This window comes from Cornus florida, unplaced genomic scaffold (assembly GCF_030987335.1).
Source record: "Cornus florida cultivar Cherokee Brave unplaced genomic scaffold, ASM3098733v1 CherokeeBrave_3.0.0_Hap2_Chr01, whole genome shotgun sequence".
Lineage (NCBI taxonomy): Eukaryota > Viridiplantae > Streptophyta > Magnoliopsida > Cornales > Cornaceae > Cornus > Cornus florida.
Window position 1 is genome coordinate 111,965,099 of NW_026775571.1, and position 116,716 is coordinate 112,081,814.

Here is a 116,716-nt window from a genome sequence, read left to right on the forward strand (position 1 = left end):
AACTGCTATCGATTAACATAAGAAATGACTGAAATAACAAATGCTGGATAAAACAGAAATGCTCTGATGTTTTTACAAGTCTTATTGCCTAGAAAACTAAGATCAACATATGATGTTCTTGTCAAGTTGAATTTTTTTTTTTTTTGTTTGATTCACTATTACAAAACTTTCTCCAGTTTTAATTGTCTGTTTTGTTGAAACATAATCTGTGTCAATGTCATTGTTGAACTATATATATATTTATATAACTCTCATATAATGCCCCTGCCGGGCCTGCCCTAAGACTCCTCCCCTCATGCCGTGCACACCGGAGTGGGTAATAATGATCAGACAATATCTTTGAATATTTTGTTTATTCCAATACTCCGTTATTAAATTCATTTTTTTGACTGACAAAAAGATAGATAGGGAAGACAATAAATAATACGGGGACTACTAGATAATTATCAGCTCTGCATCAGAAGAGATATCATATTTTTTAATTTTTTTGAAACATTAATGTCTCTTTCTGGTGTACAATGACAGAAATTTTGATGCTGATTCAATGCAGTGATGGTCTAAAAACTGCATTCAAATTTGATGCAGAGATTCAATATGGAGGGAAATAAAATACAAGGAGAAGGTGAGTAGAATTTTTTTTTTTTTTTTTTTTTTTTTTTTTTTTTTTTTGTTTCACATGACAATTTTGTTCTTATTTTTTCTCTCTTACCTTTTTTATTTTTATTTTTTATTCCCTTTTTGTCACTAACTACAACATCACAGAAAGACGAGAGAAATTATATACTAGAAACCCACCAAAAACTGCATTGTAAGTCCAGGAGCACATGTGGTTAAAAGATAGGCTTGTGATTAGCAAGAGAGCATTCCATGGATGGATCTTTATATTCATACTATTAAGCTTGAATTATGTCCTAGTGTGATAGAGGAGACTATAGTTGCTTACAAACAACTTACTAGGAATGGTAGCTTCACATTCCCAAAAAAAAAAAGAAAAAAAAAAACTTATTAGGAATGGGCCTAGTATGGCCTGAATTTTCCGGGGATCTGGCCAAAATCCTAGCCCAAATCCCATAGCATAGAATCCCATGAAGTCAGTCTAGAAAGGCCCAGTTTCAAGCCTTTGGAAGGCAGTTTAATGGAAGCCCGAATAGAAAGGGTAGAAAAACACATTGTTAAATGTCACATAATTTTGTTATTGTTACACATGAAATTACCAAAGTATCCTTGCTCAAAGATTCATTAAGAGCAGTAAAATTGGTTCATTTCTCCCACCAGCACACCTACCTTCTCTTATATTCTCATTATATGTGACATGAATAATCAAGGTTTCAATTTTTCAAGTTTCTAGAAATATTTGACCCTCGATTTCTAATATATTTCTAAAAGGGGGTAAAATCACATAACTCCCCTCCACTTTTAAAATTGTGCAAAAAAAACTCCATTAAAAGTTAAATAACTTCCTGAACTAAAAAATTTATCACATCGCTTCCATATTCGTGATCGGACCCTCAAATCCTTTGAGTTCAGATGATATATATATATATAATAGGGTGAGTTCAAGAGTTTAATAGAAATAGTCTAAAATACACTCCTTAAAACCCCGTGAGTAGTAATCAATGAAGAGGAAAATTAAGAAACGGGATCATGGGAATAACAACAATATCAGTACATGTAACGACCCGAACCCGTAGGTTCGAACCGTTAACCGGGTCCTTACCCAAACCTGAGGTTTCCTACGTCAATCCCGTCATGTCTAATGTCAAAAACAACATTCTTAAATCTTTAATATACTTCATGAAAGCTCTAAACGACTTCCCAACACTTAAGCTGAATTATACAGGAAGATAGGAACAAAGTGAACCAAGCAGCAACATTTCAGTCGGCCGAAGTGGGGCTTCGGTTGACCAAAGTGAACCCCCATGTATCGGTGGACCAAAGTGGTCATTTCGGTAGGCCGGTTGTGAACCAAAAATGTTCCGAGGCTACTGGAAGAATCGGTCAACTGAAGTGCCCATTTCTATCGACCGAAATGGCTCTGTGAGCTATTGCTCAGCTACAGGAATTGCTAAAAATGAGAAAATATGCAATGGCTTGGGTGGGAGTCTTGAAAACTGATCTAAACCTATTCTAATACACTGTATAATGGTAAGCAATATCCCATGGTTATAATTATTAACATTTTAGTACAATGCAACATCATTTTCTAACTTATTTCATATATGATGACCTAGTCTTTGCAATTAATTCAATTTACATCAAAATGATATCAAGGTACATAATTATACTACAAGGCCTTGCTAAGCAAGCTTAATACATCTTTATCACGATACTTTACAAGAAATGGGTTCAAAATACAAAATGGTGCAAAACACACTTCCAATCCCTTCATGCTTGTGGGGGATTGTCATCCGCCACTTTTTTCTTATGACTTGAAAAAATATAAAGGGGTGAGCACAAGGCCCAGTAGAGAATGCCTAATTGGCATCTCCTCAAGCAAGGTAAGTAATTACATGTTTTACAAACAAAGAATAGTAAAAAGAGTCGGGGATCATGCGAGGGATCCTTACACTACATATTCATTTTTTAAGTAATCATCACTACTATCTACTTACACTTGCAATGCATGATATGCCCCAATGCAACCATACACCAAATCTCACAACTCATATGTCCATATACCACCTCCACACCATTATATCCACCCCTCAATTTCCCATAACTTATAAGCCCATAACCACCATCATGCCATGCATATGAAAATGTTTCCATAACATAATAAACAATTTTAAGGTCACAACATCATCAATTAACAATTATAACATGCTATAAATAAGGAATCATTATTTTTTGTATATGACTAACCAAGCACATCACCACAACTATATAAAAGAGGCATATAATCCATTTCCGAGACAAGATATTAGCATGTCATAAGCAATTTATATACAAGATAATCATCTAACCACATTATCATTTCAATTCAACAACTCAAGTACCAACCAAGAACCCTAAAAACAATTTATATATTTTGGCATCAAATTGACATGCTAAAAAAGGGCCAAAATATCCAATCAACTACCCAATTTAAGGAAAATATCAATTAAACAAAATCTACCTCAATTTGAAGCAAAAGCCCCAATTCCAAGCTCAATTTTCGAAATCCCTAGGTTGGCCAAAAGTGTGATTTGCTCCAATCAATGCGTAGATCTCAGCAAGCTCATCGATTTGCCGCAAATGGCACCCACAAATTCTCAAAATTGAGAAAGTAATTGAAGATTGAATTTTTGTTGTGAAAAAAAGAAGAAGAAAAAACCAAGAAATGAGAGAGAGAGAGAGAGGAGAGTGTTTTTACGGGGAGAGAGAAACAAATGAGGCCATATTGGCCTCTTGGCCACTAAAATAATGGGGTGGTGGGTCTCCCCACTAGAAAATATCCTACTTTTGACTTTTCCCTTTTTAATTTTCCACCACAATTATATATATACACACAAGCCATATAATAACCACTTAAAACACAATAATTAAAAATGAATGAGATGCAATTGGACCTAAACAAAACCCCCGTACGCAACAATTCCGGTAGCGGGTCCCACCCGGGACCTTTTGGCTTGAAAAACGAAAAAATGCCGAAAAGAAAACCGGTGCATTTCCAAGAGTCCTAAACGCAAGGAAATGTCTCAACTAACTCTCGGACACTCCCGGCACACCCCATGGTGTCCCGTACGCAATACGAGAAAAGACAAAAATGTCTTTGCAAAGACGAAAAATTCCAGAAAATGAAAAATGGAGAAAAACAAAAATATTACAATCTACCATCCTTAAAGAGATTTCGTTCTCGAAATCTACCCTCCTTATGAAGGAGACCCACAACCTTCTTCTTACCCGGAGAACATCGCGCAGAACCCGAAGGAAAACCAGCTCACAAATTTATTACCTTTAACACTATATGTCACCAGGCAATCATAAACCACTGCCATTAAAACTCAATTCTCACCACCCTATGGGAGCACTCATTTCTCACAACATCCCAACATAAAACCAACTGGGCGTAAAGGTACACCCCATGCTGAACAAAATTCTCTATCGCCACATGCCAAGCACACGAAGCATAACCCCCAGCTAAACTCCGTGACTCCACCGAGTCCTGACCCCTGAGAACCATTAAGATCGTCATCCTTCAAACTAGAACACACCACTAGTCGGTACTAAATCCACAATTAACGACTTCAGTTAACCCACATGAAGAGAAAGAATCCTTCAATCTAAGTTGCCACAACACTCAACTATCAACTCTTGCATGTGAGATCAAGGAAAAACACTCAACCTAGGTCAAAACCAATCCGATACACAAAATTGCACTAACGTGGTCAACATGAGATATTCCACCAGAAAGCGGTTGGGTCCCATACACGATAGGTCCAACTAGTAGCGCCTCACACAATTCGTGCCAAACACCCTAAAGCCCACAAAATAGTGGTTACAAAACTGCTCTACGAACCACCATACGAGCTCAACTCGCTATCTCAAAGATACCCTTAAAACCATCTTTGATAACTACTGCCTTTAATAGCTACATCATCGTTGAACACCCACGACTGTAATCGAGAGAACCATCCGACCTATCAAATGTATCATCAGGTACCCAGGAAAACAACCCATCAGCATAGCTAAAGGATCAACTGATCCAATAACTGAAACTCCTTGGACACGTAGTCCTATTCCAAGTACACTACTATCTATGACAAGTTACTTGAACACATATAAAGAATACCATTTATCCCAAATGAGACTCACTCAAAATGGGATCGCACAACCACACCTACGCAACACACAACACTATCTGTCACTAAATATACTAAAATCAATGATCGTTGACCTTTGACCCGACATTGTGTTAAGGAAAGATTGACTCAGAGAAATGGTTGGCCAGGCCATTCCCATCGTCGATCCGACCTCAACACCAACGTCGTTCTTGTCCTTAGGTCCAATCCTCAAATACACTTACGTACCAACTTCTACATCTAACGCTAGATACATGGTTCACGACACACGATCTAACCATCCTCAAAACACGAGCCGTATCTCAATTACTAGATACTACTGCTAGCTCTAAGAACTTAAGAAAACGTACAAACCGGTAAACAAGTCACGCCTCACGTCGCATCGGTCACGATCTCTTGGAACGAATCCTTCAAAACCCAATACTTCACTTCCTGCCGTGGAGGTAAGTCGGACTATCTTGATTAAACCCTCACTCAGGTCCCTAACAAAGAGAGAACTCTAAAAAGTTTTTCCGCTCGCTGACACGTACAACTCCCATGTGGAGATATGAAACTCACAAGTGACAAAGTCCTTACCAGGAACACAACAAGAAGAAGGAAGAGCAAGTGCCTCTCTCGCAATGGAAATGAGCACATACTAATCGACACCTCGTATATGAAATACTAAGAAAGAGGAACTATACGGAGGCGAAACAACCCGATCTGTAACTCGTATACCTAACATCCATACATATCAGAGAACAGTGCCCCTTCCAAAAATGCCAGGGCTTGACCACGAACCCTAGGACATCACATCCCATCCTGCCCAAAGAAGAACCTAATAAGCAGAAATTTATGCCTTCCATTCATAGAAACGACTGCGTAATGCAAACAACCGCATCAAAAACCTTTAGAGTAACATGGCTAAAAACTCTTCTGTTATTAATCTATCAATGAAACCAACACATAAGAGCTCATCTATTGATAAATTAAATACACATCATTCTTCAATAAAACTATCTGGTATACACATGTAGTCTTACAAATACGTCATTGCTTTAATACATAATGGTCACAACCGATACAACATTACAACATGAAACCATTACAAAACGTCTCGATCTATATCCTGCCCCAAGGGCTCACACACTAACCATCATCAGTATCACCCCAATCCGGAACCACACTACGGGACATGTCCACCATCCTGGTACAAATAAACCAAATACTGCACAAAACTCACGGGTAGCCCCTGTTACAACAAGAACAATAATGTACAGGCATCTTCTGTCACACCCAATCTCACAGGTACCCCTCGTTACACAATTACAGGTAAACCCCGTTATAAAACTCACAGGTATCCCCTGTTCCAACACCAGACTTACAGGTATCCCCTGTTACAACACAATATACACACGACTCACTGGTAGCAACATGACAAGACTCACAGATAATAATACGACACGACTCACAGGTGTCCCTCGTTATAACTAACACGATTCACAAATGTCCCCCGTTACAGTCGACAGGACTCACAGGTATCCCCCGTTACAATACGACACGATTCACATGTATCCCCCATTACAACACAGTCACAGGTAACCCCCCGTTACAAAACTCACAGGTAGCCCCTGTTACATCTAGCACAATAGTGCACAAGCATCTGCCCAATCTCACAAGTATCCCCCTGTTATAACAAAAATTGATTATAATAATGTCTTATCTCCTCTGTGGACAGTCCTTCTTCATGTGGCCCGGCTGACCACACTGAAAACAAATTCCGGAACTAGGTCGATCAAGAGGACACTCCGCCTTGCGGTGTCCTGGCTGTCTACAATGATAACATACCACACTCGCCCTAGAAGACCCTGAAGAAGCACCAACAATAGGAGTAGCACCCGCCGTTCGTTGCTCCTAAGATAACAATGAAACACGCCTGTGCCTCTTCCTGTCCTGGTTCCGAGGAGAAGTATCCATACTCGTACCTCGTTCCTGAGAACTCACGATACCACTCCTTTCTTGCAAATCCTTGGCTTCTGCATCTGCCATCAGTGCTCTCGTAACTACTTTCGAATAATTCTTTAATCCTAAAAGTGTCACCCCTGGTCTAATAGAATGATTTAGGCCGTACACAAAACGCCATGTCTTCTCCTCCTCGTTCCCTAACACATCCATAGCGAAACGTGAAAGGGAAGTGAACTTATTCTCATACTCTGTCATTAACATGTCACCTTGTTTAAGTCCGTCAAAATGCGTCCTCAATTCCCCATCTCTTAGTCTGCGGGAAATACTTATCAAAGAAAAGGTTCTTGAATGCATCCCAACTTATACCGTCAATATCATGCGCGCTAATTATGGTCTTCCACCAAACTGACGCGTCGCTAACAAATTTATACGTGGTTAAGGTGATCTTTAACCGATCATCGGGTACGACTATTGCCCTGAAATGCTTTTTAACTTCATCAAGTCAGTGGTCTGCAACTAACGGGTCTGGATCTCCCTCAAATGTTACTTTTATGAGTTTATCAAACTGAATCAGGTACCTAAGATTCTACTTCATTTCCGTCTCTTGTAGCTAAATAGCCGATTGTGGTACCACTTGAGGAGTTGTGGTATATACGTAATTTTGAAAAGCTGAGGCTACAGTCCTTACTAATAGAACATCATCCACCGGTACTTGTGGATTATCATCCACCTATCTATCTCAGCCCTGTCCCATTGGAACCCCATCTGGTTGGGATAGCCCTTCACCTACTCACTGTCCAACTTCATTCGGATCCATCTCTCCACATAGTTTTTAAGCACGGTACTACAAAAACAACTAAACGATCAAAACAAGGATACATGAAATAGTTTAATCCACGAGCTACGGTGCTCACACGATTCGTTTAATAAGAACTAAAACATTCATAAACATAGAAGTGATCAAGCCTCTCACATACGTGGGTCAAAACCTTTCGTAACCCAACACAGCACTGTCATGAAACCTCAAACTCATCAACAACGAAACAAACTAATCACACAAACATCCATTCCCTAGTGGATGAATGACCACAACATAAACCTAAACGTATAACTACTTCCCAAAACAGGATCATAACTATCGTGCTCAAATAAAAATTGTCACATCCAATGATTTATGTTTTCATAGATAGTAAACACTTAACCATTAGGTACGTAGTCAATTAAGTATGTTTTCATTAACAATAAACAATTAGAAATTGACCACGAAATAAATCAAGCATGCTTTAAATAAATTTAATCATATAAGTAGTTGCACATAAGCATTTAACATTAAACAATTAGTCATGCTTTCACATTCGACAATTAATAAACTCAATGAGTAATAAACACATAGACATATACTAAACATGGTAACATCTAAGTACATAAGCACATAACAATAAGTCATGCTTTTAACCCAAAAAGTAATAACTAAATAAGCACGTAATGCCGTCAAACCCAATTCTAACTCTTCTAGGTCAACTATATCCGTCGTCCTTAGGTTTCGAACTTAAAACTCTGATATCAAATTTGTAACGACCCGAACCAGTAGGTCCGAATCGCTAACCGGGTCCTTATCCAAACCCGAGGTTTCCTACGTCAATCCTGTTATGTCTAGTGTCAAAAACATCATTCTTAAATCTTAAATATACTTAATGAAAGTGCTAAATGACTTCCCAACACTTAAGCTGAATTATACCGGAAAATAGGAACAAAATGAACCAAGCAGCAACATTTCGGTCAGCCGAAGTGGGGCTTCGGTCGACCGAAGTGGTCAGTTCGGTCGGCCGGTTATGAACCAAAAATGTTTCGAAATTACTAGAAGAATCGGTCGACCAATGTGCCCATTTCGGTTGACCGAAATGACTCTACGAGTTATTACTCAGTTATTGGAATTACTAAAAATGAGAAAATGTGCAATGGCTTGGGTGGGAGTCTTGAAAATTGATCTAAACCTATTCTAATACAATGTATAATGATAAACAACATCCCATGGTTATAATTATTAACATTTTAGTACAACGCAACATCATTTTCTCATTCATTTCATATACGATGACCTAGTCTTTACAATTAATTCAATTTACATCAAAATGATATCAAGGTACATAATTATAGTACAAGGCCTTGCTGTAATACCCCTAATTTCAAAATGATAGTCCTGGTATTTAATTTATTGTTTTAATTGAATTTTTAATTATTTATTTGAATTACTTGAATTATTTGACTTATGTGAATTAGTTGAGTTATTTGAGTTAATTTTAAATTGGTTACTTGTTTTTAGCTCATTGTTATATTAATTGAGTTAAGTTAAGTGTGTTGTGTTAAATTAGGTTTTTAGACGTCACGCATGTAGCCGACATAATTAAACATTAATTAAGTTTTCTATAGGCCGACTAAGAAATAGTTTAGGGTTTAGTTAAACTAGGGTTTTGGTGTAAACCTATAAATATAAGTATTACGTTTAGTTTAGGGTTTGAGAACCCTATTCACGACATAAAGAAAATAGAGAGAAGTCTGGGAGAGAACAGAGAGGAAAAACTAAAGGATCACCGGGAAAGCTTAGGAGAAAGATACTGAGATTTCTGAACCGAGTCTCATAGGCAAGTTCTAATCCTATTTCTTTCCCTTAGGCTCGTGTTCTTTGCACGACTAATACAATTCTAGGATTTAATAAGGATTAAAATTGAACTGGGTTACATGTTTTAGATGCTTAAAACTAAATGTGTTTTTAAGTTGTTTAAGGTTTGTTTTCAATTCTTTATTGCGAAATTTCTGTTTAATTCATGGAAATTGATGAGTAATGATTTTAATAAGTTCTATACTATGTTGGGAATTACTGGAATTAAATTAGTTTGCAAGATTGATATGTTAAAACAGTTGGTGTTCGGGAATGCATAAACTGCTCGTATTAAATCCTTGTTGCAAAATTCATGCTTTAATTGATTTTGTAACTGAACGAAGAATTTAGTGGATTATGGATTAACTTGGAACCTAGTTTAAACATCTAAGTACCTTAGGAATGGAAGTTAGATCAACAGAAACGCGCCGGATGTGAAGGAGATGAAGGAACAGAGAAGAGCAAGCTCTTGTTTTTGAAGAGCCGGCTCATTGGGGCGAAGAGCAAGCTCCATGGGAACATGGAGCCGGCTCTAGAGGACTTGGAGCCGCCTCCATGCTTGGGAGAGCCGGCTCCAAGCTTGAGTAGAGCAGGCTCTTCCTTTGGGGAGAGCAGGCTCTTGGTTAATTGTTGTTTTTCCATTTTTCTGTGATTGTATGGGCTACGGAACTTGGATTTTGGAGTTTTCAGATTCTGGAGGAAGCTGTGTTAGAGTGTTTAGAGGTGTTTTAAGCCTTGTTAACCTCAGTGAGTGGATTAAAGCTTAATAAAGCTTAACCTCAATGGTAAATCGCGACAGAAGTTGTTTTATTTCAGTACAGAGGAATTTTAAATTACTGAACCTTAATTTATTTATTCTCTGTGAGTGGAAATTTTATTAATATGATATTATTAAAAGTGGACAAGCATGATAATAAATATGGTTTTTATTAGACTTGTCATGGTTTTATGGACTAGAGGAATAAATTATCTGCCTGCTCAAGCAAGATAATTTGTAACGAAGTTATGGGATAAACATAATGCTTATCTATTTAATTTGTGTTCATCATGGAATTAATTGATATGTCTTATTATTTTGATCTTCCAGTTACTGGAGTAAGCATGTTAGTCTATATTTCTATTTATGTTTATTATGGTTCAGTTGCTATGTGCATTGATTATGTATTTTATCAACTGTTGGATGGATTGGATTGTATGTACCGGTATGGGACGGTGACATACTAGGTTTGGATTAGCTCAAATTGTTAAGTCCTACCTACTTTGGAATAAGGGAATGGATCACAAAAATAGAATCCTCTTTATGTATAAGTCTGTGTGGTTGAATAAGCTGAACGACTTAAGTCTGTGCGGTTGAATAAGCTGAACGACTTACTGAATTTCTAATGGATGAATGTGAACGGACTTTAAATATATTATTATGGTACCATGACTTGAGCTTGAGTCTCAGAGTCAATGGTTAGGGAGCGTATATGCAATGGGACGCGTAGTTGGCTATGCTGGTTGAGGTGTACCCTGTTAGGCTTAGGTAGTCAAGCCCACTCAGGTGCGTTTTGCATGTTACCTTCTACTCAAGTTGAGACCCGTATCATAGTCCAATCCATAGTGTCGATATATATATATATATAGACACGGATTATATAGTTATTGTTAAATTAGTTAGAGAGTATATGCGTATCGAGTCTCTACTTGGATTATAGTAGAATAGAACTTGTTCGTGGGCCAGACTGTAATACCCCAAGTTTTAAAAAGGATAAAATTGAAATTTTTATTTATTTATTTATTTATTAATTGATTTAATTATGTGATTTAGTTATTTTGTTTTTCTTAAGTGATTAATAGTGTGTATTTAAATTAATATTGTTTAATTGTGAATAGTGGGTATGTATTTAATTATTTATTGTCTTGAGTTTATTTATGTGTTTTGAGTGATTATTTATTTGCTTTCCTTATTTGTTTTACGTGTAATTAATTAATTAGGTTTAGGGTGTTACGATTATGTAATTATGGGTGCCAACTTATAGGAGGTTGGAACTAGGGTTAAGTTTTTATGGTAGCCTATATATTTAACTTTACAAGTCTGCTAGGGTTAAAAACAAACCTATGCACGTAAGAATTCTTGAGAGAGAAAATAGAGGCACACATAATGGTTTTGAGAGGAAACTATATGGGCCACCAGTTAGGAGTTCAACCGTGACCTGAAGGTCGTATCAAGGAGAAAGGACTGGATGGAATGTGGTATTGGAACTGAGCAGTAGGAAGGTTGCTGGTCGTCCGTTCGTCGGAAACTCCATAGACGACGTTGTAAGGTTTTAAACCGAAACCTAAAGGCAAGTTTCATTCTATCTCCTTCCTGTAAACTTGTGTTCTGTGCATTTTATATGGTCTCTAGGAAATTAATTTAACTTTAAAATGGAAGATTGATATAAGATTATCAGACTGTAACCTGTTGCATGCTTAATTAACTGGTCTCAGTTCTCTTGTATAAATTGTGTTGTTTTCGGTTTAGATTTTTGTCAATTGATTTATATTGGAACATAAAGGGCTTCTAGGGTTGTTTAGACTCTGATTGAACCTTGTAAACTTAAAAAAAAAAAAAAAAAAAAAAATTCAAGAACCGAAGGATGGAATTCGCCGGTAGCAGAGAGGGCAAACAGGGGAAGCATAAACTATTTCGTTTATGGTTTATGTTTTGTCAATTAATTCATATTCAAATTGGAGAAGCTTCCAAGATTGTTAGGACTTAAACGGACAGTAAAATTTATTTAATTAACGTGCTTGAATTTAAAGGAATTTAATTGTATGAAATTGAATTTGTTTTAGGACTGCTTTTACGGTTGGATTATGTACCTGTTTTAACCATGATTTCTCTTGAATGTACACTTGTTTTGAATCATGTAGTGATGCAAAATTACTTCTTATAATTAGTTGGGATGGTCTGGAACTTAAAACAGTGGGTTAGGAACTTGAACAGGGGCAACCGGAAAGTCAGAAAGTGTTCGGAATTAAAGAAGACGGAGGTTTAGATAATGGAGCAGGCTCCATTCTTCAAAGGAGCCGGCTCCATTGAGATGGAGCAGGCTCTGAACTATTATGGAGCCAACTCTAAGAGGATAGATCAGGCTCCAAAATATAATGGAGCCGGCTCCACTTTTGGTAATGCACAGTAAGTGCGTTTTTGTGGTTTTTCTGATTTCAGGGGCTTAAATGAAATTAATGGAAAGTGGTGTGGGGTTTTAGATGTTTAAAATTAACCTATTAAAACCATAAATTAGTTAGTATATGCTAGTGTGTTAATATAAATGGACATCATGAATTTAAAAAAAAAAAAATTAATGTGCATGTTGTCTAGGAAGGAGAAAGTCTTAAATTTCTAGTTTGGTTAGCCAATTGAATGGACTGAATTGAAAGATATTTTAGGGATGTTGTACCAAAGATATTTGTGATATGTTTAAGTTCCATGTGGTTTGGTTGGGTTGTGGTTGTGGACGTCATATAATTTAAATACATTGTTGCATGCTGTCAAGAGTGGAGGAGTTTTTATTTGCCGGTTTGTTTTAACCAGTTTATTTTGGTAAGTATAAAATACCATTGGGGTTATATGTAATGTGTTATGAAACTTCTTAGTTTGACATATTATGTCAAGCACAGGTTTTAACATGGAGGATTAAAAAGGACGTCATGTAATGAAACGATAATTTTTCATGCCGTCAGGGAATAAAAAGGATTTTCATTACTAGTCTTTGTTTTAATAATTTAAATGAACTAGTATGAGAGTATGGTTAGGGATGTCTAGTATAATGTGCTGAGCTCATATTTCTGATAGTCATTATACCATGGTGTGGGTGTTAATTGATGAACTATTGAAATTTTTGTTTTGTCAATTGGATGGATATGGATGGTTTAAATTGTCTATCAATGCGTTAACAATTTAAATGGAAATTTTATGATTATAATCATATACTGGATGCATAATTTGGTCATACATATAATAGACTGTATTTATGTTTATTTTGGAGTATGGTTGATGAATATTTATTATTAATTTGTCAACTATATTGGATGGAGGATGGTATGCACCGGTATGGGACGGTGGCATACTAGGTATGGATGAGTTCAAACACTATAACATGCCTCTTCTGGATTGAGGTGTGAATTTACCATAAAGGTTCAGTCCCACTCATATTTGTGTCATATCAATTATGAATTGAATGACCTACTTTGATTTCTGGATGGATTGTTATACTTATATCAGACCACTACAAAAGATGGATGATATTTTGTATTAGGAGTATTTATATACATATCATTATGGTGCCATGGTATGAGCTTGAGTCTTAGGACCATGGTTAGGGTGCGTATATCGCCTAAGATGGATAACTGGACACAGGTGTTGTTCCCTGGTAGGTCTAGATACACATGACCACAGTATGTGCGATTTGCATGGTATCTCTACTCAGGCTGAGACAGACCTATTGGACTAGTGAGCGTCCTATAGTATGTATCTATATCTATATAGACTATTTTAGCTATTGCCGAGCTATCTAGGATGTATCTGCATATCGGGTTTATGTATGGATTGTAGTAGTATGGAACTTGCATGTGGCCCTGACCCACCCTTTTTTTTTTTCAGGTGTTCGTGAGTACCAAGCTTAGGGCTTGATCGTGGTGATGCAGATACAGACACTCACTCTTCCGACTATATAAGAGTTTATTTCTTATTTTAGTTTTGGGTTTTAATTCTATATTTCATTTACAGTTGAGGATTATTAGAGGTCCACTTGGTGGATTCCCGAGTTGTAAAGATTGGAAGGTTTAAATTATATTAAAATTTTATTTGAACGATTTTTCGTATTTAGAATTCTTATCAGCTTATTATTATTTTATCTTATTTCATTTTTTTTTATATTCTGTGTTCAATTACATATTGATTGTTTGGTATCCCTCAGATCTGTGCCCGGACTTGATCACCCGTGGCTCTAGAATCGAGGGGTATCACACTGACCCACTCCTATTTTTCAGGTGTACGTCAGTTCCAGGCTTGAGCTTGTTCGTGTTGAGCAGAGGCAATCTTCCATTCTACCGACGATGTAGGACTTCTTTCCAGATATTGGATTTGGATTTTATCTTTAGTTTTACTTCTATTCAGTTTGGGATTTTTATTAGAGGCCCACTAGAGATGGATTCCCGAGTTGTTTAACTTATGGAGTTTTGGATTATTGGGATTTAAGTATATTGAATATTAAAGGATTTTATATTTTAGTTTCTTTCAGCTCATTATATTATTCCTTAAATTCATTTTGTACTATGTGTTCGAATAAAATACTTTAATTGTTTGATATTTCCCTCGGGTTTAGGCCTGGGCCTGATCAACCCGTGTCTCGGATCCGAGGGGTATCACACTTGCTAAGCAAGCTTAATACATCTTCATCATAATACTTTATAAGAAATGGTTCAAAATACAAAATGGTGCAAAACACACTTCTAATCCCTTCGTGTATGTGGTGGATTATCATCCGCCACCTTCTTCTTATGACCTGAAAAATGTAGAGGGGTGAGCACAAGGCCCAGTAGAGAATGCCTAAGTGGCATCTCCTCAAGCGAGGTAAGTAATTACATGCTTTACAAACAAAGAATAGTAAAAAGAGTCGGGAATCATGCGAGGTACACTGCATATTTATTTTTCGAGTAATCATCACCACTATCTACTTATACTTGCAATGCATGATATGCCCCAATGCAACGACACACCAAACCTCACAACTCACATATCCACATACCACCTCCACACCATTATATCCACCCCTCAATTTCCCATAACTCACAAGCCCATAACCACCATGATGCCATGGATATGAAAATGTTTCCACAACATAATAAGCAATTTTAAGGTCACAACATCATCAATTAACAATTATAACATGCTATAAATAAGGAATCATTATTTTGTACATGACTAACCAAACACATCACCATAACTATATAAAAGAGGCATATAATCCATTTCCCAGACAAGATATTAGCATGTCATAAGCAATTCATATACAATATAATCATCTAAGCACATTATCACTTCAATTCAACAACTCAAGTACCAACCAAGAACCCTAAAAGCAATTTATACATTTTGGCATCAAATTGACATGCTAAAGAAGGGCAAAAACATCCAATCAACTACCCAATTTAAGGAAAATATCAATTAAACAAACTCTACCTCAATTTGAAACAAAGGCCCCAATTCCAAGCCCAATTTTCGAAATCCCTAGGTTGGCCAAAAGTGTGATTTGCTCCGATCAATGCATAGATCTCAGCAAGCTCATCGATTTGCCGCAAACGGCACCCACAAATTCTCAAAATTGATAAAGTAATTGAAGATTGAAGTTTTGTTATGAAAAGAAAAAAAGAAAAAACCAAGAAATGAGAGAGAGAGTTTTTAAGGGGAGGGAGAAACAAATGAGACCATATTGGCCTCTTGGCCACTAAAACAATGGGGTGGTGGGTCCCCCCACTAGAAAATATCCCACTTTTGATTTTTTCCTTTTTAATTTTTCACCACAATTATATATATACACACAAGCCATATAAGAACCACTTAAAACACAATAATTAAAAATGAATGAGATGCAATTAAACCCAAACAAAACCCCCATACGCAATAATTATGGTAGCGGGTCCCACTGGGACCTTCCGGCCCGAAAAAAAGGAAAAATGCCGAAATGAAAACCGGTGCATTTTCAAGAGTCCTGAATTCAAGGAAATGTCCCAACTAACTCTTAGACATTCCCAGTACACCCCATGATGTCCCGTACGCAATACAAGAAAAGACAAAAATGTCCTTGCAAAAAGGAAAAATTACAGAAAATGAAAAATGGAGAAAAACAGAAATATTACATACATGACTTCATAATTTCAAATAATGCAATACCATGTAATACAATGCCCTATTTCCATTTCCAACCCAACCACATGCTAACCCAATTCGCCACAAACTTCAACCTAACTCGCCACAATCATCAACCCAACTTGGTAAGGTATCCACCTCCACCAAGAAGTGACATGGTATCTATTCCTGATATCGAATCCTTCGAATCCTTGAACGCTATTTGGGGCCTGAAATACCGGACACAATCTATCCGGAAACGATAACTGCCTATATTCCAATTCAAAATCAACAATATTTTCCAAACCTTTGGAAAGTCCTCCTCATTCCACTATTATTTCCAAATCTTTGGGAACTCCTTCTCATCCCACTAGTTACATGTTTAGCCCACATTATAAATTCAAATTCTCAAACTCACCCTATGATAATGATGTCATGCACTACATAATTTTGGTTAATTAGGTTATGAAATAACAAAATTGTTCTTATGATTTAATATTAAATTAAAAGTATATAATTATTATTTTCAAATTACAAAAAGACCCTTCAAATCCTTATTCAGATATATATATATATATATATATATATATATATATATATATATATATATATATACTGTAAGGGCTAGTTTGGTGTGCAGGAATGAATTGGAATGGAATGAGAATGAAAGTGGGAATGGAACGAGAAAAGAATGGAATGGGAATGTCGATTCTTATTCTACCGTTTGGTTGCAAATATGGAATGTGTAAAGTTGGAATGAAATGGATTTATGTTATTTTAAATACATTTTATTATTGTAAAAAAATTAACAAAAGCAAAAGGGTGAAGAAATGATAGAGAGAGAAAATAGACAGATAGAGAGATAAACACAGAATCTCCATAGCTATCAACATTCCCACTGCCACAACCAGGACCATCACCACTATTCATTTCGATAAATGAATTCTAAAATCCACCAAAAATACCAAAAACAACTTTAAAAAATAGATGAAATATACCAAAAACACCAAAAACAGATGAAATCTACCAAAAATAGATGAAATCCACCAAAAATACCAAAAATAGAGGAATCGACTAACAGATGAAATCCACCAAAAATACCAAAAACAACTGTGAGAGAAGAATTGACTAATAGAGAAAAAAGATGCTTCTGTTTTACCAGATCGTCACCGACAGAGGGGACAAAAAGAACCGTTGGACCTGAATGCCATCTAAATTCGTGATTGACCCATATTTGAACTTCCCTGTAACTTTTGTCTCGTAATAGACCAAGTACTCGAACTATATATAGCATGGCTTTCCGAGCTCGACGATGAAGCTTTCGTCGTCGGAGATAGAATAGGATTTGACGGAGTCCGGCAAGAGTTGCTTGGGTGGCCAAATTGGGGGAGAATTTCATAGACTATTGGGGGATAGAAGGAGGGGGAGATTGTGGGGACAGAGATGATGTAAAGAAAGAAGAGGAGGAGACTCGGATGGGGTTTTAAATTGGGCGCCATGGTTTCCGATGGGGGTGGTCTAGAAAGAGAAATGTTGGGAGTGAGAGAGAGAGTTGAAAAAAGGAATATAATGGTCATTCCTTTTGTTTGAAGGTGGAATAACTTTGATAGAATGACCATTCTCTAAGAATGGTAGAGAATGATGATTCCAAGTTTAAAATTAGGCACCAAACACAAGAATGGAATAAAAACCCTTCCATTCCACTTTCTTTGTATTCTATTCCACCACACCAAACTAGCCCTAAAGGAATTGGTGTAGAAACTTAAGTGAGAAAGATGTTAATTAGTATGGCAGAAGGCTGCATCGGAGGGATGATCGGTACTGAACGAGTGGAGGATAAAGACCCACTTAAGGGTATGACGTGAACCCTTTTTGCTCCTGTAAATGAGATAGATTGATTCACTGTGAAGTGAACGAATTTGAGGTTCAATTGTGTTTTGTATGTGTGATGGAGAACAGATTGTTGAAAACTTTGGAGCCCTGGACCGTCAAATGGGTGGGTTGACCAAGTTTTTTTTGGATGATTTCGAGGAATCTATTTTAACCCAAACAGACCATAGTTTGATCCGAAACGGAAAACACTGGCTTGTGATTATGTATATATATCAAATAGGAAAGCAATTATTTATTGGATTTTGAAAGAAAAATAAATAAATTTTGATTTTGAGTCTTATTACTGTTGTGGTGGAGGTGAATTTCTCGCTGGAAAGAGTGGTGGTTTTAATGGTGGTGGTTCATGACAATTGACTCTTGTCGGAGAGAGAGTTTGGAGTGGTAAGAAGAGAAATAGAGAGGTTCATGGTGGTGGTGGTTCGCCGGTGAGTGGCATTTGTTGTATAGTGGCGGCGTCGGTGGGTTATTGAAGTGGTTGAGGTGTGCGGTGGGGGTGGTTGTAACCAGTAGGTAGTGCGTGGTGGTGATGCTTGTAGATGGTTGGAGTGGCAGCGGTGGTGGAATAAGGAATTTTGAACGAAAATAGTATATCTATAGCATTGATAATTAATTTTGTTTATTAACTTTTTTACGCTCATGCTATTTGATTTATTTAATTGTATTTTTAATATAACAAATATAAGTTACTCCTATTATAAATGACAAAAAGAATTTGAGAATTTGAACTTACTCTTTTTTTTTTTTTTTTTTTTTTCACGCTAACGTTTTGCTCGTATGCTTTTTTTATTTTTTTATTTTATTTTTATTTTTTTTTTAACTTTAGAAGGTAATAAAATACATTAGGCCTAGGGTTTTGGTTGAACATTTTTTTGTGAAAAAGTTAAAGAAAACGACATATTTAAAAGGGTGAAGTGCAGAAAACACACCTAATGTATACTTTCTGTGGCATTTTACTCCTTATTTAAAAATATGTGCAGAAAACACCCCTATTCTTTTCCCATTGACCAACTATTAAATCTTGGATGGAAATTTCTTTTACCTATTTCTCTAGGTAATCTATTATTAACAACTTCTTCCCAACTTATGTCACTGTAAAGGAATATGATATTCACGACTTGTCTCAAACAAGAGAAAGAAACAGGCATAAATTTTTTTATAGATATTCGCGATATGTTCCTTGTAAAATCCGCTATATCATAGAAACGAAATTGGTTGAAGTTTATAGAATCCAACCTCCATTTCTGTTTCTGTCTATTTTCTGCATTCGATATTTCATTTACATGTAATAAAATACATCAAAAAGTTTAAGAAACCAACTTTTCTCTACTGAAAAAACTTTCATCTTTTTTTTTTCTATTAATTGGTCAAGCCCGAGGAAGGGGTATTTTTAATTCACTTTTCAAATGCGAAAACACCCCTCAAGAGTAAATCTGACATAAAATTATATTATAATGCCCAATTTACCTTTTTACTATTCAAAAAATGCCCAATGAGTGTTTTATGCACTTTACCTATGTAACTGTACACTGGGCTCAAAGAAATAAGCAAAGAGAGCTTTAAGTTTCACACTAGCTGAGAAGAACTTTGTCTAAAAACGAACAACTGGAGTTTTTAGTTAATAATCCAATGGTTGAATGTAATATCTCATTTGTCATGTGACATTCAAAGCCAATACGATGGAACTCAAACTCACTGAAACAGAGAAGAATTGCCATTTATAGGTTGATTAGGGATCCTCCAAAACTTCTCAAATATAGTCGTAAGCAGAGATGGCTTTGCCCGTATATATGCGCACCAGTATAATAGTAGTTGCTTTAGTCTTTGCACATTCCATACTTAAACAATTAGACTTCATTAATTAAAAGGGTTCAAGATTTTATCATCATCGTCGTCATTGGAAGAACTACTGCAATTAATTAACACAATGTCTTTAACAATTTGTAAATTGAGCCAAAATCCATGAAATAATTCATGGTGCAGATCAGTAATTATTCTTCCCATAATCAAAATTACAGTTTTGATCCCCAAAACCGAAAACCCATATCGCTAACACGTTGGCGGAGTCGAAGAGAACCAAACCCAGGAAAACATCGACGAAGGCAAGGGTCATCTCTCAATCACCTTCCTCATCATCGTCAACGCCGCCGCTTAGGCTTCGACTGCAGAAACCATCACTACCCCAATCGACTCACTAGGGCTTGACGGTGGGTCGTTGTCTTTGCCGATGTTGTAGAAGAGGAATAGGCTGATCCGACTCGATATTCTGATTGCTGCTTTGGTGGCGATTGTCTGACAACGCTGTCTGTGGCTGAGGAGGAAGTGGAGGGAAAGGGAGGAGAGAATTCCTTTAGGCCTCGTTTGGATTGAGGGATTTAGAGGGATTTGGAAAGAAAAGAAAGGGAATGATAGGGATAGGTGTGTTTAGATGGAGGGAATGGAAAAGAAAAGAAAGGATTGGGAAGGATTTGGAGGGATAGCCTATCCCTCCAAATCCCTCCAATACAGTGAAACCAAATCCTTCCAATTTTGAGAAGATTTGAGGGGAAAGGAAATAATTTCAGTATAATTTATGAGAAAGACAAAATTAGCCTTGTATATTTTCAGTTTGCAGTTGCAGAGAGAGAGAGGGGGGGCAAGTTCAGAGTTGAGAACGAAAGATAGATGGAGGCTGAAATGATTTCAACAAACCCATCAACAGGAATAAAAAATTCACCAACATACCGGGCTTAAAAAACACAGACAACCCAAAATGTTATTCGCGAACATGAAATTCTAAATCTCATAAAAAATCTCACCTATGAACAACACAAATAAAAATACCCATCTGGAATAAAAAAAACCAAGGAAAAAGATCCATATATATATATATACATACAAATATATATATATATATACACACACATACACAAAAGGATACAAATATATATATATATATATATATATATATATATATATATACATACGCTAATTTGACAGATAGACATATTGAAATATATAGGTTTTGAACTTCTGATTCTTGTAGATTTTATAGTTTGCAGTTGCACAGAGAGAGAGAGAGAGGGTAGGTTCAGAGTTGAGAACGAGAATAGAGATGGAGGCGATTGGGGAGGATGAAATGATTTGCCCTATATATATATATATATATATATATATATATATATATATATTTTCTGGTGGCCATGGTTAGTTGATTTAGAAAGAAAAAAAAAATTAAAACAACCCATTACATACAGCTTACAAGTTAGCAATTGCAGAGAGAAAGAGGGGGGGGGGGGGGGGGGGGGGAATAGAGATGGAGGCATTGGGGAGGCTGAAATGATTTGCCATATATATATATATATATATATATATATATTTTCTGGTGGCCATCATCCATGGACCATGGGCTTATAAATTACAGACTTGGTTAGTTGATTTAGAAAGAAAAAAAAAAAATTTAAAACAAAACCCATTACATACGAGTTAGCAGTTGCAGAGAGAGAGAGTGAGTAACGAGAACAGAGATGGAGGCATTTGGGGTGGCTGAAATGATTTGCCCTACTAACCCCACAAAAAGGGTAAAATAGTAATTTTAATTTTTATTTTCCTTTCTTTTCTCTCCTTTGTGTTATCCAAACAAGAATATTATCCATTTATTTATTTTCTCTCCTATCTATCAAAATATGAATATAAATTATAGCTTTTATTTCATTTCATTTCTTTTCTTTTCTCTTATAATCATTTCCTTTCTTTTCTCTCCTGTGTATCCAAACGAAGCCTTAGAGACAGAGGACGATGATGAAGAAGAAGAAGAATAATTATGGAAACCTTGAGTTGTTGATTCCATGGGTTAGGGTTTGGGTTGCTTGGGTCTTGAAAACAAAGGTTGATATTTTTATCCTATTCGGTCATTTCACAAAGTAATATATTTTTATATATTTTACAAAATTAGTCAGTGAGAGCAATTTAGTCAAGTATAATTTAAATATGTCAAGATGGACTTATTTGTACAAACTGAAAACTATAAGGGGTGTTTTCTGCACCTGAAGGGTGTGATATGCATCATAAACATGCTTCATAAACATGCTATAGGATTTTTTTTTTGCACTTGACCCTAATTAAAAAATAAATAAGTGACCAAACGTATTCCATAAATGTTCATTACATTTTGTGTACCTCACTAACACCAACTAGTTCACATTGCTCTCAAAGATTGAGGTGAACAGTTTTACACAGGCAACTTTTTTTTTTTTCCACCAAAAAAAAAAAAAAAAAAAAAAAAATCCACAAAATTCTATAGATTAACAAGTGACGCATCACATTATGCCAAATAGAAACATCTTAATCAGGCTTTTTCCCAAACCTTTATTTGAATGCCATCTCCAAACCCTAAAATAGGAGCCCGAACAACGTCTCCTCCCTTGATTTTGGTCCACCTATTTAAAAATTCCACTTTTAAAAAGATTATTCTTCCGCGAACAAACTTGGGCGTAAAAAATTATATATATATATATAAACTAAAAACAAACTTTACCTATATTTGGTAACTAAAACATGGAGAAATGTGGCCATGAACACTTTAGCGTACGCTGCACCTGCACATTGTCTCAGTCCTCCTCCAAAAGGCATAAAATTCTTAGATATAACAATTGAGTCCATCCCCTATTTTCATACAGAATCCAAAAAGGAAAAAGAAGAAGATATGGATGGGTATCAAATGCCAGCAAACATCTGTTAACAATATCTAAATATGAACCAATTAAGCTTCAGATTAGATTATATATGCACCTTCCAACGCCACGGATTAAATGCAAGTGGATCCTTAAATGTGTTAGGATCTAGATGAAGAGCAGAAGTGATAACCATAATCATCCAACCTGCCGGAATTGTATAACCTGGCAAGCAGTTATCTAATGCTTAAAATCATCCATACTCATTTTTTGTTATATAAAATGACATATATTTCTTGGAATTACAAAGTAAAGATATTGAACTGAATTTATTATTATAAGTTTATATATATACCATTTACTTGGATATCTTTCAATGTTCTTCTTAAAAACCCTGGAATAACATTTGCAAGTCTATTAATTTCGTCGATAACCTGCAATCTCCACATATCATGAAGTTAGGAAGAGAAGACAATGACCTTTTGAATAAAAATAGAGAACATATATATATATATATATATATATTGAGATTGTAGAACTGACTTGAAGAGTAAAAGTCATTGATTTGTATTCGTCCCATGTCAGTGCGGAATCCGAAATATCTCTGTTTTTAATGATTGTTTCATGCTCAGCCTGAAAAAACCCATCAAGAGTATTCATAAACAAGGGTGAAAATTAAATACATCCGAATACAAGAAGTTCAAAATGAAGTGAATTGCAGGTGTTCATACTCTCAGCTCATCTACAACTGAAGGGTTTTCTGAAAGTAGCTTGAAAGCTAGAGTAAGTGTTGTTGATAATGACTCAACGCTGGCAAATAAAGTTCCAAAGCTTAACAGAACTATAAAATCCTCTGTCAAAAACTTTTCGGAACTCAAGTCTTTGATGGCTTGATCAAGAAAGTCCCCTTGGCATGTCTCAGCAGTGGAAGTGAGTTTATCCTTTAGCATATTGTTTATCATATACAGTATCTTCTTTTTGTCCTGAATCAAAATCAAGCTCAACCATTTAGAACAAATATGTGTGTTTGTGTGTGTGTGTTTGGTTGAGAAGGGTTAGATTGTTCTACCTTCATACACTTGTGGAATGTAGTACCGGGGATGTTCAGAGGAAAGGAGATTAGACCTTGTAAGAAATTGGCGAAAGTATCACTTATCTGCTCCAACGATTTTTCGTAATCATGACCAAACATCTGTTTTGCAGTAAAATCGAAAACCATCTGTATTGCCAAAACAATGTTTTGTTATAAACAAAATATGAGTTAGCAAGCTATATATATAAATATATGTTCATGCATAGGTCTTGAAATTTACGGTTGCAGTGGCTTGTTTCACTTCAATGGATGCTTGGCTTGGCCAAATGCTTAGAGTTTTGTGAACCATTTTTTCTAGTTGAGGAAGCAACGTTTCCTTGAGGCTCTCAGGACCAAACTGATTCAACACTTTGCTTCTTACGTACTTGTGAATGCAACCTACTGAGTTGAACCTACTTTCACCATCGAGATCAAAAATCTGAGAGAAGCTGTCCAAGTACCACATTTCAACAGCATTTCCTTCTTGTTGGAAGATGAAGCTGTTGAACTCGGGATCAGCTGATACAACCAGAGGCCGCCCTACCAAACTGGTACGAAACACTGCACCATATCTGCAATAAATCCATTAATGACTCAAATTACTGCTATAATTTATCATAGAGAAACTCCCAACAATTCGATGCTCTGTGAATTACTAAAGCCTTTCTTCACAACTTTTTGTACTGATAGTATGTACATTCAAGCAAACAATTTTACTATATTTTGGGTCTGCTTCTACTAGACAATGGATTAGTTCATTGTTCAGTATCGATAATCTACTGGTAATTTAGGAACTTGTCATATATTTCTCCAAGCTTTTACCACCTTAATCTCAACAAATGAACATGCATGCTTAGGTATTCGATCAGATTCTTTCTTCCACACAATAAGCTGAGGAAGTTGAAAAAAAAAAAAAAGGTGAACTGAGATTATAACAAAGAAAAACATATGATTAAAAAACATAAAACTTTTTCACACCTTACCAAAAAAAAAAATGTGATTTTGTGATAGCTGGTCGATCTAGTGAAGTCTGACGACTAAAGTTCGTTAATCAATTCATTGACCATTTATCTTGTTAATATATATTTTTTTCTTTTAGTATGAATGAAAATTGGCCACACCAATTAATGTGAGTCGTGACCATGAAAAAAAATCTTAAATCTGAAATCTCACCTTCATAAAAATCTTATATATGAATATATCTGGGAAACACCTGATATTGTGTACTGAGAAAATGCTAGTGCAGCCTGAAATTGGAAGGTACATTGTCTGTATGTAAAGAATCAGAGTGTTTTGTTTGTTAAAATGTTTGCGGCATATGACATTATGAAATCTAACAAGGAAATGTTTGTCGATCAAAAACTAAAAAATAAAAAAAGAAAGAAAAGAAAACCCTAATTAAAATCTCAAGTTGTTTTGACTATGGATCTTCCATGAACCAAAATTTTAATTCTGCAATTTTCTTGGTCAGCCTTACAAAGTTCAAAAGAAAAAGGAGTACATTCGAGGTTAGGAAAAGTGATTTGCGTTTTCTAAAGAGACTTGAAGATATTAATGAACAATTAAGTACATCTTAGATAGTTCATAAGCAAATGACCAATAGAAATCTAAAAAAGAAGTATGATACATTATATATATAAATAAATCAGAAATGATCTCTTGCACGCAAACAAAAAACTTTCTCCACGCTAAGCACATTGAATTATATATATATATATATTAAAAAAAAAAAATTCAACTGTCACCCTATTTGGTGTGGATAACTTTCTTGCATGCAAGAGATTATAAGAATATATTACCTTTGAATTCTGGTTTTGATGAATGGATGAATGTCTATAGAGCGACTGGGCATTATAAACTGAAGTGTCTCTCCAACGAGAGGGAAGCCCATGAAACCTGGAGGCAGAACTCCATTGCATTTGGGATTGTTCCACTTGTAAAACCAGTGAGTTATAAATATAATGAACAATGTTACAATACCCAATCCTATTACTGACCACATCTATTACTATTTTGTGTATGAGGAAGTAAAGATGTTCAAATAGTGTGTGTGCATGTGTGTGTGTGTGTGTGTGGGTTTGCCCAAAATTGGGCTGGTGAGGGTGCTTTTATAGGCCATCACAACACCATTCATTGCTAATCATCGCTTGCTTTTGTCTACTTGGACACATTATTGGTAATAACATCCTTTCGAGTGTGACGGACTTCTTTTGGCTGGTATGGCAACCATTTAAGTAATTTGTTGCGACACTTTTAGTGACAAAAATAAGAAAACTTGTTTGACAAAAAGTATACCGTAACAAAATGATTCGTTAAAATAAAAATTAAAATTAAAAAGTTAAAAGGCCTAGTACCTTTGAAGCACAAACAAGAACAAGTGGCACAAGTAAAAATACGATAATAAAATAATAATATATTGTTATTTTTTATTTATATAAAAAAGTTTAACTTTTACTCAATTTATTATACATATTAATAAATATAACTTATACAAATTAGGCCCACCTTATTTCGTTTTGAAAAGTATAAATGCCAACAGCTCAAATTCCACTTAAAACTATATATATAAATTATTAAATAGACACATATAATTCTTTATGTAAAATAAAATGGTGAAACAAATAAAGATAAGATGCAATCTTATAGATGTAATATCTCACCCACTCTGTTTCCCGTCACCCTCTCTTTTAATGAGCGCCCTCTCCCATCCCTTGCTCTATCTTCACATAAAATCAGTTTAAAAATATGCCATTTCATATCATATCAACCTCAACTGCCAAACTCATCACGGATTTGGTTCCCTCTTCATCTTCCTCTGTCAAAAATTGAAAGTCTCCGTCGGCGTGTCTTCAATTATTGTTCCACTGCTCGAGAGAAATTAAAGGCCATAGGCGAACAACCTCTTCTTCTTCTTCTTCTTCTTCTTCTTTTTTTTTTTTTTTTTTTTAATAAGATAAGAAGGGTTAGAGATTAGATTTGTAAGTGCAAAAAGTCAAAACCTGACACTCTCAAAATTCACCGAAGGCACTAACCACTAGACTATTGAGGCATTTGCCCTAGGCGATCAACCCCATGAACATTAATAATTAACCCCAGACAATTTTCTTATTTTTCTTTGGCTTTCCTTTTTTTTTCTAATCTATATTTTTATTTCCTTTTTGTCACTATCAGAATACAAGAGAAATTAAAAGAAAAGCACCCACAAAATACATTGTAAGGGGCCATAGTCTCTACTAAAGTGATTGTGAACTGCAATTTCCAAACTCTTATCATACAGATTTAGGATTCAAGGTGTGTTTAGTTTGTCATAATTGTTTTTAATTGAGTTTTTATAAAATAATTCTCATAAATCGTCAACCAATTAAACAAATGTTTGTACTTTTTTGTTTTCTAGAAATTAAAAGAAAAGCACCCACAAACTACATTGTAAGGGGCCATAGTCTCTACTAAAGTGATTGTGAACTGCAATTTCCAAACTCTTATATCATACAGATTTAGGATTTAAGGTGTGTTTAGTTTGTCATAATTGTTTTTAATTGAGTTTTTATAAAATAATTCTCATAAATCGTCAACCAATTAAACAAATGTTTGTACTTTTTTGTTTTCTATTTTTTTTTTAAAGTTCTTAGAAAGCATAAAATTATTTTTAGAAAACTGAAATAAACACGTCCCTTATTAAAAATAAAATAAAAAATTATAGTAGAAGAGAATTATAAAATTCTTTCACTACTCTTTTGATCACTTGACGGATCCTCTGTGGGGGCCCCGCCCGCCCGCCCGCTCCCAAAAAAACAAATTTAGTATAGGTATATTTAGCCCAATATTTTAAAAAAGAAAAAAATTAGTAGTAGTATTAGTCCCCCTCCAAATTTAACCAATCCAAACAAGCCCAATATGTAAACCACAATTTTAAAACAAAGGCCTAACCAAATAAGTCCAAGCCAAACAAGTCCTAAACAATCACTAAGCCGAAGCATAGAGTACTCCTAAATTTCTAATCTTGCACAAATTAGAGAGCTCACTCCTTCTATCCCTCTAAAGTCTAACCCTATTTCCTATAAAAATTTTCAACTCTTTAATCTTTCGATCCCAATTCTTCCTTGTTTATTTTTAACCCCCATTAATAATTCTTGGATTCGTCCTTCACTTGATCTTCAAATTACTTTTTGAGAATGTAAGACGCATGTCGAATGTGATATATTAGGCCACAATTGATGGATGTGGCAGAGAGCCTTGAATGGATGGATATTTTATATTCCTAGGTTTGACAGGGGAGACTATAGTTGCTTAAAGTGTAAAAAAATAAAAATAAAAATAAAATAAAATTCCTGAACTATTTTTCTTTTATAAAAAGCATGCCTTCTAAATTAATGATTTGTTGCAATTAAGGACAAATTCATAATAAAAGACTATTTTTACTCTTTCTCATTAAATTTATTATTTTTTATTAAATTATTTTTATTATCTTTTCTCTTATTTAATTTATACCATTTATTTTAATTTTATTATTAGTATCAAATTATCATTAAAATGAAGAAGAAAAAAAACAGAGTTGTAACTACAATTTTCTAATATGATTAACTTATTATTAAATTTTATAATTTATTAAAAAAACTTATTATACTTAGTTTTAAATATATATATATATATATATATATATATATATATATAATTACCTTTTTTCATACAATGTATTCATGAAAAATTACTTAAATTGTTTTAACATTCTCTACTTAAGATTTTTATTTAAATGATTAATTTCAAGAATTAGGGGTAATTTATTCAAATTTAATGCAGAATATATCATCAGATTAATATGGATTTTTTCATAATTTATTCTAATAAAAATGGAAATTAAGTGTAATTCAATAAAACGGGCATTATGGTCATTTGATAAAAAATAGCTAGACATAGGACTATTTCGCAACAAAATGTGAAAATTCAGTGGGTATTATCTGTAAATTCAGACATAATTCAAGTTTTTTTTTTTTTTTTTGGCACTTTATACTTTTTAATTTGCAAAAGGCAAAACTAGATCCCCAAGCAACTTATTAGAAATGGGCCTGGGGCTGGCATGGCATGAATTTTTTGGGTTGAGATGAGGCCCAAACAAAGCCCAAATCCAATATTATTGGACTCCAGGAGGGCGGTCTAGAACAGGCCCTACTTCAAGCATTTGTAAGGCAGCTAAATAGAAAAGGGAGAAAAAGATTGGTAATGTTGTGAATATATATAATCCTGATTACTTGCATCGATTGATTAAGGATAAATGATATTTGAGTTCATTAATTAGATCTAAAACACTGGTCAACATGTCCTTTTACATTCAAAAGATGAAATCATCTTCCCATTACATGTGACATGACATGATGAAAGAATAATAAAATATCAAGAATTATTCTACTCTAAAATTCCAATTTGTTTTTAAAATTCTCTTAAATTCTTGTATTTGTGAGAGGGACATATTTTTCATTTTTAATTACAACGTTCATGTCTAGTATTATTTATCTTTTGAGCTATGTGAATTCAATAATCAAGTCTTTTAAATCTACTTGACTGATTGCTTGTTGAAAGATATTTCAGAGCAGGGAGAGACTCATAAAATATATATAAGAGTGGGCGGTGCAATAGTGAGTTATTTTTGTAATTTCAATAAGAATGATATTAAAATTTCATAGGTATACAATAAAATATAAAAAAAATTGTATATAATACTATATATATATATATATATATAAGTGGGGTGCCCCCAGAACCTGTTTCTGGTAGAAAAGCTCAGTGCATGTTCTGATTTAAAAGATATCTCAAGATAAAAATCAAAGCCCGTTCCAAGCCCACACCCTAACCCCTTCCAAGCCCCAAGTTGGGCCCATTCCAAACTCCCAGCTGGCTACCCAAAGCCCAAAGTGCGGGCTTGAAATTCTTCAAATGCTTTAACGCTAACCCAGACAGGCCCGTTGAATAGTCAAAGCCCTGCAAGCTCTGGCATAAGTACCCAAAACTCCAGCCCAGCCCAACCAGTTACACACCCTTACCAGTTACCACTATATAAATGCAAAACCCTAGTTTCCCCTTCCTTTAATTCCTACACGCCCACACACAATCACGGGGAGAGAGGGAGCTCTTTGGACATGGTGAATTTCAGGGTAAGTTATAGCTTATCTTCTTCTCCTTCTAGGGTTTTCTGTGTTATTGATTCAATTGAAACCGCCTCTTAGATCTCAAATAATTTTCATCAAACACGTATACAATTTGTGTATGAAGGTTTATCTTCTCTGCCTCGTTGTAGTGATTGTTATGTATGTGATTTGAACTGTGTAAGTATTTCTCTATCGCTGGATTGTTTGCAGTTTCATCAGTACCAGGTTGTTGGCAGAGCTCTCCCTTCGGAGACCGATGAGCATCCGAAGATCTACCGCATGAAGCTTTGGGCCACAAACGAGGTTCGGGCCAAATCCAAGTTCTGGTATGTGCGTTGTGTGTGTACAATGCGATGTTTGATGAGTTTGATTATAGTAATTTAGATAATCATTGATTAATTTGGGAGTTCGATTTGATTTTGGTTGATTTCTTTCCGTAAGGTATTTCCTGAGGAAGCTTAAGAAGGTTAAGAAGAGCAATGGCCAAATGCTCGCTATCAATGAGGTATAACATTCTCATATTCTTACTATGCTTTGTTCTGTGTTCAAATGATTTTTTAATGTTTTTAAGCTAGTTTACATATTTTTTTGAAAATAGTTTATTTTGGTGTTAAATTGTCTATATTTTTAGTTTCTTGTTTAACAAAATAAACATCAATTTTTGGTTGGAATTATTTAAGGCTAATACTGGGATTTCACTGTTATAATATGCGCTTGTGCCTTACTATCAGCGGATTGTATACACTCCAACTGAATCAAATCAATTCTGTAATTTGATTTGTCATTTGGTTCATTTCTCTATGGTTTGATGTTTTCTTTGTTCTTTCAATATGCATTGGATCACATAAAAGTCCAGTTTATGTTTTATCTTGAATGGCTTTTTCTGAGAGTTTTGTGAACAAGTAATGGTGGTTCTGCCCTCCGTATCTATCATCTTCTTACTTGTGAAGTATTTGCTGCTTGAAAGGCCTTGTTATAAATCCCTTAGTAAGATTGGGTAAATTGTAACTTATATGGATGAATTTTGTTTTGGGTGGTGACAATCCTTGTTTCCATAAAATGGAATGACAATTCTACTTTCATAATTCTTTGCAAAATGGTTCTTAATATTCACAAAAACTCATTTATGTTCTTCAATCTCATCTATTTTCTTCTTGATCTCTTCATGGAAAACCACACACAAACATTTTTATTTCCCACAAAGAGAACACCCATTGGCGATGAAAATTGATAACTTCCTCAAACTACATGATTATTTGTGAACAAAGATAATACTCTTCATTATCTTTTTGAAATGTGCTCCCTTTCCATTCACATATTGGTCTCTCTGTCCTACAAAATGAATGTACCTTTACAAGACTTGTCAATTTTTTAAGGGGATGTGCAAAATGCATGTCTCCCTCTGAAATCCAAAACTAGCCATCTAAAGATCAATGGCATGTGTGTTCGTTTACTAATATGTTTGTGAAACTCAAGGACAATATAGAAAATATGCAATTTTTTACATTTTGGCTTCCCAAAAGGACACTTATCTTGGTACATCCACAAAATGAAATGTTTGCTTACTTTGAGATGGAGTGTGTATCTATTTTTTTCACACTCTTGTAATGCGTATGCGGGTTCAATTGTTGCTCTTATGTAATGAAATGGCCATTCGATGGGAGGTTAAGGTCCCCTAGTGATGCGCCTAATTTGGAAGTTAACTAAATGTTGTAGGATTGCCAGTTGTTTCACCATTCATTTATAGGTTGGCTCCTATATAACATAAAAACAGGGTTTAGGATTTCGTGGTTGAGGTGGGAATTTAAGTATGTTCCTACCTATAATGGTCTTGCTTGTTGTTTTCTATAAATATTAGTTTGCAGTTGTAATGACCATGGTGCTGTGCTGTTTTTTACTAGGCGACAATACTCTTTGTTAATTGTAAACTATTGTTTTCTATCAATATTATTAGTCATTATCTCAAGTGTGATGATAATTCTTTACTTTTATTGATCAACTAATACTGTTGATGATTACTTTTTGTTAATCTTATATATTTTTGTCTATATTTAAGCTATATTTTGAATCATTTCTTATGATTCTACTTATTTTCGAATTTGAATAAAGGTCATTGTCTGACATTATGAACCTCTATGCTAAAAAACTTGTTGAAAAGGAAATTAGAATTTTTTGAAATAATTATGGTTAGATTCTGTTAGTTCACAACTGAGGATAACAAAAGCCACTAAAAGGGGTGTTATTAATATGGTAGACTATGAAGGTGGTGTTGATGCAGTCTAGGAAGGCATGTGTTGTTTATCTAATAACAAACATGAATGTCTTATCATTGAGTGAGCTTATCGGCTCCTGAGTACCACCTTCATCAAAGCTGGTTGCAAAATCTTGCTGACTAACTAAAAATTATGGGGGTATTAGAAGTAGAGGTTTCATTTCATATTGAACCTGTATCCTAGTAATTTATCAATTCAAGTGAATTTTTACTTCTGCAGTTAAGAGATTACCCTAAGTTTCAGAAGATGGCATTTGTTCAGATTTGTCTTTTTCATTATCTACATTGCATGTTTTATGACATTAGTCGATACAATTTGGAATGTTGGATGGATAGTTAAAATTTTCCTTATTATGCTTTAAAAACACACTTTTTCTGCATGAATTTCCATGGTTTTGAAGAATTGTCTTTCTGTGAGCTCGACTTTATAGTAATTACTCAATTTATTTTGTAGATTTTTGAGAAGAATCCAACAACGATCAAGAATTATGGTATCTGGTTGCGCTATCAAAGTCGAACTGGTTATCACAACATGTACAAAGAGTACCGTGACACCACTTTGAATGGTGGTGTTGAACAGATGTACACTGAGATGGCTTCCCGCCACAGGGTCCGTGCTCATTGCATCCAGATCATCAAGACAGCCACTATCCCTGCAAAGCTTTGCAAGAGGGAGAGCACCAAACAATTCCATAACTCCAAAATCAAGTTCCCCTTGGTGTTCAGGAAGGTTAGGCCACCAACTAGGAAGCTCAAAACCACATACAAGGCGTCTAGGCCAAACTTGTTTATGTAACTCTCTTGATTTTATATCAAAGGAGCTATAAAGAGGGGTAAGACAAAATTCTGAATTTGTTATTTTAGTAGTCTTTTTGTGTTGTCTTTTTTGGATATTGCTTGATTTGAGAATTTTGCAATATTAGACTGAATATTCCTTTCCTGGGGTATTCTGTGAAACCCTATTTTGCTTACTTGAATGTGTCAGTGTCAGTACTTGCTTCTGGATATTATTGTTATTTTTATTGCAGCTTTTCTTCCCTTGAGTTCATCTGTTTTCTAATGTGAATTTGTCTTACTCCTGCTAGCGTTGGTTGTTTAAGGTTATATTTGATTGGGATATGTTGTTGAATGTAGAAAGATTCTTGGCTTAATATTACCCTTGAATCAAAAGGGTATCCCAATGCTATGACTTGTTTTCCTTGAGTTAATTTATGGAAATGATGTGAAATCGAACCAAAAAACCGAATGAGAGGCTGAATCTAACGGTGGCCACATCAGGTTATTTCCATAATTTTGTATGCCAAGATCATATATATACCATAATTTTGTATGCCAAGAAGAGAAGAGGAAAGAGAGAAGACTAAGAGATATGGATAAGAAGGTATTTATATATTAGTTGGAGGTATATTCTTATATGAGTTTTGGGTCTTTCTCTAGAATAAAGAAGAATTTTTGAAGCAGATGAAGAACCTGATATAGAGAGACAGGAGAGAGAAAGCGAATTGATCTGGCTTTGGCCACATCAGGTTCGGTGTTCTTGTAGTTAGAAGCCTTCGGGTTCTCTATCACTACTCTTCAGATATTCAGATATTGAAGCTACTTTCAGATTTGAAATTTTATGGTATTCTTGTTGGAGGTTGATTTTGTTTGTAATTCAAAAGTGCATGGCCTTTTCAATGTAGTAATCTTGAAATGTGATTTCAGTTTTTTCTCTTCCTCTTTGTTATTTATGCCCGAAGCAGCCACCAAATTTTTGCTTCCTATCTTCGGCATGAGAGGAGAACCTGTCCGAAAGAGCAACCAAAATTTTGCTTTGTTGGTGTTCTCTCAATTAAGAGATATGGATGAGAATATATATCTGGTTGTAGATTTAAAGAAGACTATTTCAACCTCAAGGGCGGCTCTGGTGCCTCGTGAGGTCTAAGGTTCAACTTTATGTGCAAACAATTCTTTAGACCTAATTCTTCTGGTATTAAATCCTCTATTGAAGCTTGCTGGGTGAAAATAAAATGGCCGTAGATGCTCAGTGTTAGTTGTCGCTCTCTCTTTCTACGTATCACTGAATTAGTTTGGGAGTATTGTGTGAATTAGTTTAATTTTTCTTTTGATTGTTGTGTTGCTGTGTCAAGCATGACTATCTCTCATTCTGTACTATCACTAGAGATATTTGTCTTTTGTTGACGATAAGAAAGCATAATATAGCAGCTCTTCACTTGATGGATGAGTGGCTCAGGGATATGAGATGTAGTCCTGCTTAACCCCTTGTCTCTCTATAAGCCTTTGCTTAGCCCTTCTCAGTATATGGTGTCAACTCGGAAGCGAAACCCCTCTATGGTGTAGCTCGCGGGTAGAGATAAAGTATTGGAACATGGAGTGGGAAATCTTTATATAACCGTTCTGGAGAACAGTTTTTTAAATGGGCATTTAGCTTTAAGATCATATTATACCAGAAACAATATAGCTCTTCTATAGGTCAAACGAGTTGCATATTAAAATTAAAAAATAAAATCCTTGTAATTAGGCTGAATCTAACATTTATTTTGATTCAGCCCACTTTGAGTACCGCCTTGGAGTTTGTGACATTTTTCAGTGAACTTGCATATATTTATTACACATTTTGCACTGAAGTCTGTTTCCTTAAAATAAATTCTTGCTCTCAAGTGATTAAAACGACGTGTTCAATGCAGACAAACACGTACTTGCCCTTTTTTGCAACCAAATCTGATCAAGATATGAATTAGCTGTTTATTTTGTTGGTCTCTTTATAAATATAAATTGTACATTGAAACTAATAGGATTGTAATGATTACTCTGTAAAATAATGCTTTGTTTGTAAAACATGTTAATTTGTAGTGATCCATATTGGTTCTCCTTTGTGATAAGATTAAAAACATGTTAATTTGTAGCTGTAACTCACACCATTTTCTTCAATCTTCACACACACACTCTCACCCTCCATATTGGAGATCATTAGAGGACAACAATAACTGATAATCATAACAATGTATAAAGAAATCAAAGTGAGTTATTATTTTTAAAACCTCTTCTTTTAAGTAGAAGACATTTTTTGTCTTCGTTCTGACTTTTTGTTTTTTCAAAAGAAGTAAATGCACCACAGAGTTTTCTTTGTTCTGATATCTTTTTATTTTTTAAAACCAATGGGAATGATGGATAGATGAGCTACTAATAAAATCTCTTCATTTGGTCAAAAAGTAAATAATGTTGAAAAATTAAAGTAATAAAAGTGAGTTGAAGTCAATGCCAAAAAAAAAAAAGTTTCTTGTTTTTATTTGGTTAGGATGGAAAAATTACCAAAAAAAAAAAAAAAAAATAGTAGTTATTACAACAATACTAATTTAAAGAATAAAAGTAATTGTATACTACATATATATAAGTATGTTTATATTGATTTCAATGGCATTATCATGAAAATGAAGAAATCAAGTGTAGTGCTCAAGTGTTGGCGGGCCTATTTAAGGCAGCTTTAAACAATAAACAAAAGTTGCATCATGATGTTGTCCGGCTCCAAATCTACCCTTCACTTCCTACCTTATTAATTTACATGAAAACAAGCGTTAACCCCTTAATCGCTTCTGTTTTTGTTTATTGGGATAAAATAATAATAATAATAATAATAAGTTCAAGTGATATGAAGAATTGTGAGAAAGGAAGGATAAAATTTAAAAGGCAAAACAATAGTCGTTAAATTCATTTCCACTTACACTCCATTTTATGTCATTTGTGAAAGGAAAACAATGGAGGGAATTACCATCTCTTCCTTTCTTTTCTCTTCCCCTTCTCTTAAAATCCCAAATCCCCTCCTCCCTCTTTCCTTTCTTTTCTTTCCATTTCATACCACTCATGAAAGCTAAAGGCCTAGATATTATGAGCCCCACATTCTTACTTAATCAAATCTTTCTCATATCCACCACCATCAAGCACTATGAAAGACCTGTCTATGTATGCTAGCTTCATAACCCATAACTAACTAACAAAAGTGCTTTTCCCAATTACTTCTTTACACAAAGTAGTATATGGATCTTCAAAACAGCTACAATTATATATTCACTTTTTTGTATAACCTTATGCCTGAAAGCTCCCATTCCCAATCACATTCTTAAAAAGCCTTCAACTGCATCTATTTCCATCTTCAGAAAGATTCATGAAAAGCTGAAAAGTATTTAGAGAGAGAGAGAGAAAGAGAGAATGCAAATCTTAAAGAAGTTGTGTCTCATGAATATTCCTGCAAGCTTTGCTCTTCTTCTTCTTCTACCATTTGCCACTGCTAACAAGAGCACCCAAAACAACATTCACAAGGTAATTATGTCATTTATGCCCTTTTTTTTTTTTTTCTCTCTCTCTCTCTTTCTTTTATTGGGTACAAAACCCATGAACTATACATGGTAATAGATAGATATATATATATATAAAATTTCTGTGTATGTGTGTTTGTGTGTGTGTGAATTTTCATGCATTAGTAGAAGAATTAAGTACTAGTTTGTCCCGGTGTGGGGAGGCCACCCTCTCTAGATTCTCGAAGATTAGTCGGGACGAAGTCTCGGATACCCGAATTATCCCAAAAATAAAAAAAAATAAAAAATAACTAGTTTTTAGTGACTTTTTATACTAATATACAGGTGAGTTCTGAGATGACACATGATATAGAACTTCATGGGCTTCTATTATGGGCTTCAATGGGCTTCTTAATGCCAGTTGGAATACTCACAATTAGAATGTCCAACAGACAACAAACTGGAAGAAGGCTTGAAGTTCTTTTCTATTTCCATGCTATTTTGCAGGTATTTCAGCTGCTTTTTCTTCTCCAATTTCTGTTAATTTTAATTTCTACAATCAATTCCATTTTATAACAAAGAAATTAATTATAACACTGTCGGTAGTTAATTTCTAGGTGTTCAATTAAAAAAATTATCCTGCTTTAGGGTCATTAGGCATCATCATTAAAGTTGTTTTTATTTATTTATTAAAATTATTTTATTTTATTGCTTGCGACATCATGATGAGGGAAATGCAAGTAAAAGATTATTTGGACCACACTTATGTTTTCAACTTAGCCCACAGTTTTGGCAATGGTATTGTATCCTTATTATTAACACTTGAATAATTATTATGCAGTTTTAACTCAAAAACATGGTTTTTAGCATTCTCATGAAGGACATCTAAATTGTACTGTATGATTTAATGTTTGGAGAGTTTTAATAACTTTTGGTTACTTTTGTTGTAAGAGTTCACAAGAATAATTAATCATCACCATATAACATTATTTGTTAAGCAAGGTACATATGTTTGATAGACATCCCATGCCGACATGATTATCAAGCCGTGATTGTTTTAGTAGTTTCGGTTAGACTATCAAGTGTAGGTTTTTAGTATTTTTGGTTAAACTTTCAAGTGTGAGAATTCGAGTTTGAGTTTGACGACAACTACTTTGTAATCTACACGAATAACACCAAAAATAAAATAAATAATAATAATAATAATAATAATTCCGGAGTCCATTTTATTTTATTTATATTATTTTGCAGATGCTTTCGGTACTACTTGCCACTGTTGGAGCTGTACTCTCCATAAAAAACTTCGAGAATTCATTCAGCAACAGCCACCAAAGATTAGGCCTAGCACTCTATGGAGCCATTTGGATACAAGCTTTGATTGGATTTTGCAAGCCTCGAAGGTAATTTACTAATCTTCAATTATTTTCTGGTTTGTTATTGTTTGAGTTCTCTTGATACAAAAAGATAACTGTATTCCATAAATGTTGATGCTATGTTCAGCTGTATGAAATTGAAGTTTTAGAATTGGTGAAATTGGAATTAAACTAAGGCTACGCTCGGCGGCATAGAATTGGAGTTTTGGAATTTTAATTTGGGGAATTCAAGAAAATTTTAGTTCAATTTTGTGAGTTATTTTTTTCCGATTCCACCAATTTTAATTTCAATGATCCAATTCCATGCAACCGAACATGTCTTACAATTTTCTATAATTCCTCCAATTCTAATTCCAAAGTTCCAATTCTATACAGCACAAAACATGATAGTTTCTTAATTTCTCAAATTTGCCTTGGAATTCTCACTTTTAGCAGTGGAAGTAAAAGAAGAACATGGTACTTTGTGCATTGGGTACTTGGAACAACAATATGTATAGTGGGAATTCTCAACATCTACACAGGCTTGAAAGCATACCACAAGAGAACATCAAGAAGTAGTAGTTGTTGGAGCATCCTTTTCACAGCACAAGTCATTTTCATGGCTTTCTTCTACCTCTTTCAAGACAAATGGGATTACATGCAAAAGCAGGGAGTGATTTTGGGAGGCACTGAGACGATCACATTCACACCTACTAATCAACTCTTATCTCCACAAAGGGACACCCAAAAGGAGCTTTTCACCGACCCATTTAGGAAAAGCAATGCACTTGGAAGTTACTTCTCCAGAAGCAATGCCCTCAGGAAATTATTTCAACTAACATAAAAATAAAAATAATAAAATAAAAATAATAAAAGTTTTCACATTTTCTATGATTTTTCTTGTGTGTAGAAGAGAGCCTTAAATTCTAATTTTTGATGCTTGTACTTTGTATCAACCAAAGTGCATTTCTCAGGAAAGTGTGTATGCAATGAAGTACATGCATCAAAAAGTGGAGTGGAATATATAATAGTGTATGCTTTTTTTATGGTATTTATTTTATTTTGAAATATTTGATTTTAAATTCAGATGTAACAATGTGTAGTAGATATGAAAATGGGGGCCTTATTGTAAAACAGACAGTTGATTAGGAGATGATTGTAATCATGTTTGGTACTACCGTATAAAAGATTGCTATGAGAGACAAAGTGACTTGACAGCAAAAATTATATTCACACTATTAATCGTGATATTGTGAGAGAGACTGTTTCTGAATATTTTGACTGAATGTTCACAAAATATGCGAGTGGAAGCAATATTAGGGTTTACAAATTGGAATTATAGGCTTAACTCGGACTTTGCACTATTTGCTCAGTAGAGAATGGGTGTGAAAGTTTAAAAGGCCTAAGAAAAACCCAGTGGAGGAAATACCAGCAAAGCCCTTGGCCTAGGTGGATGATCTCCACCTCCCCAAAGTGGAGGCCAAGGGGTAGAGAGAGAACAAATTTTGGAGCTTGGACACCCAGAGCTTTTCCGTGAACTCTTGAATGGTTCAATTGCTTCGCCTATTAGGTATTTGTATATTGTTTAAGAGAGTACATCTGCATTACCCAATAACAAAAGACATGCTCCAAATAATAATAAAAACACTATAGGAGACCACTACATAATTCAGAACTGAACAAAATTTCATGCCTGATTAACCTCAAAAGATCTAAAAAGGTAAAAAGTGAAAGAAAGTCTTAAAGCTAGGGTTCTACTCAAAATTATTACATTGAAACCTATGAATTCTCAAATTACAGATGCAAGTTGCAGAAAGATAATGAAGCAGCCTCTAAAAAAGATTTAAATTAAACCTCGAATAAGCAAAGATTGCCGCGGCTACAAGCAGTGCAGAAAAACGGCTTCAAGGCTTGAATGCAGAGAAGGCCACAACGGAGTTATGTCCACCAAATCCAAATGAATTTGAAATTGCTGCATATCATGATGCAGTTAAATATCAGTAAAGATGCTACAGGGTTGTTATTCTACTTTTCTGTGACAGTAGATACTTAAGAAGTCCATCAGAGTGTCTTACCAACATTCACATCATGCTGCTGCTTTTTATTTGCAACAGTGTCAAACTCAACAGAGGGCTCCGGGCTCTGCATTTAGCAAACAAGAGAAATCAAGAATCATATGTATGTGAAATGAACGAACCAAAAGAGTTTGAAGTTGACATTGAGTATGAGTCAGTTTTGCAGATTTGCCAAGAAGACCAAAACAGAGAACAGAAAATTTAAAAGCTTTACAACTCTGGCAGAAATGAAAGAAGCAATATGAACATGATATTTCCATATTGATTGCTAGATATTCAGGCTGTAATGGTAGTCATACGGCACTCAATGTATCTTCCATCTTGTAACCAGTTTTATCAATGAAAGTAATTAAGCTATTGCATATATAAGAAATTGAATCTTTATTATACGAGTTCACAAACAGTAATTTTAAAATTCCAAGCTTCCTCTTTTTTCTTCTCTGCATATTTTGGCAATAGAAATAAACCTACTTGAAAAACAACTCCTTGAGTTTTCATAGCTGCCAATTGCTTTAAAGACCATCATTCTAGTGATAAATTTAGTCTTATTTTGGCTATCTACATGGTAATTCTATTAGAATACAAGGCCCCAAAATAGTTAACAGCCTTAATACTGAAATTTAGGACATGTTCAAATGACTAATGCACATCACTAAATAACTACTCATTGCCAATCAGAAACAATTTGAAATAAACTGTCACAATGTTATAGTGATAAATAATGGCTAACGGACATACAAATTGATTTATTGTGGGATGCAGCCACCCAGTAGTAATGGCTTTTACTGTAGCAATGGCTTCCAAACCTCCAGCAGCGCCAAGGCAGTGACCTATCATTGACTGGAACAAAACGAAAAAGAAGTAAGGAGAAAATGCATCAATCAGAAAACTGCAAGAAAGCAACAGCACCCCAGCTTCTGCTCAAATCGGAAACTACAAGACAATCTACTCGTGCACAAGCGTGCGTGTGTGAGAGAGAGTCTTCACCTTTGTTGCATTCATTTTGATCCCTGAAGTGTTCTTGAATACCTTCTTTACAGCATTCACCTCAGCCAGGTCGCCAACTATAGTGGAAGTCGCATGTGCATTGATGTAGTTTACCTGGAAAATAAGGATAAGTTTGATTAGTCAATTCACCATTCCAGAAATTTCAACATATTTCTATTGATTGAATATAACTAGAGATGGAAACAGACATCAATCACAATAAAACAAAGCAGGATTTGGTTAAAAAACAATTGATGACAACATTCAGTACAATATTTTGACAACACATGGCGAGAAAACATTTTAATTGTAAATATACAACAAATCAGCAATTTCGCAGATTTTCTATGGCCCCTGCATTTGACCGGGAAAGGTTCTCACAGGTTTTCACAATCTTAAAAAACTAGCGCACATCATTCCAATCAATTGCAGTTTGATCCAAGGTATGCATAAACAATGCATTGAGGCACCACCTTAAAAATCATGACATGTCATCCAGTGGACAGGAGTTGACATAGAGGAATGATCAAGAATTGAGTTAATGCAATCAACAGCATGCAAAATGGTCATAGCCATTTCAACTATGACGACGATAAATTCTTAAATTTGCACCACCATTTGACGTGTAGTCCTTTCATGGCAAATGCATAACATGCCAAATCATCTCATTCTCCAAGTTTTATCAAATCAATTAATTCAGCAGAGAGGTACTAGTTGCATTACCATGACATAATGGTGAAGCATGCAGCAACCACCACCACCCCCAAAAAAATAAGAAATAAAAAATGGTTTTGAGCTCTATAACCTTTTTTAACAGGTTATACATGACTTAGCTCATCGGCATAACATTTACACGGACACTACATATAGTTCAAGTAACAACCACCATACTTCAGCAGGTAGCAATATGTTCTTGTAGTAATATACTACCATAGACTAGTTTTGCGGGAATTCACCCATATTGATGAATGTAAAATAGTTGACCATAATAATTAAGATTTACCTTTTCATTTTCTCCATATGTGCTTGAGAAAATGAAAACCATTAGCCTATGCATTTTTGAGTGACTGTTATGACGTTTGAATATAAAACAAATAAGTTTTATCGTATAAGATTTGAGGTCATTTAGAAGGAAAGAACAAAACAAAACAAATCACATGGTATAAGAACTCAATTCAATGAAAAGAAAGCAAGCACCTCTTCTGGTGACACACCAGCATCTTCAAGGCTTCTCTCAATGCATGAAGAAACACCAAGTCCATCAGATCTTGGATCAGTCATGTGGTAAGCATCACAATTTACAGCCCCTCCTAAATACTCAGCAATTATTGGTGCGCCACGTTTCATTGCATGTTCCAAGCTCTCCATTACCTACCAAGAATACAGAAAATGTCGCAAAAATGTATTAAGATTCCTTTCATTAAGTATAGTCCAAGTAACTCAACTGAAAATTATATGGAGATTCTGTCTGAGTATGCACGTGAGCCTGAGAGGGGAAAAATTGTGTCCATGCATTCAGAACAAGGGGATAAGATGCAAAAGTGATACAGCAGCAAATAAATATGAAGAAACAAGTGAATCTCAAACGGCAAATTTTTTGTTAGTGCCTGAGTGATTCCCTACCCCCGCCCCCGCCCCCCCCCCCCCCCCCCCCCCCCGCGGGCCGCGGAAAAAAAAAAAAAAAAAAAAAAAACCACACACAACAAACACCCAAAAAGAAAAAACCCTACAGGCAAAAAGACAAGAAAAAAAGTCTACAGATTCAATAAGCATTTTCCTTCAAATCACCCAAACAAGTAACATTTTCCTCTGGATTTACCCACTCAATACATGGCGGCTTTGTCAGATATCATGCTTTCAAGCACAACAGAAGCCACCAGCAATTCACTATGTATAATCTACAATGTATTTAACTCCTTTGCTAGTGTACGGTGTACCCTGAAGCGCCCAAGAGAAAGGCAGTACAGCCTAAGTAGTTGGGTTCCAACAACACATTGGTCTTTCATTTTGGGCAGTGCCCAGACCACCAATATCTAACAGATAAAAGAAAGAAAGAAAAGCAGAAAACCAATGTGCATATGACAAGGAGCAGACTTACTAATACTCCAGCTCCTTCGCCCATAACAAATCCATCTCGATCTTTGTCCCATGGCCTAGAAGCAGTTCTTGGATCATCATTTCTCTGAGACAAAGCTCTACATGCAACGAAACCCCCCAGCCCAATAGGAATAATGGCAGCTTCAGTTCCACCAGCAATCATCAAATCAGCCTCACCTCGACGTATGTGATTGGCAGCAGCATAGAAGCAATAATTGGAGGTAGCACAAGCAGTTGAAATTGAATAGTTTGGTCCCATAAAACCAAGTTCAATTGCAAGCAAGGCAGAGCCCATGTTTGTTATGGCATAAGGTATGAAAAATGGGGTAATTTTCCTGTAACCTCTCTCTATGAGAGCCTGGACACCATCAGAGAACACTGTAAGACCACCCATCCCTGTTCCAACGAGCACACCAGCTCGCTCCTTATCAATCTGTGAAGGATAGAGAAGCAAGGCAAGTAATGAGCCAGATATGACATATGCAAGGCAAGTTATGAGCCAGATATGGCATATGCGAGGCAAGAGTCAGCATATCATAAAATAGTTCATTATTCCTTCATTTCTTTAGTTTTTCTTTGATGAGTTACTCTTCCTTCACTTTTTGCAAATCTGTTTTCTCTTCCCAGTTTAAGCTTGGCTCGAGCACTCACTTAATTAGTCAATGACACGCTTAGTTCAAGGATCTTAAACCATTGACCAAAACGGAAAAGATTGTACAAAATGATTCCAAGTGATCTACTTAGATTTAGATGCACAGGAGACATGTACCACAATCTTGGAAAACAAGAAGTCCACTGCAGTGGTTGCTCCAAGGAGTACTTTCTGTTGATGTTTCATTATATTATCACACTAGGATCACAATTCTGCATTTAGCTTTATTGTTCCCGTGTACATGTTGTTGCATGTTATTTATCAAGAGAAGAACCTTATTTATATAAGTTTATCTAATTTAAAATGGAAAAAACTAAGACAGTTACTCACCAAAAAGAATACCAAAATATATAAAGATTTGTGGACGGTTATAAGAGCTCTTCAACATTGGCAGACGTATAATGTGTAAAATAACCACAAAATGGAACAGCATAAACTGATCAAATAATGAGATATTTCATATTGCATGGACTTGGTTTTATGTGTCTGGTGCATGTAAGTGTCATATTTATCCAATTTTCTAACCCAAAAAACACAGGGAAAGAGCTAATGAGAAAAATATTCGTATTATTTCATTATTTTAATGTTATTTTGTATAGTAAAATAATACTTTGGTACAATACACTGTTCGACATTGGCATTTGAAGATATAATGTAACAGAAGGAGCATGATAAGAGAGTTTGATCTATAACCATATAATAGATTTGAATTATAGAATATGCTTGTGAGGTGTCTGTCCAACAAGATATGTTAAACAATATATGGATATGTTAAACAATATTCCATATATCCGATTGTCATGTGTTTGACAAAAGTAATTTACATAATTACGGGCATTTTCGAAGGTTCATGAAACATAAGAGATGCACATGCAACACTTGAGCACCACGTAAAAAATGCATGGTATTTAAGCAACATTTAGATTACTAAGTGTAGTAATTCAATATACTACCATTGAAGAAAACACAAAAATAGTAACATGAATAGAGGTGTCGGATAAAAAGCAACTCAAACTTGATGTCATGTCTTTGATATGTTGAGTTAAAACTATGGGCAGGCACTTAAATCATATAAAATAGATAGGCATGGGTTTCAGAGACAATGTTCGAACTTGGAGGCACAAATATGGCAATTACAATCACAATACAGGATGGTAAGCATATAAGAACCAAATCAAGTTAACAAAAGTATGGCAAGTGCATTGCTTAAGGCAACAGACAGCCTTACTCAAACCCACAAATGACAAGCACCCTAAAACCAGAAAGGAATAAAGTGAGCATTGCCTAATTCAGAGGAACACACTAGCAACCACTTAGTATAAAACCACACCGTGAACAGCGCCTGTTTTAAGTAAACGACATCCGTGGCTTGATTCAAAGATATGCATGATTATTAACCTCACAATAAATCAATACCTAAAAATTAGACCAAACTCTAAACTCATATTAGAGAGGTTTTTCTTTAAAACAAATAAAACTTTACCAAATTTAGCTAAAAGAAAGGGGCACAACCCAAGTACAAACAGAGTACAAATCTGGAAGTGCTGAAGCAAACATAACATAAAGAGTTCCAAAATTTTATGATTTATTGTTGACCTGATGTTGAGACCAACTACTTTGGTGGACTAGTACAATATGGAATTTTTGTTGGGTTTTCTGGAGCCGTGATTGCATTGAAAAATCAATCATTTATATCATTTCAATTCTACATTGCACCTCCATATACTTCTAACTGTTTTTACCACTTGTTGACATTAGAAATTTTCTAAATCTCAGCATCAAGTACTCCCCTAAGTATGTTCTGCATTCACAGCCAATGAAAAGGAAAAAAAGAAAAATTACGTTTAAGTTGTAAAAATTTTAGCATTGTTAGTTACATATGGTGCATCACTTTAAGAAATGATCCAAAAGATCTAACCACCGGAAAAGAGCTGTTGATGAACATCAAAGTTTGAAACAGCTGTCCAAAGTTGCAAGGTGGATTCACACCAGAGAGCGGTCACTGCCAAAGATCAAGGCTAAGAAGCAAGAGCTAAATAAATCATAGGTATCTCTCTCCCCCAGCCTTTAGATTCCCTCTCAAAATATAATGAGAAGTTCCTGCTTCAAATATGTAACATCTATAATTACATCTAAATAAACAAAATTTAATAAATTAAAAAAGGAAAAATAAAGGGCAAGGTAGTTGGTCTCGACATCAAGTCCATGATAGTGTTAGAAATTTTTTGTTTGAACACACACACACAAACACAGATTGCTGACCAGAATTCAAAGATTACAAAAGAATATCCACCTTGTGACAGACTAGAGGACATAAAAACATGAAAGTGATATGAATTAGTAAAATCCTTTTAATACAACACATATCAGGGAAGACAAATGAATTTCTTAATCTAGAAAGACGGCCACAGCATCCTCAAACAGACAAAATAAATGTATTATTTAATCCAGCACAGGCCTCCATAACATCCAAATCTCAGACAAACAAAACATATATGTGTACATATGCACTAGATATATTATGATGTAGATTGAATCGACTCTCATCGGCTAAGTGCTCAAACACAAGATTATGGTGAATGCGTGTGTGTGCACTCAGAAGTTGCATGAACTTGTATATGCTTCTATGAAATTCAAAAAACACAAATCCACATATGAGAAAGAATAAACTCAAAATCTGAATCATTTTGTCATTGAAGGTTTACTAAGCTAAAAAAATGCACCCAATTTGAATGCCCTGCCTCAAAAAAGGGTTAACTGATTTGTTCATGCATGTTCATTTTACCACAAACCACTAAAGGAACAACCTTAGATCCATACCACAAACTCATCAAATCCAAGAAATAACAACCACCCACCACGAGAAAATGATTTCAAATTGTAAACCAATCAATTACCAAGCAAACAATTAGTAACAAAATTGGAGATTTGAAGTCAATAACAGTCAATAAGATAGAGAAATTACAGACCTTTCCGATACTATCGCCGCCGAGATCAGCATCTTCGAGCGCCTTCTTGCCAGCAACAATGCAGTAGCGAAGGCAATCATCGAGACGCCTATCGTTCTTGCCATCGATGTAGCCTTGCGCGTTGAAGCCGCGGATCTGGCCGCCGAATCGGGTGGGGAATTTAGACGCATCAAATCGGTCGATGGGTGTGATGCCACTCTCGCCGGAGAGGAGTTTGTCGTAGTAGGCGTCTACGTCGTTGCCGAAGACGGAGACGAGGCCCATCCCTGTGATGACCACGCGCTTCTTGGGATCTTTCTCGCGCTTGGGGGCGGAGGAGGCTGTGGCGGATTGGGCCGATGCGGAAATGAAGGAGAGCTTTTGTGGTGGTTTGGCATTGTTGGGAGTGAGGTTTGGGGAGTGTTTGCGAAGTGCGTCGAGTGGGGATGGTCTGAGAGAAGGAGATTGAAGGGCTTGCATGGTGGTGGTGGTGGTGTAAGGCTAGAGAGAGAGAGTGGGAGAAGGCGATGAAACCAATGTGGTGTTGAAGAAGGGGGGATCTTCAGTTAAATAATCACAGTGCACACAATCGATTATGTGTTTATATACAGTGAAAACCATGTGTTTTTGTTTTGGGTACTAGGACTTGTTTGAGCACACGTATGAAATTTGCTCTCTCTTTTGGCTTTTTACCAGCATTTTTCAAAGACCCCAATTTCTCAATGTTAGAGCTTAAACCCTGCTTTTGTTTTGCAAGCTCCGAAATGCTAACAGTACTCAATTACTACTGATCCTTAGCAATTGACATATTTTAGTAGTTTTAGTTAAAACTTTTAGAAAGAAAAAAAATAATAGTAATTTTTTTATCTTTGCTTGAAAATATTATGATAAAAAATAAATAAATAAAAATCAGACTACTATTCATTTGTTACAAAAATTAAAATATAGAGTGACGAGTTAATAGAAAAAGTTATCAGATCCTCCCTTCCTTTATTTTATTTGTTTTTACTAGTGAAAAATGCTGAATGTTGTGCTATAGAATAACAAGTCCTTTTTTTTATTTTCTTATTTCCACTGTGATTTTTAAACTGAACATGAGTTATGGGATTAGTTTGGTTCAATTTTTTAAAAAACATTTCTGAAGAACTCATAACAACCTTTTTGCTTTTTTCTTTCTTAAAATTGAGTTTTCATAAATCAGCTTTCAAAAAAATATTTATCTCCAAACAGATTTTGGTATAATTTTTTTTATTTCTAATTTTCATACTCTTTTTATCATTTATTTTAAACCTACTCTAAACAGGCAGTGTCAGTGGTCAATTTATTATTTCTTGTCCACTGCTATTAGACAAGAAATAATCACAATATTAAAAGTCCTATTCCCTACCATGCATGCGATGTGGTGGCTTTTTTAAATAAAATCCACCTCAATAAAGTACTTTTGTAAGCCAAATATACTTTTCTTTTCTTTTTATGTAAATACCTAACTTTTCTTTTTTGCATACTAAATGTAGTCTCTTTGCAGATGGCAATAGCTTGTGCTTAGGGGTAACTATTATTATTAATTCTTGTGTTTTTTCAGGGGGCCAGGGTTTGGTTGGTGGTTGGATCAATTGTCTTAACAGAATATTAATATATTTTGACTATATAATACTTTCGTTAAAAATGATAAAATCTTACTAATTTTTATCCTTTTTATCAAAAAAATTTCTCTCCAAACATCCTTAATACTTTATTCATTTATAAAAATGTGTCGCGCCAACGCCAACTACCTATGAGCCCTTTCATAATAATTACACTGTACTTGATATAGTGTGAGGTAAGAGAAGTGATGGATAACAAATTTTGTTTAGTGTGTGGATTGGGAGGTGGAAACATTAATGCATTTGCTATGCTGTTGTCTTTGTACTTTCAGAATCGAAGCTGTTGTATTGGGAAAGTTGGGCACCAATTTATGGAATTCTACGAAATACGGACACTTTCTTCAGGGGTTCCGTATCAGTGTCAGACACTTTTCGAACACCAACACCCGTGTTCGAATCTCGGACACTTGTTCGACACTTCTGTAAAGTGTCCAAATATTATTTTTTATTGGACACGCGTGTCCGAGGCTTTTTTATTGGACACGCGTGTCCGAGGCTTAGACACACGGTCCGACACTTCTGTGAGACAAAATTTATTTTCTCTCACTCCTCTCTCAGTCTCTCATCTTCTTCAATTATCTCTCTACATGAACAAAATATATATATATATATATATATATATATATATATAAGTTACATGAACAAGATTTTGTGAAAGACTGAAAGTATATATGTTTATTCATATACATATTTAGTTCATTATAACTATATCTCTTCTGCACATTTTCGTTTGGAATTTGGATCAACTTTATTTTTCATTTATTTTCTGTTTTGTCTTGTTTATATTTTTCTTATAACAGAGATGAAATTATTGAAATTGATTATGTTCTTTGTTATTGTTTTATTTATCTATACAAGATACTAGTAATTATATTTTGAATATATAATTATATATATATATATATATAAAATTTTATAGGCATATCATCGCCGTATCCATGTCTTATTTTTTTGAAATTTGCCGTGTCGCCGTATCCGTGTCGTGTCATACCCGTGTCCAATATCCGTGTCCGTGCTTCATAGATGGAATTCCATAAGATACTGGCTTCTTTGAAATTGAATTTTAATAGAAATGGGGGGTTAGATTTTATGCAATAAGTGGTCGCATGTTTCAATTTAAGTTTAAATTATTACAATTGAATGTTTTTTAAAAATAAAAACAAAAACCCTCTTATTTCCAAAAATTATTAACTAACTTTTTCAACTAAAGAAATTATCATATTATCTCAGTATTTTAAAAAGTCTATCATATCACTCCCTCCCTGTTAGTTTTTAGTTTAAAACTAACGGGATAGTATCAAGTGAAAATAAGTGCAACAGTTACATCATTTTGCTGACCAAAATAATTTTCTAATTCGTAATGACAAAATTGCCCTTCTTTCACTATAATTTTAGTTTAGTAAAATATTAATATATTATCAAAGGCATTATTGTCATTTCGCAACAACTTAACCGTTTTGTCACGAAAATGGAGCAACGTGATAATTTTTGCTAGTTTAAGGGATTGTTTGATACTTTGATAATCGAAGGAGTTATACATTTTTCAAAACAAGTGAGGGCTTTAACCCATTAAAAAAATTCAAGCAAATATACACTCACTATATTGACCGTGTGCTTATATAAAGGAGAATCATACTATCTGAACTAATAATATCTACTGGCATGAGATTCTTATATTTGAATCCCATTATCGAGCATTTACCCATAAGAGAATAATATACATAAGGGAAAAGAAAAATGATAACATGGTATAACTAAAATGCCAAGAGATACTAAATACTTGAATTCCACTTATTTATTTTATTTTTTTTGAGATTTTGTTTTTTACAAAATTATTATTCAACAGTAATATAAAACTATTTAGTGAGATGATTGTGAAATGAGAATTATTTTAAAACAATCATATTTTTTAAGTGAAGTATAACTGTATAAGAGCACAGAAGTGGAGCGAAAAATCATTTTTTTTTAATAAAATTCATTAATTATTTTCAAATACTCCTATATTAATAATAGAAATTGACACTCCAATTTTTGTATAGTTGTATTGCACTTGATTTTTGATGAAGAAAATGGCATAAATTGCCTGTGCAAAAGCTTATTGCAAGATGTATTTTGGGCGATAATTATTGTCATTTATTTCCTTAAAATAAAAATAAAAATATAGTGATGTGCAAGACTGGTTTATGGATTTTTTAAAAGAACTTTAGATTTATTTTAAATAATTAAAATTTTGTATTCTTTAACAGAGGAGTATTCTTTTACAGGATGATTTGTTTATCGTTAAGAAAAATTCAACTCGAATTTGTTACTGTAAATGTAGGAGAAATATATAGAAGGATATAATTATATATATATATATATATATATATATATATATATATATATAATATAACAGAGGTTCTAGATGTCAAATCGACTCCACAATTTCAACCCAAAGACTCGGAAATAAGGCCGACACAGCACAAAATCTCAACCCAAAGGCGCAAACTAATGGCAAAAAAAGCTACGAAGAAGTCTCAGAAATCTACTTCAGCGTCTGCTTCTGCTAGTAAACCCGCAAGAATCGCCGACGGGTAAAAAGAACTTTGACTTCTCAGCTTTTAATGTGCTTTTTGGCTGCTTCTTTTATGCCCTTCTTCTTTTTCCCGAAAGAGATGATTTTACAAATTATTGTAGGAAAATGGTGTTCAAGATAACATCAACGGAGAAGATGAAGAAAGCAGTGACGAATCGAAGCAGACTCAGATCAGCAAAGCCCATAACGACGCTGAAGAAGAAGGCTATGAAAATTGAAGCCACTAAACCCAAGAAACCCCCTACTGCTTTCTTCTACTTCCTGTATGTCTACTTTCACACACTTCTCTAATTCTCAATTTGTTTTCGTTGTTGCTGTTTTGTTGTTGTTGTTGTTTTTTTTTTTTTTTTTTTTATTATTATTTTTTTTTGTATGTGTGTTTTATTGCTATATATTGTTTTAATGGCTTTTTAGTTTTTATAATTATATGCATGAACTAAATTATCAATGATTTATGTGTTTCAAATGCATCATTGAAAAGGGTTTGTTGTTGTGTTTTGATGGAATTTAAATGCACAAATGGAATCTATAAGTGGTTGATGATTCTGGTGATGTTCCCTTTTAGTTCAATAAAATCGTTAAGTTTTGGAGGGATTTTCAACACCCGCTAAGAAACTGCATTATATATGGCTAGGTCATGCCTGTTAGACAAACATTTGCTGGTGAGCTAGTTCGATTCGTTAGTTGATACAGCTTTATACAAGACCGGTTTAATTCGAACTTGAGAAATTGGTAATTCCAGTGAACTTTGCATTCCAAAACACCAATACTAGGCTTCTAAAAAACATAAAACCTGCATAAATTGGATATTTTATGCTGCTCATAATCCACCAGGCCACCACTCTCATCTTGATGATATCTTCCATAGTTTATATTTATAGAAATTAGCTTCATATGAATGGAACTATATAACATGTGTTTCTTAGAACTTGTTATAGTAGTTTGACCAATTGGCCTAACTATTAAACAAATTGATGTTTGGTTAGTTTATGATACTATGTCTGTTTGTGAGTGTGTGCTCTCACAATATTTCCAAAATCTTTATTTCTGATTTTCTGGAATCAACTTGATACATTCCCCACCACAGAAACTCCCCACACACGACTCCATGTGGAGCTGTATCATCAATGAAATTCTTGGCAATGCTCGAGGGAATGAATGACAAAGGGAAACATTCCCTTCGCTTAAAAAAAAAAAAAAACACGTCGCTTAAGAAGGAAGGTTTTGTTGAGTCGGTGCGAACTATGTTTCGGCAAGTTATGTATACATAGATTAAATATGGTCTTTTGCAAGTTGAAGGATCCTGAAGCTGAAGTATTGGAAGATTCAAGGTGTCATGATGAGAAGGAAGGTTTGCCTTATATGTTGGAGGATGATTTGGACAATGGCACTGAGGTATTGATGCTAAAACAAGCTTGTAAAATTTATCGAATTAGAAGAATTTGGTGTCATCGCATAGGATTCATGTAGCCAACCCCAAGTAATTGGGAAAAGGCTTGGTGGTGGTTGTTGTAGAAGAATTTTGTTGTCAGCAATAACCAAGCGCCTTATGAGCTATGTGTGCGCTGAAAGGATAAGGTTTGAAATACTAGATTTTTCCATTGACTTGCTAATGCTTATAGAAGTACTTTCACTGCAGTGTTTTGGAGAAAGATAATGATTGAGGCAGGTGGGTTTGCCATTGAAATTAAAGTGGCAGTTTGATAACCTCCTATTAGGAACTAAAACTGGAACACTTTCTGGAGCTTTTGCAGTAATTTTGTTTGATATTGCACAAGTGGTGATATTGCACAAGTGGTGACAACTTAAAAAATATTTTTCAGTGAGAGAGGGCATGTATTTAGTCATATAGATCACCGAACAAACTTAGTGAATTGTACTTTCTGAATTAAATTTGATTTGACAAAATTATTTCTGAAATATTATTACCTTAAAATAAAATCTTCAGTGCTCTTAGTTTAAAAGTAAATTTTCAGAGCTCAATGTTCAGCTTCACCAAACAATTCTGTACTGTAGCTAGGCTTATAAAAAGATGTTCAGTCCATGAGGCACTCTTGTTCTAGACAATGACGCTAATAATATAAGCATTCCATGTTCATGCTACATACTACTGGATTGTCAAAAAGTCTCTTGATAGTTTTGTCTCAATTACTTCTAGATGATATTTTGATTGTTGAGGATGATTATTTTTTGTTGGGTTTATTTTCAATTTTATCATTATAAACAACAGTAGTTATCCGTTCATTTTGAAGAAGACAGTAATGTTCATTGAGAAAGTGGAATTTTGGAGCCTAAAGCAAAGGAATATCTAAGCCAAAATAAATAATCATTAATAAATATTTAGGGTTTTTCTTTTTGTGCTTTCTTGACCCTTTTGGTTTGAGCATAAATAGATTAATATTGGAAATATCCTTCTAAAAATGATTCCCGAACTTCATAACATTAATAACACTTTTTTTTCTTCCTTTCTTGCGTTCAATATATATATATATATTTTTAAATTTCGTGGATAGTAACTTATTTTTCTTACTTACGAACTTAGTGTGTGTACCTAAGTGATATTAGTTATTAGTGTGTCAGGTGAGGTTGCCCTTGCTCATGTAGGTAACTTAATGTGATTGTGGTGTTGATTTGGTTGCTTGAAAATATGTTCTTTGGTCATGCACTGAATGAGGTATTATAGTCCCATGTCAGGGAGTCAGGGGAGAAATATGCTTGCCTTGACTAACATGATTTTAAATCCTTGGATAGGTTTTAAATGATCTAAGAAGTGTAGACCACAATAAATGGCATAGTTAACCTAAAACAGATTATAGAGATTGCAAGAAGACAGGAGGAGAGAAGTAGCTGATATTGCTTGAGATATTTGTATTGAGTGTCTTCAGTTTTGGGGATTAAATTTAGATGATTTTCATGTAATTTTTTAATTGTCTAGTTTGCTGGTTGCCTTTGTTCTTGGCAACCTGTTTTGGGGGCCTTTTGTGAGGAGAGTCTCCTCTTTTCTATGTATTATTTTGTGTATTAGTAATAAAATAACCAACACAGATATTCATTTCTCATGCCTGTATATCTAGTTGTAATGTGGGTTAGGAAAGCATTTCAAATAAATTTCCTATGAAATAGTCCAGTAACCTAATGCCTTAAACCTGCATTAGATATCCTCTTTGGAAGAAATAAGAATAATTGGATCACTTGCAAATTGTAGAAGGTAATTCCAGGGTTGCGAATTCTGCTGCCTTCCTTTGCCATAAAAATTATCAATTGATTCAATCACAATCTTTTTTTTTGAAAAAAAAAAAAAATAATGAATCACATTGCCAAGTTCTTTGTTCTCACATTGCCAAGTTCATTGTACTTGTAGAACAATGATATCTTCCCATACAACTTTTAAAAGGATGCGAGATAAAGTTAAAAAAGAAGTATGCAATAACATTAGATATAGCTATTTCTACCTGAATTATTACGTAAAAGAAATGTTGTTCATTGATTGATATGTCCTATTCAAGTTAACTTTGCAACACATTGCTCCCAACTATTGGAGCATTTAGTTTCTATTTGCACTTGAAGTTAATGCTACGTTCCACAACTACAGCATCTATGCTGATATGGGTCCATTTTATGGTATTACTTTATGCAATTGTTGGTATTCTTAATTAGTTATTAGGAACAGACTAATAAAATGTAGAGATTCTTTAAGACAATCCTGCAGTGTTGACAGAAGCATAAGCATCATTTTGGTTCAGAGCTTTCTAGTTGCCATCTCTTTTCATTTGCTATACCAGTAATCTTTGTAGCAGTGATGGCTGTGATGATGCTACTGTATATATAAACTATATCTGTATGCATTTAGTTTCTCAAGTTTTCCCTTGTCAATATGTAAAGTTAATTCTTTAAGCTTTATCTGGATCCTACTTTTATGCATTGTGTGCATCTCTGATAGACATATTTATGTAACCATGGTTTTTTTTTATTATTTAAAATTTTTTTTTTTTTGGTGTGTGTTTTTTTTGGGGGTTTTAACTGAATATTATTTGTGATTTTCTAGGGAGGATTTTCGCAAGGGTTTCCAAGAACAGAATCCAGATGTCAAGTCGATGCGTGATGTATGTGGTGGAACTCTTCATATTAGTTCTTTTTTTCTTTTCTTTTTTTCATTTCTTAAATCTTTATTTAATATTTTATTTTCTTTTCTTTTCTTTTGCCTCTTTTTCGTGGTCTTCAAAATTTTCTATACATTTCATGCTCTAGGTTGGCAAGGCTTGTGGAGAGAAATGGAAAACAATGACATATGAGGTTTGCTCTTCAACTGAAAATCACTATTTTGTGCAATGCCTTTTAGTCATCACTTAGTTTTACATTTGGTGTGTGTGAATGATATGTCCTCCTTTTGGTTTCCTTAGTACAATTTCTAGTTTGATTGGCTTGAACTGAGCAAAGATTTCTTGGCTATGGGTCCCATAAATCTTATAGTGTTTGTTTTGTCTAGGAATGTGATATTGAGACTCCAGAAAATGCCTCTGGCACTCCACTTCTTAAATCTCAACATCAAAGAAAGTGGGATGCCAGAAGCTTTTTGGAGTGCTAATATTACTACCCTTTTTCTATCCCTAAAATTCACCGTGCATATAATTTGTCATCCATCCATATATCACAGGTTGATATCCCCTTGGATGATCTATCATTTATAAAATGGAACCATCATATGCCATCAATGTGAAGTTGTGAACTGAAGCCTTTGTCTTTAGAATTTTGAAAATAACGGAAGTGTGCTGAAAAAGAAAAAATAAAATAAATAAATATCTTCTATTACTTGGTAGTTTTATGTTCATCTTATAGTTTTGAGTGGTTGGTGAAGTTGCATTTCATGTGATGGTGATGGTTATTGGATTCGGTAGTGTTGCTAACAATGGTCCCATTAGTGGCAGAGGTGGTCGGGTGAGTCCGAACATCTATAAATCCAGTTCTTTAAAAAAAAAAAAAAAATTTCGTGAAAAATAGGTGTGCTATTTACAAATTATTTAGCAATACCCTGAAGCTTTTATTCTAGGCTTCCAAACTTATTGAAAAATTAACTTTACTAGTCCAAGGGAAAACTCATTGGTTTTCATGAATTTGAACTGATACTAATAGTAGGTTTCCTTACATGTCACTATTCTACCTTTGTCCTAGTGGCTTTAGGTCTTAGAGACTGGTAGAGAGAAGAAAATAATAATAAAAAAAGGTTTCCTTGTCAACTGGCATTACTCGAGGCTCGCAGGGGTCCTGTCCTGCAGCCAACTTGTTTTGGTGAAACTGGCATCAAATCAAGGATTATAAATTTATGACCGTCAAGCTAAGTGCTAGAATGATGGTTTTATTATAATATACATTCGCAAACGTATAAAGATTGATGGTTTTATTATTAAACCAATACCAATTGGTTGGGACTAAGGCTCACTGGTTTTAGTTCTAGCTTCTCATAAGTCGATACTGATTTCTCATGTTAGCTCTTTGATTTGAGTAGGGTGTCTGGCTTCTGATCGTTTTCGTCTGTTTCTTCTTATCTTTGACCTATTTTCCCTTGATAAATAAAAAATAAAAGAAATGTATATTAGACAGCAAACCATGAATTCTTTGGTTTAATACTGCACAAAGTTTCTTGCTCCAGCTCTTTAATGAATAGGAAAAAAGATGATAGGAAGAATACATAGAAAGGAGAGAAGTAAAGACACCAAAGGCAATCACAGTTGCTCAAACAAAGCTTAGAGCTGCCATTTCGAAGTTGAAGCAGAACTCTAATAGCTGTGTTCGTTGCTTTTTAGATCATACCAAATAAAGTACATTCCCTTTTAAAGATTTAGAACACGGATAATAGTCAATCCTAGCCCTTGGATCGAAGTACTACCAATTTTAGTTGTGTTTGGAATGAGAGATGAGAAGAAGATAAGAGAAAAGAAGAGGAATGTTTTAAAATTCCTCCAGTTCTTTCCTCAACCAAATGGAGGCAAATAAGTTTCCCTTTCTCTCTGTGTCTCTCTCTTCCTTCTTATTGTTTTTGCCTCTAGTTAATTTTATTCTCTTCTGTAATGCTACTAAACATGAGAGGAAAAAAAATTAAAAATCATTATGTTTTCTCTTTCCCTTGCTTCCCTCCCTTTCCTCTTCTTTTACTTTCCCTTCAATTCCTCTTCTCAACCAGATAAAAGAAAATAATTATTTTCTCCTTCCATCTCCTCCCTTCTATTCTTCTTTGATGTTCACTTCTATTCCTTTCTACCATTCCAAGCACAATGTTTAACTTAAACTAAGGAAACCACAAAGACCTGATTAAACCAACTATTTTACTGCCACAGTAGCATGATTGTAACTTGCAAGTTGCAACAGCAATGTGAAAATATCCAGTTTCAGTAATGTGCAAAAGTAAGTCAATGAAGTAGCACTATAGGAACTTAAAATTTTCCCACATTTAAATAATAAAAATTATGAATACATATTGTTCCACATAAAACCGTCATAATGGTTTTACTCGGAGTGCAATGATATCTTGATTGTTGTGGTGCCCAGGGTCTTAGGTTTAGGCTTGCAAAGATGGAAGTCTTCCAAAACCAATCAATGACCTGCGTGTTCTTTTCTTTGCGAATCTCAGGTGAAGGTTCAATAAGTCAAAGAATTTAGGTGAATTTTGAATTATGAGGGAGACAACAATTTTGGTTCAAAACAATTAGTTCAAGGGGAGAAAATTAACTTCTCTCTCTCTCTCCCCTCTGGATATAGAAAATTGACCGCATTGCCTTATCAATAAAAGAAATTTTAAACATGAGAAGAGAAAACAGAAAAAGGAGGAAGAAGAAAATAAAATTTCTCTCAGAAAATTTACTGCATAGCATTTCCAATAAAAAGAGAGGGGGAGAGAGAAAAAAAAATAAAAAATTGTTGGGGGTTTGGTATACGTGGTTCTGGAACAGGTTAAGCATGGTGATCAACATAATTATTTTAGTTTATATAACCGTTATGAAGTAGGTTGTTTGAGTTTGGAAGTGCTTGCCTTAATTTTCTATGACACTACTTATTCCAGGTGACTAAATTTTATGGTAAAATTGTCTTCGATTGGGAATTATATGAATAAATAGCTGTTCAAATTAGAAGGGAAGAACTCCCCACACTTAGATGCCAAACCCTGAAATAATATCCGTTGATATGTGCATTCATTTGATGGCCAGTGGACAGTATTAATTTCTGCATATGCTTTTAAAAAACTCTGTTCTTTGGACACTTGAACAATTGGCAAGTGATTGACGTAGCCACCTACCTCTTAATCTGCCTGTAATAGGAAAAGGTTCATTACTATGATATAGCAACAGAAAAACGAGCAGAGTTTGATAGAGCCGTGGCGGACTATATCAAAAGAAAGGTAAGCTTGTTTTTATTTTTTTATTTTTTAAAGTTTCTCAATTACCCATATGTTGCATGGTTAATTTAATAATTTCTTTAAGCAACAATTATATAGTATAATTAATGAAGGATTTTTTGCAGGAAAGCGGAGAGGATCAAGAAGCAGGGGAATCAGACTTTGATGAGGACTATTAGTTTTGGGAAAAAATGTTTAAGCAGGAATAGCAGGCACTTGACAACCAGATATATTATTTTATGGGTGTAGGTTAGCATTAACCACTGAAACTCCAGATCTGTATAATTTTTGTGTACATTACTGTTGAAAATTGCATTCGATGTGATAAGAAAATGTGAATATAGTGGTCTATGCTTTTTCTTATTAAGTGAAATATTGTAACCAAGCAACCTGTATGATGAAAACATGTTCTTGGAGAAAGAGGCTCGCATCCTCAATTGTTGGGTCAAGAGCGTGTATGTCAGTAATCAGTATCTGGATAGATCAGATAACTGAGGGCATGAGGTAGAGCACGCTCATTAAAGTTTTATGGTATTCTCCTGAGAAAATGTCTGCATCATATTCTTGAGCTTTACTTGCTATAGGATGTTAGAGGTCTGCTTTTGCTTCTGTTGGTTTATTCAAAGATATGGCAACCCTAAGCAGTCAGTTTGAAGTAGGTCCTGAAGGTAAAATCCGTGTTCACGGAAGACTATCTGCTCATTAGCTCAAGGACAGTTGATGAAGCTGAAGAAAAATTGAAACGAGTCCTTATTAAGTTGCTCCATGCTCAAAGTGATCCAAAAGTCCATTTATATATCTATCCGAACAGAATCCTACGCTTTTAAGTCATATATTTGAGAACACTAAGAACATAAAATTGTATGAATTAGATTCTCAAAGTCTTCTCCTTAGTTACATTTTGTCTCACGGTTGAGATGTCTAATGAATTAGCAATACTTCTGACCTCTGCAATCATCGCAACCACATCATTAAGCTTGTTAATAGCAGAGCCCACGCCCTGTGTCAAAGATAACGCCAACATTATTAGTTTAATTCACTATTCTTTAAAGATAGAAGAAACTATTCTTCATTTGCAGTTATACGTACCACGCCAGCAGCTCCTGCTGCAATAGCCATTGGTGCTGTAACTGCACTTAGTCCAGATGAACACATGACAGGGATCTTAACAGCCCGTGAAATAGCATATGCTGCTGCTAGCGTTGGAGTTGCCTGAGATTAACACCAAAGAGAGAGCTTATAAGTCAAAATGGATGACAGTCACATGCTCACGTTCTATCCCTAGACTAGTATGAGCTGGCATTGTCACAACCCACCCTGGCCTGTGTAGATATTGTCTGCTTTGCACACTCTCTGTGCTCACGGTTTTCAATGTGCAAAGCAGACAATATATCCAGGGATGTTGTGGCTTCTATATCCCGGGATGTTATATGTGTACCTGTATATATATGTTTATACATTCATCTTACCTTCTCAATCAAACCAAGAACACCAGCCTTTGCAGGATTAGAGCATTTCCCTCCTTCAGTTTGTATAATGTCAACACCTTCCTGTTCCAACTGCTCTGCTAGCTTAACCTGTTGTTAGTCACCAAAATAGTTTAAATAAAATGAACGGTGCCAATTCGGGTTAATCTCCTCGGAAAAACTGATGCTTGTAACCTGATCGAGGAGGCTTAGTGTGTGAGGCACAGTGACTGATAGTGGCACAGATGGAAGAATCCGGCGAGTCTCCTTCGTGAGATTTAGTATCTGCATATAAATAAACAAATGCATGGAAACGAAACAGTGAAAAGTGTCATCAAATGGCAATGGCTTTAATCAGTGTTTCTTGGAATAGTCAATAAGAACTTCTCAAATTCCTTAGCAGAGTCTCTTGAACTTGAGCGAAATTGCAAAGGAGATCAGAAATTTCTAATTGTGGCCAAATCTCACTAAATTCTCTTCTGGCCATTTTGAACGATGTTCTTCCCAAATGTATCCATTTATTTCAATTTGGCCATTTTAATGTTTTTTCATATGAAAACTAAACACATCCTACTCATTTTTTTGAACTGTTTGTTTTAATAGTGAAACACACACACACACACACACACACGTACGTTACTATATGGTGTTTGGGGGTGGGGAACGACCCTAGTTAGTTGAATTACATCTAGTCTGATATGGGAAACCAAGTAATATTAACTAACAAGATATGTGTTCGAATTACAATTCATTTCTTCATACCTGCTCGGGAGAGAAAAGCACGCCCATCTCATAAAAGGAATCATAATTTCCAATCTCTACCTGCATCAACAACCACTAGGTTTTAAGTGACAGTAGTTCACTGTGATTTGTGTAGACATTGGATCTCACATTTTCAAGCTTAAAGACCGACCGACAATGTAAAACAATTATACAACAGGTTGGTGGTCTAACCATCAGCGCTCCTGCTTCAACGGCAGCTGGAAATGCTGCTGGATTCACGGAAGAAACACAAACCTGCAGGAGAGCACACAATTTATTGAAGTTTATAAGCAATTAAGCATCTTTCATAATAAATTTCCTGAAAAACTAACGTTAATAATATAATCATTAAAAGAGCATTTCAGAAGTAATAATCATCTGATATGACAACTTAATATGAAGATGCATACGACAATTAACGTAGCTATGAGAGATTTGTATTCGAATATATGATTGTAGAGATAATGATCAAAATTTAGTTCTGAAGAGAGCGAGAATTTACCGGAAGAGAAGTCAAGCCAGTAGCAAGCTTCACTAACTCTGGATCACAAGCTATATCCACATGAGTTGCTCCACCCTTGTTATTATGGTAAAATAGAACATTAGAGATGGAAGGCATTGTTGTTTTTGTCAGAGCAATCTACAAAGTATTATATGACAGACAACTTGCAATCTGGTAATGAAGAAATTAAGAATCATAAGCACTACTGAGCATTGCTGGGAACCAAAAAAAAAAAAAAAATTCGTATTAACTCGTAGGTTTGAATTCCCTTCCCCCTAATCTCCGTTAACTCCTAAAACTAAGAAAAAAAAAAAAGAGCTCGTACTGTAATATAAAAAGGATCCTATCTCTTGAGCTAGAACAAGCACTCCTTTGATTTAGTTGAACAAACTGAAACTTTTCTTGAAGGTGGGATGGGCAATTTCAACTAATGGAATTAACTGGCCTATTTAATTTTAAGCAGTCGAGTCTAAAATTAGAAAGGTATAAAAGAGGTATTTAAGGAGGAGGGAAAAAAAGATTAATGTAAAATTATAGTGACCAGACCTAAACAAAAACATTATTTTTTTCACATATTTTATCAACCCACAATCTTATAAATCATTTGGCCCAACAATAACAGTGTCTTAGCTTTATAATCCAGTATTTCCTTAAATAACAGAGGAAAAAACAACGACTTTAGATAAAAACCAACCTTATCTGCAGCAGTTACCACAGAAGCAACGTTGTCTTTATTAAAATTCTGCAGGCCTGTAATAATCTGTAGAGAAACAATTTCTTAGGACCCAGTCCCACAATATTGGAAAAAGAAAGAGAGCTGAATTGGTGTCTTGGAATTAGAATTGGAATTGAATCGGAATCGGAAGAAATTTAGGTATGTTTGGCAGGCATGGAATTGGAGTTTTGAAATTGGAGAAAAGCAACTCAAAAAATTGAACCAAAAAATTCTCCAATTTCAAGACTTTAATTCCATGCCGCCAAACATAGTTCAACCTTTAAACTAAATTTTCTTAAATTTCAATTCCAAGGTCGCAATTTGGTGCTCCCAAACATAGCATAAGACAGATTTTTGTGAACTTTAAAATAACATATCCATTGTTCAACTAAAAATAAAGTTGTAAAATTACAGTGAACATGTAGAAAGCAGAGTAAAGATCTAAGTTGTCTACTTTTAAAGCCAATGGACTCGCATAATATAAAAAATGAGAGAAAAAAAACTTCAAATTCAGCAAGGTTTTAAGGAAGATGGGTTCGATTCAAATTTCATTACCATCAATTTATTTTCATATTTCTCGGGTACCAAACAGAATCTTTAAAAGAAAATTGCAAGAGATGGATGGTAATAAGATAACAGCAAGTGGGCGGGAAAGAGAAAGCTAATTGGATATTACCTTGAGAGCTCTTCTTTCATGAAAATCTAGTAAGACTGATTCTTTGGTAGTTGAGAGCAAAGCTTTTGTTGTAGTCACAGAAAATCTTCTTTTACCACAAGGAATGCGTTTTGGAAGGAATGAGTCGCCAAGTAGAAGAAGATTGTGATTGGGCTTCAAAAGAGAGTGAGAAGTGGGTGAAATAGGTAGGTAGATTGAGGCGCTCATCTGTGTGTGTGTGTGTGTGTGTGAGAGAGAGAGAGAGAGAGAGCGAGAGAGAGAGAGAGAGAGAGAGGGGTTTTGGGAAGGGATAAGAGAAGTTGGCAGCTTTAAACTATTTCAGAATTCACAAGATATTTGTTGGAAAATTTCCTGCCTATGGTGAAATTTAAAATATAAAAACACTTATTTCTATTGTTATTATTATTGTTTTAGTTAAAGAACATAAGCAGAAAAAATCACACACTCCAAAAAAATATCTACTGTTAAAAACTGAAGGATGTGTAACATCTCTATTATTACATCACATTTGAAAATTGCTCTTTTTACTGATATAAAGGCATATATATTATTCTTTTTCAACTACATATGAAAAACATAATTTCCAAAAAAAAAAAAAACTACATATGAAAAACATTCTATTTTTTATTTTCGGTAATTAAAGGAAAACATGGGGCAAGAGAAAACAAAACATAAAAAGGCTAGTCCACAATTGTGGCCCAAACAAATGAAACCTTCCAATAAAAAACATCAGCCCGGCCCAATAAATCCATTACAGTTCAACCAACCATAAGCACATCCAAGCCTATGCACAGCCATGGCGGGATAAATCATCAAATTTGAGAGTATCAGCTTACTGCGGGTTGGGTGGAGGTGGTTGTGGTGGTGGCAGTGGCGGCGGTAAGTGGCTTATACAGCTTGTTGAGGAGAAGGAAAATAAGGGGTTTGTGTGGGTTTGTTCGAAGAAGGAGGATGATAAGTTCCGTTCTACTGCAATTTATAATTCAGCAAAGGGACAATCAAATTTCTTGACAAAAAAAAGTTTCAATCCAATTGCATTAATCACTTCATCATTTGTATTGGAGTTAAGGACTTATTTCTGAACACATTCTAAATCAAGATCTTTTTTGTGTATAATTTATATATTTATTTTTTGTCACGTGTATTTAAATTGAGAATGTAACAATTTTAAATGTGTTCAAATTTTTATTTAATATGTTATATAAACATTACATTACTGTTGTATTGAGTATTATATTTTTAGTGTACCAGAATGACAGTAATGAAATGAGACAAAGAAGAGGATCCACGTCCCCATCTCGCAACCACAAAGTCCAAAGCTTCCACAAAACATTTTGATGCGGTATTTATTTACTTTTTAAATGTAAATCAGATTTTTATTGGAGTAGTTGGTTTCGCGGCTTCTTAATGAAAAGACGGAAAAGTACTCGTCACACAGATAGCTACGTTCAAACAAATCAACTCATAGTGAAATTGCACACCCCGATTGAATTAGTAGTTGGCGCATCGAAAAGCAAACCTTTATCTTAATCAATAAGTAAGAGAATGGAAATTACCCTTCTACACACACACACAAAAAGCAATTGGTACATTATGGGTCTTTTTAATTGGTTTAGATTTTCTCTTAAAATGATTATAAAAACTGCCTTTATTATTTTAGTGGAATGCTAGAAATACCACTCATAGTGAAATTGCATACCCCGATTGAATTTGTAGTTGGCACATCAAAAATCAAACCTTTATCTTAAATTCTTAATCAATAAGAGAATGGAAATTACCTTTTTACACACACACACACACACAAAAAGCAATTGGTACATTATGGGTCTTTTTAATTGGTTTAGATTTTCTCTTAAAATGGTTATTAAAACTGCCTTTCTTATTTTAGTGGAATGCTAGGAATACCACTAATTCACTAATTCACGCAGTCTTATTTATAAAATTTAGTAGTGATAATTCACAAAATTTGTACAATAACTACTCTGTTCTATCAATTTAGTCATTTATTTTTCTTCTTTTTTCTTTCTCCTTAACTAATTTTTCAGAAAAATGCCTATTAAACAAAATTTGATTTGGGATAATTTCATAAAAATGAAATTTTGTGGGTCAAAAGACAAAAGAATAGAGTTAAAATTAAGTTTTTCAAATTAATGAAATTTTCTCAAAGTCTGAGGTGGACATAGAAATTTAATGTATATCATTTTTTTATTTCCAAAATATCCTTCTATTACTGTTATGGATCTCTGCCTCTACATCGCCTGTACTTGAATGCCTCAAGCTTTTTTCTTTTCTATGGATGAAAGGTCCTCTCTCCATGTAGTGGAATAACTTTTAACATGTAGTGGAATAACTTTTAATGGTGACCAAATGCCCGTAAGTCTCAATTGTTCCAGAGCAACAGCCGCTTCTGAATGTGTTCATCTATAATGGCAAAAATAATTCTTTCTTTTTCATTGGTTATCTATTTCTTTCACCCACCTAACTAACAAACCCATTTAAAAAAAAAAAAAATAGCAAATTCATTTAATCATTAGAAAAGTACAAATGACCAGAAGTTTTGGATAAATTTCTCATATTTGTTGGTTGTTCGTTTGGGAAAAAGGGTTGCCATACATGGGTTTCTCTCTCTATATATGAATAGAATTTCATAATAACAATAGAAGGGTATTTTGAAAATAAATATATAATGTATATTAAATTTTTATGTCTACGTCAGGTTTTGAAAAAATTTCATTAATATAAAAATTTTAATTTTGACTCCATTCTTTTCTCTTTTTACTTCCAAATCTCCATTTTTTTTTTCTAATAGAATTATCCCTTTTGATTTTAACCCGTTTTCTATATTTTTCTTTAAAGTTTTGAAAAATGATTCAAATCTCAACGACCATGGTTCTTCCTTTGGTAATACCCTGTTTTCTTTCAATACCCTGTTTTTTGCATCAGAATTTGTTATAAAGACTGAATCATTGTGAAATGTAGGCTTAAAAAACAAACTAGAGGGACAGAACTTTAGACTTTGACATAGAAGCTTCGATCTATATATAAAACTAGATTACAAGTTTACAACATGGGTTCAAACACAAATTAAACTCTACCCCAAATGCAAACTAACCTAAATCGGCTCCCTCCAACTCACAACATTCAACACCCGTCTCATTGTTGTTACATTCTATATATATATATATATATATACATATATTTAAAATGAGAGAGAAACTTTATGCTAGCTCTTCGTAAAAAAAAGGCCCATTAGACTTAAATTTCAGAACATTCAATCACACCCAAGATTTGACCATTCCTCCTTCTCAAGCCCAATCTTCCTCCTCTGTTTCTCTCTCCAACGTACCCATTCTTTCTCTCAAGAATATCAGCCAATACAGGGACCCAATTCTTCCAATTAAAGGATTAAAGGCTCAGAAGTTACAACCGCAACATAGGTAGAAGAAACAGAGTGTTGAGACCAGAACAATGGCTTCAAACACAGACACGATCATGAAGAGAAAGTCGTTGATGAACCCAATCTGAAAAGTCCGCCTCTTCCACCGAAACCCAGAACTCTTGAACCTCCATGTCCACGAACTCTTCTTCCCCAGTCTCTTGAAGCTGAACCACGGCTTCTTCTCCATCTTTCTCTATCTCTCTCTCTCTATATTTTGTGGTGGTGCAGATGTATGACACGCATATTGGTTTATTATATACACAATAGTGGACCTGTCTTTTGCTTTGATTTCTTCATTAACACGCACGGCTTTATAAATGAGGAATGGGTAATTTCGGAATATGGGAAATGCTCTGGCGATAGCGAATAATAATAAACCGTTCCGCGTTTTCGAACTTTCCATGGGTCAAAAGGTGGCTACGTGTGTACTGCGTGACTCGCGAATGCGAAAATTTTGATTTTTCCACTTTTTTTCAAACAAAATGAGTTGAGTGTGACAAATACGTAAATCATTGGAAATAGAGGGTTCTAAGAATATTCTACTTTGTGCTCAAATTTTGCCAAATTTAAATTAAGGTATAAATAAATGTATCTAAAATTAATCAAAATAACAAAAATGATTTAAACTTATCTACAAAAATTTTGAATTATAATCAGTAGGTTTTGACAGATAACTATCCTCTGTAAAAATAATGGAAAATTTTTATGGAATTATTTTGTTATATCAAACAAATACTAGATAATATATACGGTTCATTTATAACTCACTCTCAAATATAGAATATTTTAAACTTTTAACACAAGAATGTGTTGCAATTGACAATTGAAAGCAACTTTGTGCAGTGGAAGGGCGGTAGATTATGAGCTACACAAGGAATATTTGATTCGGTGAGGAGGGGCTAATATTTATTGTTCATATTCCGTGGAAAAGTTTCAACACACATCTCTGGAATATTAACACTTTCGGACCGGCTTCAAAATATTCACTACACATTGGAGCTTATTTTTCAACCCAAAAAAATAGAAAAATAAAAAAAATTCATCTCAAATCTTTGAAGTCCATTAATTTTTATCTTCAGCTTTGTGTCATGTATTCACAAATTTGACAAGTGTGCGATCTAAAGTTTGTAGAGGTATATGGAGAAGGATAAAGATCTTCTAAGTTGAATTTGTTTATATTATCATAAGTTGAATTGTTAAACTATTGACATGTGAATTTTTGCTTCAAATTCACTACATCTACCGAGATTCAATAGATGTGTTTTCCTAAATTATGTTGTTTTAAGTATTTTAAATTATTCAATGACATGATACATCACAAGTCGTTTAAAATTCTATTTACAAGCGGTATAAGTCTTAAAAGGTTAATCCGATAAGTAACAATATAAGCTCAATGTCATCTCGTCTTGTATCCTAGAAACATCCTCTCAATAAATGCATATTAGATGAAAGTTAAACATGATTTGTGAATAAAAATAACGAAACATGATTTGTGAAGTTAAACATAGACAGTTGATATAAGAAATTTTTATTATTATTTTCTTTAAAAAAAAAAAAAAAAATTGAACTTTTAACTTATTGATAAAAACAGGGGGTGCTAAAAAAAATTAAAAACAGGGGACATCATAGTTAAGTAAAATAAAGGGTCACAAAAATGTCATCCCATAAAAATGGAAAAATAAGAAGAGAAATGCAGCTAATAGTTGGGTGCCTTGTAACTGACAAAAGCTGAGACTCAAATTAATGTCCAGATATGAAAGAGGTTGAAAATTTTCAAGGTCATCAAAACGACCATGTTGGTTACTCTTTTTGTTTGTCAAAAGTTTGAAGCCACACTTGTCTTTAGTACCAATATCGATCTCCAACTGTCCATACCATAACAAGGCTTTGCTTGGTCTACTACATCATCATTCCAACCTTATTCTATAAACCTGACTTGCAATTGCTTTAACAAAATGCATTGTTCCTTTAAATTCTTACACGTGGCAGCCCATGGTTTCACTATTTCTTCTCATCTATTATATATGGTCTAATATTGTCTTTTTTATATGGCTTTGTTCCATTTGCTAGAAATATTGTGTGTAATGTATATACAGTTTATATATACAAAATTGTTTAAAATTATGTATCATAAAATTTAAACGTATCACCAGCTCTCAAGATATATATGCAATACGACCATTGCAATCTGTTCATGGAATTGTTCAAAATTGTTTGTTTTTGGCACAAGCAGGTTTCTCACCCAGCATTTTGGGCCAAGAAGAATGGGTCAGGGCTCTGTGGTTTTTTTTTTTTTTTTTTTTAAATGGTCTGGGCTCTGTTTCACTTAAAAATCACCCATTACTCTTTCTTTTCTTTTTTTCTTATTTGAATATTGAATGAGTCAGGTATGTTAAATTGTCAATATTGGCATACCCATCCAACGAACTTGCACAATTCAATCAAATTGGCCCCATCTACATATTAAAACTGCTCTCAACTAATTAAAATGGTGCATATTCATTGGTATATTAATGACATGGTATACCCGGCTCACCCAATATCTATTCTTGATATCCAGCTCTCCCTTTCAAAGTATTGTTAATTTGCATCTAAGAAAAGTCGAATCTTAAATATGACACTTCATGAGACTCTAGGACCAAGTTACTTACTTACTTGAGCTACCCCTCGAAGTCTTACTTTTTTACTACCTCAATTTTTCCAACACCATGTCAAATGGAAGGGGAAAACATATCATTATATAGGTTTCGTTAAGCCAAACAAGTTAGTCAAATAATTTGTGTATATGAATGGTTTAATCACTTTTTTCAACATTCAGGTGTGACAGTATTGTTCAAATGATAAAAAGTTAGGCATTTAGTGCTCCCACCCTCTAAGTTCATAGTTCGATTCCCTTCCCCGTCTCACCCCTAACTATTAACTTACTAATTATTGCCTGGATAAAAAATTTTAAAAAAAAAACTTTTTTCAACATTGGAATTATGTAATACCCCGTAATTTTAAAGAATGTATTTAAATTAATTTTGTGTTAGGTTAATTAATTTTATTTATTTGTGCATACTACATTATTTTATTAAATTCATTTAATTGTGCATGTAAATTAATTGTGTATGTTAAAATAGTAAATTTATTCATTTAATTGTGCATGTATTATTTTAATTACTTTTATTTGTTGATTATGTTTAATTAAGCTATATTAGTTAATTAGAGTATTATATTTGTGTTATAAAGTATTATGATGATATAATATATTATTTTGTAATAACAATAATAATAATTATATTAGTTTAATAATAATAATAATAAGAATATAATAATAATAATAATAAAAGTTTATTAATAATAATATTAGTAATAATAATAATAATATTTATAATAATAATAATAGTATTAAACCAAAGTCATGATGAAATTAGAGATTAGGATAGGATTGCATCAATGGTTATGGTTGGAATTAAAGCCATATAGGTAGGAATATGAGAAATGGGTGAGAAGTTATTATAAATTAGATATTTGTAATATTTATATTATATATTTTGTGTATAAATTAACTAGCTTGCCTTAGAAAAAAATAAAGGGAGTTAGAAGCAAAGTATAAATTCTAGAGAGCTATTTTATAAGAGTGAAAGGAAAAGAGAAAGAGAAAGAAGCTTGGACCGGTGTAGGCAATTTTACCCGACTACGCGCAGACCGGCGGATTTATTTTAAATCCAAAAAGGCAAGTTATTATCTACTTTTCCCCTTTGAATTAATAAATTAATTGTTTAGCCTATTTTTATGCATAGAGCCAAGGTTAGGAGGTTGATAAATTATTAATTTTATTTTATTAAATTAATGGAATTTTAATTATATAGGATGGTATATATTTATTTAATGTCCTATGAATTTAATAATGGCTAAAAATAATTAAATAAGACTTTAGGGATTTTTCTAGAATTTTCTAGATTTTTTCGGGCATTTTCTGCAATTTCCGGCGACCTTCCGGCGAGTTTTCCGGTCGCCGGCAGTGGGGGAGACGACCGGAGTGATCCGGTGCAACGCGGCACACCATAGGAGGGTGTACGCGCGCATCCTGGCCATTAGTGGAGTCTGATTGATCCGGTGCATCGCGGTCCATGATACCGCGGTACACCCGGATCTGTGGGCGTTGGATGGAGGGAAGATAGGGTGAGATGATCCGGTGTGACGCGAGTACGGAATCCGGATGCAGCCAACCAACCAGGAAGTGACACGTCAGCAAGGCACCCTTAGTGCGCGCGTGGCAGCGCGTGCGCGCGCGTGGGAGCGCGTGGCTGATGCCAGACGCGCGTGGAGGCGCGTGGGAGAGTGGGGAAGGTGGGGCTGCGCGTGGGGAGGCTCTGGGAGGCGCGTGAGGGCGCGTGTGGGGTCCCTACAGCTGCTGGAAATTACCAGAATACCCCTAGGGCCTGTTTTGTAAATTCCAGAACCTTAAACTTGGATTTTTAGGTACTGTGTTGGTAATTACGGGTTTAACGGGCCACGAAATTATTATTTTAACACCCGTTACTTATTCTTATGGCCGATTAATCTTTTCTAAGCATTTATTGGCTCGTTCGCAGTACGGATACTAATGTGATTTATTTAACGACATTGTTAAATATAAATAGTGTTATTATCGTATTTAATGGTATCAAACATTACTGTTAAATTAAATAAGGCCATGGCTTTAGTCAGATAAATTATCCATGATATCTTATAGGATATTTATACTGTTAATTGATATATAAACCATGACTATTATGCTGTGTGCATTTCAGGAAATAAATGGACTGTTTAATTATGTCGCATTTATATTATATGGATGTGTTGCCATATAGAACCATATGAGCTGGCTAATAAGTTTAGACTCATTTATACTTTATGCATTCGTTGCGATAGACAGATGTGTGGCTGTCGGGGTATGTGGTTTAATATTATTGGCATGTGTTGCCTAATTGACATACTCGGTATATTTATTAATATTGTTGGCATGTGTTGCCTAATTGATATGCTCAGTATATTCATCAGTACTTTGCGAGGTGTTATCACTGTGTAGTTCGTTATAGTCTGTGTTGTCAGTACCGTGCACCATGTATAATAGCTGATTTCCCGGGTAGGGAAAGGCGACACTTGACCACCTAGTGTGAGTCTAAGTGATCACCGTCTATTCTGGTTGAGGTCATGTTATACATCGGATAGTTCCCATAGGATGTATACAGATATAGTACTCATCCGATTCATAATGATTAATTTATTTGATTCTCTGATTTGGGTCATAGTAGAGAGGACTTGCTCGTGGGGTTGACCCACCATTGTTGTTATTTCAGGATACGGTCAGTATCCGTTTCAAGGCTGAGGTTAGCAGTGTGGGACCATCATCCGAACTCATCTACTCCTACGATCCAGTGCAGGGTAGAAGTTTTATGTAGTATTTCAGTTTCAGTTTTTATTTACTTTTGACGTTGAACTCTCAGGGTTATATTTAGGGATCCCTGACGTAGGATTTCCAAGTTGTAATGAAGTACTGTATTAAATAAAGGATGGATGGATATTGTATTATTTAATGTTTCTTTCCTGTCTAAATTCTTTTATTTCCATCATTTTGTATTCCATGCTTGTATATTGCCAATTGTTTTTGATATCCCTCGTTTTTCGTGTATAAGCCTGATCAACTTATGCGTGGAAAATGTGGGGGTGTTACAAATTAGGTGTTTGAGTTTCTAACAGAATTAATCACTTAAACCATTCTATGATCATCCAAAACAACTACATATAAAGGAACTGCGAAAAAAAATTGGTAGGTCGTTTTTATGTATTAACATTTGATGTATACACATGAACAATAGAAGAATTAATGGTTTAAATTTAAAAGTTTTAAAGTTTAATTACCATTGCTACACTGACCTTTATTTTTAATTCAAATTAACATATTGTTGTGATTAATTGTTGGAATTGTTGTATCTATAGTCCATTAGTATTATAACCTATAGTTCAGATCAAGGTTCAGGAATCAATACATCAAAGATGTATATATCTAAAAAAAATTAATTACATTATGTAACTTGAGTAGTTTTTCATTAAATGAATAAATTATCATATATATATATATATATTTTTGGGGTAAGTAATTATGATAAAAATTTACAATAACAGTACTAGTAAGGCATTGCTGCAAAACAACCTGGAAGGACTGAGACTGGTGGTGGAAGGGTTCGATTGGTAGAGGAGGAGGGGATGGATTGATGAGCATTTGCAGAGGTTGAAGGCACTGGAAGAAATGATTTATACAACAGGAACACTAAATGGTTGTTCTAAACCAACTCACACTCAATTTGATATCACACCGATTCGGAAATTGTCAATGGAATGGGTAATATATATATATATATTTGGTGGGTTAATACTGTTAATACTTTTTTTTATCTGGACTAAAATTACTATAAAAAATAATAATAATAAATAAAATTTGGAGTGAGCTCAAGCCTACCAAATCCACCCCTAAATCCGCACACACTATCCTACACCGCACGGGTCTATGTATAGAAACAAAATATAAAAAGAAAGAAAGAAAGAAAGAAGAGAGATGTACGGTGTGGCCCTGTGGGTAATGTGATAGCCGCCTCTGTTGTCTAGGGTTATCAGACTACCTTATTGTCTTGGTGGGCTATGGGCGTTGCTAATTGGGTTTGCTTACTTATTTTGGTAATTCGGTATATGGGCATACCGCAAGCCCCAAACATCAAAGACCATCAAGCGCATTGGGCTCAAAGAAAAACAAAAACTAGAAAAGAGATTCCAAGAACCAAGACAAAAGGCCTGACTCTTTTATTTACTTTTTTTCATTTCCGTAGATGTGTCAAACATTTGGTACGAGTAACTGACCAGAGAGAAAGGCCGCAGACCTTGCGGAAGGTTCCCATGAGATAGGGCAGTAGGGACGGAAGGTAGAGCCCAGTGGAGGAGTGGATTCGGGAGTTTTTGAAGAAGTTCCCCGTTCAACCCGACGAATACGAAACGGAGGAATAGGCGAAGCAGCAGAAAGGGAAGATGAAGGCGGACCTCCTCTTTTATGGTTTCGTTACAGGTGGCCTTTTTGGAAGTTTTTGATGTGATAATATAGTGTCCACTGTATTTTTACCAATTAGCATTTTCAATAAATAATTTTAAAATTTTTTATCATTTAAAGTTAAACTCCTTAGTTACTTTGACATGTACACAATCTGTCTATTAAGAAGGGAAAATCAAAGAAAATAAATAAAAAGAAAGGAAGGAAATTGAAGCCCATTTTTCGGTCTACCATATTCCTTCCACCCAAAAATTAATTAAAAGGATAAGTGGGAGTAATTTTTTATTTATTTATTTATTATTATTTTTTTTTTGACATTTCTACCCATTTCAAAAATAATATTATTTTATTTTATTTTATTTTATTTTTCCATCATTTCCAACTGTTTGAGACACCAACTTTCAAATGTCCCAAGTTCATAATTTTTTTGGTTTCCTTTCATACAGCTTTTTCACATACAAATGGTTGAACGAGTTGCTTGGAGTTATGGAAGCAACCAAACAATGTCTAATATATTTTTTACTTGAGTAATCAGAAAGAATCGACCTCAGCTCAAGTCAATTTCAGAGTGTTTGAGCTCGTCTTGAACATCCCTACTACTTGTCGAGCTCAAACTTGTTTCATCATTTTCAGGATCCGATTAACCATGCAAGTATGGTCTATCTCTCTCACACACGCACACTGAGGCCCAGAGCCTAATGCTGTCTTCCACCGTCAAGCGGTGGTCTTATAACTATATGCTATATACTTCTATGAGGTAACCAACCCTTCTATAACCGTCTCTGTTGGAGTAAAGTGATAATGCTGTAGAGTTCAGTCCTACATAGCTAAACTCTACTTTTGCATCTTCTGTATATATACATAAGTTGTGTTCGCTATTTTTGTTTTACTTTCTGTCTTTATCTTCCCCAATCATGGTTTTTGTGCTGAACCCATTACCTGTTTGAATAAAGGCCAAGAAAAAGATTTGTTATTTGAACTCTTTCATCAGAGTTCTTGCAGACCCAATGGAGGTTTCTGATAATTACCTCCATGTGTGTTTCTACCTGCGCATTAATGCGTTTGCATGTGCTCTTTTGTATAGAGTAACATTTTGCAAAATTATCTTACATAACTCTTTTGTGACTTCTGATACTGATTCTCCATGTTTTCTCACCAATGACTGATAGTATTCGGTCTCTGTCATAATTTTTAGTTGCAGGTAAAGGAAAAAGCCCACTCATTTCAATCTTACTGGATTGCCAGTGACGGAGCGATACAGAGTTTTCTCAATGTATTGATGAAACCCATGACAGAGAGTGTTGTTTTAAAGGACTGATCTGAATGAGAAGAAAACATGGTTGAGAATATGCTTGAACTAGAACTCCGATGCCAAGCATGATGAATAAAGCTTTTTCCCTTTTCCTTCAAAAGATACAATTTTCAATAGGCTTCAAACCTGAATACCAAGTTCTTGCAGACATTCTTAAATCCTGTGCTGCCATCAGAAACATCAATTTGGGGAACGCTCTTCATGGTCATATTGTTAAACTGGGCCATAGTTCTTGCCAGTCTGTTTCGAAAGCGCTGCTTAATATGTATGCCAAATGTAAAGCTTTTGATGATTGCCAGAAACTTTTTGGTCAAGTAAGCCACTGTGATGCTGTCACTTGGAACATTGTCTTATCTGGGTTTGCAGGGTCCCGGAATCTTGATTTGGAGGTGATGAAGTTGTTTTATGCAATGCATATTGGTGAGGACCCTAGGCCTAACTCTATTACTGTTGCTATCGTTCTTCCTGTGTGCGCACGTTCAGGAGCTCTTGATGCTGGAAAGAGTTTGCACTCTTACGTGATAAGATCTGGATTGGAATCTGATACCCTTGTAGGAAATGCTCTGGTTTCCATGTATGCTAAATCTGGGCATGTTTGTGATGATGCATATGCTGTGTTTCATAAAATTGCTGACAAGGATGTTGTTTCATGGAATGCAATGATTGCTGGGTTTGCAGAGAATAAATTGATGGATGATGCATTTTACTTGTTTCGTGGAATGCTAAAAGGTCCAACAGTACCTAATTATGCCACAATTGCAAACATTTTGCCTGTTTGTGCTTTTTTAGAAGAGAATGTTGCCTACCACTTTGGAAAAGAGATCCATTGTTATGTGACGAGACGGGCTGAATTGATAACGGATATTTCAGTCATTAATGCTCTTATGAGCTTCTACTTGAGGATTGGACGGACGGAAGAAGCACATTCATTGTTCCGAAGGATGAAGTTAAGGGATTTAGTTTCATGGAATTCTATTATTGCCGGATATGCTTCAAATTGTGAGTGGTTGAAGGCATTAGAGTTATTTCATGAATTGCTCTCTGTTGAGATGACCAAGCTGGACTCTGTCACTCTTATCAGTATTCTTCCTGTCTGTGCTCATTTATATAATTGGCAGGTGGGAAAGCAGATCCATGGGTATATCATCCGGCATCCTGGTCTGCGTGATGATACAGCAGTCGGAAATGCCCTAATAAGTTTTTATGCAAAATGCAGTGACATAGAGGCTGCTTTTAGAACATTCTCATTGATTTGTAAGAGAGATTTGATAACATGGAATTCTATGCTTGATGCCTTTGCAGTGAGTACATTTGACAATCAGTTTGTTGACCTGTTACATAAGATGCTTAGGGGAGGGTTAAGACCTGACTCTATTACCATATTAACTACAATCCAATTTTGTGCTATTGTATCTAGAGTGGATAAGGTTAAAGAAGCTCATGCTTTTTCAATAAAATCTGGTCTTTTGCTAGGGAATATTGAACCTACTCTTGGGAATGCAATAATTGATGCATATGCTAAGTGTGGTAACGTGGGTTATGCATTGAAGATTTTTGAGAGTTTATCAGGGAAGAGGAATGTGGTCACGTGCAACTCAATGATCTCAGGATACATAAATTGTGGCTTACATGATGATGCACGCATGATATTTAACAGGATGTCTGAAATGGATCTCACCACTTGGAATCTAATGGTTCGAGTCTATGCTGAAAATGATTGTCCTAGTTCAGCTCTGACTCTGTTCCATGAGTTAAAAGGTCATGGAATGAAGCCTGATGCTGTGACTGTTATGAGCCTCCTTCCCGTTTGTGCTCAAATGGCCTCAGTCCACCTGCTAAGGCAATGCCATGGATATGTGGTGAGGGCTTGTTTTGAGGATGTTCGCTTGAAGGGAGCTATTTTAGACGCATATTCAAAATGTGGGAGCATAAAATGTGCATATAATCTCTTCCAGTCAACTCCGCAGAAGGATCTGGTTATGTTCACGGCTATGGTTGGAGGATATGCGATGCATGGAATGGGAGAAGAAGCAGTTGGGGTTTTCTCTCACCTGCTTGAGTTGGGTATAAAACCAGACCATGTTATAATAACTGCAGTTTTGTCTGCTTGCAGTCATTCTGGCCTGGTGGAGGAAGGGTTGAAGATTTTTGATTCACTAGAGAAGGTGCATGGGATTAAACCAACTATGGAGCAGTATGCTTGTGTAGTGGATCTCCTTGCTCGAGGAGGTCGAATTGAGGATGCCTATTATTTTGTGACTAATATGCCCATTAAAGCTAATGCCAATATATGGGGTGCATTGTTGGGTGCTTGTAGAACCCACCACGAGGTGGAAATCGGACGTGATGTGGCAGATCGCCTTTTTAAAATTGAAAGTAATAATATTGGAAACTATGTAGTCATGTCAAACCTATATGCTGCAAACGCTAAATGGGATGGGGTCCTGGAGATGAGACGGTTAATGAAGACGAGAGCTCTGAAAAAGCCAGCTGGGTGCAGTTGGATCGAAGTAGAAGGGAGGAAAAATGTTTTTATTGCTGGAGATTCTTCTCACCCGCAGAGAAGTACTGTTTACAGCATGTTAAGTACCTTGGATGAACAAATCAAAGAGAAATTTCAGTTCTGATTAATCGACTCAAAACCTAGCATTTGCAGTGCCCTCAAAAGCAGGCATGTGTTATTTACCCAAAACCATCATTTATTGAATTGTCTAGAAATCTGAAAGACAGAATTGTTAATATGCTCTGGTGTGAAGATACTCAAATGTACTTGCTTAAATCTTCTCCATCAATACTTATTACTGAATATTCTACTACACTGTACTTGTACATTAATCTTTCTTAACTAGAATTAATAAGATGGATGATTTGGTTCTGACTGAGTCATATGGTTTTTTGCTACTACAAAATTTAGACCTTTTCAAACAGTATGCTGTCTCAACCCAAAGGAAATTCTAATATTGATACATGTTAGTACTTAGCTTCAATCACCCTATATTCTTGTTGACTCATGCTCTCTTTTCCCTTTTGTTGGTGAATTCACATTTTGGCAAGGCTTCTAAGTGACAATGCCATGAAGCCTGGACTCTGGCCATGAATTTCTTTTCCTGGCCTTCAATGGCAAATGCGCGATGGCTGACCGCTGAGCTCACACATGGGCCTAGGAGGTGAGGTGAGTTATGTCAAGAAGTTTCAGAGAAACTTCCTTGCTATATCTCTATCAATGTTTATATCTCAGTAAAGGAATTCAGATTCTCAACTCTGAGCATTTCCTATCTGGATTTCTTGTTATACGATTATTAAAAAATGAATGTCATCTCTTTCTTTGTGCACTAAACCAAGGGCTTCACGGCACTTTATTTGTTGGAGCATGAGAAACTAGTTTGCTAACCATAACGTTAGTATTGTCTCAAATTGTAATATTTCAAAATTTGCATCCTGAATATGTTAGTTCTGTGTGGAAAAAAGGGATGATCTTTTGCCTCTCTGTCCATTCTTTAAAAAAGTAGGATTTTTTTTTTCCCTTTTCGACACATACTTGTTTTCATATACCAATTTTTAGAGTAGCCAAGCGGAAACATACTTCTTTTCGATACATAACCTTTGCATAATTTGGCCATGTATGAAATTGTGAATGTCACTACATTTACAGATGCTTTTTCTCTGTTTATAAAAAATAAAATGTTCTATGCTTGACAGGTCTGCCAATAGTGCCAGCTTGAAGGAGGCACAACAACTATGCAAAGAAATGCCAATGAACATGAAAGATTTAGCATTCCAAAGTGGGGATTGCTCTGAAGCACTTGCTCATCTTTTTCCAGTTCCTCCTCTTCAAGGTGGGTGCTTCCAACAAACTCCAATAGAGATTAGTTATCTTAAAGTTCATGAAAGATTACCCTATATTTCCTGCTTCTGTTTACCCTACATTTCCTGCTTCTGTTTAAATTTAAAGGAACAAGTGTAAGTATAGCTTGCATTAGTAAATGAAAAATAAAATAAAAAAATTGACGGAAAATTCAAATTTTAATATTTATACTTTCATGATATAATCTAGTACAATATGGCAAATTATTTTGTTCTATAAAACTTACAATCTCGACGCACCAATGGGACTATTTGGTTTCTGTGGACCACTATCTACTTTGTTTCATTTGATAGTTGAAAGTCTTGGTGACAAACTGGCCTGAGGCCCTGTTGACAGTTTCATTTCCTCATTTTGCTGTCCCAGATGCACAAGTTAATTTGTAGTTACACTGAAATGAGAACAATCTCTACGAATGTCTACCATATTATCTAGAATTTGAACATCCATTTGACATATACGTTTAGAGTAGGGCAGTCTCTCGTTTGTTTTCAGTAGCGATATGATCCACGGAACAATAATAGTGGATAGAAGAGACTTACAATGTTAAAGTATCCAATTAATGTAGAAATGATATATTGAACTGGTTGACCTGTTCTTTTAACTTTCATATTACTTAAATATTTAAAAACAAGTGATGAGATGTTAATAATGCTATATTATTCAATTAACATAGAAATGATAAATAGATCTGTTGACATGTTCTTTATCTTTCATATTGCTTAAATATTTAAGAACAATTGATGAGATGGTGAATAATATTACATTATACATAATTAGAACATAGTGAAAATTTTGTGGTAAGCTCGCCATCATATACTTTACCTTTCTTTTTATATAATTTCTTTACATTAAAGCAGTGGAGAAATATATTACATACGCAAAGCTAAAAAAAGTAAGCAATTTACAGTTCCATAACATGCCACAATGGTTGACGGGACTGTCATTTCACACTGATTAATTGACCCCCATCATTAACCGAACTGTTTGTGATGGGGAAAATGGTACTTAAAAAGTTAAAAGTGATTTATGAGGCAGATTATTCTAACAGAGACTTTTGCAAGATGCATATCACGTTCACGGCTGCAAAAGTCTCGTTAGAATAATCGGCTATTTGGATAGGTTTGAATAGCGTGATCTTTGTGATAGGTGTACTTAATTTTACCAGTAACGACAACCTTTGTTTGTCTAACAAATCTCACTGTATTATATTTGTCCAACATCATCATCATCCTTGCCTTTATCCCATATGATGCAGGACAAGTAGTAACTTATAGTAACTAAAAAGAAAGAAGGGGATGAGAAAGAGAAGATAAGATAAGGCTAGACGAAGGAGTTGAGAAGTCAGACGAATAGGGATGAGAATCAGATTGAAGGAGGTAGGATAGATAGACGGAGGGATTAAGAACAGTAAGAATAAGAGCGAGAAAAGACACAAAGGGAGTTCGCAATCTTAGTGATAATATTCAATTTCTCAAAAAACTAAGTTCTCAAATAACAAAGGAGCCTTTAAATTGGCAAATTATTAAGCAAACCCTAAAACATAAAAATACCAAAATAACCCTAAAATTCAAACATTATCAAAATAACAATAAGCATAAATAAAACCCTAAATCACTAAAATCCCCAATTTTATCTCTTTCCATCTTCTCCAAAAGTAATGTTGAAGCATGTGCAAATCATGTATTCGAATCATATCCCGTGCCCCATCCCCATATGGATGAGGTCGGCCACATGAATTCTCTTTTTTCATTCTTTTCTTTTATGTACCATGTCTTCTCTTAAATTTAAATTTTTAACCTTTATTTGTCTAACAAATTCCATTGTATTATATTTGTCCAACATCATCATCATCATCCTTACTTTTAACCCATATGGATGAGGTCGGCCACATGAATTCTATTTTTCGGTTCTTTTCTATTATGTACCATGTCTTCTCTTAAATTTAAATTTTTTTAGACTTTTTTTATTACTTCATATCACTTAAACTTTGGTCGGCCTCTTTGTCCTTTACTTCTAAGATTGAGATGTTTTGTCCAACATATCTCAATCGTTTTGTTCTTTTATTTGAGACCATGAGCATTTAGATGCTGATATTGGTGTATGCTGATTTCCCAGGCGAAAATAAAGAACAATATTGTTCACTAACTTGTTTTAAAATAGAACTTTTTCCTAAATCATTATTGCATTGTGCTTGCCAAAGCATTAGAGTTTGTAATTTCTTGTTCGCTGCGTGAATTCATTAAGCTCTGTCATATATTCTTCAACCATGCACCGACCCAATATAGGCCCTTACTAATGAAAATTTTCCTTAGACATGTACATCTGTTTATTTCATTGCATATGATCCAACTATCTTGAATTTCATCTCTTAGTCTATATGTTGTTCGACTTGTACTTCAGTCTCTCAAATAGATTGAGCATCAAAGAAGATCTCTCTCTTTAACCCCCCCCACTATTTTGCTATCATTATCTGTTGTATTATTATTATTCTTCTTTTTTCATTTTCTTTTTTATTTTTCCTTTTTGTTGTTGCTGTTGTTGTTGTTATTGTTCTCTTTTGGTTCTTCTTCTCATGTGATCTTCTTACAGCTATCTGTGGAGTAGAAAACTTTCTACTTTGATGGCATAATCTGTGGAGTATAACACGGTAGTTCCTAAATATTCCTGTGTTTCTAATTGACATGCATTCCAGAGGGAATAACCATGGGAATAAATTTTAATTATGCTCCTTTAGGTAGAACGGTTTTCTTGCTGAAGAATGGCCATTCTTGTCGTTTATTTGTATCATTGTTTTATGATTTTTTATGGCAGAACTTAGCGAGGTACTTCATGGATATTCTTAACTCTTCTCGCCCCTATGCAACTGGCGGGACATCATACAACGAGATGTGGTACAAACAGCTGGAACTTCAAATAGTGTTTAATTATAACACCTATCAGTGGAAAGCTTTATACTTATTTATTGTCTTCATTGCTGAATTTCCCATGCGGTTCTGGTTTGTTCTCATTTCCTCATCCCATGAACAGGACGGACTCAAAGCAATTGGCAACCACTCTGACAACTGAAAATGAAAAATCATGTTCAAATTATAATATGCTAAAGGTCTGCTGATCATCAAATGGAGATGACTGTAAATGGGGATGGATTGAACAGATCGTATTTTTGAAGGTACAATCTCTATATTCATTTTCATTCTTGGTATATTAGTGAACAGTGATTGAGATAAAATTTGCAGTTTTGATTTGACTCTCTAATTTAGTTATTTCATTATAGTCCTTCATCATCTGACTCTCTTCTCTCTCTCCGTGTTTTGAAATTTTGCTGTAAATTTAAGCTAATTCTCACTCCAAAGCGACAGAACAAAAAGAGAATCAGAAATGTGGATTCACCGAAAATGCTATTCGGTTTTAACAAACCTTCTTTTCTCTTTGCATTTACATTTTTGAAGGACAAAATCCACCACTCCATTGATTGATTTCTGATAATTTTTCTCATCCACATCATAGATCGGTAAGTGGTCTGAACTCTAAAGCTTATGTTTAAGATTAGCTATTTCTGTATTTTATGTATATGTAGACAGTCAAGACATTTTATTATTTTACTATTACATAATTCACGAACATTTTCCTCCACGAAATAAAGCTAACCCAAAATGGGCTTAATAGGGGTTTGGTATTCTGTATTGAGGGATTTTTCGTCCACAAAATGGGCTTAACAAGGGGTTATTTTTCTGCATTTATTCTCAATGAAGGTATGTTTCACACTAATTTAGCGAAACCCAACTTAATGTCAATTTGGCCACAATTTGAAGTCATTACTAGATGCAAATGGATACCAGCTGAACCACTGTTACCTAATTGAACCATGGCTCAAGCTTGTAATGGCTTGCTAATGTTTTTGAGGCCAAAATCTCCATAGACATGTACATCTGTTTATTTCATTGCATATAATCCAACTATCTTGAATTTCATCCCTTGGTCCATGATCCATATGTTTTTTTCGAATGGTTCCATAATCCATATGTTGTTCATGTACTTTAGTCTCTCAAATAAATTGAGCATCAAAGAAGACCTCTCTCTAACCCTCCACTATTTTGCTATTATTATCTTTAGTATTATTATTATTCCTTTATTTTTTTCTTTTCTTTTCTTTTCTTTTCTTGTTATTGTTCTCTTTTTTTATCACCATTGTCTAAAGTTAACCCAGCAACAGATTTGTAAATGGTGATTCTCGAGATGAAATTAAATGGTTGTAACAACACTCATTTATTGAATTCTATCTAATCAAGGTATCCTTGTATAAACGGAGGCTATTTTGAATCTTCTTCTCATGTGATCTTCTTACAGCTATCTGTGAAGTAGAAAACATTCGGCGTTGACGGCATAATCTGTGGAGTAGAACACTGTAGTTCCTAAATATTCCTCTTTTTCTAATTGAGATGCATTCCTAAAGGAACAACCATGGAAATAAATTTTAATTCTCCCCCTTTAGGTGGAACAAACAGTGTCCTTGCTGAAGAATGGCTATTCTTGCCGCATATTTGTGTCATTGTTCTATGAATTTTTATGGCAGAACATAGCGAGTTACTTCATAAATATTCTCAACTCTTCTCACGTGGTCACACCTATGCAACTGGAGGGACATCACACAACGAGATGTAGTGATTGTCACAATTATGTTTTTGTTATGAAAATGTCATGGTATGATTCACTTGTAACCAGGTGCATAATGTCAATATATATAAATGTTTGAGGCACTGAAATTTTTTTTTGTCGTATTATTTCCAAGATTGTTGACGGCTACTATAGATGTGTTTGTGTTGGGTAAGTGCTTAGGGAAGTGTCGGCCAAGTGTCTAAAATAGTTAAATTTATTTTTAAATTGTGGACACGTACATGAAGTGACAGACACATGTTTAAAAAATGTCCTTAAAGGTCGGTGTTCAACAAAGATACTCCTTAATGTGTAGTGTATGTGCTTCCTAGCTGCTCTGCATGTGGTTTAGAATCTTTTATTTGCAACTGGATGAACACGGTTGGAACTTTAAATAGTGTTTAATTATAACACCTATCCGTGGAAAGCTTTATACTTATTTATTGTATTGATTATTGAATTTCCTATCCGGTTCTGGTTTGTTCTCCTTTCCTCAACCCATGAATAGGATGGACTCAAAGCAATTGGCAACCACTCTGAAAATTGCTGGTTATTTTTTTAGGAGAAGACTCGTCTCTTATTTTCTTCTTCTTTTCTTTGGGTGAAAAATTCATTTTATTACTCATAACTTGACTCAACTAAAGAAAGCCATCACAAATGTAAGTTGGCAGGGATACTGGGGAATTTTTAGGAAAGGGTGAAAGTGAAGTATCATTTAGCTCTGAAGTATAAAAATGTTTTCAGTTAGCAGGGATACTGGGGTTGAAGTTTAAATATTTTTTTGCATCAGTGTTCTCTTTTATTATCATCAAATGGCATATAATTTTGTAAATGGAGGTGAAGATTAAAAAATTAATTGAAGTGTGTGGTTGAGGTTTAAAATACACGTTTAAAAATTTTAATCGTCATGTTTTTATTGAATACATTATAAGGGGTCATGCTGTTTATATTACTCTTCTGTCAAATTGAATCTTCTTCTCAAATTGCAGCAGCACATGATAATCAGGACCAACAATTTGTGTGATACCCCTTGATTTCGGAACACGGCTTGATCGAGTCCGCGCAAAAAATTAAAGGATATCAAAATAATTAAAATATTTAAACAAGCACCGAGTACAAAAAGAAATAAAAATAATAAATAATTCGCTGAATAAAAATCTATTAAATAAAAATTTCATTAATAATTCTTCTAAAAGTTACAATTCGAAAATCCTGTAAATCAAGGATCCCTGATAACATAATCCAATAATCAAATGGTCTTTAAATAAGATCCATTATCTAACAATAAGAAAATATCCTACATTGAAATAAGATGAATGAATGGATAAGTCCTTCAGCTGCGGATCCTCAACCTTGAGACTTGAACTTCTAAAAACCTGAAAAATAAATTGCGGGTTAAACCCTACGAACAAGTTCTCTCTACCAGACCTCTGAAAACCAATAAATAGATCATCTTAGATCAAAACCAAACCTAATAAAGATTTTAATCTTAACATACCATAATATATATATATATACACACACACACACACATATAATAATAACAACTATAACTAGGTGCATTAACTCCAAAACCATTATCAATGATTAACTAATAATCATACCAAGTCCAATCCACAATTTCTTTTTAAAGAAACTCCTCTAAGCTTAATACCATCCTGGACAGCAATTTAATAATTTAACCAATATAATATAATTAAAAGAATATTACATTTAATTTCCAAAACCAATAATGATTTTAAGTATTTAAATCACACAGCCAATATCTAGATTTTGACAAATCATCCATGTCACCACCAGTATTATTTTATTAATATGTATAAAATAATACACTAACCTGTAAGTACTAGACTATTCTAATTTAAGAATGTCTAATCGTAATCCAACTTATACACACAATAACCATAGATGATATATTTTAATCATCAAACACATAGAAATATAATTACACTTTGGCAAATCAACCATGCCATTATAAATATATATATTTTTTATATATTAGCAATTCAACCATGCCTCCTGAAGGTATATTTATTTATACCCTGGTAATTCAACCATGCCTCCTTAAGTATATATATTTATACTTTTAATTTAGCAACTCATCCATACTTCCTATTTATATTTTATTCGTCCCTATACTTAGGCAATATATTTACACCTTTAGCAACTTATCCATGCGTACAATTCAACCATGTACCAAACCTTAGAAACTAATTTACTAACCACACAATTCATACATAGGCAAATTAACTTATCAACAAAACAACATATACCTAGGCATTCCATGCATATCACATGCATATAATTAATTTAATAACAGCCTATCCATATATACCAAATAAGACTAATAATTTAATCATCTTAAGTGATATATACATATACTACTATATTATACAATATATATATGTATAATATCTTCCACACACACACACATATATATCCACCTCTCCTTCCATCACAAAAATATTAATTAATTATGTATACGCCAATTAAATGCTACTAATACCGTAATAGTACTCTATGGCTCTCAGAACACCAATAATACCTCTTCTAATGGTTGTTTTCAACCCTAACAGCTAAAATATCAACTCTGGGAATTCACCGAACCCCACAAGAGCTTTCCAGGACCTCACACGCATTCCCACACTCCCCCACGAGCTGCCACACGCTCTCACACTCTCTGCACGCGCTTCCACGCGCCATCATTCACTGGCAGGCGCGTCTATGTGCCTGCACGCGCCCTCACGCGCTTGATGTACTCTTGGCGCGTGCTGGCTTGCTTTGGTTGGTTGCTTCTCCAAGCTCTGGTGAACCGCGCCGCATAGGATCCTAATCCTATTGACCAGACCTCATCAAGGGTTTAAAAACCCACATGTACCATAACTCCATGTACTGAGATGCACCGTATCAGCTCTCCGTTGACTTGACTACATCAAGCGCCCAGATTAGTGGTGCACTGAAGCTCCATGTGCCGAATCACACCTGATCAATCTCCTTTAATATAACTAATCTAATGGCCCTGATTGGCGCGTACACCCATCTATCCTACACCGCGCCGCACAGGATTAAACTCTTGTGATGATGCGCCGAATGCTACAGAAACCTCCAGTGTATAAAATAAAAATATTATATACAATAATTGACCAGAATAATTTTACAAATATTATAATAATATCAGAAAAATATAAAACAAGTCCCGAAAAATCCTAGAAAATTTTCAGAAAATACCAAAAACTCTAGAAACCATAATTAACCCTATTAGGTCAAAGATCAACCTATAAATTGATTTTAAAAATATATATAACACTTATATATACAATTTAAAATCTAATAATCCAAAAATAAAAATATAATAATTTATCCTTTTAGTTATTCCGATCTAACCATGATTTTAAACAAATAAATTTAGTCTAAAATTCTGATATTCAAGGTGATAAACTTATGAGTTCTAAGAGGAGAGTTAGACAAGAACTTGCCTGAAGGTTTCGAAACGAAACCGACGCTTCAAGCTTTGATCGTCTTTTCCAATTCTGGCATCCTTTTTCTCCGATCTGGCCTCCTCTTCTTCTTCTCTCTCTGCCTCTCTTATTTTTTTTCTAACGTGAAAAACCTTTTTAATAAATTAATCCTATGTGTATATATAACCACGTTAATACCATAATCCTTTTCTAATTATGATTACCATATAAAAGAAATAATATTTATCTTTTAAATAATATATATACACACATATATTCTAAGATATATATGTATATTACATTACATATATAATCATTAGTTAAATAAATTATATATACCTATATATATCAATATATATACATATTGACATATATACCCCTCCATAATAATTATTAATTAATTATTTTTATATACATATAATTATATATATACAATTATACAAAGATAATTATTTAAATATCTTCTTGTCCATGGGCCTTTATTAATTAACCCAACAAGGTTTCCTTCAAGCCCAAGACTACATCCTTTGGTCCAACTTCCCTTAAGTCCAAATCCAATTAATTTAAATAAATTAAATAATTTTTAAACACTTAAATTAAATAACTAATTACATAACGCATATAAACAAATAAGAAATTACAACCAAGTCACACCATACCAATAAAATCAACACGTCAACAATTCAATCAATAATTAAGCACACAAACAAATAATCATTATATATAATCACGAAATATAAAATTAATAAAAATAAGACAATTAAATCATAACACTCGATTAACTAAAACAAATCATTTAAAAATAAAAATAAAAACAAGTAATCCCAAATAAATCAAATAAATTATTTAAATAAAAATATAAATCATTAATCCCAATATATAATACCTTTAAAATATAGTGGTATTACAATTTGCCCCAACTCAACCTTACCGCAATCAATCTGAGCCTATTGATACCCATCTGGTAATGGTGTAATCATGGTTGGTTTGTATCTTAAATACTATAGCCTATTAATATGTTCATTTTTATATCTTAAATACTATAGCCTATACTATAGCCTATAAGCTATTCTGGTTAAATTATTTTATTTGTTGACATTGACTATGTTGTTTGGGAGGTCGTACTAGTTTTTCTTTTTTTTGGCGGTGAAGTAACAATTCTTTCAAATATATTTCTGTTTTATTAGTGCCCTTTAGTTTATTGGCAAACCAAAGGGATATACACACACATATATATATATATGTTTTCTTTGTTATTGTTCTCCTGCTTAAATGAAGTTTATCAATTGAATGATGTGTAATGCATCACTTTACTAACCTAGGTTCTGCAGACTAAGTTTGAGATAAACTTATCTACTGAAAGAAACTGCATGCATGTTTTAAGCAAGGACTCTTATGTCATTTGTTATACACGAGCATTGTAGAAAAACTATTACTGAATTCTTTTATTATGCTAGTTCACCAGTTTTCCATCATTCACTGTATTCTACTTGGTGAATTCTTTTATTACTTTTCCTAATCTACTTGAATCATCTGTCAGCAGATTTCTCTATTTACCATATATATAGTAAATAACATTTTTCATTTTTCTTTTATTGCAGGTACTCGGTGGTGGTATTGATGTAGATACCATGTTAAGGGCCTGTTTGGAGGCCCATATCTGTTATTGTTTTCATGTTTTGGTTTTATTTTTGGGCCAATATCATGTTTGGAGTGGGCTGATGTGGTATTGAACAGTGTAAAAACATTATGAGATTTGGGCCAAAACCCATATCAAAGAATTGGTGATATTGGGTGATATGGTTTACTGTAGCGGCCATATCAACCCAAACCAAAACCATATCAACCCTCATTTAACTATAGCGGTGATATCAAGTATAAAAATTCGCATATCAGAACTGGCCCATTTTTCAGCCTCACTCTCTCTCTCTTCGCGCAGCTCCTTGGAGGCGATTTCAGAGGCGATAACTTCATACACAAACTCTTCCACCACCGATCTGGCATATCTCCTCCACCAGCTACCTCCTTCCATTTTTGGTATTGCTGGCCTTTCTTTTATCTCGTTCGCCAAACTCAACCTTCTCTCTACTTCTCTCTATTGACAGAACTCAAGCCCTAGTTTTCTATTCGATCCCTACTTCGACGATGGAATTATCAATATATCCCAGCCTCTCTCCATCTCATCTCATAGATAGATTACGAAAGATGATTCAGACCGAATCTCTCGCTCCACCTTCACTCACAGTCACTTCATGGTCGGATCGAAGCCCTAACCTGTGAAAATGTTTTCCCTCTTTCCGTCAAACCTCTTGCAGTTGGCCATCGGAGCAAACCCTAAGCCCTAAAGAAGAAACCCGAAGTCTGGAATCCTCCATTAGAGACGCGAAGATGTGTTCGGCGATTTACAGACGACCGCTGCTGCTAGGTTTGTTTCCAATCCATTTCTCTCTGTATTTATACACGTATATGTGTGTGTGTGTGTGTGTTTGTTCACAAAACTTACTCGGTCGATTAAAATGGATACATAAATTTTGATTCTTATTCTTCTCACTCCCTGACCCTCTTCGGCGATTAAAATGTTTATATATATATATGTGTGTGTGTGTGTGCGTGCGCGCTTTTCTGTGTATTGATCTGTTGTTTAATCGATTCTTTAATCGATTCTTGATTTTTTTTTCATTTGATGAATACATGACTCATCTATGCGATTTTGATGTTAGAGTTAGGCCAGAGGAGTTCAATTTTTGAAGAGGATGTGTACAAACAGGTTAGGGATTTCAATTTTGTTGATGTATTTACAATGACTTTGATGTTTCAAGGTAAGCCTCTGTTTCTTTGTTTCACTCTCTCTCTCTCTCAAGGTAAGCCCTATTTCTTTGTGTCACTCTCTCTCTCTCTCTCACACACACACACGTGACTTCTGAAAATCGAGTGTCTTGCATGGATTAAAATAAAAAAAATCTGGTTTTGGGTTGGAGTCTTACATTCTATTCGTATGTTGTTGGCTTGTTTACTCTAAATCAATTTATTTGTATTTGGGTTGCTGTTATTTGAAATGCTTAGTTGTGTTCCATCATATGTTTATAGATGGCTGATTTTGTTGAATTCTTTGCTACTTTGGATACATGTCAGTGTAGAAAAATAAAATAAAATAGGTCACCTTTGATTTATTTTAGATGTTCTGTGAAATCCAACTGTTATTGCTGGGAAAAACCACTCTTTATATATGAGTATCTATATATATTAAAATTTTCTGTGTTCTTCAAGGGGGGTTCGATGTTTTAGAAAAATATTGAGTTTGCAGAAATTTTTGCCACGGAAATTGGATTTTTTTCTAACTTAACTTCTAGAGTTTCAAGATTATTGGGTCTAACTTTATACAATCCTGAAGGCTCATTTCTGGAGTGGTCAAGTATATTTGAATTTTGTTGATGTATTTACAATGACTTTATACAATTGTTTAATTTGCCAAATAGCAAGATACATGGCTTTATTTTTAATTTCACATTTGACTGAGATACCTTTCAAATACTCATTCATTGCCATTCTGAAGATTGATTATATATATGTATATATATGTATATCATGAATTATATTTGAATAGTACATCATTCAACCTAATAAATCAAATTTTATTTCATATGTTTCAACAATTGGGCCACCACCAATCTGGAAATGTCCATTTTTTAAGGGGAAACCATGCCGGATTTTCGAAAAAAAAAAATGAATTTAAACTTTGATTCCAAAAAGGCATGTGGTTGATTTTTGAAACTTGAAATGGATTTTTGAAAGAGTTTTGAATAGTGGATTTGAATTGAAAAGAAAGAAAATGTTAAATTATTTTAAGAATCCAAGTTGTTTTGACATGCATAGTAATTATATTGAAAAATATTGATTGATCAAATTTTGTTTATTGTTTTATTTCATTGTCTTGAATATGAAATGCATGGATTGTTGAAGAAGGCCTATGAGCTATCTGTGCTCTGTGATGCTAAGTTGCTTTGATTATCTTCTCTCAATAAGGAAGGGTCTATGAGTTTTCCAGTACGAAATATATTTATCATCATCTTACCCAATCAATTTCAGATAGCACCTATTCAATTAGTGTATGTGTGTGTAAATTGTGTATAGTTTATGTTCACTATAACTATTGTAAATTGTGCATAGTTTATGTTCAGTGTGCTTCTACAAACTGCTCTTGGGTACTAAGATATATGCAGTTTTTCCTTATTGAGCAGCATGGTTAAAACATGATCATTACAAAAACAATTCATGAAGGACATGGCACCAGTGGGATTTATAGGACGCATTCTCCAGTTGCTACAACTCCAGGAAGCTAGTGATCTCTCAGTTAATCAAATAGAGGCCTATGCAAGTATAAAGAAGTGTGTGTACATTTTATGGAATGAATTTTAGTGATCTCCGGTTGTGTGTACTATTTTTAAGGAATTTCTAGCTCCCTATATGTGCAACTATATATGTGAATGGTGCAACAACAATTTATTAAGTTTGTGATGAATAAAAAAAACTTGTGGTTTGGTATGTTATTTATGATTGATTAAAATCCTACAAAATATTTTCAAGTACTTGTTTGGATGGCAATAATTTTTCTAGCAGGTTGTTTGATGGCATGCCTCTCTTTTTATTTTTTTATTTTTGTCGGGGTGATTTATTGTTCTCTCTTATAAGAGAGGGATCATCTTTGATTGCTCGCTTTTAATCTTTCTTCCTATTTATCAATTCTGCTTATGGTTGTAGATATATTGTATGAAATATTCAAAAGTTGGTTATCAAAATAAATACTCGAGAAAAGGGGAAACGGTCTCATGAGTTAACAATAAAAATATTAGTACTTTGAAGGATTCAAACTAATCTTACTAAAGTAAACTCATTCACAAGAGTCAATGTCCATCATTTGCTTCTTGTTAGTTTCAACTACAAGGATCTCTCTCTCTCAATCATAATGAATTTATATATATATATATATATATATATATATATGAAACAAAACAAAGTTAAATGGAGTACAAGCCTAAAGAAAAAGATAAATGGAGTGCAAAGATCTCCTCTCATTGAAAGATTATTACAAAGTTGGATTTGTAATTTGGTTGTCACTAATCATGTTTATGCCTTATAAACATCCCACATGATCTTATTTATACATGTAAATTTATTCATAATTTTTTTTCCCAACTCTTTAATGCAGAATATATATATTTTATTTTAACAAATTATCTGAAATTATAAAGAAAAATGGACTATTACATATAAACATATAATTGTATTCATATATATAATTATTCAAAACAAAAACAAAACAGTCTTTTACCACACAGATATCTTGTTATTGATTCAGAATTTTGACAACAAAACTAACTTTCCAAACGTGTTTTGTTTTCAAATTCCTTAAAATACATGACATTACCAAACGCATTTTCATGTTTTTGATATACAATTATCAAAAACAAAACAGTCGTTACCAAACATGGTTCCGATTTCTACTAAAAACATATCAATACCAAAACGATTGTTTTCATATCATACCAAATCATAACATATAACGTTATCACGATCCAAACGGGCCCTAAGGATTTTTGGTTTATTAATAATGAAGATGAAGCTGCAAACCATTATATACATTGATAGAGTTTTCTGAAAATTCTTTTGTATATATATATCCTCCAAGTCTCATCGCTCATGAGCTGACCAATCCACCATAAAGACGGAAAGCTCTCCAGCCCATAATCTTTCATCTGTATAGAGTAGAGGTGCCTCGGGCAAGCGTAGGTAGGATCGAATGGTAGAGCTCTTTATTTCCTTTCTGTACTGGTAATTGAATGGGGAATTCTGACAACCAAGCATGTCAATACATTTGAAAAGGGGGCACAAACAAAGCAAGACGCGGCGGAAAGGGTGGCTACTATAACACATACACACACACAGCGAGAGCACACTTTGAGAGACTTGCGTCGGAACACCAATCTTTCTTTGTATAAGATTTCCTCCTAGTCAGGGTGTCTGTAATCATTGATGTAGCGACTTCCAATTATGAGGAGGTAGCAAGGTATGCCAAGATGCCATGGTGTTTAGGAGCACAAATCCATTGTAGACAAGTAGGGCGAAAGCGGAGGAGCATGGATTTGTTGGATTGGCACCTGATTTAGCACAGAAAAGGGATTTCACAAAACAAAAAAGCGTAGCGAGAACAGTGAAATTATTGATTCGATATAAGTATATATATTTTCCTTTTTAAATGTGTGATAACCATTGTACATGTTGGGAAACGTGTAAGTTTTAAAAACTTTTCGAGGGATTTAAATTCATAGATCTTGATTCATCACATAGAGACAAGTTTTATGCAAAAATAAAACATGATATATCATTCAATTAAAAGATTGAATACTTACATCTAGGTTTGAGTAAACCTTAGATCCCTCCTCTAAAGTGAATGTTCTCACTTATTGTAGATCTCTTTTGCTAGACACCTTTTCCATGGATTTCCATCTTCTTGATAATGGTCTTGCCTTTAGGAATCGCTTATAAGCCTCCATGAATGACCTTGGAAAACTAGGCTTGTGGGAGCCTCCATTAGATGAGAACACTAACCCTAATTTTCTAGAGAGAGAAAATTTATTCCTTTTTCCTTCTTCTAAAAATCACCCCTAAAATATTCGTAATTCATGTATATTTATAGGCAACATAAAGGTAAAGAAAAGGAAACAACAAATTCTTCTCAATCTCTAATTCACATATCTCAAATCTAATATGATTCCAATATCAAGTTGGGATATGAGTGAGAATCCATTGGGCCTATTATTTTATTGGCTACAATGAATTAATAATTGGCCCGATCCATGGACCCAATTCAATTAATTCATAAATTAATTTCTACTCCACTAAAAGAAATTAATTGAACTCCAATTAAATAATAAATAACCACTAAGTCAATATTGCACTTTGACCCCTCTATGCATAATTAGTTATCGGATAAATAAAGCCATTAATCCGACTACTTAATTAATATATTTATTTTGGTACCATTGATTATTTCTGGCTCGATCACAATAAAACATTTGTTTGACAAAAATAATAATTTAAATAAATAAATATATAATAAATCATTTTGTCTAAAAACATACGAAGGCCTTCGAATTTACTTTGTGATCAACTATAATCAATACAAAATAAATACAAGTAGCAATGATGCAAATATTGAAAATATAACCCTCTAACTATTAATTACATAACTACCCAAAGTGTCGGTCTAAGGATCATGAAGAATCCGCCGAACAAATCAAAGTAATTATTAATTAATAAAAGAGTCTATAATTCTCTCATACTTAAGAGTCAAATGTTATGACGGTGATAGGGAGCAATTGCATACGACGGCTCTCGCAATATATCTCAACATAACGCGGATCCAGTTCAAGTCTTAATCAATTATGAGTCCATCCATAATTACCGATTATGAACCATTTATGATTATTATTTATATTCATGTATTGATCGTCATCACATACATATATAAATATCTCTTGTAATTAAGTGGACACTATCAATTCTATAATGAATCGAAATATAATACATTGCATTCACCAATTGTATAAAACATAAATATTTCAGAAACGTCAGGAACTTATATCACTTTAATCCAAATAGGAATTTGTTATGCCAGGGCATATAAATCCCAACAGCTCCCACTTGCCCTCATAGCCAATTCAAATTGCATCTAACTCCAATGTTATCCAGATGATGATCAAAATTATTAATCAATAACACCTTTGTTAATAGATTAACAAAGTTGTGTTCCAATGCAATGTTCTAGCCACAAGTACACTTTCTTACCGGACAATATCATGTGGAACATGATACTTCCTCTCAATGTATCTTGTTCCTCTATGGAACCTTGGGTCATTGGTTTGGACTACTTCTACACTATTGTCGCAATATAGCTCGATAGGCAGACTAGTATGCTCCACAACCTCTAAAATTAGTGAGATCAAACCAAAATGCTTCCTTTGCCGCCATTAAGGCTGCAATGTACTCCACCTGCAGGTTTGAGTTAGCAGTTAAAATCTGCTTAACAATCTACTAACTGATTCCCTTCCGTTGAGTGAACATACACTAAGTCATGAACCTCATAGTATTTACTTCTGATTGAAAATCAGAACTAGCATACTTAACTAGGACCATATCATCACATCCATAAATGAGTATGAGATCATTAGTGCTCTTTAGGTACTTAATGATATTTTTCACAACAGACCAGTTATCAAGTTCAGGATTGGATTGATATCTTCTGACTATCCCTACTATGTAGCGGATGTCCTATTTGGTATAGACCATGGCATATATGAGACTTCCATATGCCAAAGCATATAGTTCCAGTCTCATTAACTCAATCTCCTCTGCTAGTCTTGGAAAACTACTTACTAGAGAGAGCAATCCATATCAATAAAGCAAGAACTCATTCTTTGAGTTATGCATATCAAACCTGGTCAAAACTTTATTAATGTAGGATTATTAAGATAAGCCTATTTTCCTTTTAACCTGATCTTGCAAAAGCTTGATCCTAAGAATATAGCTTACATCTTGAAAATCCTTCATTTAAAAGTAATTGAACAACTACCTCTTTATTGATGACAAAACTTCCACATCATTCTAAATGAGTAGGATGTCATCAATATATATAGAATCAGAAAAATAATGACATTCCCTTGTACACTCATGATTTTTCCACTAAGAAATCTTCTAGTATCTTTTTGTAGATTAACTTACCTTCCATAGGTATCACCCTACTAGAAAGTTCTACAAGATCCCAGAATTTATTAGAATATATAGATTCCAACTCTGATTTCATAGTAACTCGCCAAAACGATCTGTATCCATATCGGTTCACGCTTCCGTGTAGCTTACTGGGTCCAACTTATGTTTAACAGGGATGTCCATAACGGTCTCACCTAAAAACATGATTCTGTCAGATTGGATAATTATCCTCCCACTACATCAATGTACCGATGAAGGAATCTGTGTACTAGATGATGCTGACGCATCAATAGGGAATTCTTCTATAATTCTAAATCTCTATACAAAGTGTGTTCATATGTGGTACATCTGGTACTCATACCATATTCTCTGACATTATGCTACTAGGTATGTGATTCATAATATGATTCTCCTATAGATAAACAGTGAGTGTAAACAATCAACTTTTATCATTGAGATCATAAAATAATCCGTCCAAGTGACTTTTAGAGTAGCTATCAAATCTATCATGCGTATGATCTGTTTCCAATTTACTTGTCCATATCAAGCGCACATGTGCAAGACTACCCCATATGTGCATGTGATTCAAACTAAGATTTAGTCAAAAACACAGCTCAACGGTATCCTTGAGACAGACTAAGATGGAATGCAGTTCATAATGCGCATCGATGTCATTAACGCTAAATTCTTAAATGAAAGAGATAATGTGGCATAACTGATCATAGATCTAACCATGTTAAGTGGAATTCTGTTATTCCTATTTGACACCTAAATGCATTTAGCGTCAATTGCGGAAAACTGGTACACAACACCCTCATTGACCATATAGTCTTTGCACTATCCCAAGAAATACTCATTTCCTCGATCAGATCGAAGTGTCTTGATAAGTTTACCTAATATGTGCTCCACATCAGTCTTGACCTTCTCAGAATATACCAAGAGTTTAAGACTTGTGTTGCATCAGATAAACTTATCCAAAACGTGAGTAATCTTGCTTGGATGTTCATAAGACCACACGTGTCAGTGTGTACCGACTCCAATTGTCCTTTATGTCTATTTCATCTGGCTGATTAAGCCCTTAGAGTTATCTATCCTTCAAAACAGGGTTCACAAGTTTGGTTTAGGCTCCTCTGCCTCACTAGGTAATTAACCTTCTTTGACCAATCTTTGAATCTCATTTTGACTGATTACAACCCAAAAATAGACACTAAAAATACAATGAGTCAGAAATAACAATTTTTCTCTTAACATTCAATCTAGAAGATGCAACATTAGTTTCTGCATCCTGCAAATCTTAAGAGTTTGTGATTATAGTATATTAACCATCTTTCAATGCACCAGAAACAATCGCATATCTATTCAATTTTATAAAACCAGTTTTACAAAATAACAACACAGTTTTTATAAACCACAAGTGTAACAAGAATAAGATAGCGTCTAACTTCTGTGCATAAAGATAGTTCTCTAATACTAATATCCTCATACTCTCTAATTTCAGATGTAATACTCCCACTGACTTAGCTACAACCTTGACATCAGGTCAAGTACAAATATATTCCATATCACCGAGGCTTCGGGATTCCTGAAATCCTTGCAACGAATTGCAAAAATGTTTAGTGGCTCCAGAATCTATCCATCAGGAATTAATAGATACAACCACATAACATGGCTCAATGATTAAATATATATTTTCCTATGCCACGTCATTGCTTAGACAGTTCATCCTTTAGTGTTTTCGTTAGCAGTAAAAAAAATAATTTAATTTGCCCTCAACATACACTGCCTTATTCCCTTTAACTTTCTGGATACCCATATTTTGTGCTAGCCTAGTCCTATTATCATCCTTCTTCTTTGCTTTGCCTGTCCACTTAGGCCTAGAAGAAGATGGTATAGACTAGGTTAGATTGATAGGAACGCCCATACTCTTGATTATCCCTTCATCTGTTACCAATTCTATAAGAATATCAGCGAGTGTGAACTCAAACTGATTCCTTATTTAGTTCACTCTAACAGAGTCGAACGAGTTTGGTAACAAGGCAATAATCATGTCAACTTGAAACTTATCACCCAAGTCAACCATATTGATCTCCAGCTAATTTTTAAATAATAAACAATCATTTTCCAAAAATTCAATTTCATACTGGAGTTCCTTAGGCTATCTTGATGGTATTAAATTTGACACAGTACTTAGGCATATCATCTATCTAATCTCACCAAAACATCTCATTGACATTTTACATGATGCTTGAAGAAAATAAAATAATTTAAATGTTAGCTTTGGAGCACATTCGAGATAAATTCTAGAATATTGCACCAAGTCATATCATTTGCCTTATCTAATTTATTAAAAACATTAATGTCAAATTCGGTATCTTAAAGTAAAAGGATTAGGTTTAGGAGTAATAAATACATTTTGTACCACCACGTTGTGAATAAAATATTTAAGTTCCTTTTCCAGTCATTATAAATGAGGTCCAATATCATAGAATATGTAAGTAAACAGATAATATGGATTAGACATAACTAATCTGAATATAAATGCATTCATACAATATGCAAGTTGAATTATTAATACTGTCATGCATATTTAAAATTAAAATGAGTTTGTTAACCACATAATATAATAAATCTCAATCGAACAAGAGATCATTATCATTATTGGTGAACAATCCCTTTTAATTAATGCGGGTCCCTCAACTCTGTAGCATAATAAATCAACCAATCAATATGTCAATAACTTATCCTGTTGGAGGAGTTCATTATTACTATTGTTAAGATTCATTTACTATTAGGCGAGCACTTCCATTAAAATAGTATATGGGTCCCTTAACCACTGCATGAAAAATCAGATGACCAATACGCCAATAACTTATTCGGTTGGTGAAGTTCATTATTGTTATTGGCGGGTAAATCCCATCATCTCCATATCTCTTAAGACAATGCCTTGTCTATCTATATGAAATGATTCCCGATTATGCTTAGCCTTTCTAAAATCACCTAGTGTAGACCACTCCGTTGGGGAGCTAACACTATTGATTTTAGATTGAGTGTATAACGTTATTAATGCTCTAATGAAAAATAAAACATTAAATATCTTGTCATTATAATCTAGACTCTTTAAATCATGCGTAGGGCCTTATTTTTAAAGATCTAATTACAATGAACATTTAATATTAATATTTTCATGACACAACCATTATTGTAATATTAAGACTCTTCAAATGATGCATGGGGCCTTATTTTTGAAGATCTAATTACAATGGTTTTAATAACGAAGGCCAAGGGGTAATGTAAAAAAAAAACCCCCGCTCCCACTCAATTTTTAATCATTCATAATTGGGGTTTTAGATTTATTCATTTATATGATATAATGAATGCAAAACATCTTGATTTTAATCCAATTAAATTTAGAAAATAATTGAACTTTTAAATGATTCACTAATATTTAATTGGAGGCACATTTAAAAATAATTTACAAAAATAATTTTTCCGTTTCCCAATAAGTACCCTTTAATTAATTAGTAATCAAATCCAATTAATTTTCATAACTTAATTAATATAAATCAAACCATTTAAATAAATATCACGGATCCAATGCATGAATAATAATTAATTAACAATTATATATTCCATGCATTTCATATATCGCATAAATAAATAAATGACAGATAAAGCAAATAAAATGGCCAATGGAATCAATTTTTAACATTTAATTACTCTAAGTATTGCGGGAAGGTCATCCATCGGCTTGCAAACACTCATTGGAGGCTAGTACGCACCGGGAGAAGCAAAACGGCGGTCTGAATGTGCCCGAATGGTCTTACACGCGCCAACACGCGCTTACCACGCACCTTCCAACCTCTCCACACGCCTGGACTCGTCTCTAGAGGTCTCCAGCTCGTGCCATGCGCTCCCACGGGGCTGCACGCGCTGGGAGAATGCTGAAGCGCGTGCCACGCGCTCCTACGCGCAGGCACGCGCGTGTGCGAATTGCCAGCGCGTTCCACTCGCTAGCACGCGCCATGCGCGCTGACTTGGTTCCGGCGCGTGCCATACACGCGCCTTGCTACTGGTGGTGCATGGACCATCTTCCAGCCGCGTTCCACTGGATCTTTCCCTCGCTGAACTTTGATCCGACGGTTACTGATGCGCGCTCATGTATACCACACCACACCGGATCATCCGTCCACCTTCCGGAGCCGTCCCTTGCCGCCGGCCATACTCCGGTCGCCGGAAAATCGCCGATAATTCCAGAAAAATATTTTAAAAATCCAAAAAATTAAGTTTAAGCCCAAAAAATTCCAGAAAAATTCTGAAAAATTCCGAAAAAATTCCAAAAAATTCCTGAAGCCTAATTTAACCCTTTTAGACCTTCTTGAAATTTTATAGTATCCTTTGATGAAGATTACATGGCTTTAAAAATATTTACAATTTGAAATACAAGGGAAAAAATTAAATTACATCATTGAATTTTCAAACGGCTAAATCAAAGCCTTAATTACATTTATTCAAAGATACAATTACATTCAATTAACCGATAAGCTTCATCCATGGCCCAAACACACATCATCATCCATTCACAATTATACATACATCATCATGTATCAATATATTAAACCATACATCAACATACATCAATATATATATATAATTTGGATCCATGATGATGATTTTGATAAAATCATGATCTCTAGTAATGAATCAAACCATGCTCTGATACCACTGTTGGGAAACGTGTAAGTTTTAAAAACTTTTCGAGGGATTTAAATTCATAGATCTTGATTCATCACATAGAGACAAGTTTTATGCAAAAATAAAACATGATGTATTATTCAATTAAAAGATTGAATACTTACATCTAGGTTTGAGTAAACCTTAGATCTCTCCTCTAAAGTGAATGTTCTCACTTATTGTAGATCCCTTTTGCTAGACACCTTTTCCATGGATCTCCATCTTCTTAGTAATGGTCTTGCCTTTAAGAATCACTCATAAGCCTCCATGAATGACCTTGGAAAACTAGGCTTGTGGGAGCCTCCATTAGATGAGAACACTAACCCTAATTTTCTAGAGAGAGAAAATTTATTCTTTTTTCCTTCTTCTAAAAATTACCCCTAAAATATTCGTAGTCCATGTATATTTATAGGTAACATAAAGGTAAAGAAAAGGAAACAACAAATTCTTCTCAATCTCTAATTCACATGTATTAAATCTAATATGATTCCAATATCAAGTTGGAATATGAGTGAGAATCCATTGGGCCTATTATTTTATTGGCTACAATGAATTAATAATTGGCCCGATCCATGGACCCAATTCAATTAATTCATAAATTAATTTCTACTCCACTAAAAGAAATTAATTGAACTCCAATTAAATAATAAATAACCACTAAGTCAATATTGCACTTTGACCCCTCTATGCATAATTAGTTATCGGATAAATAAAGCCATCAATCCGACTACTTAATTAATATATTTATTTTGGTACCATTGATTATTTCTGGCTCGATCACAATAAAACATTTGTTTGACAAAAATAATAATTTAAATAAATAAATATATAATAAATCATTTTGTCTAAAAACATACGAAGGCCTTCGAATTTACTTTGTGATCAACCATAATCAATACAAAATAAATACAAGTAGCAATGATGCAAATATTGAAAATATAAACCTCTAACTATTAATTACATAATTACCTAAAGTATCGGTCTAAGGATCCTGAAGAATCCGCCGAACAAATCAAATTAATTATTAATTAATAAAAGAGTCTATAATTTTCTCATGCTTAAGAGTCAAATGTTATGACGGTGATAGGGAGTAATTGCATACGACGACTCTCGCAATATATCTCAACGTAACGCGGATCCAGTTCAAGTCTTAATCAATTATGAGTCCATCCATAATTACCGACTATGAACCATTTATGATTATTATTTATATTCATGTATTGATCGCCATCACATACATATATAAATATCTCTTGTAATCTAGTGAACACTATCAATTTTATAATGAATCGAAATATAATACATTGAATTCACCAATTATATAAAACATAAATATTTCAGAAACGTCAGGAACTTATGTCACTTTAATCCAAATAGGAATTTGCTATGCCAGGGCATATAAATCCCAACAGTATATTCATCGACGGTGTTTCAGTCAATTTGAAGTTTGATTCTTTTTTTTTCTAATTATGGACATGATTTTAGTATTGTATACTTTCATTAATTAGCAAATATTATTGCTGCAAAAAGTAAAAACACAGACATAAAACTTCATTATCCATATCAAAATCAATTTATATATCAAAATCACACACAGTAGAAACTCTAATTATTAATGAACGCAAAATCAAACTCAATGAAGTCAAAATCTAGAATATCGATAAAAGGATCAACAGAAGAATAAGCACTCAACATGGCCATCTCATTGGATGAACAAGCACTCGCCGTGGTCATCTCATTGGCCCGAGCTACCACGTTTTCCCTCAAACCTTTAAGTGCAGTCATGTACTCCTCAAGCTCATTCAACCCTAATTCATCAACCCCTGCGTCCCACCAAAGCCTATCTGAATCGTCCATCACTTTTTCTTCTTCATCTTTCTTGCCCATACACAAGACTTCCTGCTTATGATGATCACTTGGGTTTTGGAAGAGAAAGTGGTTGAGGACGGCGTCCACGGACAGGGTTCCGAAGGAATGAATCCTTTCGGCGAAGGGGGACTTGACGACGATCACAACATTGGCACCATACAATGCACTTAGCTGAGCAGCCTTCTTGAAGAGTCCGCCCCTGCGCTTGGAGAAAGAAACCATTAGATTGTTTGTCTTCTCTATTTTCTTGATTTCGATCTTTCTGCGCCCCATACTTTTCTTCTTTTCCTTGTTCTCCATCAAGCAACTTGCACTCAGTTTGGTAACACACTAATCTAAATATAGAAGCAAAGTATAAAAAGAAGGTATAATTTCAATGAGATTTGGCCAAAAATAACTATCACCAATGTTATAAATTATTGTTATGTTTTTTACACACACCTAACAGTTAGTTAAACAGTTCTGACAATATATAAAATGACTTGAATACCTTTTAACTTTGTCAAAACTACTCTTTAACCTAAACAATTGACTAAAAAGACTAAAATATTTTTAAAATTTTGTAAATTTACAAATTATATATATATATATATATGTATTTTACAGACATATATACTCCTCTCTCTCTCCACCACTGTACCTTTCTCTCTCCACCACCACCGTTCCTCTCTTTCCACCACCACCACCACCACCACCACCACCATCACCATCACCATCACCGTTCCTCTCTGTCGACCACCACAACACTGTTCCTCTTTCTCCCCACCACCACCACTGATTCTATAACCCAACCACCAAAATTAAAACAGGAAAATGCCATCATGGCCACTGGAGATGCCGACTTTGTTTTGTGAAATTAGGTGATTCAATCAGTGAAAAAAAAAAAATTAGGTTCAATCAAGATGTGTGTGAATGTGTTTTTAATTTGATACCAAAATTAATTCTTATTTTATTTTTTTCATGTTACCTATGGCTATTGCTATCTGGGGTACTTCTTCGTTCAATTTATTAGTTATATTTGTGTGCTAATAGTAATAGATAAATTTACCAATATTTGAATAGGAACTACTTTGAATTGGACAGTATATTCTGTTGGTGAACTTAATCATAATTATTGATACATATTTACAGTTTATAGTTTTCTAATTTCTCAACCTGTTAATTTGAATAGGAAAATGATACTAGTCATGACAAGTCTTCTAAATTTTGTAATGCATGAGTTGAAAGAGGGATTTACATGATGTATTAATTACTAATATCTAAAGTGGTATAGATTATTGGGCTTGTTGGTTAGACCTGAGGCCTGAGCTTAGTTTGACAATGGTGGTTGTGGAAGTGGGATGCAATGGTGGTTGTGAAGGTGGAGATGAGGGATATAATGGTTATTTAAGTAATTTGATATTTGGTGATAAATGAAATTAAAAGATTAGGGGTAAAATTGCCTTTTTACATATTTTTAATGGAAACTGTCTATGTGATAGTTAGAAATTTGGAGTGTAGTGAAATTAACCTAAAAGAAAGAAGAGATGTTTTCCATCTATATATAATGGTAGCATGGGAAGTAAAAATAAATCAACTCCACTTGTAACTAGGATTAAAAAAATACTCCATAACTAGGATTAAAAAAAAAAGGGTAAACTAGAATAACCTCACGCAAGGTTTGGTCTAATTGCCAAAAAAAAATTAAAATTTGTCAATTTTTTTGCAAAACCCCCCTATGTCATATTTTGTGATGACTTGACTTATTTACCCTCATTATTATATAGTTAAATTGTTTAAAATATATGGGCATGTTAAATGACACTTTTGCCCAATAAAATATATTTTTTTGTTTGTTTGTTTCTTTTCTTTTTATTTTTCCTTTTCCTTTTCCTTTTCCCAGTATTCCCCTCCTTCTCTCTCCCTTCTTTTGCTCTCCTCTCCACGGTCCACCATCGCCACTACACCACCACCACCTCCCTTTAACCACACTGATTGAAAATTGGGATCCAGTTTTCACATATCTGACAACCACCGGCCGCCACCGCACCACCATCCCATCGCTGTAAGCCTATAACTGCCACACCATTCCTACCTCACAACCACCAGCGGCGCCACCTCCGCCAACCAACACCAGCAGAAACGCCTCTACCACATTATTCTACCCCCTGAGGTCAGATAACCGACAGGGCTCTGCTGATTGAATTCACAACCTCTTACAACACGACGCCGACGACAGCCGTTGGGAAGGAAAATGGAATCCTAATAAAACGTCGGTACGGTCGGTTCAGTTTTAGGATTCCGGCCGAAATCCATTCTATGACATAAGAAAGTTCTTGAATCACTGATAAGGAAAGGTAGGGCAGATTCTGTTCGCATCCTTCGGCCCTGAATTGCTGCTTCAACCACTCACCGGCTGTACTACTTTAATTGGTGATTCTCAACCATCTGAATTTACCAAATCTTCACTAATGTGATGTGGGTTTGGGTTTAATATTTGGGTTGCAGCTTGATGGGTGTAAGCGCTGGTTTCACGCCGCCGGCGTCTCTCTCTTACGAGCTTCGGCACTTATGGAGCCGTCGTCTGTGGACGAGAAGAATAAGAAGCAAGACGAAGAGAATGAAGAAGACGACGATTGTTTGTTGTATATTTTCACGATCATTCCACAAATTCACGGCCAAAAGGCTAGTGAAGTCAGACCCAGATATACAACAATGGTTTGTACATTGTACCCAATTGGGAAGTAATGGGTATGCTCTCACAGGTTTGCAATGAAGCTGGCACTTCTCATGCTTCACAATTAAAATCCCAGAGCATCCTCCTCGATCCTCATCTTCTCGTTTACCTTCATTACAGGTAATAACGTAATATTGATTTATCCTCATGTCTCCACTTTTAGTCTTCTCCCATTCCTTTTGTTTTCTCTTCTCATTCATCAATTAATCTCTCTTAGACATGTACAGTGGAACGACCCGCTCCACCATATGGTGCACAGTCCCACATCGCCTGGGTAGAGAAAATGTGAAGTGCTTATATGTAAGTGTGTCATCTCCAATTGGTATGAGGCCTTTTGGGGTGAAGTTCAAGAGCAAAACCGTGCGGGCTCAAGTCCAAAGCGGACAATATCATACCATGTGGTGGAGTGGATCGTTACAAATGGTATCAGAGCCTGACCCAGCCGGAAGTGTGCTGACGGGGACGTCGAGCCTCCAAGGGGGGTGGATTGTGATAAACTTATGGGCGGGTGTGCTGTGGGTGGGTGCGAGAGACACTGACAGGCTACCACACTGGCGAGTTACGGGTGCACAAGTCCCACATCGCTTGGGTAAAGGAAAAGTGAAGTGCTTATATGTAAGTGTGTCATTTCTAATTGGTATGAAGCCTTTTGGGGTGAAGCCCAAGAGCAAAAACCGTGCGGGCTTAGGCCCAAAGCGGACAATATCATACCATGTGGTGGAGTGGGTCGTTACAAATGGTATCAGAGCCTGACCCAGCCGGAAGTGTGCCGACGGGGACGTCAGGCCTCCAAGGGGGGTGGATTGTGATGACCCTGTGGGCGGGTGCAAGAGATATTGTCAAGCTACCACAATGGCGAGCTACGGGTGCACAGTCCCACATTGTCTAGGTAGAGGAAATGTGAAGTGCTTATATGTAAGTGTGTCACCTCCAATTGGTATGAGGCCTTTTGGGGTGAAGCCCAAGAGCAAAATCGTGCGGGCTCAGGCCCAAAGCGGACAATATCATACCATGTAGTGGAGTGGGTCGTTACATACGGTGGGTAAATTTCCATCATATTGCTTACACAAGCTTTTCCTCCCTTTGTCTGGTCTAATTCTATTTAACACTATATATGCAAAACTGTAAATAACCTATATCCAACCCTATATTTTGCTACTAGATCCTAGAGAATTGATTTGTGACACCTTAAATTTTTACTCCCTCCATCCCGAATTAAGTGTCACCTTTGGTATTTGTGACTCACATTTGAGTCACAAATACCAAAGGTGACACTTAATTCGGGACGGAGGGAGTAATATTTTATCTATATTTGTTCTGTATAGGGTATAAAGGAAGTTCTTTTCTTTTCCTGGTGAGGTCTAATTTGATTTCAGACTGTAAAATATTTTTTTTGAAAAATAATTTTTTTTTAGATAAAAGATTTTTATTTTTTTGGTGTTTGGCGAAAGTTTACCTCAAGATTGAGGTTCTGAAAATTGATGGATAAATAATTTTTATTAAATTTTAATATTTTTTTCTTCTTTATAACAACCAAATACCTTGACATCCAAACAAAAGAAGCCTAAATGTTGTTTTGCTTTCACTTATTACTTGATTGGTCCCTGGTTTTGCCTTGAATTTTTTAATGAGGCTAATTGATGTTTTGAGTCCATTTATGGTTGCATGTGGGGTAGAGGGCCAACTGATGCAAATGAGAACAACAACTTAACCCAACTTCAGTGATAAGCTGCATTACTTGAACAAGGAAGGTCACTTGCTGAGATAGGTTTTGAAGGTCACTTGCTGAGATGGGTTTTGAAGGTCACTTGCTGAGATGGCATTACTTCATCAAGTTATGAAGATTACTGTAATGGTGACTTGAGAAACAAAAATTTAATGATGTGTTAATGTTTGATGAATTTTGATGTCAAAACACTGGGGAGATATGAAGGCCTAGTATTTTTTGATATATGAAACTAATGTTTTTGTGAATCTAAATTTGTTTGAATTGTTGTTTAAATTATCCATGTACATGTATTTATTTTTGTAAATTGAAAAACTGTGCATTAGGTGTGAGGCATTTGGGTTGGCCTCTGGACTAGAGATTTAACAAATCTGAGAATAAACTGAAGCATAACAATTTTTTTTCAAAAAACAATAGTCCACTAGTAACAAAAATTTTTTACAACTATATCCTATTATTATTTTTTTTTTATACGTACTACCTTCCTTACCCAAAAAGAAAAAGAAAAAGAAAATATATATATATATATATATATATATATATATATATATATATATATATTTGCCCTTTCTAGCTTATACCCTCTGCCTTTGATTTTATAATTGGAATCAATTATATCTTTAAAAAAAATTATAAAAAAAAAACATATAATTGTAACTACCGCAAAAAGAAACTACAAAGTCATTTCAAGAATTAAAGGAAAATTTATTTAAATTTAATTTCATCAAAATAATATGAATTTTTACCCTCATATTAAACTATAATAAAAAAATTAGTCAAATTTCAACAAAGTAACGAGTAGGTCCCTATGGTTAATTGAACTTTAACTTTGCCATGATAATTTTTTCAATCTCAAAATTACCCTTCTAGTGGATGAAGTTACATTTTTAGACTTAATTAATATAAAATACCTTAAGGTTTTATTCGGTTGCATAGAATTGAAGTTTTGTAATTATAATTGGTGTTTGGAGAAAAGCAACTCAGAAAATTAATCCAAAATTTTCTCCAATGCCACCAATTTCAATACAAAAACTCCAATTCCATACAACTGAATACAAACTTAAGTTTTTTTTTGTAAGATTATTTATTAATTGTGTGGCCTACATGTTTTGGACATGTGATATATTTTATTAATTAATGGTTAAGTAAATAGGTATCAGATTAATATTATATTATTTGGTCAACTTATAATTACCTTTTTGGTAATTACTTATTGGAGAAGCGTTTTCCTTTCTTATTCTTTACTTTGATAGAAAGTAAAATTGTATTACTAAAAGGAAAACTGGTCCTCTCTCTGCCTTTATAAAAATGCATATACTCCATCAATTATGTACGATTAATGATACAACACGTAAAAGTTTTATGTGTACAAAAGGTCAAGAGAGAGAAATCAGTTTCCACCTTTGCCTGTTGATCAGAGTTGCAGATTAGTTCGTGGCTAAATGATCTATACGTTGGACTTAATCTCAACAAGATTTGATATCGTGAATCGAGGTATTTATATCTAACTAGTATTTATTTATGCATTATAGATTTGTGAAAATAATGAAGTTCCAAGATTATGGGATTCATGTTTATTTGTGATGAATGGCTTAACACGAATAATTATAGTTTACATATGGTATCAGAGCATATGGTTTAGGGGATCATTATTTTCCACTAAAGATTGCATAAATAATAATGTGTAAATACAAAGTAAGATTAAATAATTGTATAGTTTAATTTTCTTTTAGAATCGATATTATTTATTTTGATTGGTCTCATTGACTGTTCATGAATTATTGTATATATGCAAATAAATCAAAATGAAGAAATTAAATTTATATTTTTTGAACTTACATTTTTTTTTTTAAGAGGAGTTAATCATGTTCTAATGTAGGGCAATTGCACTATTCAAAGTAAATATTTGTGTGTATTGTTCTTCTAGATTTCATGGTTTGGAGGATCACAATTTAGATGACAATTGGTTAGTTCAAGTTTTAGTTATATTAGAATAATAAATATTATATTAAATATATCAGGTAACTTCACTTGAAACCAAGTTTAGGTTCTTGTCATCTTGATTTACGTGTATAAGGAAACAACAAAAGTTGCAATAACTAATGAATTACATGTACCCGTGACTACATGGTTTACATGTAGTTTGAATGTCTCATGTGATTACCTTTGCCTAGTGAACATGCATAAGAGATACATCGTATTATGTTTGTATAAGAGTGCATACTGACTGTGCCTGTTAATATTAATTTATTTTTTATTTTATTAGGCATGTAAATAAATTATTATTTTATATGCATACATAAATGATGGAGAATCAATTTTAGATTGATTCAATTATGATCTTTAAGTCTGAAAATAAAAATTATATGTTTTATTATGTATATAAAGTAAAAGAATATTTTTTATTGTATTTTCGGACTATTAAGTTTTTTGGATCGAACTTACCTAAAGTTGGATCGATCAGTATAAGTATGAGTATGTGTGTATAATATTAAATGGGTAAATTAAGGATTAATTAGTTACTAGCTAATTTAATATTCATAGTATGTGAGGATTAGTAGCTATCAAAGTGGCCTAACCATAATGATCGATGAATATTAATTATGTTCGATGAATATTAATTTTAGTAGTAAATATTTTTTAATGATGAATTAATCTCTGTCTAATTTAATATTCATATTATGTGAAGATTGGTAGCTACCAAAGTGGCTCAATCATAATGATTGATGAATATTAATTTTTATAGTAGACATAATTAATTATAAATTAGTTACTATCTAATTTAATATTCATATTATGTAAAGGTTGGTAGCTACCAAAGTGGCTTAACCATAACGGTTGATTAATATTAATTTAAATAGTAAACATAATTACAATATTTCATGAACTATGATGCTTATAATTTTTTGTGATATTCATGAATATTGACTTTATTTAATTATGAGAAATAATTCCTCAAAGGAAATTGATTTTTAAGTGATTAAATAAAAATTATGGGGTTGTATGTATTTTTTTTAATTAGGTAAATATAGGATATCTAAAGGTAACTTATTTGTTTAATTAAATAATGCATCACCAATAAAAGTATACATATAAATACATGTAAGCATCATTATTAGTATTTTATAGTTGTCACCCAAAGGGGTACTATAGTTATACATTGTATTTATATTTTTAAGTTATATATACGTGTTGTTAACTCAAAGCATTATTGTTGTGAACATTTTATCTTATTATGTTTGTTTTATTATATCTCTTAATGCGCATGCTACATCTGTTCTGATTCTCAATAGGACTAACTTCTCATAATGAAATGAGTAAGTTGAGTTCCAAAATTTAGCATTTTAATTTGAGAAACCTACTGATATTACTGAGAAAAACTGTGAGGAAGAAATTTTTTTTCCATAAAGTTTGGGAGAGATCGAACAAATTAAGCATTATAGTTATGCGAATAATTGTTTCTCATAGTAATAGTGTTAAGGTATATTTTGACTAGAAGAATGTTTTCATATTGTAGATAAATATCTAAAACGAAAATTATTAATTTATATCACTACTATGTATTTTTGTTGGTACTCTTACCATGTATGGTTATGTTCTTAAGATGACTAATGTTGCTATTAAATTGAGAACCTTATGGATGATTGTGGATGAAAATTTTCTCATTCAATTTATTCTTAATTTCTTGTCCACTAAGTATGGGTCATTTCGAATTAAGACAAGTGGAAATGAATGAATTGACCATTATGTTAATTTAGGAGGAGACAAGGCTTAAGTGGCAAGGTAATCATTATGTTCATCAGATAACTCAAGAAGATAGAAAGAAATTTGGGAATAAGCTTGAAAGAGCATTAAGTGAGCAAACCCCAAAATTAAAAGATTTAGGTTAATCTACTAAAAGAAATTAATGTAATAATGAAAAAGTGTTATTAACGTATTGAACACTTTTAGAAAGATTATATGAAATATAAAGAATGATTCGAAAAAGAATGGTAAGTTTTTGACTTTTATATATTTCAAATTACTTATTGAAATTCTTTCTAATATATGATAGGTTGATTTAAGTAGTAATGTTTATGTTTCTAATAGATGCAAGAATTTTTTATGGCTTAAACCACAAATTCAAATAAGAATTTCTTATTTATGATAATTGGGAAAAAGTTTTGTTGAAACCATTGTGACACTATTTTTAATGTTAGACAGTGGATTTTATTTAAATTATTTTAAAATTTTTATGTTTATTCAATTTCTCATAATTTGATTTTATTTCAAAACTTTATGTTAATAGTTTTTCATTTAAATTTGGTAATGATATTTATTCAAGAAATTATAATTTGTGAGTTATGGTATTATTGTTGATGATTTCTGTAAATTTAAACTTGATGGTTTATTTATTAAAAATTTTTTTGATCTTACATCATAATGTTAGACTTAAGCATAGCTCAATTAATAGAAAATTTATCTTTCTTGTGGCATAAAAGACTAGGTCAATATCTAGTGAAATGTTAGGAAAATTAGTAAAGGATGTGATTCTTCTGAATCTAAACTTTATTGATTTTGGTGTGTGTGTGGATTGTATTAAGGGTAAATAAACTAAATACACAAAGAAATGAGCCACAATAAGTACATAGCTTCTTGAAATTATTTGTAGACCTTCTGATATTCCATCTTTTGGAGGAGAAAAATATTTTATCGCCTTTATAGTTGATTTTTCACGTTATGGATATATCTATTTGTTGTATAAAAAATCTCAAGCAGTGGGTACTCTTGAAGTATATATAAATGGGGTTGAAAAACAACTAGATAGAAAAGTGAAAATCATAAGGTCATATAGAGGTGGTAAATATTATGAAAAATATGATAAAACAGATTAATACTCTAACCGTTTGTTAAACTCCTTGAAATGTATGCCATTTGTGTTCAATACATTTTCCTATGCATGCCACAACAGAAGCGTGTAGCTGTAAGGCATAATCGTACTCTTATGGAATTAGTTAGGAGTATGTTAAGTAATTTCTCGTTACCCATAATGTTGTGGATATTAAGTAATCTAAAGGGTACAAATTTTACTATCCGAAACATAGTACTATAATTATTGAAACCGGTAATGTCAGATTCATTAAGAATGGTGAAATCAGTGGGAGTGATAAAAATAAGAATTTGATCATTTCAGAAGTTAGAGTACAAATCTCTTTACCCATATCTTCTAAGGAAATAATTGTTCCTTCAGTTGTTGAACCGTATAATAACGAAGAATAATTGAATGATCATCAACTCTATAATGAGATTATCACCAATGAATAGATTGTAGAATAATCGTAAGGAATAACATTAAGACGATCTCAAAGAGAAAGGAGATCTGTTATTCCAGATGACTATGTGATATATCTGCAAGAATCTAATTTTGATATATAGTGAGATATATACGGATCCGGTTACATATTCACAAGTCATTAACAGTAATGATTTTACTAAATGGATTAGTGTCATGAATAAAGAGATTATAAAGAAACATTCTCTCTAGTATTTAAGAAGGAATCTTTTAAAATATCATGGCATTAGTAACTTATTTTTAGAGTTACATCAAATAGATGTGAATACAATTTTTATGAATAGGAGTTTATAAGAGGAAGTCCATATAGAACAACTTGAAGGTTTCACATTAGAGGGTAAAGAATTCATGGTCTGTAAACTTAAGATGCCAATATATGGATTTAAACAAGCTTTCTAACAATGGTATATTAAGTTTAATGATACCATTATTTCTTTTAATTTTAAGGAAAACACTGTTAATCAGTGTATATATTAGAAGGTTAGTGGGAGTAAGTTTATATTTCTGATTCTATATATTGATGATATTTTATTTGCTAGTAGTGATCTTAGTTTATTATATGAGACTAAAAGTTATCTCTAAGAACTTTGAAATGAAATATATGGATGAGGCATCATACGTGATAGGAATAGAAATATTTCATTATAGATCACATTGATCTGTTTTTAGAATTGTCTCATAAAGCATATATTAAAAGAGTTCTAGAAGATTTGGTTGGAGGAACAATATTATGAAAAAGTGCAAAGTAATTTATGATTACTTTGTCTATTATGAAATTTTAATTTGTAGCATGCTTTGAGGTTATAATTTATGGTTGCAGAATTTATTTCAGGACTTGGAGTTATGGGTACCGCTGAAAATTTATGCTGCAATTGTTGATCTTCTTGTATGAAAAATGATAGGTATTCTAAAGTTGAAATATTTTATCATTAAAGAAGATATTTAGAAATAACGAATGTCTATTAAAATTATAAATACACAATTTATGATTGTAATCCATTAATGAATGGACTACCATCCAAGATATTTATGAAATATGTTGAAAGAATGGGTCTTAAATGTAGTCAATGATGATTATTTTTTAATTGTGGATTGCTTAAATAGTGCTTATATATATTTGACATTTTGCGCTGATTAAATGTGTTTCTGATATTTTCTATTAATTAATGTACATGTACGTATTGCTTTAATAAACGGTAATAGGAATAGTCTTGGAAAAGACATTATTGTTAGATCATTATTGATACTTCTCATTTATAGACTATGTTGAATAGATTACTAGTATTGTGGTACATGGAAGGGACTGTGTCATTTAAGGACATATAACCGCCATGACTCGCATTGGTAGTTTATTTACCATGGTATTTATGATGATCAATTTAATGAGTCAATCTGATTTATGGTGCACACTAATGACTATTTTACTAAACCACTACAGAAGTTATCATATGAGCCAAGTGGGAGAATGTAAGATTATTTATTAATTGTGTGGTTCACATGTTTTGGACATGTGATATATTTCATTAATTAATGGTTAAGTAAATAGGTATCAGATTAATATTATATTATTTGGTCAACTTATAATTACCTTTTTGATAATTACTTATTGGAGAAGCGTTTTTCTTTCTTATTCTTTACTTTGATGGAAAGTAGAATTGTATTACTAAAAGGAAAACTGGTCATCTCTCTGCCTTTATAAAAGTGCATATACTCCATCAATTATGTACGATTAATGATACAACACGTAAAAGTTTTATGTATGCAAAAGGCTAAAAGAGAGAAACTAGTTTCCACCTTTGCCTATTGATCAGAGTTGTAGATTAGTTCGTGGCTAAATGATCTATACGTTGGACTTAATCTCAATAAGATTTGATATTGTGAATCGAGGTATTTATATGTAACTAGTATTTATTTATGCATTATAGATTTGTGAAAGTAATGAAGTTCCAAGATTATGGGATTCATATTTATTTGTGATGAATGGCTTAACATAAATAATTATAGTTTACATTTTTGTTTCCCCGTAATTGATAAGTTGTATAAAAGATGAAAAGTGTACAAAGAGCAACCCCGGGAGCAAACTAAAGCTTAACAGTTAACAATGGTCAACTGAGTGGGCTAGGGCTGTTGTTTTTGTTCCTGTTTAGTGGCCCTGTTGTTCTCTTTGGGCCTTTTTGGGCTGTGGCCCCTTGCAAGGGAGCTATCTGCTTCTGATGGGGCTTGATAGTTTTAGTGAGAGTTTGGGGGATGAAATTTTCCTTGTAAAAAGCTCAACATTTCTGTCTAGTTTTTGACACTTCATTGAGTTTTTATACCTGACTTTGTATGAATTATGAGTTTGAATTAAGGCTCAGTTTGTTTGGATGTAAAATGTTTTTTTTTTTTTTTTTTTTTTTTTTTTTTTTTTTTTTTTTTTTTGTAAAATATTTTCTAAATGAGATATTTTTATGTAAAATATCTTTAAATTTTTTATTTTTCAATGTTTGGCAACCGTCCGTAACATATTTTCTAGATTAGCTTTTGTGCACAATTAACTTTCTCTTTCTTCAATGTTCCTAACCAATAAAGAATAGTACTCGTAATTAACTCTCAATCTCTCTTTCTTCAGTGTTTTTCACCAACAGGGAATAGTACCCCCTAAACCATTCCTCCTCTCTCTTTCTATGCTAAACTATCCCTCCCTCTCCTCATTACTTTTTCTCTCCACTCTTTCTCTATGCCATAACATGCTCTCAATCAAAATCTGTTTCTCGACCAATCAAAATTTGTGTCCCTTTTTCTCTCCCATCTCTTCCCTCTTTTCTCACCTATGTATGCATATAGATAGAGAAGAGACTGAAGATTAGATTTTGAGATTAGAAGAACTGAAAAATATTAGTTGTTAGAAAGACATTGGGTTAAAATAAGAATATGAATGGTTAAATGACCCGGGGTAGCCGATGAAAAATGACTTACAAAATTTTTATTAGTAAATCATTTTCATTCATTTGGGGGTAAAATAATTTACATAGAAAATAATTTCTTGACCTTGAAGTCTCCTAAACATCGAAAGATGAGAAAAATTATTTTTACGGTGAAAAAAATGGAGGCTAAATGAAAATGAATGTAGAATAATCAATATAATTGTTTAGACAAAATATGACAATTTATGTTTTCCATTTGATTCAATCCATAGTTTTTCAATAAAATATAATGTTTGAACTTGACTCTCTTTTGTTTTTTTTTTGATAAGTAAAAATATAATAATAATGTGCTGCAGCATGGTTTTTGAACTTGAGACCTCTTAAAAAGTAATTACAGAACACAGTTTTTCACAAAATTTATCATTAAAAGTGTGCCAAAAAAAAAAAAAAAATGATTTAAAGTTAAATTCCAGGGCTTCGTATGGTTAGCGTGAAGTAACTAGAAAAGAAAAGAAATATAAATTTTTTTAAAAAATTAGAAGTTTGGTTAGCGTGAAAATGAAAATTTTCAAGAAAGTAAGATTCCCGCAACCAGTTGATTTTCCTCCAAATGTTTCATCCATAAAACACGCTAAAATTTTATTTTCCTGTGAAAGTTGTATCATTATATTATAATTTCCTATTATGCCCTCATCAGTTATTACTCTTCTTTTTTATCCAATCTCACAAAAGAAGTGAGTTTTCTTCATTAATAAATTATGACTCCTAGTAGGTTACAATTTCCTTACTCTTAAATTAGGACTCTTTTTCATACTCACAAAGACACAAGTTAATTTAATAACAGAGTCCTAAAAAAAAAAAAAATCCTAATAAAAAAAATAATAATAGAGTTCTAATAAATAATACAAACTTAAAATAAAATATAAAAAAACAATTACTAAATGTGTACTTGATCATATCTAGGTATATAAACCTAACTATATATACACGTATGTTCTTAGTATAAAATTCATAATGATAGTTTTGGGATGTCAAATCATTTTCTTTTCCCTTTCATGTTATCCAAACCAATGAAACAATATTTTTTCACAAATTTCTTATAATCATGCTAATCAAATGCATAATAGAAAGTTAATTTTTTTTTTCCTTCACTTCACTCTCTTTTCCTTTTACTTTCCATCATCGATTTCTTGCTAACCAAATAAACCCTTAGTTACCTTGGCATGTACTACAACCTTTTTAGTAAGAAGGGAAAATCAAAGAAAGTAAATAGAAATAAAGGAAAGAAATTTGGTCGGGAGGAGAAGGAAGAGAAATAAATAAGTAAAGCCCAATATTTTTTCCTAGTCCACCATATTCCTTCCTCCCAAAAATTAAATAAAAAGGAGAATGGATTAGTTTTTTTTTTTTTTTTTTTTAGGTGAATTGCACTAATATTTTCTGAAATTTATTGACATTGCCTGAGGTTTAAAAAATGTACATTGACACCTCCAGACCTCTGAAATCATATGAAATTACTTTTATACCATTTGACTTGTCAACATTCCATTTAAGTCCTGAAATTACAAATTTAACATCCTAACTAAATTTAATTGACCAAACTAGCCTATTCATCTTTATGTATAGATATAGTTCATGTATAATAATATTTATACCACCATAACCATCATCACAACATAAAAATAAATAAATAAAAAGAAAAAGAAAATTAATTTTTTTTTTTGAAATAGCCAGATAACTATATACCCCCATAACCATCGCCACCACACCTAAACACCACAGTAGAAAAAAAAAAAAAAAAAAAAAAAAAATTAGACAATCCACACTTATACGTCTCAAATATTACTAGAACCACCACCACACCAAGACAAGACAAGACCACCACCACCACCATAACAAGACAACACTACCAGCACTCCTAGACGCTATAAGAACCACCACCACAATAGAAAAAATAAAAATAAATTTTTTAAAACACCCTGATAATCTAAACACTACTATAACCACCACAATCACACCCAAACCATACCACAACAACACCACCAGAGTTGAAAAAAAAAATTAAAAACAACCATGGCCAGCCCAGGCCCACCAAAAAAAAAACAACCATGTCCGAAAAAGAAAGAGAGAGTTAAAGATTAGGGTAGAGAAAGATGCTTTATGATGAGGATAGTTTTATTAATTAAAAGGACTGATATTTTATAAATTAATTAAATAAAATAATTAGGGACAAAATATGACATTTGAAATCATAGGAAGTGTCACTATTAAAAAAATCGTTGACCGGTATATGAGTGACATTGACCGGAACCTCTGAAGGTGTCAATGCAATCTACCTAATTTGTATTTTTTATTTTTACATTTGTACCCATTATTTATTTATTTTTCCATAGTTTGGGATAAAGGTGTTTTACAAGAGAGGTGTTGATGTGAGACATCCGACTACCAAGTGTCGGCAAGTTTA

The 116,716-nt window shown here is 33.9% G+C and overlaps 8 protein-coding genes and 1 long non-coding RNA gene across 19 annotated transcripts; 5 read left to right on the top strand and 4 right to left on the bottom strand.

The window, feature by feature from the left end:
- Positions 1-22,235: 22,235 nt before the first annotated feature.
- Positions 22,236-31,071, bottom strand: LOC132314134 (beta-amyrin 16-alpha-hydroxylase CYP87D16-like). The gene is made up of 10 exons (XM_059813036.1): positions 31,057-31,071; positions 25,675-25,877; positions 24,117-24,447; positions 23,873-24,022; positions 23,535-23,786; positions 23,347-23,436; positions 23,159-23,237; positions 22,922-23,028; positions 22,668-22,795; positions 22,236-22,569 (listed from the first exon to the last, which is right to left on the bottom strand). The coding sequence occupies exons 1-10, from the start codon at positions 31,069-31,071 to the stop codon at positions 22,479-22,481; spliced, it is 1,446 nt and encodes a 481-aa protein (XP_059669019.1). The 3' UTR covers positions 22,236-22,478.
- Positions 29,919-33,335, top strand: LOC132314145 (large ribosomal subunit protein eL20). The gene is made up of 4 exons (XM_059813045.1): positions 29,919-30,021; positions 30,226-30,341; positions 30,457-30,520; positions 32,742-33,335. Exons 1-4 carry the CDS (start codon positions 30,007-30,009, stop codon positions 33,081-33,083), a joined length of 537 nt encoding a protein of 178 aa, XP_059669028.1. The 5' UTR covers positions 29,919-30,006; the 3' UTR covers positions 33,084-33,335.
- Positions 33,336-36,228: 2,893 nt separating this feature from the next.
- On the top strand, positions 36,229-39,144 carry LOC132314162 (cytochrome b561 domain-containing protein At4g18260). The gene is made up of 4 exons (XM_059813059.1): positions 36,229-36,604; positions 36,925-37,086; positions 37,831-37,979; positions 38,388-39,144. The coding sequence occupies exons 1-4, from the start codon at positions 36,494-36,496 to the stop codon at positions 38,773-38,775; spliced, it is 810 nt and encodes a 269-aa protein (XP_059669042.1). The 5' UTR covers positions 36,229-36,493; the 3' UTR covers positions 38,776-39,144.
- Positions 39,145-39,535: 391 nt separating this feature from the next.
- Positions 39,536-47,271, bottom strand: LOC132314153 (3-oxoacyl-[acyl-carrier-protein] synthase I, chloroplastic). Its single transcript, XM_059813051.1, has 7 exons — positions 46,712-47,271; positions 43,092-43,523; positions 42,191-42,364; positions 40,994-41,107; positions 40,745-40,846; positions 40,007-40,073; positions 39,536-39,903 (listed from the first exon to the last, which is right to left on the bottom strand). Exons 1-7 carry the CDS (start codon positions 47,168-47,170, stop codon positions 39,836-39,838), a joined length of 1,416 nt encoding a protein of 471 aa, XP_059669034.1. The 5' UTR covers positions 47,171-47,271; the 3' UTR covers positions 39,536-39,835.
- Positions 47,272-50,737: 3,466 nt separating this feature from the next.
- Positions 50,738-58,662, top strand: LOC132314177 (high mobility group B protein 14). Its single transcript, XM_059813074.1, has 6 exons — positions 50,738-50,906; positions 51,010-51,171; positions 54,954-55,011; positions 55,157-55,201; positions 58,218-58,298; positions 58,421-58,662. Exons 1-6 carry the CDS (start codon positions 50,824-50,826, stop codon positions 58,472-58,474), a joined length of 483 nt encoding a protein of 160 aa, XP_059669057.1. The 5' UTR covers positions 50,738-50,823; the 3' UTR covers positions 58,475-58,662.
- Positions 58,663-59,016: 354 nt separating this feature from the next.
- Positions 59,017-62,670, bottom strand: LOC132314170 (uncharacterized protein ycf23-like). Its single transcript, XM_059813066.1, has 9 exons — positions 62,417-62,670; positions 61,720-61,785; positions 61,026-61,100; positions 60,716-60,778; positions 60,524-60,583; positions 59,957-60,046; positions 59,765-59,872; positions 59,385-59,507; positions 59,017-59,295 (listed from the first exon to the last, which is right to left on the bottom strand). Exons 1-9 carry the CDS (start codon positions 62,621-62,623, stop codon positions 59,164-59,166), a joined length of 924 nt encoding a protein of 307 aa, XP_059669049.1. The 5' UTR covers positions 62,624-62,670; the 3' UTR covers positions 59,017-59,163.
- Positions 62,671-72,441: 9,771 nt separating this feature from the next.
- Positions 72,442-82,976, top strand: LOC132314186 (putative pentatricopeptide repeat-containing protein At5g08490). Of its 11 annotated transcripts, none has more exons than XR_009483483.1 (8): positions 72,442-72,939; positions 73,368-73,678; positions 74,117-76,904; positions 77,288-77,405; positions 77,933-78,069; positions 80,910-80,989; positions 81,126-81,609; positions 81,765-82,976. XR_009483483.1 is itself a non-coding variant. In XM_059813099.1 (3 exons), the coding sequence occupies exon 3, from the start codon at positions 74,290-74,292 to the stop codon at positions 76,858-76,860; it is 2,571 nt and encodes an 856-aa protein (XP_059669082.1). In that variant the 5' UTR covers positions 72,442-72,939; positions 73,368-73,678; positions 74,117-74,289; the 3' UTR covers positions 76,861-77,280. The 11 variants fall into 11 exon arrangements, 1 of the variants encoding a protein (XP_059669082.1); XR_009483480.1 differs by having other exon boundaries at positions 81,126-81,267; positions 81,434-82,975; XR_009483481.1 differs by having other exon boundaries at positions 81,126-81,850; positions 82,446-82,974.
- A 5,113-nt stretch (positions 82,977-88,089) lies between these two features.
- Positions 88,090-90,945, top strand: LOC132314216 (uncharacterized). The gene is made up of 3 exons (XR_009483488.1): positions 88,090-88,634; positions 88,930-90,743; positions 90,794-90,945. It is a non-coding gene; the product is annotated as an uncharacterized LOC132314216 (long non-coding RNA).
- Positions 90,946-101,311: 10,366 nt separating this feature from the next.
- On the bottom strand, positions 101,312-101,875 carry LOC132280904 (agamous-like MADS-box protein AGL62). Its single transcript, XM_059782660.1, has one exon. The coding sequence runs from the start codon at positions 101,873-101,875 to the stop codon at positions 101,312-101,314; it is 564 nt and encodes a 187-aa protein (XP_059638643.1).
- Between the last annotated feature and the right edge of the window lie 14,841 nt (positions 101,876-116,716).

What these genes read in the sequence shown, in the direction of transcription:
- LOC132314145 (XM_059813045.1), top strand. An exon ending in CGGGCCAAATCCAAGTTCTG is followed by an intron (nt 30,342 to 30,456) that starts GTATGTGCGTTG and finishes TCTTTCCGTAAG; the next exon opens with GTATTTCCTGAGGAAGCTTA. An exon ending in AAATGCTCGCTATCAATGAG is followed by an intron (nt 30,521 to 32,741) that starts GTATAACATTCT and finishes TTTATTTTGTAG; the next exon opens with ATTTTTGAGAAGAATCCAAC.
- LOC132314134 (XM_059813036.1), bottom strand. An exon ending in CATTCCACAAGTGTATGAAG is followed by an intron (nt 23,787 to 23,872) that starts GTAGAACAATCT and finishes ATTTTGATTCAG; the next exon opens with GACAAAAAGAAGATACTGTA. An exon ending in GTTTTAGTTACCAAATATAG is followed by an intron (nt 22,570 to 22,667) that starts GTAAAGTTTGTT and finishes ATTTTTAAATAG; the next exon opens with GTGGACCAAAATCAAGGGAG.
- LOC132314162 (XM_059813059.1), top strand. Translation starts at nt 36,494, where the DNA reads ATGCAAATCTTAAAGAAGTTGTGTCTCATGAATATTCCTGCAAGCTTT. An exon ending in CCCAAAACAACATTCACAAG is followed by an intron (nt 36,605 to 36,924) that starts GTAATTATGTCA and finishes ACTAATATACAG; the next exon opens with GTGAGTTCTGAGATGACACA. An exon ending in GGATTTTGCAAGCCTCGAAG is followed by an intron (nt 37,980 to 38,387) that starts GTAATTTACTAA and finishes CACTTTTAGCAG; the next exon opens with TGGAAGTAAAAGAAGAACAT.
- LOC132314153 (XM_059813051.1), bottom strand. Translation starts at nt 47,170, where the DNA reads ATGCAAGCCCTTCAATCTCCTTCTCTCAGACCATCCCCACTCGACGCA. An exon ending in TCAAAATGAATGCAACAAAG is followed by an intron (nt 40,847 to 40,993) that starts GTGAAGACTCTC and finishes GTTTTGTTCCAG; the next exon opens with TCAATGATAGGTCACTGCCT. An exon ending in ATCCCACAATAAATCAATTT is followed by an intron (nt 40,074 to 40,744) that starts GTATGTCCGTTA and finishes TGCTAAATGCAG; the next exon opens with AGCCCGGAGCCCTCTGTTGA.
- LOC132314177 (XM_059813074.1), top strand. Translation starts at nt 50,824, where the DNA reads ATGGCAAAAAAAGCTACGAAGAAGTCTCAGAAATCTACTTCAGCGTCT. An exon ending in CCCGCAAGAATCGCCGACGG is followed by an intron (nt 50,907 to 51,009) that starts GTAAAAAGAACT and finishes AAATTATTGTAG; the next exon opens with GAAAATGGTGTTCAAGATAA. An exon ending in CGGACTATATCAAAAGAAAG is followed by an intron (nt 58,299 to 58,420) that starts GTAAGCTTGTTT and finishes GATTTTTTGCAG; the next exon opens with GAAAGCGGAGAGGATCAAGA.
- LOC132314170 (XM_059813066.1), bottom strand. Translation starts at nt 62,623, where the DNA reads ATGAGCGCCTCAATCTACCTACCTATTTCACCCACTTCTCACTCTCTT. An exon ending in TGCTTTTCTCTCCCGAGCAG is followed by an intron (nt 60,047 to 60,523) that starts GTATGAAGAAAT and finishes ATTTATATGCAG; the next exon opens with ATACTAAATCTCACGAAGGA. An exon ending in CACTAAGCCTCCTCGATCAG is followed by an intron (nt 59,873 to 59,956) that starts GTTACAAGCATC and finishes GACTAACAACAG; the next exon opens with GTTAAGCTAGCAGAGCAGTT.
- LOC132314186 (XM_059813099.1), top strand. Translation starts at nt 74,290, where the DNA reads ATGCCAAGCATGATGAATAAAGCTTTTTCCCTTTTCCTTCAAAAGATA.
- LOC132280904 (XM_059782660.1), bottom strand. Translation starts at nt 101,875, where the DNA reads ATGGAGAACAAGGAAAAGAAGAAAAGTATGGGGCGCAGAAAGATCGAA.